This window comes from Amphiprion ocellaris, chromosome 10 (genome assembly GCF_022539595.1).
Source record: "Amphiprion ocellaris isolate individual 3 ecotype Okinawa chromosome 10, ASM2253959v1, whole genome shotgun sequence".
Taxonomy (NCBI): domain Eukaryota; kingdom Metazoa; phylum Chordata; class Actinopteri; family Pomacentridae; genus Amphiprion; species Amphiprion ocellaris.
Genome location: NC_072775.1, coordinates 9,933,203 through 10,055,409, shown reverse-complemented (window position 1 = coordinate 10,055,409; position 122,207 = coordinate 9,933,203). Strand labels below are relative to the sequence as shown.

Below are 122,207 nucleotides of genomic sequence, written 5' to 3'. Positions count from 1 at the left end.
ACTCGACAGTTTTTGTCAGGAGGTTGGACTTTAGGCTTTGTGCTAGAGGGTTGAACCCTGATTTCCAAGATGTTCTAAGTGTACAGACCTCTTGAGTCCTGAGGAGATGAGCTTTCACACAGTCTGAGGGCTGAAATTTTCGAAGTTTCACAGTAGTTGTCTGTAAACTAGAACCTTCAGATAGTCCAAGGACTCGTGTCTTCTATGTCCATGTGTAGTTGTCTGTTAGTTTGAAATGTCAGATAGTCTGAGGACTGAAATGTGCAAAGTGTCTTAGTACTTCTCTGTTAGTTAGAAATTTCTGTTTAATCGAAGCCTTAAAAGTTGTGAACATGAGTCTTGATTTCACATTTAGAGTATCCATTTGAGTTTTGGTGAGACGTTCACCTGTGTGCTATTTAGAAATGGTCCAGAAACTTTGATTGTATTCAATGAAAAGTATAGTTAGTGGTGATCAGAAGGTAACATTAGTTTGATCAATGATTTCAACTATTAGTAGACTTTATGAGGGAAGCAGTTTAGAGAAAAGAGTTATTAGTAAATCAATTCATAGTGCAACCCAGAACATTGAAAGAGGAACTGTTTGAAGAAACAACCAGATGTTTTTGTTTCAGAATAGAAAACATTTTAAGATATGTAAATTTATTTGTTTTTTTGGATTTTGTTATTGTGTCTTCTGTGTAATTAGATATTCAAAAGTGTCACTGGTGTTTTTCAAATTTTTTGTCTGTATTTAGATTCATCTTAAAAGTTTAGCCTTGGTCTTTTGTCATTCTTTATGATTTTATAATATTAGATTAGATGTCCAAATGTTTTGTCTTTTTAATGTGTAATTGTTGAGTGAAAAGTATTATTGGATGTGATGAGTAAAAATATTATTTTCAATATTAAATGTTTAAACTCTTGTAGTTTGTAATTTTAAGAACTTGTAGTAGATTTTAATGTGTAATTGTATATGTAAAGTTTTCATAGTAAATTGTGTTTAATTCCTAGTAAAAGTGTTATTGTCTTTAAGGTGTTTATTTGTAAATAAACATTTAACTATTTAAATAAGTGTAGTAGTGTCTTTCACTTTTTGTTTGGATAGGCGTAGTGAGAGACAGCCAGACAATGGGGTTAGAAATAAGAGGTAGGCCAGCTCATACAGCATGGGGTGTACAAGCGGGAGTCAAACCCGGGCCACAGCGGTGGGGACCTAGTACATACGTCAGAGGCGTAACCCGTAGAGCTACATGAGCACATATGTTTTTGCCTTGTAAACGTGTATAAATCCAATAGAAAGTCTAGGGATAGAGTTAGGGTTACAGAGCAAGGTCCTTACAGCATTAAAGAAAAATAAGGTAAATTTAATATGACACACAAATATTTTTAATATTAATACTAAGCAACAGAATAATCCGAGAAATTAATCTGCGGTTTTCCCTTCAGCATTGTGGGTCTAAATACTCCCTAACGGAGACGTCCCTAACGGAGACGTCCCTAACGGAGACGTCCCTAACGGAGACGTCCCTAACGGAGACGTGCAACCACAATGCTGAAGGGAAAACTCCAACTTTATTTTATAAATTTTTTGGGTTGAGTGGCATAATATTAAATTATGAAAAAATTTTAATTTTTATATCAACTTTTTATGATACATTACAACTGTCAGGAACTACCTCTCCAACCCTAACCTTTCCCCTAGACTTCTATTGGGTTGGTACACCTTTGCTGACATGCAACATGTGTGATCGTATAGCTCTGCGGGTTAAGCCACTGACGCATGTAGTTGTTCCTCAACGCTGAGGCCCTGGTTCGATTCCTGCTCGCAACCCCGTGCTGTATAAATTGTTCTCATTCTTATTTCTACCCCATTGTCTGGCTGTCTCTCACTACGCCTATCCATCAATTAACTGCAAAAGACTACAACACTTATTTACTAATTTCCTGTTTATTTATTAAATACAATTCTTTAATTTCTTACATCTTTTTTTCCCCCCATACTTTATAAAAGTTTAATTGTCTTAACTTTTCCCCATTTATTTAATTGCTTCTTTTTTATGTACTTTCTTTCTTTAATCGTCTTCTTCTTTCTAGAATTTAACACCAACCTTAAATTTTGGGTGATTTTTAGACATTTTGAAAAGCTATCAACTCAAACAGGGTATCACCGACAGAGATGAAATTCAGCCAGGATGTACTACACACATGGGTGATCAAAAGTTATCAAAATGCTCCGTAAAAGTCTGAGGGCGTGGCCATGGCAGGCTCCTGAACTTTGATGCTTCGCCATGACACATCAACTGCTGTGTAACTGCCCTAAACATGCTCCAATCTGCCTCAAACTTTACATGTATGATCAGAGTCCTGCCCTGATGACATTCACATGCTGAAATACAGCCACAGTCATAGCGCCACCTGGTGGATGGAAGAAAAAGCTCTATAAGTAGGCTGAACCTGCTCCAATCTGCCTGATAATTTACATGTGTGATCAGAGTCTGACCCTGATCACATCCATAGGCCGACATGCACTCTCGGTCGCAGCGCCACCTGGTGAACGTGTGTGGATTCGCCGACCAGCAAGGATGCGATGACCCGTCCAACGCTGCTTGCAGCTTTAATTTAATTTGTTTTTTATTTGTAAGTGTGTGTGTGTGTGTGTGTGTGTGTGTGTGTGTGTGTGTGTGTGTGTGTGTAAAAGTATTTGAGGTCCAAAATAATAAATAAATAAGATAAATAAATAAAATTAATAACATTTCAGATCTGCCCTCGGTCGGTCACATGATCTACGTAGACGTCCCTCGCTGCCCTGACGTGTTCAGACGTCCTGTAGCTTAGCGCTAGCTAGCGCCGCTAGTCTAGAAACCGGAAACTCGAGGGAGGACTTCAACAACTGATGGTCCTGATGGTGAGGACGTTTTGCAGCGGTAGTCTCCTGTACACGGTGTATTTTTGATGACTGACTAAGTGAAGTGAGCATCCTGTGTGTGACTCTGCACACACACCTGTCATCAGTTCTAGCCGCTAGTTAACTACACAGCTGCTGAGAGGATAAAGTCTGCCAGGCTTCTTTTTGTTTCTGTATGTTTCTGTTGTCATGGGCGAAGTGCCTCAGAGAGATGTATTATTTTACTGTCAGTGAGTTGCAGTGTGTTTCCTGTGTTTCTAGAGGTAATGAGACATAGGTTATGTTATTTCACTAAAACTATGTAGCCTACATGCATATTCACATAATTTTGGACTATTGCTGTATAAATACAATGACAATAATTAGAAGAATTTGAATTGTGATTTTCTCAACCTCTCATTTAAAGATATCAGTACTTGTTTATAACATTTGTATATATATAGGCAAATTAAATATAATATGCGTAAATATAAAATAGATAACTTTTATACCTTTGCTGTCTTGCACAAAGTGGATAGTCAAACTGAATAAAATCACAAATAAAAATACATGATTTCTGTATCATTTAGTTTTTTAGTTTTTTTTTTGTGTTTACTTTATTATTAGTACTACAAATAATAAAGGGTAGATTATGAATCAGCACCATGGAGCAAATCTGTGGCTATACAGTTTATGTCTTGAAAAGGTATGAAATTTAAAAACAATGGTGGCCACATCAGGGTTTGAATCATTGACCTTCTGATTAGCAGTTCAGAGACTAAACCATTGCGGCACTGTTTCCATGTTACATTGTCAATGAATATGGGTTGCTACAATTCAGCCAGTTATATTGTAAGCTATGTTTCTGTGTGGTGTTTCAAATTCGTGCTCCATGTGCCCCCTTTTAACTTTGAGCACCTGCCCATCCAAAGGTCTCTGCACGGCCCTGGTAAAGATATTAAACTTCCACTCTGGATGAAATGTAATAACTGGTGAGCCCTGCATTTTAAATTTCCTCTCCAGTCATTGATTTAACAGCTAAAAGCTCATTAATATGTATCAAAGTTACATATTTAGAAGTTTTGTTATGCTGAAAATAATCACAGCCTGCCTTACAATGGTTTTATGACTGCGTCCTCTAAAATGTGCACATCTATGACCTCTCTCCACCCACAAGCTTGAGCACACCAACTCACCTGACAGCTTATTTCACTGATAGCATGTTTACTAGCAAATCAAAAACATTAAATAGACATAATAACAAGGTAAAAAAAAAACCTTGATTTTCACGGTTGACTTTTGTGTTTAGCCAGCTAACATGCTAAACTAAGACCTTGAACCACAGACTGTGTAATAAAGATTATACAGTTATGCCTTATTATACAGTCTATACCTTGAACAGGGCAAACTTTCAATGCTAAAAAGTTGCTTGTTAGCATGTTCGCCTTTATGTTGAACCACCATATTATGCATAATTTGCTAGAGCCTCACAAAACTTATAGCATCACTGCAGACACTTAGTCGTATTATTTCATTTTCACTTGAAATAAATACACTGAACACAAATATAAGCTTGGTGCGCAAATGATCTTCTTCTCTGGCTTAAAGAAACTCATCCTCATCAGGTGTGGTATTAAAAAAACACCATCAGATAGCGTAATCAGACACTTCTTCATAGCGACTAATAAAGGTCACCTTAAAATTCAGTTTTATTCAAATAGAGATACAGAGGAATAGAGATGTCATGTGGTGAAACAACAATCCCATATTTCTCAATGTTCAAAGGAGTGGACTGAATTTAATAGTACATGCTGCTTTTATGTTTTTATTCAGTATATATGGTTGCACTTTCTTCACATTTCCTGAATGTCTTTATAGGGTCAAGGGTTTAAACCTGTATAGATGGTAATTTTTCTGTCCTTGTAGATACTACGTGCGATAGTGGCTTGTGCAGTAGCAGCATAAAAGGGGAAAGTCCTGGTTTTGTGAGACACAACACACAGACTGACGGAGGAGCAAGAATAGTGCTCAGTGCTGAGGCCAGAGTATGAAAACCAGCGTGGGATGTGTTAAGATATGCAAAGTCTGCTGTCGAGTATTCGCATATTAGTGCTGATTGACAATCTCTCACTCTCCCTCAGATATGCCCTGACTCCTGCTTAATCCTCGGTGTGCTAAAAGCATTTTCATTTAGCCATGACTCACTCCTCACAGCAAATTGACTGTAAACTCGATTTAGTTGCTGCTCTCTCTGATCGGGTGAGAATCAGATTTGCAACTAAACCACCAGTACGTTTTTTGCCCCACATCGATGTCTATTGCTTTAATTTTTGCTTGAACCAGGCAGATTGGAATGAATGATAAGACGCTCGACTTTCTGTGTTGTAATTACCTATAAAAGTGCAAACCTGCAGTGTCCTGGCTGTTTCTCTCAGCAGCTGGTTCGTGCATAATGAGTCCATATTGCATGACAGGGATCACGCATCCTAAGAAGATTGGAATTAAAAGCTTTATCTTTTGAAGAAATGTGGGATTTTCCTTCAAAATTGCAGTGCTGTTTGTTGAAATGTTTTCCTGTTTGACTGGACACCGTGGTCACAGTTCAGGTCAGGAATGAGTTCACACTGCGAACACACTTATTTTCAAACTCTCCTCATAACACATCTGAGCACCTGTTCAACAAGTGCTGTGCTATTTCCTTTCGTTCTGCTCTCACTGCCTCGTTCTTGCTGGATGGTTGCTGTGCAACCATGACAACAGGTCCTGAAAAGCAGGATTTTCTCCTCAGTGCAATGACTTCTGTTGACTGTGAATGCAAGTGTTGCCTGTTCAAATACAGCATGTGTGTGCCAGGGCCTCTTGGTGTATTTACCATATATTGAGGGTAGGGGGGATTAAGTTATCCTTCAGCTTATCTCCATTTAAAATGACTGATTATGCTGTCAGCAATGGTCGTGGCCTACATTTGAAAGACAGCCTTGTTGGTTCTGGCTGGGAGCCACTAGACCTTGTAAATACTGTCCTGCTGACGCACTTTTATCTGCAGACGAGTATTACCTCATTGTGTTTAGAAGGAGTAATAACGCTGCAGTCTGGTTAATGAAAGAGGTACAGCGGTCCTTTTCCTGTTGCTGCTGCCTTTGAGAAACTATATAGCCTGCAGTTCACCTCATTGTTCGCATAATTTGCATATAGATGAGACTCATATCGCATTATTGCTTAGGGGGAGTATTAAAAATGGGGTTGGTGAACAGGATACAGTACTGTACAGGAGACTCCTGCAGATGTTAAACAGGTGGGCCCAGAGCAGTGTTTTCTGTCTCACTGGATCCACACTGTCACACATCTTACACCTCCCTGTGTTTTCCATTAGCTTGTTTGTTTCTTTCTATTGTCTACATCTGAAGGATTTAACAATGTGTTACATTTGTGGATCCAGGGCTGCATCCCAGAGAAAGTCCGTGAGCTGGTTATATTTTAAAGAATTTCCAAACTACCCCCAGTAACAGTTCCAGAAACACTACAGTGGTACGAAATTGCTTGACCTCCTGATCCCCTCCTATCTGCTCCTGCTGGTCCCCAACACATTACCTGTCTGTCATGCTCTAAAATTGATTTCACTGGCTCAGCGGGTGTGACATGAACAACTCCTGTATTGCTCTCACTCTCTGTTTGACTCACTCACACACTTCCTTGATCAGTAGTAGTAGAACACTCAAAAAAGCATCTGTGCTGTCTAGATAAACACATTGCACAGATGACACATATATATATATTTAAAAAAAAAATAAATAAAAAATAAATATATATATATATATATATATATATATAAATAAAAAAAAAAAAATATATATATATATATATATATATATATATATATAAACACGCTGCATCAGTATTTTTAAATCATTTCACTGAAAACTGACATTTCAACGTGTCTGTCATTTTTCCCTGCTTTCAGCTGCATCTTTAGCCGGCAGCTTCATCCGAAGTTGGCCACAATAATTTGATGGACTTCTTGATAAAAGGGGCTAAAGATGAAACAGAATTTCACCTTTGTAGCGGTATCTTACTATAAGTAATTTAAATAAGTCTTTACCAAATAATGACTATTATTTACTCTTGTCACGGCACGAGGGGTGAACCCGAGCTGAGAGCACACAAGCGAGGAAGCGGGGCTGAAGTCAAAGGTGGATTTATTGTACTGAAGGAGTGAGGTAGAGAACTAATAAGTGCAGAGTGAGCTAACGTAACTAACACAACAGGGAGTGACGGTACTGGGAGCCAGCGGTCCTGGACGACGTCCGGAGCGGTGTGGGCAGGCGGCGGAGAGCAGACAGGAGAACCCAGTTCCAGGAGGGGGGAGGACGGTCAGAGCAGGCAGGGGATCCGGAAGATGCAGGTGGTGCAGCAGGACTGGGAAAACCGGGCAGCCGGGTTGGCGATCTGGATAGGAGAAACAGGATTAGTTCACGAAGTATTACTAGTAACAAGACGTGCAAAAAAGGCAAGAGCGATTGAACTGCGTCAGCAGAGTTTATGATCTGGCAGGGAGTGGACTGTGCTGTTATTGTGGGGATGATAATCAGGTGTACCTCACTGCAGCTGCCCGGAGTTCTGTGGATGACAATGATTATGAATGAACGGCAGCTGTGAAGGGCAGCTCCGCCCTGCGAGAGAGAGGGAGAGAGAGAAGGAGGAGAGAGAGAGAGAGAAGGAGGAGAGGGAAGGAGGAGAGGGAGAGAGGGAAGGAGGAGAGGGAAGGAGGAGAGGGAGAGAGGGAAGGAGGAGAGAGAAGGAGGAGAGGGAGAGAGAGAAGGAGGAGAGGGAGAGAGAGAAGGAGGAGAGGGAAGGAGGAGAGGGAGAGAGGGAAGGAGGAGAGAGAAGGAGGAGAGGGAGAGAGAGAAGGAGGAGAGGGAGAGAGGGAAGGAGGAGAGAGAAGGAGGAGAGGGAAGGAGGAGAGAGAAGGAGGAGAGGGAAGGAGGAGAGGGAAGGAGGAGAGGGAGAGAGAGAAGGAGGAGAGAGAAGGAGGAGAGGGAGAGAGAGAAGGAGGAGAGGGAGAGAGAGAAGGAGGAGAGGGAAGGAGGAGAGGGAGAGAGGGAAGGAGGAGAGAGAAGGAGGAGAGGGAGAGAGAAGGAGGAGAGGGAGAGAGAGAAGGAGGAGAGGGAGAGAGAGAAGGAGGAGAGGGAGAGAGAGAAGGAGGAGAGGGAAGGAGGAGAGGGAAGGAGGAGAGGGAGAGAGGGAAGGAGGAGAGAGAAGGAGGAGAGGGAAGGAGGAGAGGGAGAGAGAGAAGGAGGAGAGGGAGAGAGGGAAAGGAGGTCAGGTGGGGCCGGAGGAGGGGACCCTGACAACTCTGAACAGGCAACTGCAAATCATCTGTTGTCATGCTAACTATAGTGGACTGTACTGAAGAAACAAGTGTCTGTCAGGAAGCCGGCAAATTGATTTCAACTGCACTAATTCTGTCAGGATGAGTGGTCAAAGATACAACCAGAAGTTTGCTAGGAACTTGTTGATGGCTCCCAAAAGCACCTAGCTGAAGAGAAAAAGCCAAAGTACATTTAACCAGAAATGAAATTTATTATGATGTGTATCCATATTTTTGAACCAGTAGATTTTGTCATATCTCCAGAAGACTGATGATTCATCTATGAAAGAACCAAAAAGCATGACTGCATTTCTTTCATACCAGAATGCAAAACCTATGCTTGTTAGAGCTGATCTCATTCTACCAGGAAAACAGACTGTGTGAGATAGCTCCTGTGCATTTGTTGAATGAAGCGATAGGAGAAGGTATTTAGGTCTCATTAAACATGTTTATTTAACAGCTGATTGAATGTAGTACAGAGCTCTGGATCCAAACTTCTGTCCCTGACAACAACAGAGTTCTATTCAGTTCACAAAGTCTGACACATCATTCTTCCCCTGACCCAGCCTTATATCTAGTTTCACAGGTGCATAAGCATTCAGGGTGTGTCTTTCTTCTGGCTGGTTGTCTTCTCCACATCTGAACCCCTCCTTTGCGTATGAGCAGCAATGTTGTTGTCCTGGTCAGGATGCTCCGAACCTCACAGCCTCTTTGTGGAGTAGGATGAAACCTCAGCAGTCGTTCTTATCTGTGGAACAGAGTCTTCCAGCACAACCTTGAAACAGAGCCTCCATCATAACTTTTCACCTAGTAATTTTCCACTGTTGCATACCTCTCTTATTAAGTATTTTTCCACCTTCATAGTCAGTGTAAAACATTAGAAATATGATTCTATAAAAGCAAGCAATTAGTATAAAACAGTATAGAAACTCCATTTGGAAATAGAGACATCCTACATGCTCTACAAAGTAATTCTGAGGACCAGTTTCCACCACTTAACTGATGGTTAAATGGTTTTTAACAAAGTAAAAAAAAAAAACTAATTTGTTCAGTAACAAAAACCTTTGAAGTCGCAAATGTCGTTTTGACACATTGGGCTGACAGAATAATGTTGGTAATCACACCTAATTCACATTGTGAGCAACTTAAACTAACATTTTTTGCATTCATTGAATTTAAAGTAAATTCAGGCAGTAGTAATTTAATTGACCAAATCATCATGTCATTTTTCTCCACTTGGAGCTTCCTCAAAAGCATAGAGACTTGTGTTTATGCTACCAATTGTTTAATTAATTTTAAATCTAATTGATTGCAGAGAAAATGATAGATAGATAGATAGATAGATAGATAGATAGATAGATAGATAGATAGATAGATAGATAGATAGATAGATAGATAGATAGATAGATAGATAGATAGATAGATAGATACTTTACAAATAAGATAGTTCACTGGAAATAATTCTGCTGGAAGTTGGTATGAGGCTGTTGTGGTATTCTATTCTATTCTATTCTATTCTATTCTATTCTATTCTATTCTATTCTATTCTATTCTATTCTATTCTATTCTATTCTATTCTATTCTATCCTATCCTATTCTATCCCAGTCCCCGCCCCCGCTCTGTCGTCAGGCCGCGGGCAGCCAGTGGTTCTCGGGGAGGAGGATCCACGGCAGAGAGGCAGCAGCGGCGTCGCAGCGTTACAACAAGAGCGGCTCTCGGGCTTTGTTTTGTGGCTGTGAATGAGCTCCATCACCTCCTCCAGCAATGTGGACGGATATAAGGACACTGCTACTTTTACATTTGTTCGTCCTCAGGCTTCACGTCTCGGAAGGTTAGTAGTATGTTTTTTTTTTTTACGGATAGTAAAATAGAATTGAAACGTGTCCTATTCGGCGCGTGTGCGCGTAAAATGCCAAGAGATCAGAGAAAAAAGACTGCTTTTATTTATTAGTGGTACCCAAGAGTGGGATTTATTTCATTGTGCATGTGTGGGGGTTTGTTTTCTTGGAAGGGATTGGGGGGGGGGAAACCTGTGCGCGTCTGTCATGTGTTCCCCGGCTGTGAGCGTCCATACTGCATCAGAGGTAGTAGCCGTAGTAGATCCACCGACTCAATCTTTGTCTTTTTCCACAGAGCACCAGTCCCACACACACTCACACACAGAGGGCCTTCATCTGCCTCCAACTGTTAAATATCCCCGCAAAGTAGATCAGTGACTGAAAGGAAAACACAAAACCATGACGCGCCCTGCATGCGCCTCAGCCAATTGACCTGAATGAAGGCTGAATATCAATTAGGCATTCATTTGCAAATGACAGTTGAACTACTAGCGCGTACTACTACTGAAATCCGTGTTGTTGCTCATCCATCTGGACTCTGATCTCCCCCTTCTTCTTCTTCCTCCTCCTCGCAGCCACCGATGAGTGCGAGGATGGACAGTTTCAGTGCAACAACAAAAGGTGTATTCCCACCATCTGGAGGTGCGACGACGATGACGACTGCTCAGACAACAGTGATGAAGAGAACTGTCGTAAGTGTTGAAATCAGAGGAGAAAAAACTGCGGATTAATGCCACATGTTAGAACAATAGAACCAAATCCTTCATCATAAAGTCAAAATAAATCCAACCAGAGCAGTTTACAGTGATGAAATGTGCACTGAAGTACAAAAATATCCCAGTACATTTGTGTGATTGTCAATAGCCCAGCTGCTCCAAAAGTTATTTTTTTTAATTTATTTTTTTTTAATCATTGATCTCATCCTGTAACTGCTTCCATCCCCTTTTCATTAGAGGTTAATGCTCTGCTCAGGACTGGGATGTGTATTGAACCTTCTCTATCTTAATGAGCTGTATTTTCTCATCCTGTTAAGACTTATGGAGCAGAAAATGCATCCACGTCTCCTCTTTGTCCCCCTCATAATTTTCTATAGTTTTTTTTCCCAATGTTCCATTAGCTTTTTATCTTTTTTTTTCCTCGCTCATTGCTCATAGCTGACTCTGGTTTGTAGAGAGACATAAAACCTCACAGAGTAAAATCACGCTGTTAGTGAGGATGTATGTGTGTGTGCCTCAGGCACAGTGAGAGAGAGAGAGAGAGAGAGTGTGTGTTGCAGGTGATTTCATCCTTTCTGCTTCTAAATATAGAAAGCTCAACAAGCATGTTTTTTTTTCTTCTCCCCCCTAAAATGAGGGTTGATTGAGTGGAACCATTTTCCAATCATCACCAAATAAAAAGCTGTCCAGGTGAGAGACAGGCTGCCCGGTGCGTCGGTCCAGTGCACACCGGCTCCCTGACAGTTATCTTGGATGTGTTGTTCTGTGCGGAAATAATACAATTCCAGTTCTTCCCTTTTTGACAGCGAGCCAGTGGCCTATATTTTTCAAAGAATGCTCGCGCTGAAACCAGTGAAGTTGTGCCAACGCTGAAGCTCTGCACGGTTTGCTGTGCAGCTATGTTCTTTTGTGTCTGGGTTAATTGTGGCTCGGGAGGAATTCCTGCACCTCCCCACGCATGCAAACACACTCTATTTCTCCTCGTACCTGCCTCTGTTTTCCAAACTCCCACGCAGACCTGTTGTGTACGACCTCTTCGTGGTTCGTGTGTTGCTGGTTCGGAGGTGTTGCCATTTGTTTTCCTGTCTGTGAGGCCAGCAGGATGTGTCCGCGGGCATGTGAACCAAAAGCAGGTCATTTGGAGCATCTTTTCTCCTAAAACATTCATGTGTCACTGCTTCACATACACGCATTTGTATCCACAAAACCCTGATGTTTGGAGGGAATCATCACTCTGTCAGGCTTTATTTCTTCTGTATTTCTTTCATGAATGAAACAGGAAACTGTTAGCGAGGTTTTATTACCCCCTGCGTGTTTTCCATCATGCTGAGCTTCTGACACATTTAGGGTTTGAGTGAAAACTCTCCTCCTGAAAGCCTTTTAAGCCGAGGCTACTGTCAAGCCACCATCTGATGATTATGACAGTCAAGAATCACTTGCCATTATATTAGAGAGTGGCCTTGGTTCTGTGTCCATTTCCTTTCCCTTTGCGTGGCTTTGCTCTGTCTGTGTGGGCAGGCGTTTACAGAGGTCGGTCTGTGCGAGCAGAGAGCGATCAGTTTCTGCACTAAGGATATCAGTTGTGGAACTTTCGCTCCAGCTTGTGCTATTTTTAATTAACATGTTGCTATTGAAGGCAGTTTGCTCTTGTAAGCTCTTTTTCTATCTGGAGAGGTCTAAAAGACAGAATACAGCCAGTGTAGTGCAGCAAAGTGTTAACCTGTACGACAAATACTGCAGAGAGTGGTGAGGATTTAGCTTGTACATACAGCAAATCCCGTGCAGAAATTACACAGTTAGGTTCGTGTTGACTATGAAGTGGTCATGGTTGCATTTTTTAAATTAACTTTCTGAATGGCTGAGTGGAATTTCTTGTGCTCGCAATGTATTATTTTACCACACAATGCCGAGCCACAGAATCTTGTGACAGAATGTGTGCAACAGACCATGGTTATGAAATCTGCTGACAGGAATAAAACCTTTGCTGCAGCTCCTTATTTGTCATGCCGGCGTCACCTGATTTCTGACTGCTGCTGGTGCTTGAACCTCACAGAGGAGGTGTTAAGCTCCTAAAACGCAGATATTTCTCGGACCAGCATCCCTGATCTTTCCCCACCCTGTTTGCATTAACCTCCATCCCCCGCTGGTCCCCCCCCCCCCCCCCCCCCCCCCCCCCCCCCCCCCAGACTGCTGCCCCCATCCCTGCATCCACCCCACCATCCCCCATCCTCCAAACTCAATTCCCTGCTGGCCGGTCCCTCGCTGCATGCACCCATACATTCATACATGCATAATTGCACTCATAAGTATGCGTAGACACAAGCATGGGCCAGACTCGTGGCAGCATAAACCCATACATACATAAACAGAATGTATATCTATGAACTCTCCGTTTTTGTGACAGAGAAGCAGAAGCGACAGGAACCTTAGAGAAACTATATATTTTTGTTTACTGGTTGCATAATTTTTCTGCTGAGGAAGAGCTACAAATCCACCTTGGCTCTCGAGTTGACAGCAGAGGGATACAACAACAAAGGATATTCTGCCTTGGAATATCTCAAAGTCAGATTTGTGCCAACTCTGACATGGAGCCGTCGTTTAATCCTCTCCCTGATTATAGCGCCGTATCACCCAGTTTCCATCAAACTGTGTTGCCTTCAAAGTCCAGAGTGTCCGCTTGACTTTCTTCTCATCCTTGCATGTGATAATGATCTGTTTCATCTGTGTTCATGAATTTAACATTGCTACCTGCAGGGAGGCATTTCACATCACCACGTTGAGCTCAAATTCTTCTTTTGTTTTGCTCTGTGATGCCGAGTCAGCAACAAACCGAGCGCCTCTCTTTGTGTTCCTTTACCTAACAAATTCCCACAACTCCTTCATACGCGAACTCACTTTTGAGGCCGCTCCTCCGCATCTCCTGCAGTCATTTCTTTTATTTCTGTATTCCAAAAGCCTGTCACTGGATGCGGCCTCCCCCCTGCTGCAGGGTTGACACCGAAGGTCTGCCAACACACAAAGATTTAGAAGTAGCAAAAAAGTTTCCCAGCGGACTTGATTGATGCTTATTTTAAAGTTCCTGTCTGGACGTTGATTAAACCCCTAAAAACTCATCTCTGTATATCAGAGTTACTTTTCTGGAAGTTTCCCCATGAAAATAATCCCTTTCTGCCTTGGAATGACTTAGATGTAACTATACACTGTTGTTTCCTCTAAAATTGAGGGCAGATCTGTGAAGTTCCTTCTAGCTCACTGCAACTGAAGCACACCAGCTCACCCACGACTTTGTGCAAACACTGTAAATCTATGCAACAAATTCACAAGTTGTTCAGTCACATGTTTGAACTGGAAACCAATTCTGTAGAAGAATAATGACACAGAACACCAATCCTGCAAGCTAACATGATTGCTTCCTTTATGTTTATTAATATGAAGCCCTGAAAGTCTGAATTTGCCTCTTTTAGACTCTCATAAGTACGCTGCAGTTTCCAGGTGTTAATGTTCACCCATGGGGTTGACCGCTTATTTCATGCATGATATGTCGTCTAGCATATAAAAACACTATATGGACATGTTAACAAGGCTACCTGGATGAGATCTTTAATGCTTTATTCAACCGTGCTGAGACCTTTAATGGTTTTTGCTGAGCTCACATTTTAAAACACTGTGTATTTATAGTGTGAATCCACTGTGCAATAGGTTGTTGTCTCTAAAACAAGGTCAGGAATTTTAAGCGTTCTCCACCTCCTTGCACAGGTTCTTCATTATTTGTGCAATCTGCTATTAGCTATGACAGTATGAATCGGTATTGTTGCCTTGCTATAGGGCTGCTTGCTGATATCTTAAGAGGAAGAACGGCTCGTCTGCTGAAAGGCACCAGTGCCTCTTTCATCAATTCACAAGTGTCACAATGGCTCACGGGATTTAACTGCGAAATCCTGCCATTTTTTTCCACTTTCAAATGCTTCAAGTACTTCTTTGGATTTAAAGAACGTAGCTATTCATTGTAATTCATCTGTTGCCTGTCCTCTGAGTTAATTTTATTTTTTTACAACCCTCTCCTGATTCAAGCAGAAAAACGGTTTGTTGTCACAAATCTCCTCCAGATCTCTTAATGCTCACTTACAGTCATGTCTTGTGTGACCTGCAGAGTTTGGAGCAGATTTATACCCTGCAATATCTCCAGTTCTCTTTTCTGCTCTTCCACAGCAGATTCCCACAAGAAATAAGCAGAATCCTGAGTCCAGACTCGCTCAGCCTTGTGACTGTGTTTCTGTTGGCACAGATGGGCGGCTGGAGCAGACACACTTCCACTCAGCTCCACATTTTGAGTACTGCTGGCTCTGTTTTCAGCACTCTGCCAAGTTATTTTTCTCCTAGCTGTGTGGACACCACCCACCTAGGCCAGCTGACAACAATATTTCAGAAAGTCATGCCTGCTGATTTAAACAGGAGGATGCAATTTATTTTCTCCACCTGCTGAGATCTGCTTATAAATGCAGAAAAATAATACTATAATGCAGCGTGCTGTGTGTCAGAGGTTTTGGGGGGAAAAGGAAGAAATGTGTCTTTGAATTTTCCTGTCTGTGTTGTTTGACAGCAGAGATGCTGTTGTCGGGGTTGTTGATGATCTGGAACAACGAAGATAAGTTTGGATAAAAAGGAGTGAAGTCAAAGTGATAGAAAGTGTGGAAGGAAATAATTTTGACCTGCAGGGTGAGTCACAGAGGTTGTTTGTGTTCCTATCAAATTCTCTGCATAATCTCCACGGTTGTTGACATCTGTACACAGCGTGGAAAGGATTACGCCTTTATCTCTCCACGCAATGAGGTGTGTTTTCCAGTGAGTCTGTGGTCAATTTATGTTCTGTTAACTCACTTGCAGCTCACAGTCGCAATAGAGTATTAATTAACGTAGCAAATTGTAGTAGCTTTGATTAGGCAAATTTCATATTGCACACATTGAGGAATTTTTAAACTTTCTTTAATAATTGGGTAAACACAACTGACTTCTACCGTATTATCTGTTCCTTTCATCTTTTCTCATTTAAGCAAGAAACTGTGAATCAGTTTGTAATGAGAACATCAAGGAGTCGTAAAAGTCAAACAATAATTTGAATTCTCTCTGCATGGTGGAAGGAAACAACAACTGCACCGATGCTGTTGTGCACATTTTTAAAGAGGATAGCAGGTGTAAAAACAGCTTTTAACTCTGCGTGAGTTCTTTCTTTTCTCTGGTGTCTGTGAAGATGCACCAGCAACATTCATGATGCCACTGACTGGAGCTTTTAACAGTCCTTTACGCTTTAAACTTTGATACAAGACGCTGATTCCGGACATAGGTTGGCTTGTTCTTCAACATAATATTTCAATATTCTTATATTTGTGTTCCACTGGGAAAGCGGAGCTTGATACGGTTCAGTTACAAGGCACTTTGCACACCAAGGTGACAAAAATCCCATTAGAGAAGCCTAACAAACCAAAAGATTCCCTTTGACAGCTCTTTGGTTACAGTGGGAAGAAATAATTTGCTTTTAACAGAAAGAAATCTCTGATAGAATCAGGCTTAGGGAGGTGGACATCTGCCTCAGCTGTATGGGGTGAGAGTGAAGGAGAGAAATGGCAGCAGACAGAAATCAGACAAACACGTAACAGACTAAACATTAGAAACAGAAACTTGAAGCTCTACAGCCAGAGATACTTCCAGGGAGGACAAAACACAGACTACAGGAAGGAGAAGACACAGCATTCGTGACATGCAATAGTGACATAAAAATGTATGGAGAGAGAAAGAAAGAGAGAGGGAGGAGGAGCTCAGTGCATCATGGGAGTCCTCCAGCAGTCTAAACCATTTGCAGCATAACTAAGGAATGGTTCAGGGTCACCTGCACCAGAAGTAACTGTCACATTTGTCAAAAAAGAAGATTTTAAGCCCAATCTTCAAAGAATGCTAACTAGATATAACTCAAAAACTAAAATGGGTTAACTTAGCTTGCTAACTGTAGCACTTACTCCAACTAGATGTTCATTTTTGATCTTTTATTGCTTGCTACTACAGTGTGGAGAGGACAGGTGCAACTAATGTCAGGAATCTGTATTTGGGTCTTTTAGTGATTTGGGTCCAGATGTGATGATTGCAAAATGACAAGTCTGTTAAAACTGACCTCTGATAATATTGGCATGTTATTAGCATCACAAATAATGACTTTAAAATTCAATATTGGTATCCACTTTGAAAATATCATAAAAATAAGGACTGCTTGTTTTACCTAGAAGTTGAGTCAGTTTTCTAATTTTGCCCAGTGAATGTGTACATTAGAAAAGCATTGATTTCAAAGTCTTCATCTGCGAGCAGACATGGGCACTGGAGAAGAACCAATGTGGGGAATGAAACCAAGTAATCACATACAGGGATATCCAGCATTCTGATTTCTTGGCAGAAATGCTGAACATTTAAATCAGCCTGCGCTCTGACAGCAAGACACTGACTAGACATTTCCTCCCAGGGTGCTCTAACCGATCTGTCCGTTTCCTGCCACGAGGTGCAGATAACTTTGCTGATTTAGCCTCATCCACATGTGTGCGAGTGTGTGTGTGTGTGTGTGTGTGTGTGCGACTCTGTTTGTTTGCTCGCTGGTCCTACTGGCCCAGTGCCCTGTGTCTGCATGTCTCAAAGCCTGCTAGCCCTAAGTGATCATTAAGAAGTCTGCAGCTCCAATTGAGCTATTATCTCAGATTAGCGCGTGCTGCTACACAAAGTTGCAGCGAGAGAGAGAGGATGAGACAGAGAGAGAGAGAGAGAGAGAGAGAGAGAGAGAAAGGGGATTAATGTGGGGGCATAAAACATCACTCAGCCTCTTGCCCTCGACTGACATGTGTTTATCCCCCACTCCACTTGACTTTTTAAAGCTCAGCACCTAAAAGCAAAAAATAAAAAACAAAAAAACAAAACCAAAAACAGTTTGCATCATTTTTTAAAGATTACACCTTCCAGAAATCTCTGCTCATTTTAGGGGATAAAAAGCAGCTATTTCTCTGGGGACGCTCTTAGCAGTGTGTCTTGCCTCATGAATACTGTTTCAGTTTAGCTGAACCATTGAAATACTGCAAAAGTATTGAAACAACAAAGGAAGCTATAGTCAGTGCAGCAATGACTTTTAAAGGGAATAATCTGAATTTTGTGGTTTCAACACTTTTCTGGATTCATACTTTGATTGTTCTGGAGTCTGTGAAGACAATGTTTTCATCCCTCTCTCCAGTCATTGATTAAACCCCTAAAACTCATTTCTGGGTGTCAAAAACATATTTAGAAGGTTTTTTTTTCATGAATATGACCAGTTATTGCCATAAAAAGGCTTTGATGTAACTCTGCACTGTTGCTTTCTTTAGAATGTGCATATCTATGAAGTCGCTTCCCCTCTCTCCATCCACCTCTCCATCACTCTGCAGCTCGAGCACACCAGTTCACCTATGACCAACTTGGGCACTGCGCAATGACAGCTTGTAATATTGGACTAATGGAGCCATACATGTTGATTCTGTAGACTGATTCTGAAGAATAGTGATCCAGAAAGCCCCACTGCAAGCTGACAGGATTGTTTTTTTTAAGGTTTGTTATGTATAAAACCCCAGAAGCCTGAATCTGTGTTGCTGAGACAGAAATTTCGCTAATGATGTGTCTTCTAGCATACAAAAAATTCACAACGTGGACACATTAACAGGGTAGAACAAGTTGATTTTCACTGGATTTTCTCTTTTAAACGCAAGGTTTTGTGCCACGTGTCTCATGCTTAAATGGATCAGTCGTATTTTCTTCATGTGTCCTTACCTTGCATATTTAGAGCTTTCTAGATTAATTGATGCTGCAAACACGGTGCTTAAAGCGCTGTAGTAAATGTCAAGTGAGAAATAGAGGTTAAGGACGTCAAGGTGGGGGTGGGCAGTTGGGACAGACTGCATCTGGTGAAATGTTTTTGCTTCTTTACTCATTTGCGAGCTGAGCTAGCTTTAGAGACCACCATTCAGTTAACCTGAAAATGAACTGATGCTGCTGCATATCGCCGTAGTTTCTGTCGACGTGATTCAGCAGTGGTGGAGAGATGAACCCGTGCTGGCCTGAAAATCGATCAGACGCATGCTGGATGTTTGAGAGCATCTGCCTTCAGTGTGAACCCAGGCCTCGGGGCCACGGGCATCCAGGCAGACAGCGGCTTTCATCCAGAGTCACTGTCAGAGTGAAAAAAACAAAAACAAAACAGACCCACAAGGGAGGATGTTGGCACACATTGCAAGAACTGTGGCCCTGCGCAACTTGTGACTCATTTTGGTGAAAAATGCCACTTCATGTGACTCTACAGGCGTGCCTATGAATCTTTGCCGACAGCTCCTGGGGATGCTGGGCTCGGCTGAATGTGGCTGTGAGTCTCACTTTATTTTGATTTATCTGTTTGTGGATGAGCACACGCACTCATGACACAACTACAGAGGACGCTATGCGTCTCTGAAGTCAAGCCAGAGTAACAGAGAGCATCGGCGCCATGCGTGGTAGTGAATTGGAACGATGATGCAAATGGGTGTGACGCAGCGACCGAAGCCCTCGGTCTCATTGGCTTTATCGATGATTCAGTGTGGCTGGATGAATTATGGCCGTCACCTCTGCTCACACTGGCAACTTTCACCTCCTCCTGCCCAGCTACGCAGTGACTCATTGCATGGCCACCATCACGGTGTTAAAGCTTTGTGCGCAGGTTGTCACAGCCTTGAAATCATTCCACCTGCCCACATGTCTCCACCTTCAGTTCACCGGTCAGATGATTGTTTCTGGCTAGAAATCAACTGGGGCCAATAAATTAGTTTCACAGAGGTGTAAAGACAAACAGTGGTTCAGCTCATAACAGGTGAGTGTCCCATCAGTGGGTCGGTCATTACAAAATTTGATGCTGCTTTTTCACACCTCGGTCAAAATCAGGTAGAGAGATGATTTGAACACTTTCAAAGCAGTTTTAGGGGAAATTAAAGGGCAAAAGTGTGTGTTAAAGGTCCCATATGGCGAAATTCCTTTTTTTATTGTGTTTAGTGGTTGTTATAAACTTGGAGTTGTTATCCAAGATCTTTAGACATTTTCTTCTGCCATTAAGCCGATAAGAATTCGACTCAGGTGCCACGTAGCATCTAACTAACCAATAGTTGTCCAGCTTGAACTTTGATCGACAGCAGCAGCTCATTGGTTTTCAGAGCAAAACAGCCCATTTAGAACAACCCTAAAACCAGTAGTTATACAGTCGAGGTGAAATGAACCATCTCTGCAGTGTTTTGGGCTGAATAACTGAAAGAGACACTGTGCGGACATTTGAGACTTTGATTAATTTGCTCTAAAGAGGCACAATATTAAGGGTTTAACTCAGTGATGTTCAGTAATTTCACATTATCATTCATTATTCTTCATTTAGTGATGCAAGTACTCCTTACTTTTCTTGGCTGATGATTTTCTTGAGTAAATAATCAATCATTTGGTTTGTAAAATGTCTCAGAGCTCTCATTTTGACAAAATAACAGCCTAAAACCCAACAATATTTGATTTCCAACAGCCTGAAGAAGTAGAATTTGCTTCCCTTCCCTCGCAACGAATAATTTGTGATTACATTTGAGCACATATGCAGAATTTATGAGCTAAATCTAAGTCATATTGGGATTTAATGGTGTCAAATATTGCATTATACCTGAACAATGATGGCAAATACGAATCGGCTTAAACTAATTTGCTCATCAGTAGAGTTTTAAGCATGAGATGCCTTGAACACAGCCAGTCTGACAATATCACATGGTTTCCCTACAAAACCAGCCTTCCAATTAGCAGAAGGATGCCTTTACATGAGCCAATCGACCATCTAGACTACAGAATCATGATGACCCGGCGTAGATCTGTACAAAGGAAATGTGGCACTTTTTTAGTGGAAGAATGTAATGTAACAACCTCTGACACACTTCAGCAGCCGTGTGCAGAGAACAGAGCTTTTCTGCCGACTCCTCTGATGGCCTTTATTTGACATCAGAGTGCTTTTTTTTCTCACTAAGGCACTTTCGCTCATGTACAATCTGGATTTTAAAACAGCCACCCCAATTAGATTTTTTAATTTTCTTTGAAATGTGCTGTCATACGTTAATGTTAGCATATAAAATGGGTTGAGTATGAACCACATGGAGTAAAAACGCTATTATCTGTCTTCTGTAAAGATTTCTAAGCCTGCTTAGTTCTGTTCTGATTTAAATACATAAATGTGCAGAAACACCTATCAACAAATGTAGTAAAATTGAAATGACATCACTTTGTCTTCATGTGCAATCACAGTGTCATGTGGAGCTTTTAATGAATAAAAACAGTAGAGCTCATATCAGAAAAGGTCAGCCGTGCCACTTTTAATTTAGAAAGCTTCTATTTAAATCATAGACTATAAGAATTTAATGCTTATGCAAGATTCACACTGCCTGTGTGCGTTAACACCAAAGTTGTGCCTGAGTACTTCAGCCGAAGTTTTCTTGGAAGTGGCAGGAAATATAAGTAATGTGGAAACGTGAGCTGGCAGACGGTTTGTCAGAGTTGTGCCCGACCTCATGTGCTTTGGGGAGGCATATTGTGATCAAAGCTGAGCAGCTAAGCTCTGCCTGGAGATAGATATGTTTTAAATGCATAGCCACCGGCCACCGACATGCACACACAAACATGCAGACGCACACACTAAAAGACACTCACTTCATAAACTCTACTCTGTTTTATTGGTTTGTGCGTATCTTATTGTGCACGGAAAATGATGTAATCCCTTGTGACACGGATCACCACAGATAGAGGAGCATGAGTGATGGAGAGAGGAGAAAAATAAAAGGAGAAAGAGAGGAAGGAGTGTAGCGGCGAGCGGAGGAGGATGTTGTTGCTGAACTGGGTGGGAGGTGGGGGCAGGGATGAAGAGTGCTGCAGTGTCATTGATTTTAGAGCGGTTGTTTCGCTGTTATTGTTGTGATGCAGATCAGATAAAGTGGAACTGATAAGACAGACAGCCAATTAGGAATCACCTGAAGTCTCTCCTTCGCAAAGGTCAAAGTTGAGGTTGTGGCAATCATTTCGTAGTGTTTGCCTTACAGTGTCACCGTGAGAGAAGCGAAGAAAGATACAGGGTAAAGAGCCACAAACAGAGCAACAAATTCACAAAAGTAAGCAAGATAAACAACAAGAGCGCTCATTTTTGGGCCAAGGTACAGAACTGAAAGCGGCGGCATCCCGTTTGGTTTGAACGACAACAAGCAGAGCGTCTTTATAGAGGCTTCATCTCACAGCAGAACATCTGCTCATCCTACCAGGCAGACAGGCTGCTGAGAACACCTGGCACACACTCAGCTCTCCTGCTCTACTAACAATGCTGTTTGAAGCACACTTTCTGGGTTTAGCTGACAGTCAATGAGTGGCAAAGCAGGCTTCCATTTAAAAAAACAAAATTTGTATTGAGCCAAGAAAAATGTTTTAAAGGAAAGAAAATAAATTGTCAAAACAACCAGTTGAACAACTTAATAGCATACAGCTGCATGCACACAAAAACTATAATTTGGAGCTTCAAAGGGTATTTGTTAGAGAATTCTTCCAATATATTGCAGTTTATACATTTATTGCTTTAATTCACCTCCAACATTAAGGGGAGACTACAGGTAAATAGGGTCAATTTTTTACGTTATCCACATAAATCTTCTTCAGCTAATTATTAGCAATAAGACAAGGTTTTTTTGTACTACAAGTTTTCTGAAATATTTTGTTTAAATATGTAAATGATGTATTATATATTGCAACATGCACTAATTTGCTTTCATTTCGATAGCAGAGGTCTGAGAATAGGATAAAGTCAACATCATTTTTTAAAAATATTTTTTAGACATATTAGAGGCAAACTTTCAAAGAAGGGATTTTGGATATCTCTTTGGTTCACTTCATAAGTCAGAAAATACTGTCAGCAGCCTGAAAAAAGTCAGTTTCTGCCGTTTTTTAGGAACGATTCTTGTATAAAGCAGTTTATGAATGATATATGAACAAACTCCTTTGTAAAAATCTTCAGAATATAGAGGGGAAAATGAAAAATTTAGTGTTTTTGAATGTGTCAGTGCATTTTTTTCTGTTCAGAGTAAGAGAAGAAACTTTTTGAGAAAACTGCCTTTTAGAGATAAATATATGTGTTGTAAAATTTCAACACACATTTATTGGAAACCATTATTTATGGGCAAAAATTTAAACAAATAAATATGAGAACAAGAATTGGTAGTTTAAAAGTGAAGAAAATATAAAACCTCATCCTCAAATAAGGCCAGTGTATGTGATTTTCCCACGAGGCAGAATTTCCATATCATGTGTTTTGTGCCATGTGACTGGTTAATGAATTTTAAATGCAACACCTGTTCTCATTGCATCCTACAAACTGATGAAGACTCTCTGATTCCACTCATGCTGTTTTAATAAAGGGTTTGTATGTTTTAAATCAGCGAACCAATACTAAGGACTTCCATTAATAAGAAGTGGGACAGTCATTATTTTTTGTGTGTATTATAAGTGTATTCTCTCTTTTAGTCCTAGTCTTTCACATTTTGTTAAATTTCAACATTGCATTTAATGAATTGTATTTCATTTTCTATTTTTTAAAAATTACACCATCATTGATGCTTTGGCAATATTGTTAACCTAATTTTCTCCCAAATAAAGCACATTTAATTGTGAACTTTTGAATTGTCTGAACATGGAAGACATGGAAGCAAATGTTTTTTTGCCTGTTGTGTCTCGATTTTAAAGTCCTAAACGTTCTCTAAAATTACCTTTTTACTGATAGTGATCTACAAAGTTAACTGACAAGAAGTCTTGCTTCTTTGTTTCCACATAGGGGAAATCTCCTTTTTACATGCGATACAGTACCGTGGCCTACTTTTAATCTCAACATCACATATATTATTACAGGGCAGAAATAGGAGCAAAAAAAAAAAAAAAATGCCCCAGAAAAACTTTCATTAAATTGTCTCATGCAACATGAAGCTGCTGTTGCAATTTAAAGCTGAAACTTATTTTACATTGGCGTGCATTGGAGAGAATGTCGTGTTCTTGATCCTAATTTGCAAGCGTGTTTTATGCTAGGGGCTTGTAAAAGTGGCTTTGTGGACTCAGAGGCTGTGCTAACCATTTCAAGTGGCGTTAAAGACTCTTAAATACAGAAACCACTGCCGGTGTTACACTGTCAAATGCATGTCACATGAATTTTAGAGTTAATGCCAGCGTGGTTGCTTGATTAGTCAACCGAGTACGGCGTGAAATCAGTTTTGTGTTGTGACATTTTGGTCTTCAGGATTGTAGCCGCTGTAATATTTCTCAGCCCATTAAAGCTGAAGTAAGATTTTTATGAAAACAGCTAATGAATCACTTCACTTGTCTCCTATTACTTTAAATGAGGCCGACCGAAATGCTACATCTCCAGCGTGTAACAAATGTACCGTGCTTTTAATGGAGCCATCTGAGCTCCACATGCATGAAAGAAACCATAGTGAAGAGCATCGCTGCTGTGTCACCTTCAGCTTCCACAAAAACACTCACTTGGGCATGCTGTGCATTTGTTCATACTGATACTGTATGCAGAGTGGTGGATATAGTGTCCTCCACTGCAAAATAGAAAAAGATCAGTGGTAAGAGACAGAGCTGCGTGTTTTGACAGTGATGTGAGATAGTTGGATTCGAATATTAATTATTTACTCGGATTATTTTCGACTCCAAGTCATTTTCTGCGCTTCATAGGAAACATCTAGACATCACACACGCTCGTGATCCTCAGGGCTTCATTCCTTTTGATAGAACGTATTTAATTTAAAGCATCGCACAGCTTATACAATGTGCCCACCCCTGTACAGAAGCTGCATTGTGCTACTTTAATGTTGTGCTACTAACATTCAGCAGCTCTGGTGGTTGCGAGGGAAGCCTTTAGTCACAGTCGGCGTAATCTGTTTCAGTGGTGGGTGGCTGCTGGGTTCTTTGATTGGACGGCGGGCATTTGGTGAGCCCACACTTAAGAATATCGGCCCGCACAGAGTCCATCAATAGCCGTCTGCGACTTTGTTCCTCCTGTTTGACTCCTGTGTGCTGTTTGTGTGTGAGAAGATGAAAAACAAGTTAGAAAGTTTGAAGCTACAAATGGGAAGAAACCAAAGACCTACTCACAGAAGTGGGTGAACGTGCATGTGAGCGTGTACTGTGTTTGCATGTTACCGTCACGTTCTATTTAAACGGCAGCTTGGGCTGAAATCTGAATGTGTCTTAATTATGTTGTCTTGTTGCTAGGGAGAGATTTTCTAGAACAAGAAATTTGACCTCGGGCAGTATTACAGTTATGTTAATTTTTGTCTGCAGTGGGAAATGTAAAATCTGCTCTCAGTGCCGTGTCACAGCGATTTGAATGCCGTAGTCTTCAGGCCAGTGAGGGGCTCTCTCTGAAAATTTGGTCGGCAGCTGGTATTGTACTCCCTGCTATTGGAATCAAGTCTTTGCAAGAAAAAGAGAGAAGAAAGGACTGAATGAGGAAAAAAAGGAGTGCTATGTGGCTCATTCTCTGTGCAGGGTAAAAGGCTAATCTTCCAATTCCCATTGCAGCCCCTCAGTTAGTAGACAGACACTGTAATCCAGTGTGGCACACATTTCCATATACAGGAGTGACTGCACTGTAGGCTCTCCTAATGCATTTGGCTGCCGTGATTGAGAGTGGAAAGGCACTTTTTAACATTTATTCTTAAATCCAAACCTATTGTACACTCAGGATGCGTAATAGTAAGCTACTTGGAAGTAATGAGAGCAGACACCTGCCTTTCTGAAGGCTTTTAAAGCTTAGAAACAGGAATGTAATGACATACATTGGACACAAGCACATTGATGAATTAATTTATAAAGAGAGTCTTTCAGAAACTCAGACGGCCATAACAAATAGCTTTTGACCCCATTTACATTGGTGTCTTGTATGTAAAATCCAGACGTGATTTCCTGTCTGACCACAGGTCCACTCAGTCCAGCAGATTGTGGAGATGGACACAGACAGAGCGGAATGAACAAACTCGAGTGCAGGGTCACGACAGATGAAGCAAAGTTAACGATACTCGAGTTGACTACAACCCGTTATAGTCATTCAATGTATTTTATATTGTAGGCGAATGGTTGTGGCTGGATTCTTTATTGGTTTTCTTTCCCCCTTTGTGGTTGTAAATAAAAGTGAGGGTGTTTTATGACTTTCTGTTTTTTTCTTCAATTTTTAAGGAATGGTTTTATCATGTCTTATTGTTTTTGCACAGCCTCATGAAACGGCCACTTTGCCTTGGCCTGCACATTAGCATGAGACATAAACGTGACATGTGACAACGATTCTTCAACCTTGAGGTGTGACCAGCATGCTGGAGATATTGGTGGTCTCATGGCATTTTCTAGTTCTGAGACCTTTAAAGCAGAAACGGACTTGGCATGAGATCTGACTACTTAACAGCTTAAGGACTAAAAGCACCAGCAAAAGCATACATTAGCAGTTCATTAACATAAAGAGCTAAGCCAGCTAGCTAACCACTATCTCAAAAGGAACACAAACACATTTGACTTGCATTAGCAGACTGTTGGTGAGGCTAGTTTTGCTCAGATCATTCTGTGATTGCACTAATGAGGGATTTGATTTACACTGTATTTTAAAATACTTGTCTGGCCTTTCATTAAACCCCCCAAAACTCAATCTACGTATTTTGAAGTTTTTTCATGAAAACAATCCCTTCCCTTCTAAAGTGGTTTAGATGTAACTCTATAAGTTGGCTTCCGTTAGAATGTGCAGACCTTCGAAGTCCTCGCCTCCCTCTCCATTCACCTCCCCGCCAGTCACTGCAGCTCAAACACACCAGCTCACCTAAAACTTTGGTGAAACACTGAAAAACTTCTCTACTCTCTCTACCCAATGGCAGGTTGTAACATTGGAACAATTCAGCAACATATGTTGGAAGTGGAAAACATTTCCGAAGAACAATATTGATAAAGAAAATCCCACCCTGCAAGTTGACAGGATTGGTTCTTTCAATTTGTTGCGTACGAAACCCTGGAAGTTCTTTGAGACCGTTATCAGTACACTGTAGTTTCACTGTGGTAATGCTTTGTCTGACTGCTCATTTCACTTATAATGTGTCCTCTAGCATATAAAAACACCAAATGGACATGTTATTAATGTTAAAAAAAACCCTGATGATCACCGGAGGGGGTCTTTAACGGCACATTACACCTTCTTTATGAAGACGTTGAAGTAACTGGAGCTGCTCTTATCACAGCGGGGTCTCTGTTGGTAGCTATTTCCACAGTTCACTGACTGACGTATTTACACCTGGAAGATTATATATGAATGTTGGAGACTTGGAAGGATTTTGCACCTTCTCAACGTCTGGCTAGAAGTGTCTCATTTTCGCCATGGTAGCGGTCTGTCTGTAGGGATGGCGCTGCTGTCAGGTCCGTCTTCTGGTTGGATGCATCACCACAAACATTCATGTTCCAGGAGGATGAATCCTAATGACTTTTTTCTTGCACTGACACGAACTTGACATTTGATATTGTTTTACTGAAATCTTTCAACAACTCACGGATGGATTGCCAAGAAATGTACTAATGATCAACGTTAGTATTGTCACTGGGAGCGTGTTATCATGCTGATCTTAGCATTTACTGTAAAGTACCAGTGTACCTAACTACAGCCTCACAGAGCTGGTTGTAAAATGCTCCAATCACAGAATCCATTTCAGAATGATCAACCCACCAGCTTGTTCATTGTGGCGGACTTTATGGATTGTGTCAGTCAGGTTTTAATGGTGAGTGATGGCGCTTGGACCTGCAGTTGTAATTACTTTTGACAGATTTAATGATTATTAAGAGCAGTGTCTCCCGTGTTTCAGCTGCATTGAAACTGAGACGAAATTATTCAAGTGAAGGGGGGAATCGCTTTGGGATTCTGTTCATTAATTTCCGTTTATCCCTTTGCTCAGCAGTTCAGACCTTCATTTCTTATTTCTCACGTTGCTGTAAAAGAGTGTTAAAATAGTTTTAAGGCTGGATAACGGTGAAATGTATAGAAAAATGTGTGTTCACGTGCTAAAATGCTGTAAACTCACAGTACTAATACTTGCTGCCAAGGTCTCCTGTGTGCTTCTGAAAAGTTCTCTTCATTTGTAAGCTAACCTTGTTGTCCAGGCGTCTATTTAAGATTTACTTTGCAACCTCACAACCGAGTGTTTGTGATTTTAAAGATGCTGACTTCCAAGATTGAAGATTTGAGCTCGACTTAGGAGAAAATTGAAATGCTATCCTTTTCTTCTCAGCGATATCTTTGAATATCTTTCACGTGAACCCCCTGCTGTGCCATTAGCAGCTGACAGCGAAAGACTTTTTGCTGAACACCTGCAAGGTTAAGGTGGTGCGAATGTGAAGCAAAGCATCAGCGAGGAAGATTTTTGTGTGCGCAGTTGAGCTTTCCCGAATCGGTAAAGGTTAAAAACAGAAAATCTGATCAATACAATGTGCTAGGAAAAGGTCTGGAGAGACTGCTATGATTGCGGTGAGAAATATCAGACCTCATGACTCAATAACACGGCAAACAGAGCTTCAGAAAATTACAAGGATCTTGGTTAGAACTCCAGAGTGCAGACTGTGTTGTTTCAGGCGATGAGGAAGGAGCATCTGGCTGCTGTGTTGATTTGGAGTCATTTCCAGCGAAGCATGCAGGAGAGGCTCTGGAGGGAAGAGCAATGGTGAAGGTGTCAGCTGTTTGGCTGAGGGACCCGTCCTCAAAGAGTGCGTCTCCGTGTTTTCTAGACCACGGAGGCCTTATTACCAAAAACTCTGGGGCAGGTGACAGACTGCACCAGCTTGTCTGCGATCATTTGGAAGCTCTCCAACTCTAGATGTGTGCTTCATTATATTTCTTTGACAATGTATCATTATCTGTGAAGTTTGCTTTCATAATGCTTTTAATTCATCTTGCAAAGGTCAGTGATTTTGTGTGGCAATTGTCAGAGAATCAGCTCTTTATCAAAATTAAGCCCTCTACCTTTCATCTCACCACAAGAGGCCCATCCATCTGCTTCACAGGATTATGTTTATTTTGAAGTTTCCTGCTTTTCTGCTCTTTTTCTGATAAAAGTAGGATTTGGGGGGCTGCATTCAGGAGCTCCAGCTGTGCAGAAGTGCATATGAACTGACCCTTGCCATGGATTTCGAAGCAGCAGTAGGGGCTAGTTCCTGCAAACACCTGCTGTTTAAACCTTGAATGCTTCCGCTGCTGTCTGCCGTAATTAGATTTTTTTGCCAGATAGTTTTGACTCCAAGCACAGGTGTCTCAATGAGATGTAATTGCATGGGTCATTGTCATAGCTTTCTTGCAGGAAAATACAGTAATGCTGTTCTAGATCAGGCAGGACATAGAAGTCTTTGGTGCCACATTAGCCATTACTCAGAAAAATCACATTCAACACATGGAATAATGCAGTTTGTCTGAGCTTTACCCTGCAGTTCCTACCTGATGCTCTGCTGCAGACTGTTGCTTTTCATTCCCTCCATCACATCCTGTGTGGTGTCTGTCATATGTGTCTGGCGGCGTTTCTCCTGCAGCGATGTCTTCTACATTTCACTGCTATGGCTGCTGGGCTCTGCTCTGACACTCCTGGGGTTTGATGGTGCTCCCCGCTGAATCATTAGCTGCCTGCTAGAATTCCTGCAGAGAATGTCCCAGAGAGCCGAGCCTGCACCGCCGTGGAGCTGCGGAACCATTTGTACAACAATTGTTTTAACTCCACAATTAGATGCAAAATTCCTGGCTGAATCTAGGTTAAGCTTTCCAGTAGAAGTGGTAGTTGCACAGTACTGGGTGACATTACAGCTGGGTTGCATCACTGCCGCCGCTGCTTTAGAAATACCAAACGTGAGCTGTAGAGGAGGTACAGTACATTCTGAAAAGGACTGTGTGTTGTCTGAAACTCCTGCTGCTGTCTGTCTTCACCTCCTTTATGATCAGATCTTGTATATTCATAAATATTGCATAAGTGGGTCATATCGGTTGTCTGTTTACAAGCATGTTCTTTGTCGATGGACCTGATGTCGCTCACTGTTACGTATGTCTTTCTACATGCTGGCAGTTCACATTAACAAAAAATATCAAAGTTAAATCAGTTGAGTGCAAATCACATGGAATTTCTCTGTGCTAGCTCAATAAATTGGAGTCAGTGATTCTAATCCAGTGCACTTTTTCGTTGTATTCAGTGTTCATACACAGTCCAGACTCTGAAGTTGGGAAATAAAATGAGTGGCTTTGATGATCCACTTCAGTATTCCAGTATGGCTCATTCAAGCTGCTCTGTTTTGTTTCAGTAATTGATCTTCATCCTTTCCAGTTCAGGCACTGCAACAGTGTCTCTGCTGCATGCAGTAAAAGCCCTCATATTCAGTTGTCACTCTCAGTGGTGGAATATAACTCAGTTTATTTACTCAAGTACAGAAAAAAAGAAACCACTTGCACTTAACTTGAAATTTCATTTTATTTTGTAACTTTATACTTTCACTTCACAGCACTTTAAAAAAAAACTGAGAAAGGGGAGAATAACTAGCTCCTGAAAATACATTACTTTCTTATAATTAAAATAATATTTCTTACTTAGCCTTACATTTCTAGCTTTACCTTTGCATGAGATGTTTTTTTTTTCTTTTTTGGCTTTTTATTGTTGAAAGAAGGATATTTACCTGTGCAATACAAATGAAAATGTATATATTAGTTTCCTTTAATAATAAATCAAAAGTATATGGTCATTTACAGTTATAGGTTTTTAATGTTATTTTACATTAGACTATGTAAATTACCAGCTGTATAATAAGGGGGTTATGTTGTACTTTTTACTCCACTACTTGTGTCTGGCAGCTTTAGGTACTAGCTGCTCTTGAGATTACAGTTCTTCATACCCTTCCTGGATGATTTTGGGGATAGGACAATTCATCTACTCCTTAGGCTACATAACAACCCTCTTGGATAAAATGGAAATTGTCCCGAAGCTGAAAATGAGATTGCTTTTCTGAGCTCATAAAAAGTTGACGTAGAGTGGTTTTCAGAGGACAGCAGCACGACAAACACAAGATTTAATGGAATGTGATGCATTGCTGGAGATCAAACTACCAACAGTGCATAAAGTAGTTAAAGTTAGCTCAGCCTTAAACAACCAAAGCAGTTAAATGCATCATGCACATTATTGCAACAGGAATATTTAGCCAAAAATAATGGCAAGACATTGACAGGGAATATTTTACTGCACGGTGAGTACTGAAGTCAATTGTACTTATATACTTTTACTTCAGTACTTTTATAGTAGTACAGGATTTGAATCCACCTTCCAGTACTGCACACTATCACTGCATGTATTCCATGCTGTGCCTGCACCATGTTTTCAGTAGAATTCCCTGTGTGCAGAAACTTGATAGCACATTCAAAACCTGCGATCTGGAAATGATGGTATTGAGAAATCTGCTCCGACTGTAGTGAAATTTTACCAGCCGCTCATCTCCCCTCTTCGCCCTTGACCAAACTTAATTTAAAGAGCGTTCGGCATGCCCGATCCCACAATATGCTGAGCCCTCTGTAGATTTGGCCTCCACTGTAGTTTGTGTAACGATACAGCATGCTGCCGTGAAGTTGCCATGTTGTAGGATAAAAATGTTGACATATGGCTGTAGATCAACCATATTTTGCTGCTCTAAAGCAGGAAACACAGGAAGAAGTGAGCAGAGCAGAAGGTCAGCCACATGGAGAAGGCATCATGTGGAGAAAACGAAGGCCGTGTGTGTATATAAAGCTGTGTACTTGCTGATATTTAGAGCAGTGGCAAGCTTTTCACATATATACGTATGTGATATGTCAGCAGCTTTTGATTTCAATGCTCTGCAGTAGGTTGTACTGCATTCTGAACATGAGTATCTCTGTGCCCGTCCTCATGCATGGTCCATATGAACCTGCAGAGCAACAGCAAGTCAACTGACATGAGAACTTGCATAAAAATAGCTTGAATACAATAAATCAAGGTTTGTCCTGGATATGTTGCTCTCTAGCAGATGCTGGTACACAACCACCTGTAACTCCCTCTCTCTGATATTGCTCTGTCATGCTTCAAGGCAAATCTATTGGGGTTTAGCCAAGCTAAACTTAAATGTTTTCAGTATAAATCACTTGTGGGCTTCCTCTAAGGAAGCAAGGAACTTTGTAAGCTGACGATGTCTGGCCTCTTGCTTGGTCAGGAGGTGTTTGTGCCAATGTGACCTGACAGGGAACGAGAAAATATGTCTTGTAGGAGGCTCGGGGCTATAATTAGCACAGTATGTGTCTTTGACGAGTACACAAGGTCAGCGGAAATGCTGGGCAGTGAGCAGCATCCAGTAGCCTCCCCTCCTGCATGTCTTGTGATGCAGATATGATCAGGGGCTTTATGAGTTCAGAAATTACATCAGTAATGGTTGTCTTCATCATGATTGTTTCTGGCAGTCAGGTATTCTTTTTCAATTTTGATTTTACAAAGAATTTTCACCTGCTATCGCAATTCTCAAAGATTATTTCAGTGTTGTTGATAAATTCTGACGTCGCTTTTCAGTTCATTTTCAGAATATGTTCTTTAATGAAAACGCTTTTCTGTAACTGTCTGTGTAAGTAATTGTCAGTGTTACTAAGCCAACAGTTGGAACAAGCTGTTGCCTAGTAACAGCCAAAGAGGCCGTCATGTGTCTGTATGTATATCTCCTTGTAATTTGTTCAGGGTCTCTTCTGTCAATTACATCCTGAACTCTTAGTTTCTTTAGATGATCATCCACCTCCATGGTTCATTTTTCTTCTGTTTTCCATTTCTTCACACATGTAAAGGAAACCCATCAGATTTATAGCTGCTGTTTTAACAGTTTCTGTGGGAAAAGGGTGCATCAGATGCATCAGATTATATATCAAAAAACAATGCAAATCTTTCAGCCAATCAAACCCTATGAAAGTCACTTTTATATTTACTCTGATCTGCCACACCATTAAAATCAAAACTGATTGTCTTGTTATAGCAACACCTGTTAAGGGGTGTGATGTATTAGGCTGCAAGTGAACAATGAGTTTTGGAAGCAGGAAAACTAGTTAAGGATGAGGATCAGAGTGACTTTGAGAAGCAAGAAAATTGCGACAGCTTATTGTCTGAGTCAGTGTATTTTGGAAGTAGCAGGATTTGTGGGGTGTTCGGTCAGGGTGCCCTCGTTGTTGTGTTGTTGGGTTACTTTGACACATCCCACCTACCTGAACATTGTTAAGATAAGATAAGATCAACTTTATTAATTCCGGAGGAGCCATTTACACCGTTCATTGCAACAGGGGTCTCTTTCTGCAGGGTAATACTCCCTTCAAAATGACAAAAAAGCATAGAACTTGGTTGAGGACCATGACAAAGAGTTCAGTGTGTTGACTTTGGTCTCCAAAGTCACCAGATCTAACTTCTGCAGCCCACACATGCACCTCAGGGGAGGGTAAGCAATCCAATTTCAGAACTTTAACGTTTCATTTGCTCAATTTGTAGAATAGGGCACAATATACAGCAAAGAGAGCTTTAATCTGTAGATCCCACCACTCTGTGGCTCTGTGTGTCTAGATCAATACTCTATCAACAGCAGCTGAGTTAGAGCTCAGTCCAGTGTGGTTTTCTGTCTTCCTGTTGGTTCCACTTTGTCACTGCTAACCACACCGGGCTGACTGACAGCAGACGATGCATACGGCGACTTACTCTGTTGATAGATAAGGACAGATAGAGGAATCAGCAGGAGAAATCATTTGCTGCTCTCAGGGCTCTTTTTAATTCAACTGCATGAAGTTTGCTCTGCATGGAGATATACAATGTCATGGTTATATTAAATATCTAAATGAAATGTAAAAATTCCTCCCACAGTCCAAAAATATGCTGAGGTTAATTGATTATTCTAAATTGCCCGTAGGTGTGAATGTGAGAGTGATTGTTTGTCTATATATGTAGCCCTGCGACAGACTGGCGACCTGTCTAGGGTGTCCCCTGCCTTCGCCCGAGTCAGCTGGGATAGGCTCCAGCCCCCCCCCGCGACCCTAGTGAGGAATAAGCGGTGTATAGATAATGGATGGATGGATGGATGAAATGTAAAAAGTTTCTGCATGTGCATCTTCCTCTCTGGGGGAAGCCTCGACACTTAAATTAGCCAAATAAATTCTATAATCACTTGCAAAAACAAATTCAAGAACAGCTTGTCCCAAGCATTGTTGATGCCACGCTGCATTTTGTATGCTAACATGATATCCCATTAATTTAGAAAAGGTTTAGTCATTTGCATGCTGGTTTAAGCCAACAGGATACATGATGTTTCCTGCTTCAACAACACTCCCCTACTTCACTCTGAGCTAATGAGGCCATTTGTCTTCTGATACTCAGGAGAATGTGCTTATCACTGCATTACCTATTAAGCTACTCATGGCCTCCAAATTGAAAGAGCTGTCATTAATATCCTTCATGGTTTAAAAAAAACTTCTTCAAGGGGCTGGCGTGTGTGTTTTTATGTGTGTGAATGTCAGCTGACCGGAGGCCGTGAGCTGCTCTGCTCTTCAGCATCACTGAATGATTGAGTGAGCTCAGTGCTTGACGGGGTGCATTAATGTGTTCATCCAGTAACCCCACACTCGCATATATACACATTCACACGAAAGTTACTTTTTGAAGCTTCAGAGTTGATATTTTGGACCAATATGCCAAACATTTTGAGTATTTGTGTTGACACTGCAAATAGTCTATATTCATCCTTATGGCTCATTATGAAAAACAGCTCATCTGCTATCATTACAGGAAATAATGCCAGTGTCAAAATATTTTATATTAACATTAATACTGTCATCTACTTTTATTGTGTTAAATCTTTTATCTAGCTTCATCATCATTAGCAAATATTCATTCATTTTCAGAATTTTAGCCCTTTAAATGCCACTTTGTTACATAATGCCTCCACATTGTAAATTATTTAAAAAGTTCCCTTGTTGCCTAAAAATGTGAGTTAACTGCACTTCTTGGTTGATTACTTCAGTTACATCTTATGAATTATGTACAACTAGATGAGTTTAATTCATTTGAACTTAAGAAACAAATTTAGTCACCTTTTAATATATTAAATTGAATCAAATGTTTAATCACATGGTTAGTAGTTACACACAGACTTTATGTCCTTTAATATTCTTGCAATTTAAATAGCGTGTCTTCTGTTAACTTAGTGAATTTGCAGCAAGAGACATTTTGAAGCACAGCAAGTACGAAACTGCGCCAAATGACAGTGAAAGAAACAATAGCTCTACACGGATTGGGACTGAATTCAGCACCAGCCTTTGTCAGTTTTATAATTCTGTCCATTATTGACAAGAAACAACCATGTCTTGTATTTAAATGTCATCATGTCTGCTCTTTTCAAACTACAAAAAAGAGGAAGTCTTTAGGGAGTTTTAACTCAAACTGCTCAACCTGGGAAGTCTAATAATAAACAAGTTTCATTTTCTCATTATCTTCATTTAATGAGTTGAGTGAACTCTCAGCTCTTCATGCATTTAGCTCATCATTTGAAGGGGGATTTTAATGATTTATCAATAATTGATTAACTGCTGTGAAAAATTTAACAGATTAAAAATGTATTAACCAATAAGGCAGATGATGAAGGACCTGCATGTCAGAAAAGGTATTGTGTGTTTGCTGCAGTACCCTGTTTCACCACCAGGTGGAAACACTGTTAAAAGAGATGGAGGACTTGAGTTTTTTTTTTTTTTTTTGCTGTGTTTACTGTAGTGGTTTAAGAAAGCAGATGTTCCCACTACAGATGTTCTGTGTTGGCAAACAGAGAGCATTGTAGTGGTTTACTAGCAAGGGGCAACCATGACAAAGACTTCTGTGGCGGTTAATGGTTTCCGGCAAAAGCTCACAAACTCTATATGTAGCTTTTTAAAATTTTTTTAACTGGGTGACCAATGACACTGTTATGGCAAATACCATGTGTCTGTTGATTAATAATAGCTCTATCAACATATAGAACTGTGTTCACTGTACTTCATTTGCTCTAACAGTTAATTGATTATCAATCTGTAATTCTGCCGACTGTCGGTTGCATCACTTCTTTCAAGTCAGAGTGACTTAAGTTATACAATTCATGTCTGTATGTTTGAAAGTCATCTTGAAATAAAAACAGGACATTTTTAGTTACATCAAGTACAAATGAACCAAACATGTATTTATATTAAGTAAATTATAAAAGATGAGTTGAGTTGTCTACATTTCTCTATGATGTTTTAATTAAAAGAATTACCTAAGAGAAGGTTTTCTTATGATTGTGTCTGGGAAGTGTCAGTGATGAGCAACATCATTGATTTTGATGCATGTTCAGTTTTCCTTAGAGTACCAAACTGTCCCCAGTGAGGCACAATGGATTATCAGTTTAGAATATGAGATACTGAAAATCAACTGAACCAGCATTTACAGAAGATTAAGTGTTTTTAGTCATGCAAGCAGCTGTGTGATGCTGTACTGAGGCACAATGGTGCTTTTGGCTGAATACTGATGTTAAAATGACAATGCAAACACGCCGATGTTTAGCCGGTACAATGTTCACCACCTCAGTGTGGCTTTTTGGCTTGCTAACATTTGCCTCAGCTGCACTTTGTGTTTAGTACAAAGTGCACTGGGGCTGGTGGGAATGCTGTTAGTTTTGCAGGTAAGAGCTGTGAAGTGAGAAGAGATTTTTCTGGGCTCCTCTGGTTTTTGAGATCATTTCATGTCGGGGAATAACAGTTCCAGTACAAAGTTGTGGACCGACTGGCAGATCAACCATGTCATTGCTATCTCTTGGGCCACGCTGCTATATTGGCTAAAAATGTTTAAAGCTGGTTAGACGCTGCTCAAGGCAGGATACGGCAGATTTCACTGCAATTTTTACACTCTCTTGCTGCTTAGGAAAATCATTTATCAGTCACATCAGCCAAAACCAACTTCCCTGTATCTGATTTTCATATAAACCAAATGCAACAGCAAACCTAGACTTCATGTATGTCTGCCGGGCACATCCAAATGAATGGTGCTTAAGAAAGATGAAAGGGAATAGAAGCAGTGAGATGTTGACAACATAGACCCCAGAGGAGAAGGCTCCAGGTGGGGTTGTTGAAGCGTGGAGCTCCTTCCCACTGTACCTCCTCATGGAGCCATAACATGGCTGGATGATCTCCCCTCTACAGACGCTCAGTCTTTCTGTGTCACGTCCCATTTATAATGCTTATGATAGGTGACTAACACAACGCTGAATTGCTATTGTTTTTGATTTTTTCTGTCTCTCTGTAAAAGTCTGTTGTTGAGCAGTCGGGGCACAGTGTGTATGACTGTATGTGTATTTTTTTTACAGTGTGTAAATGATACACTGTAAAAAGTTAACATTTGTTAACAGGTTTTTTTTGTGTTTTTTCACATATTTCCCTTGTCATGTTAAATTGCAGTTAGTAACCAGTTAAATCACAGAAAAAGAATCAATTTACACATTGACTGTTAAAAAAAAAAAAAAAAAAGCCAAAATTGTCCACATCAAAAATCAATATTTTTCTAATGGTAGTTCATTCATTTACAGTATCTCACTATAAAATCACACTTTCTACTGTATTTAAGTTGGCAAAAAGAAAAAGATGTTTGCTGTTAGTTGACAGAATATGTATATTAAGGACTGAAAAATGGTAAATCATTTTTATTTTACAGATTTTATTTGTTTTGTTAAATTACACATAATATGTAGTAAAATCACAAAGTATTCATTCATATGTTAACTGTAAAACAACAACAAAAACGTCAATAACGTCCACATTAATAATCTATTAAAAAGTATAACTTTACCTGTTAACTGTAAAAAACACAAGTGGACAACTGTCCACATAAAAAAATATTTTTTTTTTATGAATATTAATATGTTCTTTTGCAACATTTGACTGTATCATTAGACTCTCTACTATATTCAAACCAGCAAAAAATATAATTTTGTCGCTGTATGTATATTTATGGCTGTAAATTGGTAAATAATTTGCAACTATCATTTTTACAGATTTTCTGTTTTGTTAAATAACATAGTTAAACCACAGAAAAAAGGGAATAATTTACATGTTTAAAAACAAACCAAAATTGTACATGATGTTAATATCAAAATTCTGCATTTTTTTATATAATTAGTTTGTTTAGTGTGAAGATAAAAATAAAATTTTACAGTCTTTCAATCCACTGAAAATATAAATGTTTTACTCATATTTGCCATTATTATTCATTAAAATTTTGTAACATTACATTATTCCACCATTTTCTATGTATTTTCTCTGGTGCTCGCTGCCAGATTTGACTGTTTTTTAACTAATTTTTTTTCTTACAGTGCATGTCTCAGTGATTTACACTCAGTAAGTGCTTCCTTAGCTATCTACTGTACAGTAATATTGCTGTTTTTTTTTTTTATTAAGTATCACACTTTCCATTAAGATTCCATAAAGCATTATTACTGTGGATGTCACTCCCCATCTTTCTCAGTATTACTCACGTCTGTTCATTCTTGCCTTTCCGTCTATGGGCACGCCTTCTTCTGATTCTCTTCTCTCTTTCCCCTTCAGCCCACCCTCACGCTCGCCCCACCACCCCCGCGCCCATGAGCCTAACATTTTAAAACGTCTCCTAATTAAAACAGAAAGTCATTCCAAGCAGATGGCATGAGCTGGCCTGGGTAATTATTGCCAAGTGAACCATGGCCCCTGTAGACCTTGACTGAAATGAGTAGCGAGCTCGGCTGGGTCGGCTGAGAACCGAAGCGCCGTTTCTCAGAGAGAAAACTGCATGACGTGGGCACATTTGACCTGCAGGGCCTGCGCACCGGATCAGCATGAGATTTTCAAAGACTTTGTCATACGATCAAATAAAGTCTTAAGCACAGCCTTAACCGGCGTACTGCAACGCCTTCGGTTTCTCAGTTCTGCCCTCATCTCGCTTTTTGTTCACCTCATGGGAGTCGGATTAATTAACACATTATTAATACCCAAGCACGGATTTGGACGTATATGAGTGAAAGGTTTGTTTGGGAAGTTAAAATGTTCTTCTCGGTCCTGAATATGAATTTTAATGTGCCATACCTTCTTGAAGGATTTGGAGGGAAGATCTTATGAATCTAATTATTCTGTTGCAGGAGGTGTGATGCCTTTAAAGCTCATATTATGCCTCTGGGTCTCTCTCTGTGCTGCTCTCGCTGTCTTACGCTGCCAAAATATGCAAGTGATATGCATGTGTGTTGCAGGAAGCACAGAGTGTGCGTTTTTTTTTTAAACAATCTGAGCACACAATAATGAGTTTACGCACTTGAGGGAGGTGTTGGTTAAAAGGATGTCACAATCCCCCATTTGCTACGTAATCGTCTGTCTTCACCTTTAACAAAGGCCCACATTCCTGCTCTCTAATGAGGACACAAATGGCTGTTAAGCTCCACTCCGGTAAACCCATACGCTCGATTGAAGAAAAATAACCACTAAGTGTGTTTGCTATTATTTTTTTGAGGTGGTAAAGCTAAACGGAGGCGAGGGGCTTAGACAAATAGAGCAAAAAAATAGAGAGCGACCTACGATTGCAAAACAAAGGGAGGAGAAGGGGAATCGTGGTGAACAGGGACTGTTTGTCTCAGCAGTGTAATGAGGTCAGTTCATAACGTCTTGCAGGAAATGAGAGAAAGAATGTTAATTTACAATGTTTTTCGAAGCAAAACAAAGGTTGGCAATGAACACAATTAGTGCTGATATGTGTTTTCTATCTGAGTGACCTCATTACACACTTTATAATTTCTTTGGATAATGAAAACAAGCCAACATGAACTGTTATTGGTTTGACATTGGGAATGATATTTGAGAATGAGTGCAGCTAAATACGATTTAGAATGAGAGACAAGCAGTTTGAATGCTTCTCGGTGCCAGAATGTCCTGTTTTGTAGCAGCTAGACTGCAGTAATACAGCTTTAATTTGCATCGTGGTTAAGTCATACTGTAAATGTGAGAATTGTACTGTAAAATCTCCCCAAGCAGTTTAACAATAACCGTCCAGCTGTAATAACCGACATGAGACAAGCTGTGTGCTGATAAAAATACATAACGCTCATTTAGATGATGCAGACTAGACGGCAGAATCGAATTAGGTAGCAAGAGGCAGTTCATGTAACACAAGAATTCATTTTTTCAAAAGAATTAAAATTCTTTATTAACTCCTTGAGATTTGCCGTCTCAGTTTCAAGGACAATACAATATAAACACAATTAGACAGTATATTGTAAGACCCCTCTGGTGAAAATCTGTTTTTCATCTTGTAAGCACGAACATATGGTGTTTTTTTTACGTGTTGGAAAACATGAGTAAAATAACCCGTCAAGACCAGAGCTGAGCGTTTCTGCCTTTAAACTGCAGCTCACTGACAACAGTTTGAAAATAATCAATTCTGTCTTCTTTCAGCGTCAATAATCTTCTTCAGAATTGGTTGGTGTTTCAAACATGTACGGCTGAGTTACTCCAATATTAAGAGATTTTGCCTTCTGATTGTGACCTTACGAAGGTAAACTTTTGCATGTCTTGAGTATAGTTTAGTTTTGTACAAGGGTGTTGCAAAAAACAAGAACCTGGCTGAATCTGAAGGGACAGGGTGGGAGGCAGTGGTTGATCTTCCATGGAAGACCCAATATATTACACATCTTACCTTACAAGTAATCCATAATTAATAACCATTTATCAGTTGCTTCTCTCTGTACTTGCACTCTGGCTGTATCACACATGAATATAGTCATAAATAATGAATGCATCAAAGAAGTTTCTGGAAAGCGTCCATCCTGGCGACAGCATTTGGCCGAAGCGAACACTCTAATATTTGCAAGCTTCTGCTGCAAGCAGCCCAGTGGTGCCAGTGGAAATTCACATCTCAAATCAATCAAAAGAACACCCATTTGCCTTTATTTATTTCAAGTAACGGTAACTGTTCAACACAATAGCAAGTGTGGATATCGGTGCCAACTCAAAGGAACGCAGTCTGTCACATGAAAGAGTCTCCAATGGGAGTTTTGCACCGTTAGTACCGAAGATCATGCTGACCAGTTAGTAAGAAATTACAGACATATGTTCAGGAGAAAAGTTCAGTCTTAACTCTACATTATAACTAGTTTGTACTTATGGTGATAGTAGAAGTGTTTTTTTTCCTTATTTTGGTTAAAGAGCAGCTGAGGCCTGTTTCATAAAGCAGGTTGGACGAACTCTGAATTTAAACCAGAGTTAACCCAGAGTAAAGCATGTGCACAAGGGGATAAAAAGCCTGCATCGGTGCAACACAGACTATATGATTCACCAGGGCAACAGGAGAAACAAGGGCTCGAGGCATCAGATTTTGTCCCAGTGGAGTTAAAAATAGTTATGAATGCGTATGTAAAATATCAGTCCATATCCTGCTTTATGCAAACAGCATAACAGGATCAGCAGCGAAAGAATGTGAACGCTCTAGAAAAATTGCTAATTAAGTCAATGCGTGAGTATTTATTTAAAAAACATAAAAGATTTGCCTCCTTCGCCATATTTGAGAAAAACTGCGAGTCATGCACAGACCCAGGCCACTTGGCTTCCACATGTCTGATGATGTGCATCTAAGATGACGGTGTGACAGAACAGTGCAGAGCAGTAATTAGCTGCAGTAGCTGTAATGTGAAGCATCTTTCATTTGGAAGGCAAAAGCTACTATTTACCTGCATATTAATGGTGTGGAAATAAAACAGATAATCACCCTCATTTACTGAAGGAGCTGTGATTGGAACATAAGTGCCATCGATGCAGCCAGTCACACCTGGAAACCTTATATCTCATTAACACATTAGTGCTTCGAGTCTCAAAGCTTCATTATTGATCAATTAATTATATGTTCGACATGTAATTAAGTGAAGTTCTTCTGTGATGAGTCTTGGGGGTCTTTGACTTTGGAGTAAATGTTTCATTACAAGAGTAATATTTCTGACAACACAACAGATGATTGGCTTATAAATATGTTCAGTGTCTCCAGTATTGTATAGAAGAGTCTTTTCAGTGAAAAAGTGAAGTTTAGCACCAAGAAGTTGTCCTGAGGAGAGAGAATGTCCACGATGTGATGCGCTGAGAATATTGTTCGGATAGATTATCGACTGTGCGAGAAAACAGTAATGCTCAAACAGATTAACACCAGAGAATTACATAACATCCAAGTAGTGTCTGGTAACTCCCTGTTGATGGAGGATTCTGCGTCCTGAGTATTTGTGCTTTGGTGTCTACTGGCTGTTCAAAAAAAGGACGTCTGACATTTCCTCCAGTCTGCAGGAGGAGAAACTGCAGGAGAAACCTGTCAGCAGGCTACGATTTCTTCAGCTTTGCATCAACTTGTTTTGAGTTTTTATTAAACTTGCTCGTGATTTCATTTCTTCCTTTTTAAAAATCATCCTGACATCTGTAGGAGTGAAATGCAGACATCAGGAAGAACTCTTTTAGCCAAATGAAGACATCCCTGATCTTTAATGCCTTCCAAAAAGGGGCCAAGAAAAAAGTTGTATGAGCACAGCGAAGAAAAACTCTTGAAAAATCACTGATGCTGTCTTCCCTTACAGCCCCACAGCTAAGCTTAAGCTCCCTGCACACCTCTAAACGCTATATCTAATTTGAAGCATCAGAGCCAAGATGGGGGCCAGCTTAGGAACAGTTGTGGCTGCGTAACAACACCAGAGAGCTCGGCTGAGGGCTTTAAGCCGGTGATTTATTCGACTGTACAGCAGGTCCTGCCGGAGTAACGGGTTGAGGAAATGAATGGCTCTGAGTTCTGCTTGTGTCTGGCTCTCGGAGCTGCCTGGCTGCTACAGGTGGATTTTTTTTATTTTTTTGTGTGTATGTCTGACTTTAAATGCAGAAGGCTGTTGAGATTTTTTGGGGAAAGGCAGCTGCGATGAGCTCTGGGCTGTTGGTGAAAGTTTTCTTCTAATTGCTTGAGCAGGCATTTTTTTCTTGACATGTTTTTGACTTTCCAATTCTCAGCACGCTTAACATGTTTATCAGCCCGTGGCCTCGCAGGCTTGTAACTTTCTGCAGTAAACACGCTTGGGAGGTAAAAGGTTTAACCTCGCTGAGCTTGCGGCGTTCTGCAATCAGCACCCATTTCACCGTTCTGTGATGGAAAACCTGAAGCAGAGATTAGACTGTTTTTTTGTTTTGGAGATCAGCAGATGTAAGAAGAGGGAGGCAGATTGGGGGGAGAAAGGGGGAGAACAGCACAATGAATTAGAGTCAAGAAAACAGGGAACGTGGGATAATTAATGTAGGGTTTCATGAAGGAGAGTGAGCACTTGAGAGGGCTGCAGAGGGATAAATGGAGAACTGATCTCCTCTGATGATTGCAGGGATTCAGATAATGTGAGCAGTTTATGGCAGAGATGAATCTCTTCTGCAGAATGACCAGTTTTTAACTTCCTGTCTTCACTCTGTTCCTCTCTGTCTGTGCTTCTGTCCCCGAGCAGCCAGGAAAACATGCGCTCCTGCAGAGTTTGCCTGTTTAAATGGACAGTGTGTCCCGGGACGCTGGCGATGCGACGGAGAACCAGAGTGTCCGGACGGTTCTGACGAGGCAGAGGAGACCTGCAGTAAGTGGAGCTACTTAAAGAGACACTTTATGTCAGATCGAGTCTTATTTTTTATAGTGGCAGCCATTATTACCCCAAAATAATCTCCACAATACTTCTGTTGCTGTCATGGTAAGGAACACTTTGCATTTTGCATCCAGAGGTAATTGCGAAGGCCAGTAACTGATTCGACCAGAAAGGCTGCATAGGTCAGTGCTGCACTTGTTTTGCATGTCATCATATATGCAGCAGACCTGTTTTTTTTTTTTTTTTGTTTTTTTTTTGCTGTTGTTTTTATTTTGTCTATAAAACTGAACAACGCATTGACGTATTGCGACATTTTCAAGTCCTGAGATTCATTTTTCCTTAGCCCTTACCAGCATTTTCGGTTTTGAGTAACTCGACAGACAAATGTTATCTACACAGTTTTAACCCTCGTGTCGTCCTGCGGGTCAAAACTGACCCGGTTTAAAGTTTGAAAATGTGGGGGGAAAAAAATATTTTCACAGTGAAACTTCTGATGTCCACATTTTCAACATTTTTGGAAGTCTTTGAACATTTTTTGGTGGAAAAAAAGAAATGTTAAAAATAAGAACATTCACAAAAAAATCAACCAAAATCCAGCAAATTTTGCTGGATTTTGGTATTTGGTTTGGCAAATATCCAGAAATTTGGGGAATTTTTTTGCTGAATTTTGGGATTTTTTTCAGACAAGGAAACAATATTTTTTGGTGCCCGTAAATGAAGACAACAGGAGGGTTAAAGGAAAATGAACATGACAGCTTTTAAGTCACATTTACAACACAGCTACCATACACGGAGTACTGATGTACAGCCTTCTTCTTCTTATCCTTGAAAACAAAGGCTGTATAAATCTTGAAGTCAAACTGATCAGCCAAAGATTCCCTTTTCTTCCGAAGTTGAGCACGACGTCGATTTCTTGTTTGATTTCTTGGTGAAGTTGGGTCTCCCATGGTTAGATTTTGATGGTAGTGTCTTCTCCTCTTGTGCGGTATATTTTGGCTACACTTTCTACTTCTGTATTTATGCGCTGTATAACGGATGGAGCTAGCTGCCCTTTGCAGAGACAATGCATCAAAACTCTCAGCTAGATCTTCGATGTACTAACTATGAACTGAAAAGGTCGCCAAAAAAACTAATCAACACTAGTCATTCTTTTTGGAAAAGGGCAGTGTTGAGGAGGGGAATGGTCAACAAGCTAAGACTACATCTCCTTGATATTTGATCAGAAATCCATGTTTTCAGACGTGACTTTCAAGCCAAATTAGCTTCTTTTTTTCAACCTGATCGTGGTCAGATAATTTGTTTTCCAACCTGGTCATGAGATTGGCCTACAGTAAGAGGCTAATGAGATGATTACTTGGATATAAAATGTTTTTAAAAAATTCTGCTGCATACAGTTTTACTTGACAGTATACTTTTCAGAGTTTTCTTGAGTCTTTGTTTTTTGTTTTATCAAAAAAAAAAAAAGTATTCAGAGGAAGCAGTCTAATACGGTAAACCCACTCTTGTATTTGACTAACTTTGAAAGTTACATTACAATACAACTATACTGCATTCTCGGATCCATTGTGAGGGAATCTTATGTTGTCATGGATTATCTTCATTTGTGAAGGGTCACAAATACCTTTTAAACCAACATGTTCCATTTATGGTATTGCTTTCCAGTTGTTTCTCCTTTTTGGACAACCAATCATATATTAGATGAGACAGGATTTGTAACCCAGGAAATGTAGAAGAAGCTTTAAATATGTTGAAAAAATGTCATGTTTCAACCCAAACCTTGATGTTTTCCTAAACCTAACTACATAGTTTTGGGCCTAAGCCTAAAAACGATGAATAAAAATAAAACTTTACAAAAAAAAAGTGGAGACGATTCCTATTATGTCACACTATTACAAGACTGGAAGAAAATACATTTCCTGGAAAATGAAATTGAAAAGGCAGTTTAGTTGTTTAGGGATAGCATTTTTTTTTTTACAAGTAGGCTTATGTAAGTGGATGCATTAAATTGTCAGAGGCTAAAACAATGATCTAAAGCACATTATTCAGAGGTAGCAACCAAAACTGAACATGCACAGTGCCAGTTATATTTCCTCTTTGCATTTTAAATATATTAAACGATAGATAAGTATAAGTGATGAGAAATGAAGAAGTCATTGCACAAATTCACACTTAAATATTATTAATGTTTTATATTTTTCCACGTAATTTTAGCTTTAACATGCATGACTGACTGTTTTGGACTTTTTTAAAGTTGTGTCAACTGCAAAAATCATGGGCGAAACCACGAAAATAAGAACCAGATCATGTGGAAATGGTATTTCTCTTTAGAGGTTTGCCTGAAAAAATGTTGTTTTTTTTTAATCTGAAGTATCTGAAATGCCTTTGCTGACAGAAGACAAAAACAAAGAATCTCTGGCTGGGTAATTAGCATTTTTTGAGTTGCATTCGGACACACCGTCACACCCTCATCTCAGTTGTTTTCGACACGATTTAATTTGACTCTCCTAGAACCTGTATTCAGGTTGCTAATTCCCCTTGTTATCTCGGCTCCTGTGGCAGTTCAGCCGTCTCGCTTGCCTCCACTTGCCCACGCACTTCAATACTCACTGCTGTCTGATAGCGAGAGCAAGAAAGGCCTCGATTATCTCTCTGCCAAGCTGCTGGAGACGGATATCGCTGGCTGGCTCACTTTTTCCCGGTGCCAGTCTCACCCTCCCACACATGGGCCTGGAGGGGGTGAGGTGAGTCCCCTGCAGAACCGAGCAGTGACCTCAAGTGTGGGAGGCTTCAACCAGTTATTAATTGTTTTCTTTTTTTAATGCTAATTTTCTTTAATTCCCCTGGCTGCCTGAGTCTCTCTTGGGGTTGCACATATCAGACGGAGCTCAAAGCACCGCACTGGTAAATAACAATGTCTTAAGGAAAAGCAGAAGTATCCACCCACCTGAATGTAGCTCAGTATGCCACAATACTGGATGCCATGAAACACACGGCGCCTGTAAGTTTTTAAGTGTGGCACAGAGCAGTGGGGTGCGACTGGCTCCTGAAACCAGCAACCATTATCACTCATATTTTCATCTTCAAATGAGCATAATTTTAGATTTTTTAAAATCTGAGCAGTTACTTTATCATCAGAAAAAATCTTGACTAAATTGAACTGATTTTGGTGGCCCATGAATACCCGACATTTTTAAAGTTTTTGATAACATGTCAGTCAGCTCGTTACTGTTGGAGAAGGTGTTTAAGAACAGTTTTGGTTGTTTCCCATCAGATTGCTGTTTTTCTGCCTACAAGCCGGTGACAGCCATGACTGTAGGTGTGATGTTTTGTCCGTCCCTATGTCTGTCTGTCCATCACATGCTTGTGAACGTGATATCTCAGCAATGTCATGAGGTATTTTCTTCAATTTGACACCAGCATTCACTTAGACTCAAGGATGAATTCATTATATCTTGGTGCACAAAGGTCATAACTCTAGAATTATCACGCTAATTATGACAAAAATTTATATTGTAAAGTGCTGAAGTGATGTCATTTTATATCCGGAGGGTCAGGGGTCAACTTCACTGTGACAGAATATTCTGCAAAAACACATTTCTGTCTAATATTCAATACTAAACTCAGGAACAGAAGGGAAGACTGTGACCATATATCACATTTGGTGAGTACTGGACGTCCACCTTGAAACTGTGCTGATTGTAGCTCTTCTGAAAGTTGTGCATGAAGCATCCACAGGTTAGAATCTGCAGCAACATTTATGGTTTCTGTGTAAAGACAGCAAGTTTCTCACTGGAGATTATTCACTGGAATCACACATTAGTCTCCTGATAACTTGCATTTCATCTTAAATCTCTTGACTAAAGACAGTGTATTATATGGGTTTGGACAGACATGCATGGAAACTTCAATTTGTCTGGTTGGTGGAGGCATAATTCTGGTTTTGTCTGTCGGTTAGTTTAAAGATGGTGGAGCTTAGTCGGAAATAATGTTTCGTAACTGCTGAATCAGAATCTGATGATGATGGTTTATTTATTAACTGTCAAAAAAAACGGCTGTAACCGCAGTCGTACAAACATGCTCAAGAAGGTTAATCTCTTAATTAATAATATATAAAGACAAAATCCATTAATATTTAATGTTATGGCAAGAGATTTGAGGGCAAGTTTCCAAAAGTTTTTTACAGTTTGCGCTGTTCCCCCATTCATAAAAGTTTGATTGTTTGAGGTCAACTCCCACAGCTGATTAATGGGTTTTGGATTGCCAAAAGCAGGATTACAACAACAACTCCTGATGATATCTCACAAATTCATTATTTTACAAAATAAAAATATTAAAAAGTCTCGTCCATGATGAACCACATTCATTATATTCATTATTCTTTTATGAATAATGAGGCATTTCTGCTTCATTATTTACGAGGGGTTTGAGGAATGGCTTTGATATAAATGCTTTGTCACTGTGTTGGGATGTAACAGAGCAGGTTGGTGTTGTTTGATGATGATGCTGATAATGATATTGTGATTGCAAGCGTTACTTTGATTCCACCCACCGCCGCCACGCTTTGCATCTTTAAACCCTCCTTTAAAGTTATTGTGGGAGGGCATTAAGATGCATCCAGCCGAACGGGAAATGAATCAAGAAAAAGCCGAATGAATCTTTCAGAGGACATTCATTCTAGTTTTGTTACATTTTATTGGCGGTGGATGTGTGGGTCGCTTCGATGAATAATGCAGCAGCCGAGCAAAGCTTCTAATGCCACTCGCAGAAAAGTTGAGTGAGAGGAGGGGAACATAAAGGGACCTCTGAAGGATAACAAGTTTTTATTGGAAATCCAATTAAAGATAAATGAAGGAAGGATTCGTCTCTTGGCTGCAGAATAAAGAGATAGAGATCTGGGTTGAGAAGAAAGCCATTTATATGGAAATCCCTTATGCATTCACATGATGTTGCAATGTAAAAAAAAAAAAAAAAAATCTAAACACTCGCAGTGAAAAATGTTGTTTCCTTCTGCAAACTTTCTCTCCTAGAAGTAAAGAGCTACTCCAGGAGGCTACAGGTAGTCGTTACCCAGCAGCCCATGCGGCCCCTGATTATGCTTTTAGATGAGGATTGTCAGATTGAGGCTGTGTCCCGAACAGAAGGATTGCTAATGAGATCCTCTTCATCACAGCTGTCTTTCTGTTTGAGTGAATCCAGCTGCGCCATAATGAATCTGAAGAGAAAAGAGAGAGAAGAAAGACTCGAGGATGGACAATGTACAAATAACCTCTGCCGCATCTTAAACTACTGTAAAGCGACCCGCTCTGGAGTGGATCTCTAATCATCTATCTCATAAACATCATCTGTTCCAGCCACTTGCTATAATAAGAACTATGTATTTGTCAGCAAAACCCTTTTGGTGTACTTTATGTTTTTTTTTTTTTAATTCGAGTGAAGATGCAAAAAACAACAAACTGTGACATTACAGTTTAGCATTTCCATTCTCAAATGCCAGCATGTTGCTAAACACCCCCAATCCTGTGCAGCGTTTTACTCTGAAACCAAAAGCTTCACATTTATCAGTTACTAAAATGCAGCTTGTTGTGCTGTCTTAACAATGCACAGAAGATTTTCACAGGCTGCATCTGATGTTTAGCACGACAGAGATATAAAATTTGCAATTATGTAAAGAGCAGAGACCAGTGACAGCATCACTGTTTTACACAAGCTAATTACATATAGCACAGCACACACTTTAATGCATCACGCTCTGGTTGTTCTCCAGCCTGATAAGCAGCGACGTTCCTTCACATGCAGAAAACCTTGGTCTTGTTCCTCGTTCAGATCCCCCTCCCAGCTCTCCTGTACTTTCAGTCTATTTGGGTTTCACATGTGCACAATCATACAGCGCACACACACTGCTGAGACGTTTCCGAGTCCGTGCAGCAGACATCTGTGCCACAATCGTTCTGGCTCACTGAGTGGATTCCCAATTACACGCTGGAGTAGCGTTACACTGCTGCATTAAGAATTCAAATTCGGGCCACACGGAGTGAGTTACTCGCGAGCGCTGAAAAATGAATGACTCTTTGGAGAAACATGTGAAGTGCCAGCGCTCATAGTTTTTGGACTAGATTAATGTGTAATCAAGGAGGAACTGGGCCACTGCAGCCAGCTGTGCAGCAGCTCCTCTGGGACACTTCCACATGCTCCTACTTGCCCCAGTCACTTTTAAGGAGTTGACAAGAGGAGAGGAGTGTTGGCTACTTGACGCTTTTCTGGCAAAATTGCTGAGTTCAGCTCCGTTCTGCGTGTCAGTTTGTCTGCTTTGCTTTTTAAATTCATTTCTAGGAGTTGACAGGCGCGAGGAGACTTCACAATGACTCCTCTTCCTTGAAAAATCTTTCATTATGTGAGGACACAACCTCACACTGGCGAAATACGGTCCATTCAAACAGATGGAACTTTTTTTTCAACTCACAGCGCTGTGTCCTTAATTTGGTCTTCGACATGTGATGTAACTTCTAGTGGATTGTAAACATTTCGCTTAAGGAGTTTTTGATGAAAACTTCCTTCTATAAACCTCTTTGTAGATATCGAGCCTCAATCCCTGCTGAGCCTTTCTGCAGGAGTCAATACTAAAGCCTTCCTTTTACATTGACTTTATAATGGAGAAGATTTTCTTTGTAGGAAGTTTACATGGCGCATATTGGATGACACAGTTTACTGCTCTCTGTGTTAAATCCTTTGGATTTCCCTTTATGTGGAGATGTGGATTTTTATTTATAATAAAAGAATTATTTGCAGGTGAGTTTACTGCAGGGTGTTTGTGAAATCTGCGCTAGGCAGTGAGTTTTTGGTGTCACTGGGAAAAAAACTCCATATAACCTTATGACATATAATTCCAGTGGTATAAGATGTAACTAGACTTTTGCACATTTTCTTGGCTCTGTTGTCTGTCTTTAGAAAATCTAGATTATTACAGGACATTTTGGTCAGTCATTTTTCATTCCTATTGGTTGTTTAATGCAGATTTGTGTGCACAACCCTTCAGATGGAGGAAAACCTGAGTCAATGGCAGAAAACCCAGCAGGAAAAATAGCTTTTCTACTGCACTATACTGCAAAGCAACCAAAAAAGAGAACCTAAAAGGCAGCCTGATAATAAATGCATTAAAACATGGGTCAGTATCAGCAAAGTGGAGTTACATTCTGGAAGTACTTCATTCTGTGTTCCGTTTCCCACCTGGATATGTGAGCTGCTAAATGTGTCGTAGTGGTTGGTGAGGTTGTGTAGGTAGATTTACGATGCAAGCTGCTGATTGATGTTGCTAATAGCTTCGCCTTCTTTAACAATTTCTCATTTGTGTACATGTTTACAATTAGGTTTTGTTGCTTGCATGTATGAAGTGTGTGCATTTGCCTGTACTTAGGACAGAGAGGAGAGAGGACAGCTGAAGGAGAAGGGCTGTGGTTTTAAACTCTGGTGCATATTTTTCCCCAGGTTTCTGTCTACCCCAGCTTTAGCATGATCTTAGTACTACTAACAAGAGACAAACACATACTAAATGAGCTACATTGGACTCCCATTCATAGTATATTGTTGAGCCTTCTGTCTAATTTTTAATACTGTGACTAAAAGGCAGGTTTACATTCTTTTGCGAGTTGCTGTGTCCCACAATGCTGCAATTTTGAGGCTCGTATTATTATCTGTATTGCACAGACATTAGAGCCCATAAGAGGGAACAGGTGCACCTCACCTGTGCAAAGTTTTAGTGCTGTCTCATGAAAACAAGTGGTGTTTGTTTCCACAAAACAAATTCAGGGTTCTGACACATTACAGCATGAAACCTGGCAGTTGTTTTGCTGTTCCATTAGTTGAACACAAGATCCAGAAAGATGATTAAGGCATTTTTTCTCCCTTTTTGTCCTTGGAGACCAGCACTATTGCAGGCAAAGATTTGACACTGATTTTTTGGGCCAACAAATTTGTTAGAATTAGCCGTGATAAAGATAGGAGGAATATTTTGAATTTTAAACAGCATTACTGCATCTCGCAAATACTGTCATCATTTTTATACTCTTTCCTCAATTTATTATTGATTCTAAAATGATGGACAAATGTCCATTTCAGTTTTTTAAAACCCACAGTGCCTCTGTTTTATTAGTAGTCCAAAGATATTTAGATCTGGATCTAGTCTTCACATTTTGCAGTGAGGCAAAGTTTGGCATTCCATGAAAAATTACTTCAACAGTCAAAATAGGTGCAGATCTATTTCGATTAATGTCGATTGCAGCCTCAGATGACAGTAAAGTCTACAGTGACATCATTAAAAAGAACTCAGAAGTCATAACTTTGCAATAACTTCGTAACAACTATAAAGAAAGTGGGCATGGTAGGTAACAGAAAGGAAGTCCTAAATTTAAATCCAGTAATTTTGCTATTCCAGACCATCCCTTGGTGCTTTGGTTTGAATTATTGTCTCTAGGTGGTAGCCCTGTGATGGACTGAAAACTTGTTCTGCTGGGATTTGATACCAGAATACCTGAAAAGCATTTGAAACGAGCAAAATATTAATGTCAGCTGATGAAGTAACACTCAGTTAGCTCCTCCACGGCGCTTGCATTATACAGAAGTACATGTCACAGTACATTTTTGGCTAATGCACTTTGCTGAAAACAACAATTTCCCATCTTGTAGTCTGCAAGCAGTAATCGTGTTCTCGGCTGTAGCAGATCTATAATTCAAAGCGGGGGGACGTGACCACGCTAACCCAGCTTAATGAAGCAGGGAATCTGAGAGTGACTCAAGTTATCAGAGCATTTTGTGCCTTTTTAGGCCGAACTGAGGGACACCGAGTGATTTCCTTCACCACTAGAATCCTAACATTGACATACGCAGGTGCACAGACCCAAATAGGTGCACAAACATAGCATTTCAGCTCTGACAGTTTTGAGAGGAAGGCCAGGGTTACTCAGAAATGGAATTTTAAAAAAGCAGAATATGTACCCTTCAGGTTTTGAATGAGGTGTTTAATTGGAACATGTCACCAAGAGGGGACCAGCTCTATGGAGAAATGCCACAAAAAGCTCAGCAGTCAAGTGTGAATCTGCCAGCAGCTGTCACCAACTGGTTGTAGGATGAATCATCGCTGTAGCATATCTATTATCAATTTATAGAAGCAAAATAGACATTAGTCATATGAATAGCCTGCAAGTTATTTCTTCCATGGCCTGCTGTGGGGTCATTTTACATTTGTTATAAAGCTGCAATTTATTATGTCAAATCATTTGAACACATTTTTCAGCTCCATGGTGCTGATTGGGCTTCACTTTATCACCGTATCATACCACATACCCACTGACAACTGACAAATTGAGGAGTTTACACACTTTGTCATTGAAAGCCAAGTTTAAGGTGAAAGGCTGTCAGCAAGAACAAGGTCAGTTGCGATGATCAAATGAAAAGTAAAAGCTATTACGCCGCTGCACTGTTGAGGTGAGCACTGCCTCGGCTCTTGTAAAAAGTGATGAATTCTAAACAGATCTCACGCCAAAGTGCCACAGTCCTGATGAATCCTCATTTTTCACTCTAATGATAAACAACAGCCTGGGAGTTGGTTTGTCTGCGAGCGATTGGCTTTCATTAAGATTCCTCCTATTCAAGCAAAAAAACCATTAGCTATGTCTTTATAAAATCTAAAGTGTCACTAATCGGTCGCTGTCACGGTGAGCACTGAGGTCCCACTACTTTGACGTCGGCTTTCTTTTGTTTGGATTTGGGCGTAACACGAGCTGGCTTCATTAAAGAGTCATCAGTTAAACGGACAGGACAGCTCACCTGATGCTCGCTGGATTCATATTCTGCTCCTGACCGAGCTCTGCCTGTCTTTCCTCCTTCATCTCGTTCCACTTGGCGTGGATGGCTTTGATTTAGCTTTAGGATAAGAATCTGAAAGGTCGTGCAGCAGTTTGTCTCTCCATCCCTTCCCCCCTTGATACAGTGTCTCGCTCTGTGTGTCTCCCTTCTTCTTTTTTTTTTTTTTTTTTTTTTTTTTTTTTTTTTTGTCTGCATTTGTTCTCATTGTTTAACTCCACAAAAGGGGAGTCAACATTATATGAGATTGATGCATATTTTAGTCTTGCAACCAAATATTTTAATATTTAGTGCATGTGTGTGACCATCACCAGCCCTCCCTGAAAGCTAAGCAGACCTTCTTTATTAGAATTCCCTATGATGAGCCAGGGAGGGCAGTGCTACACCTCAGTGATGTGTGGGGGAAACAAAGACTGGACAGGACGAACAGGACGAACAGGATGAACAGGGATAGAAAATAACAGGCGTTGCTATTGCAATTAAAGATTGTAAGGTGGTGTGTTATGCCCAACTACTAACTGTCCATCAATAGAAAAAAAAAATAAAAATTTGAAAAAAGAAAAGAAAACCAAACCAACACAAAAGAAAAAGAGATTCAATAATAAATGAACAAACGGTACTGAGCATCATAATTGTGTGTGTCTTGATAGTATAGAATAGAATAGAATAGGCCAGAAGAGGATGCTAGTGCGAGAGAGAATGAGTTTAGGGTAGAGACTGGAGAGATTCTCAGCACATTCTGGCGGGACCCATCATTTGCTGAAATGGGACTCGGCAGTAGCTGGCGAGACCTGATCAAACATGCAAGTGTGAAGAACCCCGAAGCCCAGAACAGCAATCACGGCAAGGCAGGGCCAAGCCAACAGGGCACCCCTCCCCCCAGGCAGTAGGAGCCACAGGGCGGCACCCCCAGAGAGCCACCGGGGCCACCGTGAACGACGCGAACCCGGAGAACAAGAGGGAGCAGCTACCGACACCCCCTGCGCGCCCAGACCGACCCAGGCGGCCCGGGGCACGAGGACCCACCCGCCACCCAAACCCCAACCCCACCCACCCCAGCCCCCACCGAACCCCCCACCCCACCACCCGACCCGCCCACCCCCATCCCCTCTCCCTCCCCCGAGGGGGCCAACGGCCCCACACAGCCAGGAAGCCAGACACAGGGGCCGAGCGGCCCACCGAAGGGGCGGCAACCAGCCCATCACAAGGCAGGCCGCCACCGGGAGCCGGCCAGAGGAAATCGGAGCCGGGACCCGATGCGAGTCCAGAGAGTAAAAATGGACAGTGTGGTGGGGCCCGGCGATGCCGACAGGGAGGCACCCCGCATACCCCCCGCACCAGGCCCCAGGCGAGCGCAGTACACCCAGGGCCCCCACCCCCCGCAATGCGCCCTGACAACCCACCGGGACAGAGCCACCACATGCCGCCAGCCCGCAGTACAGCCACAGCGCCCACCAAGACGGCCAATCCAGCCCCCGCAGCCCACCAAGAGCCATCGCACCTGCCCGGACCCGTCGGGCAGGCAGGAGAACCCCCCCCGACCACAGCCCCCAGGTCCCGGGGACCCCCCAGCCACAGCAACACGGATGATGGTCCACCCCCGCCACCCCATAGCCATAAGGGGGCCGGGTCCCACCAGCGAGGCCATATTAGTGAAATCCCCCCATTACTCCCTATTAATATGTCTCCCGATCCCAGACTGGAGACATTATCCCTGCACCGTGATAGTGTAACCCTGAGTGTCATGTGGTGCATTAAAAGTGGGGAGGCTGGGCGAGGCGTCCAGGGGGCGGGCCAGAGGACCACAGAGGATGGCTACTCTGCAGCCTACCCTGGCCCAAGTTCCCTGAGCCGTCCCAGACCTACCCCCAAGGTGTGAGTGTGTGTGGTGCATTAAAAAGAAATTAGAGAGCAGGGGAGGCAAGCCAGAGGGTGATGGGGAAGAGACAAGGCCGTAGAGCCCTGCCATCCGCCCCACCACAGAGCCCATCGTTCCTGCCCCCACCTGCTCTCGGGGCCCTAGCTGTTGTGTCCCTATATGTGCCTAAGAGTAACTATATACAGTGATGTGTGAAGTATGTGAAGTGCACAGTAAGAGGCAGTCTGGTGTGGATCCGGCCCATGAGGAGAGAGCAGCGGGGGAGACAGGTAGTAAGGCCACTGGTACTGATGCAGAGGGCCCCCAGAGCCCAGAGGCAAGAGGCCGAGGTGGGCCCACACGAACCCGACCGGCCCGGCCAGCACCGAAACCCCCAGAAGTCGCAGCGCTGGAGCAGCGCCCCGGCAGACGCTGCAGCCCCACCACGGGCCAGCCGCATGCAGCACCCTGCCCCGGAGGGAGGACCAGGCCGCACCACTAGGAAGCAAGGGCCATGAGCCCCCACGCCCGCCCCGGAGCCGGCACGTCCAGGATGCAGGGCACCCACCCCGCAGCACCACCGAGACCCCACCCACCCCACCACACCCAAGGACAGCACCGGGCCCGGACAGAAGCCCCCAGCCAGCAGAAACTTATCTCCAGTGGCGGCACACAGGCAAGTACCAAGGCCTGTGCCCGGATGAGCCAGAGCCACCCCCCCAGAGAGACCACCCGGCCCCCATGCCAGACCCCCAGGCAGCGGAGGGCCCCCAGCCCCCCCAGGGGAGGGAGAGGGACGAGGACGAGCGGCCAGGCAGGAGAGGAGGGAGGAGGAGGGAAGCAGAGCAGGAAGGGACAGGGGAGCGACCGGAGGGCCGACCCACCCCAAACCCCAGGGCCAGCCAGGGCGCCCCAGAAGAGACCAGCCGCCGCCATCCCCAAGACCCCGGGAGAGCGCACAGACCCAGCAGACCCAGGGCTCAAAGGGAGAGACACCGGGGACACCCACCCCCTGGCAGAGGGGCCCGAGCCACGCTGGCCCCGCAGAGCCAGAGAGCGACCCCAAGAGCAATAGGGAAGGGACACCACCAGTGCATGCACACAGCCTTGAAGTCCATGGTGCCATCCTACTTAAAAAGGTAGAGGGTTAATAAACTGAAATAAAGCAGACAGAAGTCAGACCATACACACAGACAGAATAATAATTACAATTTTATGAGGGAAGTGGCATACGCCCACAAACAAGCGGAGGCTATAGATTAATATTTATTGACTTAATAAATGGAGACCATTTTTCTTTGAAGGAATCCAATTGGTTTTTTCTGATAGCAGATATTCTCTCAAGTGAAATGTGTTCTGTGAGGAGGTTCAGCCAATGGATGATGTTGAGGGCTTTCTTATCTTTCCAGTTAACTAAAATAGTTTTTTTGGCAATGGCGATAGCTGCAAGTGTGGGTTGGATATGAATGTCTGGAAGGGCTGTTTGCGTTAGATCACCAATTAGGCAAACGTTCGGGGAATGTGGAATCCCGCAGTCCAAAATATTGGAGAGTTTCTGCGTGATTGTTACCCAGAATTGATAGACGGGTGTACAAAGCCACAGAGCGTGAAAGTAAGTGTCCGTCATGTTTTGGGTGCATTGCGTACATGTGTCTGAGCGTGAGAAGCCCATTTTATACAGTTTATATTGTGTTATATGTGTTCTGTGAAGCACCTTAAATTGGATCAATTGTAAGTTGGTGTTTTTAGTCATTTTAAATGTGTTTTCACAGATTTGGGTCCAAAAATCAGAGTCAAAAGATTTGGATACGTCTTTTTCCCATTTTTGAGTTGGTAGGTGTATAGAGTGTGTCTTTGAGAGTAAACTATAAATTTTTGAGAGATTCTTCTTATTTCTTGGAGAGAGTTTCACAATGTAGTCGACAAATTCAGGTGGCTGTAAATCCGTTGGCTGTAAAGTAGTCTGAAGCGATGGAATTCTACTTGTAATAGTCTTCTTTACCTGTAGGTACTGAAGAAAATTTCCATTTCTTATTTCAAATGTTTGGAATAAGTTTATATATGTCCTAAATGTGTTATCATCCAGAAGGTGATGGAGGTGAGTGACTCCTCTCTCTGCCCATGTGCTGAAATAAAGAGCTATTTTGTTGTTTGCAAAATCAGGGTTGTGCCAGATTGGGGAGAGTATACTGGGTTTTAATTGAGAGCCTGTGATTTCCAGTGCTTTCCACCAAGCAGACAAGGTGGAAGCGATCATAGGGTTCTTGAAGCAGGAGTGATGTTTAAGAGCAGAAGAGATAAAGGGAAGGTCAGAGATTTTGATCTGGTTACAATCTAACTGTTCTAGTTCTAGCCAGGAGTTATATTCTTCATGTGGATGTATCCATTTGGTGAGATATTGTATTTGGTTGGATAAATAATAATACATGAAGTTGGGAGCCTCCAGTCCCCCTTCGGATTTATTCTTCTGGAGGGTAGTCAAACTGATTTTAGCCTTTTTATTCTTTGAGTAGAATTTACCAGTAGCGGAGTCTAACGATTGGAACCACTTTGATGTGGGTTTAAATGGAATCATGGAGAAAAGATAGTTGATTTTAGGTAATATTTTCATTTTGACTGTAGCTATTCGTCCCAAAAGGGAGATGGGGAGGTTGTTCCAACGCCTCAGATCATCACAGACTTTGTCCAAAAGTGGAGTGAAGTTCAGGTGAACTAATTCTGAGAGTTTGGAGGAAATATTTATGCCCAGATATCTGATGTTGCCAGTAGGAAAAGAATAATGCGAGTTTTGGGCTGCGGGCTTCCACGAGTTTTCTGTTAAAGGTAATATAATTGATTTTGACCAGTTGACGGAGTAGTCTGAAAGACGCGAGAAGGTTGTGATGAGGTTAAATACTTCCTTTACTGAAGTTTTGGGTTCTTGTAGATAAAGTAAAATGTCATCTGCGTATAGGTTAATTTTATGTTCAGACTCCAGAGCGCAGATACCTTTGATATCGGTGTTCTGACGTACAGCTGTTGCTAATGGTTCGATAAAGATCGCAAACAATAAGGGAGAGAGTGGGCATCCCTGTCTTGTTCCCCTTTGCAGACTGAAGCTTTGTGAAGTGATCCCATTAGTGGTGACTGTAGCCTTGGGTGAGTTGTACAGAGCTGATACCCACTGGATAAATGATTCTCCGAAGCCAAATTTGTGGAGCACAGCAAAGAGAAAGGACCAATTAACTTTGTCAAAGGCTTTTTCTGCGTCCAGTGACATAACAATAGCTTCTTTGTTGTGGCGTTGCGTCAAAGAGATTAGATTTAGACGTCTTCTGATATTGTTGGTGGAGTGTCGGCCATTTATAAATCCTGTTTGATCGCTGTGAATTATTGATGGGATGATTTTCTCCAGCCTAGAGGCGAGAGCTTTTGAGATAATTTTGATGTCGGTGTTGATTAGTGACAGAGGTCGATAGCTAGAGGGAAGCGTAGGATCTTTGTCTGGTTTCAATAATAATTTAATTGCAGCTGTATTCATGTGCGGACTGATATAACCATTATTTTTAATCTCTGTCACTGTCCTGAAGAAAAGGGGTGCTAACATTGACCAAAAATGTTTAAGAAATTCAGCAGGGAAACCATCAGGACCAGGTGCCTTGCCTGCTGGCATACTGTCTAATGCACATTGTAATTCTTTCATAGTCAATGGAGCATCTAATATGTCTCTGTAATTTGACGTTAGTTTGGGCATGTTTAAATTGTTGAGAAAATTATCTATATCTTCTATGTTTGGGTTAACTGCTGCTGAGTATAAACTCTGGTAATAATTATAGAAGGTCTGGTTGATTTCCTGAGGTGACTGAGTATATTTTCCTGAGGAATCCTGAATTGCTGTTATGAAGGATTTTTCTTTATTGCGCTGGAGTTGGTTCGCCAGAAATTTTCCTGATTTATTATTGTGTTCGAAATCATTATATCTTAGCTGTTGTAATAAAAACTCTGTTTTCTTGGATAGGATATTATCGAGGTTTAGTTTTGCATTTTGTAGTTCGGACCATAATTGATCACTTGGGTTTATTGCATAATTCTCTGTAAGTTGTTTAATTTTTTCTTCAATTTCTTTCTCTGTTTGTAGATCTTTTTTTTTCTTGTATGAGGAGTATGATATTATTTTACCTCTGATTACGGCCTTTCCAGTTTCCCAAAGCAAAGATGGGGGTAAGTCAACAGAGTCATTGTTTTTTAGAAAGTCTGCCCACTCACTCCTTATTACTCGATCAAATTCTGGGTCTTTGAGTAGAGAGATGTTGAGGCGCCAAGTCTGAGGAGGTTTAGGGATGGAATCTGTTTGCAGGCTGAGTGATATTGGTGCGTGGTCGCTGATAATGATTGGGTGGATTTTAGTAGTGACTTTATGTGCGATAGAGTTATTTAAGAGGAAAAAGTCAATTCTTGAAAATGTTTTGTGTACCGCAGAGAAAAACGTATAGTCCCTCTTTGTTGGGTTTTTGAGTCTCCAGACGTCGTCTAGTCCGAAATCTTTCATATAGTCATGTATGACTTTAACTGATTGTGACTGTTTTACGTGTATTGGACTATTAGATCGATCTACTGAAGGGTTTAAAACTATGTTGAAGTCACCACCGATAATAGTTACTGAGTTAGCAGATAAGTCTGCTAAGTGAGAGAAAACAGTGTGAAAGAAGGCTGGATCATCATTATTCGGAGCATAGAGGTTTACAATAGAATATAATTTATTAAAGATTGTTGCCTGGATAATAATATATCTGCCCTCTGAGTCCGTTACTGTACTGTTTAAAGTGAATGGAATTCTCTTATGGACTAGAATGGAGACCCCTCTTTGTCTGCTGTTATAACAAGATGAAAAGATGATACTATAATTCGAGTCTGATAAACATTTTTCTTCCGACTGTAGTAAATGTGTTTCTTGAAGGAGCAAAATATCTGCTTTTAATTTAGAGACATAGTCCATGATTTTAACTCTTTTTGTTTGTGAGCGTATGCCATGAACATTCCAGGCTACGATATTAAACTTGAACATAGAGAGAGAAGATGTTCTGTCACTGAGTATGTAGTAATGTAATATAACATCTGTGTGTGTCCTTGTGAGCTTTCTGTTGCTGTCTGTGAGCTGTGAGTGTTGGAGAGAGATGTATACAGCAGGTCAGGATCTATATATACATTATATAATAGCACATCATTGCCTGGAAAACTATCAACAAACACATTATAAAACATACAAGCACAATAAACATGGGCGGTACATAGAGTGTGAGTGAGAGTGTGGGGGGTGAGTGTGTGAGAGGGTGAGAGGGCTAAAGGGAGACATATAGAGAGGGAGAGAGAGAAAAGTAGAAGGAGGAGGGGGTTCTCCAGTGGGGAGTGTAGGTTAGGAGAGTGAGACATTTACATGTGAGTTTTTTTTTTTTTTTTAAATAACATTTTCTAACATAAATGACTAAATGATATATTAAACTTTTAAGCCATTTTTTTTTTTTTTTTTTTTTTAGAAGAGCCAGGTGGTAATGGAGGGTTCCCGAAATAACTGCCCATCTATGTATAGTTTGTCCACAACCAGTGCAGTCCGTTTACCTTTCTGTCTGTGTTCTTTCATGATGGGGTATAATACTTTGCGCCTCTCGTTGATTTCCCTGGGAAACTGGTCGTTCATCCCGAACGACGTGCCTTTCAGCTCCCGTCCTTTGCTCCTTACGAGCACTTTCTGCTGGAAGTGCTCGAACTTTGCAATGATAGGACGGTGACGGTTTCCTCCTCGGGGTCCGAGCCGGTGGACGTGGTGGAAAGTGATGTTTTTAACAGTTTCCGCAGGGATTTTAAGCGCCGACACCATGAAGTTTTTAACAAGGGTCTCTGGGTTATCCGGTGTGGACTCAGGGATACCAGAAAAGATTAGGTTGTCCCGCATGCTCCTCGACTGGATGTCCAGGACGGTCTCCCTCAGGGTTTTGTTTTCTTTTTTAAGTGTATTCACCTCTGAAGTGACCGCTGTCAGCGTGGACCGGAGTTCGGTGTTGTCCCTCTGCAGATCCTCGATCTGCTGGTGGGTGAACTCCAGGCTTGCTTTCAGGTCTTTTATCTCCTGGTGAAGCAAACTAAGAATATCGAGCTTCTTATTAATAGACTCGAGAACACTTACCTGGATATCCGTGACCTCCAAGTCTTGTGTGTCCGTCGAGGAGTCTGCTTTCTTCCTCTTGCTCGGGTTGGCGTCTTCCATGGTGCACCGGACGAAGTAGTCGTCAATAAAGTTCTCAAGGTCCTCCACTGTGAGCACTACCGTTTCCGATCTTGAGCAGGCTATTTAATTAGGTTGTTGTTTTATTTATTTATTTATTTTTAATACAAATACGTCGAGATAACGGCGATTTGTTTACTTCACATCTAGCAGCTGGGAGCCGCCATGTTGAATTTCGTCACTCTCACTGAATCTCGCGATCTCACAGCATCTCGCGATCCCTGTCTCCCTTCTTCTTATGGATTCCTTTTTTGCTGTTCCTCTGCCACCCCTTTTCCTTTCATTGTCTCTGCCTGTGTCTTGTTTTCTGTCAGGTTCTGCATAGACCTTGAATTCATTCCGATAGCGTGTTATTTCCTCTTCCAAAGATTCCACCTCCTCACTGCTTTCATCTTTTTCATGTTTTTTGTGTTTCCCGTCTGACCAGACAGTCTGTCGTTTGGGTTTTTTAGACATTACTCGGCTGTAATCGCTCATCTTAGTTGATCATTTCTTCAGATTTAAGCGTTTTCACCAGTTAGTCCCTGACAGAAGGACACAGCGAAGACATAATTGTCTCTGTTGCCTTTATGAAAAATTCAGCACTAACTCGGGCAACATCAAAGACTGTCATGCATCTTGGTTTGCTAGTTTTTCTTGCTTTGGTAAAACACTCTCTAAACATGTGTGTGCACCAGAACTGGCAGGTATTAGAGGCCAACTGCACGATTATTGCAACCATCCTGCTGTTTTATTCTCTTCATCAGCGTAACCACAGCACATTTTAGTTTGATACACCTGTCAAGACTGTTGAGTGACAAAGGAAGCTTTTGTTCATTCACTTCACACTGTAGTTTGTTCAGAACTACGCTACAGTTGCAGGTAAATGTCACTACCCAGCCAGTGTAATACAAGGTTCTCTGAGCCTGTTCGCCGCTGTAGAAGCAGTTTTTTTTTTTCCTGTGGGGTCAGGGCCTGGCTGCATCAGCCTTTCCTCACTGCTTATCCTCCCCAGGCACCAGCTGCCTCTCCAGCCTCCTCTCCTCTTCTGTCACCCCTCTACTGCTGCAGGGACTGTCACTTAACAGGGTAGCAATGAAAGGCTGAAATTATACCTTCATTCAAAGCTAGAATCTAATGAAGGCTACTTGTGGGTGGTTAGCATGTCTATGTGCCAGGCTGATATGTCCCTTAGTATTAATTTGTCATGCATGTCAGCTTTAGTCGATAAGTAACAAGGAAACACGGTACAGAAATTACAAAATAAGGGCATCACTCCACTCTTCCTCTCCACTCCCTACACTGGCTCCTTACACAGCTCACTCTTAATTCAATCTATGGCTGTACAGGGCCTCTCAGCTATGACTAATGACCAGCCTGACATTCAAAGAATGTTGCAGTTGTGCATCTTGATCAGTTCATTGTATTTTAGCCCCACAGTGGTGGAATGAAAGCCACCACTGACTGCTCTGTTCCACCCTGATGTCAGGATGACGACAGTCACCGCCCACCTTTTTTGCTGCAGGCTGGACAATCCACCTTTTTAGTCTGCAGCTCAGCACCTCGTAATAACACTTCCACTTGAATTGTTTGGCAAAAGCTGTTCCACTTTTGATGATATGTTGCTGTTGTTTCTTTCAAATGTGACTGTACTGCTGGAAGCTGCAGCAACATGAGCTGCAAGTGTAACGTAATGCATCCTTTATTGTGTGTTTTCCGCTGTGTCTCCTGCTTCAACTGTGGCAAAATGTCACAGAAGAACAACTTAGAAAAAGAAACGCCAACATATGTGAGATGACTTAGCAATAGTGCCATTATTGCATTGTTTGTTCACCAATTTCAACTTTAAAGTGTCCTCTGTCTCAAATGAATGAGTTTAAGGGATCCTTAAAGAGTTTTCTCTCTGCTGTGAAAATGCGTTTCTCATTCGTTTTTATCAATATTTTGAGCTGCCACAATGATACAAGAAATTATATCAGATTTTTAGAATATTGGTATTGGTATTTGCAGCAAACACCTGTTTCAATGCAAATTAGCATTGTTATTCTGACTTGAAAGAAAGTATTTGTTTTATCATATCATAAACAGCTGTGTTGCACTGTATGCATGTTACATAAATGATAATGGTAGTGATACCATAAAACATTAATTTGTGCTGCAGTTAATTAAAACGAGACTATAAAAATTTGCATAAACGCCATTTAGACCAAGGAGAGGAGCATCACAAATGAAATCCTCTGTGATTTAAAGATACTCTGTAATTGTTATGGAAAATATACGACACCTCATTTAATAATTGAAATCATCTGCGCAGCGGATTTGCATGAGATGAAAAAAGAATTAAATTTAAACAGAAATACAGTGTTTTAGCTAATGCGTTTCCCGTATGATGAACAGATGTACTTTGTTTGGAAAGATGGCTTGGCAGACTCCCTTCCTGTCGGGTCCAGTTACCCACAGTGCAATTTACACCTAACATTGATAGTGACAGCATCAGAGATTCTGCTATAACCTCATAAATGATTTTCATTATGCAGCTTGTTCTCACTCATCACACAACAAATGGTCCCGTTACGGTATTGTTTTTCATCTGTAACAATGCTGTCGTGGTGAGCAGAAAACGCTGCTGAATATTAACCAAGATGTGTAGCTGCAAAGGAAATAAATATTTCTGCAGTATGATAATGTTTTAATGCTGCTAAAATGTGCTAAGATTATAGTCTGTCTTATTTTTAAAAAATAGAAATAACAATTCGATGAAAAATGTATCCACACAGAGACTTAGATGTACAATCAGGATACGATTTAATACGTGAAAGGTGGTTACCAGGTGAAAAAGGGAAAGCTAAAGCCAATAGTTAACTGTAATTATCTGAAAATAATGAATAAACAGTTGACATAACCAGCTAATTTGCATAAATCATGTAATTATGTTGGAAACTGTGGGCTGTTTTAGGACATCCTGGAGTTTTCTACATTTTCAGACTGCAAAAAACACCCATGTTAAAAAAAAGTACATACTCCAGGGTGAATACATCTGAGTGGCTCTGTTTGCTGTGTGCTGATTGGTTAAACTCAGAGATGACAACAAGCGCCATTTTTCTGCCCTCTCAATGCCACACTACAATAGCAGTCTTCTCCTCTCACGCACTGCCATCAGTATTGTAAAATTCACACTATAGGCTAACATAACAACCCTCCATTGTTTTATTTCTTCCATGGCCATCGGGCTGAAGTTACATTCAGTTACTGCTATTTGTCATGATAGAAGCTGTTAGATTCTACACCACACTGGAAACAGAAAGTCTGAAAGGGCCGATTACGGGGCCATTCCTGTAAACCTTGCACCTATACTTAGCTTAGCTGAACTCCTAGCAGTTTGTGGCCGTTTTATTGCTCCTGTTACACTTTTACTCACTGTGGGATTGTTTTTCACTGTAATATAAAATCCTTCACCTCTATGGAATCAGTACAACTATATCTAGAGACAAAGAGAACTCAAAAAAATCATTTGTGCAATGGAACAAAGCTATAATGTCGTACATCATGCACATGCTATGTAGATGTAGAAAGATATTTCACCGTGCTGAATGTATCTTCCAGCAACATGCTCCTCTCTATGCTCTTTTTGTTTCGTTTGTTTCATTGATCTGCTCTGTGTAAACACAACTTGTAGTTCATCTGAATAGTCACTGAATTTTTGTCAGTGATAGCTGAGTCAAGCACATTTTTTTTGTGGATCTTGTGCACACATTTTAAATGAAACATGTAGAATAAAGTGATACAGATGAAATATCACAATTTTCAGCTTAGATTTAGTTGATTTCCCAACAGAACTTCAGGGAATACATGATGAGTTCAAGGACTGTTGAAAAGGAAAATTGAAAATGCAGGGTTTTTTTTTTATGGTTTTACAGTTTTTGTGTAATTTAGTTTTTTAAAGACAGCAGAATTTGTTAAACCGCTGGTGGGTTTTTGGGTTGAAATAATGAATAAACAGCTTCTGTCACAAGTGATAGCAGTACAATCACAAACTTGACCAAAATAGCAAAAATTGCACGAAACATTATTATAATAATATCCTTGTTAAAGCAATTTATACTGTTAATTTGGATCATTTTAAATTCCTCATCAACATATTTCTAACATGATAACTCTATGCTAAGTAGATGAATTTGTACTTGACTTCATCTGACCTACTTGTGAAAAAGGTTGAAAACTATTGATCCCAAAGACAATGAAATGGAGAAAAACGATGCAGGTTGACCTCTTGAATTCATTCTGGAAGCCTTTAGGCTGCGCTGTAAGCAAAGATGTATAATTAACAACACGGTTCATATTAAACGCACTGTAATCTGGATCAAACCGTCCCTGTGCCAATTGGAGCAGATTGGCAGGAAAAGGAAGCAGAGGCCCGGGTTGTTCTTTTGCTTTACAGCCAACTGCGCATTTGCCGTATTTCATGATCTTTCTGCACGTCTCTTTAGAGGCGGCCCAGGCACTAAAATCAATTGGCCAGAGTGGTGGAGCTTTGGACGAGTTTTAACGGCATCGTGGGGACGATAGAAATCAAGTCCAGCGGTGTCTTGTAGTTGTTTTTGTCTCTGCCTTTATTGGACCATAAAGCCGCTGTGGTAATCTCCCTATCGCTTTTATCTCTGCCCACAGGCAAACAGACGTGCCCTCCAGAGAAATTCGACTGTGGGGGATCCACCAACAAGTGTGTCTCGTTGTCATGGAGATGCGACGGGGAGAAAGATTGCGAGAACGGGGCGGATGAGGAGGACTGCGCCTCCGGTGAGTTTGTCAGCTGTCAGTTCTCGCACCGTAACGAAATAAATACGACAACCGGACGTTTTTCCTTTTTAGTGCTGATTGCATTTCAAGAGGGCTTTTTAATGTAAATTGCGCCACTGATGGATGTGCAGAAGTGAATGACTTGACAATGCTCACAATCAGCAGAATACAGAGCACTCAGATCACTCCTCTTTTTTTGTATTTTATAAGATTTTATCCTTTCTGATCTCACTTACCATCCACAGGCTTAAGACATTAAAGCACAGTAGGGAACACTCTATATAATTAGAAGGATTTGAAGTGACTTTTAATTTTGAGCCGGCTGCACTCAACAACAAAGTCCCCTTTGATGTGGAATGATTTTTTGGTGTGAAACATCAGATATTTGGAGCTTTGTGATGAGGTTTTGGACGTTTCTGTCATTAGATTTGCAGCCGTTAGTGTTTCCACTGCAAACCCCCTCAGAACCATCAAAAATGACATCACCTCACACTCAGCCAATCAGAGGAACTTGGATTTGTGGCTGCCCCCACCCCTGCAGGGACTATCCTTGCCCTACTTCTGAGGAGCCATGAAGAATCGGCTTCTTCTTCTTCTCTCTCTCTCTCCCTTGCCTCTTCACGTCAAGAAAAATTGATTGAGGCAACAGAGCTGCAGGGGGTGTTGAGTTCAGACTTTGAAGATTGTGCAAAATGGCACGTGGCAGTAAATACGCAGAGGGAGAGGGAAAAAAAGAAAAAGCCATCTTCTTATTATCCTATATTAATGATGTTACTTTTTTTTCCCAGCTTCTGCTCCACCTCAGTTGTTTGTGTGGGTGTTGAGGTTGTGTCTAACTAGCATCTAAGCCATTCATGTTTATTTGTAAATAAATCTGAGTATTTGTTAAGCAAGGAGGCAAAATCAATTTGGCATAAAATTAAAACATAAATCATAGAAATTATATTCTTGAATGTATGTACCTTTACCGGATTTAAGTGCTTTTAATTTGTCCAGCAGTGGTCCACCACCAAATGGCCTGTAAATGACTCCCAGCCTTAAAGTGGCCCCACACACTTACGCCAGAGCAAGCAGTAGTGATTCCATCGACTTTAGATCTAATGCCTTCTTAGCTTCGATGGCTTTTCACTGCACTGTCCATTGAGACCCAGTCTAGCCTGGGCTAATCCTTCTTTCATTCTAATGTCTGTATTGATGCGGCAGTCTTAAGCCTCTCAGCAGCGACACGAGGGCAGGCAGCAGGCCGCCCACCCAGACGTCGGCCGAAATCCCTCTGGAGGTAAACGCCGCTTAGCACGACCAGTTGAGAGCGGTGGACTCCAACACCAGCGGAGCTCCGAGCTAGATAGCATCACAAATTAGTCCCATTAAGTGCTGCTCTGGCCAGTTTATCCAGAGATTGATTGGGCCCAATGCCAATCTGAGAGATGATGTCTAAATCAAGGGCAAGAGGCTTTTAAATGTTACCTCACCGCAGATCAGATCTGAGGATACCAAGCATCGATTCTTCAGTGTTAAGTCCGTGGCTCAGCTCCACTTTAGGCAGTTTTGCAATATGTGATTAATAGCAACACTAATTCAGAAAGTAGTCTGATGTTCATTCAGCTCAGGGGCATAAAGTGAGCCGAATCCATTCATCTTTGAAAGCAGAGGTTTGAATTACATCTAGTTTTCTGACTTTGACAGTAAATAATGTGTAATCTTCCCTTCAATTCTATTTAAATGTCTCCATTGAGACTTTATTTATTCTTTCACCAGTGCTCCAAGGTCAGGCTTCCTCTCCGAGTTTCCTCTACAAATTTCAGAATCACAATCATTTTGTTTTTTCATCAGCACCATTGTATCCTGTTAACAGGGTGCAACTACATACCACCACCCACTCGTGCTACAAATTAAAAACAAACACAAAGTTTATTCTGAAGTTGGAATACAGACTGTAAACAGCACAGGAGCTGCTTAATGGGGCAATGAGTGAATCAGATACATAGCCATCAATAGTAAGGTTTCAAATGAAAGATCACAAATTAAGTGCTTCATTATAAAGAGTCAATATAGAGCTATTTTACATTACATTACATTTAAACATTTCAATTTATTAGCCCCAGGTATTGTCATTATTTAGGTACCTCCACAGTTTATAACCTGCACTTCTGTGACATTTGAGTCTTCATCTATCCTGCAGCTTCTGTTATTAAAACCATGCAAGTTTGAGGACTACTTTGATGTAGTGCAGGCTTTTGAAAAATGAGACCTATTTTCATAGAATAAATGAAGGGATGATGACAGACGAGACATATGAGGAGGAGAAAGAAAATGAGGAATAAAAATGTGCAAACAATTTAAGATTTTTTCACAAAGATGGAGGAATAGAGACTTACATTCACGACCAACCAACCAAGGCGTCAGCTGATAGAGAAACATGAGCGCTACAAAGAAATGAGTGCAGCCAACTCTAGTGGTCTAACTGATCAAGTTTTACACATATTACATCCAAACCAAAAGCAGGAATCTGTTATACAATGAGTGGCAGTCCTTTGAAGAACTTGATCTATACAATACAACACCTATATGATTGTTATGCTGTTTAAGGGATGTTAATGTTTATATTAGTAAGGGTTGTAAATAGAGCAGTGAAATGTATTTTTCAAGCTATTCACTTATTTGTGAAGTTTAAGCTAATTCATTTGATTTTTAATGAGGAAACTTCTTTCAGTTTGGCCTGGGGTAAAGCAAGGTTTATGACTACAGTTGTAATTTTACTGTAGTGGTAATTAGGCTTTCACATGCCCAGACTGTGCCAAAATTAGAACTATGCGTTTATGAAATGTGTGTGCTGACTCTTAAAGAACCAATTTCAAGCATATTTACAGGCTTTTAGTTTTGCTTTTGGGGGGGTCTGCTGAAGTATGTTTGCACGCTTGTAAGATTAAAAAACATTTTTCTCATTCTGTGCATTTCTGCAGCGTTGCTTATCGTTATGTATCTCTTTTAGGACCCTCTCTTACAAAGACCTGTCTGCTCTGACTGGTCTGCTGCTCTGATTAAACTTGGTTACATACCATAACTCAGTATCTATGAGGACAGGTAGAGAGACCTTTTGAAGAAGCAGCTTTAGTTAGGAAATAGTGGCCAAACTAGCAATACGGCAGGTGTTGTGCAAATGTGTCACGTATTGACATAAATAAGTAACAGAACAAGAGCCTGAACATTGAATGATGCATTTCAGGTAGGTAAGGAGCAGCAGTTTCTCTCCTTCTAAGTTTCAAGAGCTTTTACATGCACAAAAAGCACACTAATGAAAAGATAACATGGGATGTTTAAGTGCTGCAGACTGAAGGCTTTAGAGCTTTAGCGTAAAGTTAAGCTGGGGAGACGTTGTGGAAGTTACCAACTGGTCTGAGCATGACTCAGTGTCTCTGCTCAGTGCAGGTTCGCTGTTGGCAAGGAGGCAACCGGAGAATCGACTTCAAAGCAGCATTAAGTCTGCTGTATGTACAGGTTTAGATGAGTGAATGAAGACGTGTGAAACGAAGCAGCGGCACTTATACAAGATAGAGAATAAAGCTTTTAATTAACGCATATGTTTTCAGTTGCATTTTAATCCTGCCAGCGAAATTAACCTGCAAATGTAGTTCCAAATCACCTTTGGGTACAGTTGTAGTATTCCAAAATATGACAGGATCCAAAGTTGAAGTGCCTCATCAAGTGCTAACAGGAAACTAAAATTCTTCTACAGTGTTCAGTAAAACTTTTGCAGCAGAATCAGTTTATTTCATACAAAGTGACTCAGTGACTCCATCACTTTTTCTGGTATAACAGCTCCAGACATGCTGTTTAGACAGTCTAATGACTAAAAAAACTTTTTCTGAACGTCTGGGATCTGCATTGTCTCTTTTGTATTACTTTATGTAACTGATGTTCACCAATTTCTACAACTTTCTAAAACACACGATCTGATATTCGCACCTGCTTAAAGAAAGAAGCCAAGATCGATCTAGGATAGAACTTGTTTTTTCGATTCTTGATGCAGATTTTCTGACACTTTTCCTGTGAGCAACTGAGTGCAAAGCCATAATGTCTTTTTAAAAAAAAAATGTAGTTTTCCAGTATTCAAAAGACTGAATTTCGATTTCTGTGACCTTTTCACCCCACTTCTCAGTGTAGCTATTCCAAGCATCTATTACCATGTTTGTCTTCTGGTGTCGATGAACAGTTCACATACCCGGGCCTTTAACCTCTCACAGTTGCACAGTAAAGTAAACTAACACATGCACCTAACTCCATTTCTACTTACACTTGGTTGTTATTGAATTATTGAGTTGACATGGACTGACAGGTGAATCATTTATTGGACACTGTTGGTGACCCTCCATCCTGCAGCCCTGTCAGCATCCACCAAGGGAAAATCAAAGCAAACTTTATTCCAGTGACTGACGTGAAGTTATGTTCCACTTCAATGAGCCTGTGGCTTTATTTACGCTCCCCGGTTGTCAGAAATGTCCACCTAGTAATAGGTGGTTGTTGGCACTATATATCATAAAGAGCTGCATCTCATAATAAATAATGATGGATGGCTTAAAAAAGTAGGAACTGTCTGAGGTGTCTTGTACTACAGCGTGATGAGAGAAATAGCTGCTGTCAAACAGAGTGTCAGGTTTTACTCGGTTTAAGATTTAAACTCTTTTCTGGGTATCACCGATCAGCCACCACATTAAAACCAGCTGCTCGATGTTGTGTCAGTCTGATTTGAAAGACAAAAGCATGTCTGTGCTGTTGGAGCATGGAAACAGGACACCAGGAGGGGTGTTCTATGATGTCTGGTGTGAGAACATTGAGTCTTGGATCAGTAACATGGTGGATGGTGGGGCCTCTGTGGATCAAGATGCTTAAACAGACTGGAAATTGTTAAATTGAGAGGCTGGGTCTGTGGCTCTTCGTCATGTTCCTTGAGTTGCTCCTGAAAAGTTTTTTTTGCAGTTTGAAGGGGTGCATTGTCATTATTTTGTCGGGAAGTGTCGTCACCAGGACAGGATTTTCTTGGTCTGCAGCAATGTAAAGGTGATACTTGTCAGTGTAGCATCCACAGACGATGGCATTGCAATAAAATGTGTTAATGCTGTGGCTGACCAGTGATTCTGTGATGAAGAACTGCCTACATTTGTTAGGTTTAACTTACGAACTTAAGAGTCACATATTCCTAAACCACAGTCATGGAGTTAGTGCTCTTCACCACAGACGCACCTTAGTTTAAATGATCAATCAATCAAAGTTTGTTTCTATAGCCCTTTACAACAGCCGAAAGGGTGACCAAAGTGCTTCACAGTGAAAAACACTATTAAAAGTAATTCTGGGGACTTTTTAACACCGCTTAATTAAATGCATGATTGCATGATAAAAAAAACATCTAATTTGTTGATTTTGATCAACTGTTTTAAAATGATGACCAGCAGGGACAACATTTGGTTGGATGTTCACTGAACCAGCAGATTGTGTGATGCACTTTAAAAATGAGCATCCTTTTTCTTGTCTTTCATTCTTACACAGCAAATTTGGAAGTGTTAATTCAACTCCTACAGAGTTAATCTCAACACTTCTAAAGTGTTTATATTGGTCCACTCTAGATCGAGTTAAAACAACACTTTTGAAAGTGTTCAACAGTTTACACTGTGACAGAGTTGGAACAACACTCTCAGTAGTTGAAATTTAACACACATCAGTGTTGAATTTACACTATACTAGTGTGTAGTGTTAAAAGTCAACACTATTAGTGTAGTTTTTAACACTGAATAAGGTTTAAACTATATTAACTCTATGGAAAGTGTTATAAAATTCTAATCTAAATAAAAATCTTTTATTATTTAGTTTAAAAGTACTACTGGGAATCAAATAATAACCCCCAATTTTACTCCCAAAACAATGCATGTCACTTGACTTTACAAAGAAAACAACACAAGTTGCAGTTTGAATCAGCCTGTATTTCAAACAAGCACACCACATAAAAACAGCACTGCTTTGCAATACAACACAGGTCACAAAATATGACAGTGTGGCACAATGTATATTTTTTCACACATCTCATTAGAAAACTGTTTGTCATAGGGTCTGTGATAAATCAGTTCCTTAACTGGGAAAACAGAAAATGAATCTGCTCTCTCATCAACACAGTATGCATTGAAATGATCATCAAAATAAAGAGTGTCCACTCTGCAAGTCAAAAGGAAAGCTTGCCCATCATGCACAATGATGTTGGTGATCTTTCTGAAAATAGGTATTTCCATTTTTGTTCCAGTACAAATAAACATACCAATCTGATATTCTGTTCCATAGTTCTTCACCCAATTCGTGGTTGACACTTCACAATATAAATTAACATCAAAAACAGAACTTAAAACCTCACCTCCCTCGAGGCGATCAATGGTTTCGTTTTTCACTGGACCAAACTCAAACCTCTGAAAATTAAAATTCTCCCAGTGGTAAGCTAACTGTCTCTGGTGTTGTTTCACCAATGATTTTGTGATATTTTTGAAATTTTTCACTGATCTTTTGAAAAAGTTGTGTTTGGCCTCAAACCTCATGCACCATACATGAAGGAGTGGACCTATTTTTCGAATACAACGTGGATAATGTAGCATGAAATGATGCTTTGGAATCAATCTTTTTTGTGAAAACAAACATTTAAATAGCTTATGGTGGTCCTTAATCAAGTGCTTCAAATAGTATGTCATACCGTTAGTTACAATGGGTGAAAAAACTATATTCACAATCTGAATCAAGAGGAGGAGCAGATTCCAGTAACAGTTATTTCTTTCCAATACATCACCAAAAATAAGAGGAGTATTTCTTACAAGACACCATGACTGAATTGCATTTAATCCAAGATCCTTGCTAGCCTCATCCATTTTCAACCCACTTGGTCTATTTTTTCTCTCAATATAACCATAGTTGAAAGTTTGGATCCTCTGTGACAATGATTCCAAAGACAGATACTTCTGGTTTACAAGGTACTGAAAGACAAGTTTGAGTTCGTACTGTACTACACCTTCAAGTAAATCGTGCATTATGTCAACTGCATAGTTGTCAGAGGTGTGGAAAAAATGCAATGTATTGAGCAAGCATGTCTTTTTGACACCAAATGTGGAACTCAACATAGGATTTTCATGTAGAGCTGCACAGTGTTTTGCATGGATTTCCTTTGTACGAAAAATCATGCCAGGGTCATCTTCAGTAAAGACAGACTGTGACTCATCCTTACTTGTCAAACAAAATCTACAGAAATATGTAGCACTGAAGGACTCAACAAAACCGAACAGTCCATGTAAACCTAGGTTGTCACCCGTTACTTGTATAACAGAACCAAGTAATGGTGAGTCTGAGAAAGGCACCTCAATTCCTTGTGTTTCAAGTATTTTAAGATCGTCAACAAGAGGCTTTAGGATCTCATCAAACCCATAAGTCTTCAGATCTTGTGAGTGAAAGAGTGCCACAACATGTATATTCATCAACACAGAATTATATTTTGGGGGCAGGTTCCTCAATATAAAGTAAATACAACCGAGTTTGTGAATACCTTTCTTTGAACCTAAGGGATTTGCTGTCTCAAACTCGTCAAAATAAAGTTGAATCTGTAGAGCATGCTTTTTCTGAGAAAACAAAATGTTACTCTTGAAGTATGAACCATCACATATGTCTTTATAAATGCCTTCTTCGTGATGTTTGGCTTGGAAGAAACTTTCACATAATTCAGTGTTCTTGAACATTGACTTAAGAGTTCCCAGGATGGGTGTGTACACAAATTTATCTGTTACAGGGACCTGACAGTAAACGCCAGTTGTTTGATCTCTGCGAACATCAAATCGCACCCCAAGAACATATTCGACAGGCTCAACAATTTCCCATTTGTCCTCAAAGAACTTCTGACGTTTTACTCTTGTGTTCAAGGATGAGAAAGGATTTCCTAGTTGATCAAAGCACTTTTCCACCTTCTTTTCCAAATCCGTACCTTGAATTTCTGAAGAACAGCTGAGAACTGCCTCTCTTGCTTGTCTATTAATGTCATTTACAAGGTCCTCCATGGATCCCACCATTGCTTGGACTGTGCTCTCAGCAACACCAGATGCTTGCAACTGTGCTACAACAGAAGCACACATGTTTAACACATGATCATTGTCAACAGAGAGCTGGGTAGTTGTTGGAGAGGCTTTGGTGACTGTCTGTGAAGTTGAGGGCTCATCAACTTCATTCTGAGTGTCCACATTGTCAGCAGTATTAGTCACAGCAACATCTCTGTGGAAATGAACAAGATGCTTCTTGAAACCTGAATAAGTGCAAAACAAAGAAGAACATCCTGGCTGTCCACATTTTAAGCGTAATGTCTTTCCAGGATATAGACCATGGTGAAGTCTTAAATGCTGACAAAGCAGTGCAGAACTTTTGTGGCATGCCTTACAGACATAACAAAGAAAAATATTTGCATCCATGGATATTTATCCCCTCAAGCATCATGAAAAAATCTTGCTCTTAGTTCCTTGACTCTGGGAGTTTCCTTAGCCTTTCCGATGTCAATGTTAAAAACTGTGGTTTGGATGAACGTATAGAAGTTGTAGAGGGATTCATGGTAACTGACGCTGAAGATGAAGTGTGCTTTGAAGAGCTCATCGAAAGCTGCAAGGGATGTCTGTGCCTTGCAAGGGATGGCCTTGTGATCAATGATGACATAGTATCTTTGGATGCTGCTCTTCTTTTCACCAACACCAAGGAGGAAGGGCTGGCCCGGCTCCACACCAGCAAGGAAGGTTTCAACACTGGCTCCCATCTTGAACAAAACATAAAGAATTATGAGAAAATATGCCGTTGTTAAGTTCAAATGTCTACCTAAGCAAATATAAAAAGTGCTTCAACCCAAGAAGTAGGATCATCAGAATAATTGCAACACTACTATTTGCATACCTGCAAATATCTCACAACATGGTCAACAGCCTGGCATGGGCTGATTTTAGCACTCTTCTTGTGGCCTTTGGGGGTGGGAGGAAGCAGGTGAACCAACAGAAGAATGCTGGACAGATCACTGTCCCAGCCTAGGGGAAAAATAGGAGAAATATTAGACTCATTCACATCATAAATAATTGAGACATTTCAAAGAGAAGAATGAGCCAAGCTAACCAGACCCACCTGAGTCATGCTGCAATGACATGAGTTCTTCAATGTGCTCATTAGAAGTCAGTTTTTTGCAGTCTGCCAGGATTCTAGGCTTGAAAAAGGTAGGCCATTTTGCCAAAAATCTGCCCGACACTTCCTCTCCAAACATCATGGTGAAGTCTTGTTCAATCTACAGGAAAACACACACTGTATACTCATGCACCTTAAGCATATACTTTGAGTAACAATTCACTTACAAAAGAAGTTGTCTTTCTTACCAAGCCAGTGATGTCGAGGAATCGTGGGAAGATGTCAAAGACTGTCGAAGAGCACTGCTGATCTTGAACCAGTGTTTGACGGTACTGAAATGTGGCCCTCATTCGCTCTTTGATGGCTGATTCATCAGTTGAATGTTTCAAAAAGGATATTGCTTCATGACAGTGCTCACCAAGCAGCTGCTTATCAGTGCAGAGAACATCCCTCTTTCTCTTTGGACTATCTTGATAGGTTGTGCTTGTGGAGCATCTCTGGGGCTGAGCTGCAGTGTTGCGCTGAACAGTCTTTATCCTCCAGGCCAAGTAGCCAGATCCACTCTCTGGGTCATAGAAGTGTTCCTGTAACATTAAAACAATAGATTGTTACATAAATTCCAAACATATTACTGGTCCATAAATTGACATACAAGTTTTTAATTTATAAACTTACATATCCCTTGTCCGAATATGGATCTCTGAGGCTGGGAAATAGAGAGATGATGCCTAGAGCACATGTACTTCGAACAGAGATGGGTGGGCTCCTCCTGAAAGATAAACATGGCATTGCTACAACAATTCAGTGTTTAAAAGATACAAATTTTGCTTTTTCTTGCTTCAGTTAGTAGCAGTCCCTCAAATTTAGTTTTTGTATAATGTTTTAGCCTTAAAACATTGCTTTACTGATATGCAATCCCTTACAATGAGTATGCTTGTTTTAAAAATAATTTCTATATTAAGTAAAGAACATTATGAATATGAAACTTACCCATGAATTTCAACCATGTTGGCCACAAGAAGGTTTACCAACTTTCTCCTTGTGCTATCCATCAATGTTTTCATTTTGTCATATTCATCCAAAATAAACTGTCCACCTGGTTTAGCCTTCAGAGCATTTCTCACCATCTAAAAGATAAAGAATAATAGTTAGAATTATCCATCACCATCAGTTTAACTATACAACATCTTTGTGTCTGATATCTGATAACTAATAGAATTTGTTACAAAAGCAACACACCTCTTTTGCTGATTCCCGTTCAGCATGGGTTCTCCTCCCTCCGTTTGTATGAACAATCACTGTTGCATCTGATGAATCAGAGGATGCTAGCGAGGACACTCCTGACACTGACCCAGATGAGCTGTCTGACATGGGTGACTCCAGCGAAGTATATGAAAGATCATGCTGAAGTACAACTGTAAACAATTTTTTACCAAATGTAAACACAAAATAAAAAAAAAATCATGTGTTCTCCACAATATTCATTATACTCCTTCCCTAACAAGGTTGAGTCTCACCTGTTGACTTTTCCAATGCCACCCTAACAGTGAGGTTCCCTGCCTGCAAGAGCTCCTCAAACACATCTGCATCAACTTCTGTCCCTGATTCATCTGTCAAGTGCAGCTCAGTCTCAAGTGGAAGATCTAACTTTTGAATAACTGATAAAAATATTAGATTTAGAGCAATAGAAAAAATACAATAAGAACATTACCTGGCATTTTCCATGCTTGTTTTTGGCAGGACATGGCTAACATAAACAAAATATTCGAATACCACATAAATTCAATAGGTGTTATAACATGTAGCCAGAAACGTTGTGGGCTGTATGAAAAGTGATGCCAACCTTTTTGAAGAAATGTGTTGAAATCATCATAGCCATCTTCAGTCTCAGCCACTCTGACATACTTCTGTGTTTCACCAAATCGCACCTTAACCAACATGATGCACTATGAAGAAAAAAGGACAAAAGACATCCACACTGTGCCATCATTTACACTATGATCACCATGGATGTGTAGAGGCAGGAACATTTTGCCTAGCTTTACTAGACTCTGAGTATTCGTTTTAAGTTTTAGCATTACTTGCTACCTGGACGATGGGAGCCACCAGCACAGTGACGTGCTACTGAAGCTTGGCCTGCTTGCTAGAATGACGGCTCGCTAGTTATTCTGCTATAAACACCCACACTTACCCGTAAACAGCGGTACACTATCAACTATGCTCCGTTAGCTTAGCAAAATAACGTCGCCCTGAGACATAAACGTGGCAGCGACGTTAAGATGCACAGCTACGTAAGTGGTATTCACCAGCATGTGTGGCTGCGGTAACGTTAGCTTGAAAAGTTAGCGTTTTTTAAACTTAAAATGTTTTAAACGAAGCAATGCTTGGCGTGGCTGGTGTGGTGGCCCGGTGTGTGGAGGTGTTCCTCCGGTGGAAGAATACAGCAGGAAGTCTGCAGCAGCTGTCTCGGGCAAGCAGCAGCAGCTCAACCGAACCCCCACCCCCGCTCCATGTAATGCCAACAACCATTCGACAAGACTAGATCAAAGCTAATTGCACTCCTCACCAACTTGACATGGATTTGATTGTCGAAATGACAAGTGGCCTTCAGATTTTTTTCTGGGAAATATTTGGTTAACCTGCCATGCACGTGTTACATCACTTTAGCAAACTCTGACCCCTTACAAAATGTGCAGCTGTGCAAATGTAGCATGTTAAACAAATGTGTATTCATGTAGGTTACACATATGTTTGTATATTTATCGACACTTGTGTGCAAAAGCGACAAATAGCATACAACAATCATGCTAACTTACCTTGCCGCGATGTTAGCTGCAGACAGGTTTCAGCGACACCTATTGTTGTCACAAATAAAATACTATTGCATAGAAGTGTTATTAATTAAACGTGCCGACATTCATTTAAGCGCACAAAGATCCTCATTTGTACAAGGGAAAAGACAGTTGTGCTCCGCTGCAGCCGCTCTATCCGTCCCGCTCTTTAGGCAAACACGTCACAGATACGTTGGAATGCTGGGAGTTACTCTATTAAGTGTTGATTTTAAAATCAACACTTTACAGAGTTGTTTAAATGTAACTCTGTGTATTATCACCAACTCTTTTGAGGGACTAACTCTCAGGTAGTTGAATTAAACTAAACAAGTGTTGAACTGACACTGTATTTTTAACTAGCAACACTAACACTGGAATTTTAACACTTTTGAATTTGCTGTGTATGCTTTCGTGAGCAGGCTCATGCTTAATCCTGCTCACAGTGAGCAACACACTTTGCACTTTCTCTTCTATTTACTCAACTGGGTGTGCAGAATTTGCACACCCAAAACTGACAGAGCTGGAACCTTCTCAGTTAGCTCCAGCGCTCTCTGCTATTAGTGGGAATTTATAGCCGGCTTCAGACTGCAAAAAGTAAATCTTGCAGAGGCATCCTGCTAATTGAGTCATCCACATGCTGAATTATGTATTAAGTAGAATCTAGCCCTCACCAGAGAAAGCTTTCCCTGATCAACATTACATTAAGCAGCGGCTCCAGAGAGGCTTTACAAGAAAGTTGAACTGTGTCCTCAACCCTCAGCGATGTGGAGATTAATGTGCACTTACTCACAGAGCATTTTCTTTTGAGCACATATGTCTACTGGGATCTCCCATGAGGCACAGTCTGGATTTGAGCATTTGCGTGTGTTTGCTGTTGCACTTAATGTCAAGTTAAGTTGACTGTCTGCTGTGTGCATATGATATTTCAGCGAGGGTGTATTTTTGCTTCTATGCTTTATTCATATTTAACTCTGTTGGGTAGTTACCAGGCAAACAATTACGTCCTGCATTCCTCACACCTGTCTCGGTGTCCCTGTGATGAAACTGAACTGGCACATACCAGAGATAAATGTTTAGAAAAGTCCATTTTACAGGTCTAAAGTGCTTTCACTGACAAAAATTTCTCCCTAATTTCATTCTGCTAATCGAACTCCAGACAGGCTTTCAATTCAGCTAAATGGAGGGCTGTTTTGTCTCATCTCAGCTCTCATTCTGTGCCTCCTTTGTCTTCACCTCTTGGCCCTCGGTTAGCTTACCTTTTCAGGCAGTAATGATATCAGGGACTCCTGGTTGTTAGTGTAGATGAGAGAGTTGTCACATCTGTGTTACGACTGTGTTTGCTCTGTAAATTGTGTGGCATCAGTGAAAGGGCAGCCACTTAGCCGTTTCCCCCGGTGAGGTGCTGTGGCCTGTCTGAACCGACCGGCAGTGTGAGTCTGTTTTACCTTCGTAGAGTTGTCTGTGTTGGATGTTGTGTTAGTGTGTGCGTTAGCGTGTGTTTGGATGACCTTGCTGCAGCGGACCTCAGTTGGCTGAGCAGAGCAGACAGGTCTGGACTGTCCCTTAGGTTTAAATTTATGAATAGCTATGAGACTCGCTGAGACGATGTTAAGCTGCACCGACAGCGTCTGACATGCTCAGAGGCATTTGTGCACGGACAAATAAAAAATGTATGTTTTTGTATGCTTATAAACAACCTGGATGTCTTTTTTCCCCCTTTCCCCTCTTTCCCTCTTCCCACACTAAAATAATTTCTCTACCTTTCACACTTGATTGTGTCCTCCTTCATGCATTCAGGCTCTTCACAGAAACACATCCACACAGCCCACACTCATCAGCTGTAATGCTAATGTGAGCAGAGCGACCAGTCATCTCTTGCCTCTGCATCCTAGCCACTGGTTGCCGCGGGCAACAATCTCCCATCATCAAAGCTGCCGCAAAAAGTGGGTTACGCTGCCAGCCTCTGACTACCGCAGCAGGAGGCATAGCCAAGGTTCTGCACTAAAGGAGTTTCAAAAGAAAGGTGTAGCATGGGACAAGTTTTTATTGTTCACACTGTTGTATACTTTCTATGTATTTATGTTAAATGCATTAAAGGTGGAAAACCAAAAATTTTACCTTGATAAGAAAAATGCACATCATTGTAAATAATAAAAGTAAAATTTGAAATAAAATGAAGGAACTGAAAATGCTATTCTGTCAGCAATTTAAGCCCAAATTGCTAATTATAGCAGAGTAAACAACACAGTCAGAAATTTAAACTGTTGACTTGTCTTTACTACATTGTTTGAATGTAATAATGCTGTCAAAAACTTTAAAATGTAGATATTATTAAAAATTATAGCTAGCTATAGGTTCCTCTAACAAAACAACAAATGTCTCTAAAACGGCAATCACTTGGGCTTATTCAGTTATCATCAAAATGACATTTTTTAATATTTCAATTTTAAAAACACAAATCATAATGTCTAAAAACAAATGTTTTGTTTGGATATAATGAAAATTTTTAGAAATGGAATTGAAACTTTTCTTCTGTAATTTGATAAAAGAGGAAAAATCTGTAAAATAATATTAACTATTTGAAAATTTACGGTCAAACATGTTAAATAATGTTCAGTTTTTACAGTGTGTGATTTGCTGTAGCCCCTCTGCGTTCCCAAGACAGCTTAAAATCTACAGATATTTATGGTTTGCAGAGGATAAATATTACTGATTTGAACATCCTCTCACTTGTCATCAAGTTTCTGTGTGAGCCAGATTTTCTTAAACACATTTTTCTTTAGTTTGCAGTGAAATGGCACAACTATGGAATTGGTTGTCAAGACATTTGGTACCTGCAATCATGTCTCTTAGAGCCTAAACTCCAATAAAATTGGAAAAAAATTCCAGTTCAGTTCATCTTTGTCTTAAGACCAAATACGCCGAGCACTGAAGACATTCCACTCAGCTGTACTGTGTGTTTAGTGCTTATTGGCAAATACTACCCTGCAATCAAACCACTTAAAGATGGTGAATGCAGTAAATATTAACATCATCCTGCTGACTGCTGATGTAAGCGTTTACTTTAGAGGACATTTTACCTGCTGCAGCTGCTCTGTGTGGCTTCATTTTAATGATGAAGGCTTAATTTAAAAAGCTTGTTCATTTCTTACACCAAATACCCTCCTACATGCAAAAATAATTTCCCCGCCTTTGTTCGAGCAGCTGTTCCAAGTTGTGTAAATAAATAGATAATAAATATGACTAAACAACCCACAGGGTGAAATTCTGGGTCCCTCCGTGACTTATTTATCACTTCAAACCCACTGAATCGTAAAACATTATCGGCAGCTGGTCTGTGTGCTCAGAGTTGCTCAAAAGTCTTGAAATTCATTTACTCAGTTCTCCCGCTGGAGAACAAAGTCTCTCTGTAATCAGGCCACTCATGTACGTTACTAATGGGCTTCCCCATGTGTAATAATGCATATGTTTATTGATTCTCTTTAATTATTTAGTGCCAAATTAGTATAGAATGTGGGTAGCAGGGACAGTAGTTCAGTACTTCGGAGTCAGATGCAGCTTGTCTAATATTAATGAGTGTAAACCCTTTCGCTGAACTCAATCCACAACACTTGTTTTCATTTCAGCTGCTTTCCCCTTGCCTTTCTGGCAATCACGATGGTACCAGTGAATTAATTAAACACTGATGTTTACACAGGAAAAGTAACGACTGTAACATATGGTGTAATTACACGGGATAGTAAATAGAACATTATCTTGCATCCAGTGTTTACGAGCTAAAGATATGTTCACCCCGTTATCCTTGACACATGGTGCTCATCTTGTTCAACATTTCTCACACTACACTGTAAAAAATAAACCTTTTTCAACATTTTTTTTTAAACACTTTACTGTATTTTTTCCTGTTTTGTTAAATTAGAGATAACTAGTAAAATCACAGAAGAAATGTTGACCGTAAAACAAATAAACCAAAAACAAAACAGGCCAAAAGAGTAAAAATGTTACATAAAAAAATCTGTATTTAATGAATAGAAATTCAATCATTTACGATGTGCAATCAGAATTAACCCAGTTTAGTTGTATCTAAATTAGCAAAAAAAATTTTGTTATTTGTTGTTATTGTGTTTTAACAGAGTTTATTACTGTTTTTACAGTTTTTGAACTTTGGAACATCCCACTTTTTAACTATTTATTACTTTTTTGCCGATTTTTTTTTAACGGCGTACTATATTATATTTGTCTTTTTTTCTGCTATAACCTTGTAAGACCCACATATAGAAAAAAAGACCAAAAAATTATTTAAATAAACCAAAAAAATTAGATAGAAAATAAGGAGAAAAATAGCAAAAAATAAACCAAAAAAATATAAATATAAATAATAATAATATATATAAATGAAAAGAAAATGAGCCAAAAAACCCTACAAAATAAATAATAATAACAATGATAATAATATATAAGGCCAAATAGAACAAACTGAGCAAAAATTATACATAAATTAGAAAGTATTATTTAGAAAAATAAAGCTGATGTATTTCTGCAATAGTGGATTTTACAGGGTTAAACTAAGTTTGATTCTATTTGCCTGTAGTGTTAAGCAGCCCACTGACTATTAATAGGTTAAATAGTAGTTAAATGCTGATTCTTTTGATATCTATTCCATTACATTCCAACCGGTTCGTTCTGTAGCTATTTAAATTCTGACCCCTGCTCTGATCTAAGTATCGTTAGTAGTTAGAAGTGATGTCTAAGGGTGATACTGGGTTGCTGCTGTGGGTCAGTGGCGATATGCTGCAGCTTCATGATTTGCTGATTATGTGTAAAATGTTGCAAAACAGCAATCTTCTCCTGTAACCGTCCATTGTAACGGCCAAAGGCAGCGGTGTTGAAGCCCAACTCCCTGTGGTTCGTGTAAATATCAAATTCTTCTTCTCCCCATGCCGGCCTCTGTGCAGCTCCGGGCTCACAGCGGGAAGCCCAGCTCTCCTCACAGGCTTTCAGCTAGACATGACTAGGTAGAGAAAAAGCTGGAACAGGAAGGGGCAGAGAGAAAAGGGCTCTATAAAAGCCTTGATGTTAGCTTTGTAAAAAAGAGAGGCACAGAACAAACTATTATTTCCTGCACAGAAACAGTTTTATTTGTGGAACAATAAAAAAGTAATTTCGAGGTATAAGGTAAAAATTTGGTCGAGACCAGGCTGACTTTTTGAGTAACTTACAACAAAGCATGATGCCATAGCAACGGGCAATTTAAATCTGCAGTTACTGCACTTTGTTTATTGTGGTATTTGATAAAACAGTCACAACTAGACTTAACGAAAATTTGTTTGCCTGTTAATTCTAACACTATTCCAGTAATTTAAACTGTGAAGCTCCAGCACCTTAGAAAATTTGTCATATCATTTATGCATGAATATAATAGTTGCTTATATTTTACCAGCACCAGTTTAACCAGCCCTGCTAACACCTAACTAGTCCAGTAGAGCAGAGGAGCAAAACTCCAGTCTAAGCCTCTCTTAAATCACATATTTAAGGATGTATTTAATGTGACACTGATGGTCTTTTTATGCCTTAAAATGCATTTAACTTAGCATTTTGCAGATCAAAACAAGACAGGTGACAAATTAACGACAACAAAAATAAATGAACCCTATAATGAGTGGATCTGGTGGTTCTGTTATGCTCTGGGTGGCCTTTTGCTGACATGGTTAGGATGCAGCTGTCCATTTAGAGAATAGAGTCCCTGAAAATCAATACAAAGTTGTCCTGTTTGATGAATGCAAAAAGGCCAAAAAAATAAGAAAAAAAATAAAAGAGTGTTGGTTTTCCCTCCAGTAGAGTTCCAGAGATTTGGAGAATCAATGAAGATAGGAGCTGTTTCTGGTTTTTCCTTTAATTTGTCATAGGTCCGTTTCTGTTATACAACTAGCATCTTTACACTTCAGAACATTACTTTAGATTCACTCTTCTGCACTATATACAGATCAGCTACATCATTCAGACCTAACATTGTGTAGGTCCCTTTTGTGTCACCAGGACAGCTCTGGCACCAGAACATTAGCAGTGTATCCTTTGGTCTTTTGGGTCCTGTGGGTTGTACGGTGGGACCTCTGTGGATCAGGTGTATTCCAGATCCAAGCAGAATGTATTTGCTCTTTTTCATGTTCCCCGAGCTGTTTGTGAGCAGTTTTTATAGTGTGGTTGGGCACGTTGTCCTGTCTGTGGAGTGCCGTTGCCATGTCGACGTGTGCTTGTTCTGCATCCATGTTGAGATGGGTGTTACATGTCAAAGTAATACACTGTTATATCCACATCATTGCCAGGACCTATGGCTTCCCAGCAGAACAATGTAACTCTCTCCCCTTCTCTGTGGTTTTTCTGTTGTGGCTGATCAGCATTTATAGTTAATATGCACAGTTACAGCTTCCAGACTTTGTTAAGTAGAATAACATATTGTAGAAATGTGACCTTTTGACTTTACGGCAATGAGGGAAATCTCTGGCTCTGTTATTTTGACTTTAACTGACCGTTTTTATAACATCAAACACACATCCTCAAGGCTTTGGAGAAGGTTAGATGAAATGAAGGACTTTCTTCTACAGCAGTCTGACAATGATCAACTACTAAGCATTTCTAATTGGATCACATGGTAGTCTAGTCATGTTTGTTATATTAATCACTATGACTGGTCAGAATGTGTTGGTATTCGTGTTTTATGAATGTATAACAATAAGACATCCTGTGAATACATAATTTCTTCAAAATCTGGTGTAGTGTTTCTTTTTAAAAGACAGATCTGTTGCATTCTCTTTGTTGCTGACAGGCAACAGAAGGAAGAGGCACCGAGCAGACAAGAAAAAGCACACACACCAGGAAGAGAAAGATGTTTTGAAACAGTACCATGATAGAGATCCATCACACAGAGCTGAGGGATGGCAAAGGGAACTCTATTATCTTTGGCTCTGTAGGAGAGGAGGCCTCTCATCATCTTCTCTTGAGATAACCAAGTCTCCAGCTCTCCTTTTGTCTCAGTTACCACTATTGACTTCTAGCCTATCTGAGAAACTCTATTTCTGTCTCTGAGCTCGTCTGTTTGAAATGAATTTGAGCAAATAAGCCTCTGTTTTTTCTTCCCTTCATCTACCTACTGCTGTAGTCAGTCCTGAAACTTTTATTCTGTTCACTGTGAGCAAAAACGGAACCTCTGATGTACAATTTTCTGTTTTTTAAATTGTTAAATTCAGTTTGGGTTTATTTTGAGGGGTAACAATACAGCTGCTCACTTTAAAGCAAAGTCTAATGTAAACATAAATGTTTGTTAGATGTCATTTTTCAGCAGTTTTTTAAAACTTAATAATATATGTACATACATTTGTGAACAAACATTTACATACACTTACAAAGACCATGTATATCATGTCAGTAATGTGTTTCCAATGATTCCCGTGTGTCTCAAGTTTCTATGATGGAAGTGTTGAAGCACGTGTGTCTTTGTCACAAAAAATAATCTTGCATTTCGGTTCGGCCAATGGTGATGTACAACATGCTAGACTGAGTTTCCTGCTTTATTGTGGCGAAGGCAGATCAAGCAGTCCCCGCTTTGCCCTTGAAACTTATGTCTGACTTTCGTTCTCTCTGCTTGTCCTCTAGATGCCAAAGCCTGCCCCAGTGGAGAGTTCATGTGTGCCAACCGCAAGTGCTTAGCCACCGTCTACGTGTGTGACGGCGATGATGACTGTGGAGACGGCAGTGATGAGCTCAAATGTTCGTCCCCTCTCACCTGTGGACCGAACCACCTCCGCTGCAACACCTCCGAGTGTGTGCCGCTCATGTGGAGCTGCGACGGAGACCCCGACTGCTCCGACAGTTCGGATGAGGGGCCTGAACGCTGTGGCGGCGATGGGGTCCCGTACCTGCTTAACCGCCGAGCCAACTGCACCGCGGGGGAGTTTCGCTGTGCCAACGGGGAGTGTGTGCGGCTGACGTGGAAGTGCGATGGAGATCCGGACTGCAAGGACAAGTCTGATGAGTCTGATTGCCGTGAGTTTCTTTTTCTGCCTCTATTCATTGCATCTCTTTGTCTGTCTTCCCATTATATACTGTACTCCTCCGTGCAGTTTTTTTCTCATTATAATGCTGGAAGAGCTTATATATGTTCTCTGTTTTTTATAACTATTTCTATTCAGAAGACTGTCCTCTCAGCTTATATGATTATAACAGAATGATGCCCTGTCTGAAAGACCTTCTGCACAGATGGATTGTGTAACAAAGAGTTTTCATACAATAGAATATTCTAAATAATATGTAACCATGGTCGATGAGTTTATAGTGTTCCAGTTTCATGCAACATGTTGAAGGGTTGGATGAAGTATTTATCCATGGTCAGTGTTTTACCTGCAGTGATTGGTGGTGGAGATGCAGGCTTGAGCACCTGCACAGACTCTACAGAATGTGCAGCTGTAGATGGGGGCATTAGATGAACATATTTTAGTTACCTAAAACAGGCCCAGCTAAAACTATTACTATGGCTACTATTCACTGTGTCTGGTGCACATTCACGCTTGTGCACGGGAGACAGTACACCAGCAGGACAGTAAATCTGAAAAGCTAAATATCAACAGCCTTTCCCCAGAATCACAGACTCCTCCTCATGGAACTGTGGTTACATTTAAATTTCTCTTTCCTTGCAGCTGCCTGTTTAAGTTTCATGCTTTTTCACTCCCAGAGGTCATGTTATGTTTGCACTGGGGTTGAATTTATATTCTTTGAGTCTGCAGCACCATGAATATTTCAATCAGCGGGGTGTAATTTTCCACTTTCTAGTACACCTGTTGTGTAGCTTCAGACAAATCAACATATTCATAAGTAATTACACTCGAGGCCAGATTAAGTTTGCATTATTGTAGCACAGATAGTATGTTAAGGTATCTGTTTTGGAACTGAAAATCTCAACAAATATTTCCTTCTGAGGTGTTACTTTGTCATTTAGCACATTTCCTCTCTAGTGGGAGTTGGAGTAGTGTGTTTTTTTCTTTCTTCTAAATATGTCGGGTAAAAAATGTGTTTCTCCAGATAAACACCGCGTGGAGATGGGGCCTTGTGATAAAACAGGTTTTCCCATCAGCTGGTCATGGATGGGGGAGCCCTGAAGCTCCTGCCTCACTAAAACAGAGTGTGAAGCCCAGATAGTCCCACTATTCATTATCGAGATGTACGCTGCACACATCAAACACACCTCTCGCAGTGTGTGGTGTCATATAAGCAGCACTTACAAGAGATTGATGTTTTGTTAGTCAGCTGGATCCCTGCGTTAAGGTGGAGGGCTACAGGCAGTTAAGGGCACAACCTCATCTTTGTCCACAAGTTACCGTGCTTCTTATTTCTCCTCTACCTCCAATACCTTTGTTAAATGTCTATATGAGGATTGCTTTGCCATAAAAATTGAATTTTCTGCCGAGTCTTCAGCTGAAGATGAATGCTGCTGCTGTTTTTCTTTAATAGGTTTTAGTCTGCTTTTTGCTGTCTCTTCTTGTGAATATACAACCTGTGCATGTGTTTGTATGCAGCTTATTGGCCAATCAGATCTCTAGATTGATCTCCAAGATATACAGAAACACCATATAGAGAATAGATGTATGTGAATGCATGTGTCCAGGCTACAGTCTCCATTACATTCCCTCTGTCACGCTCATCTTGTGATAACACTAAATCATGTCCCCCTCAGTCATATATATTGCTTTTTAGTGTGGTTTAGAGGGGAGTTATATGAGCATTCTGGGCGCTGTTGATGAAAAGCTTGTCTGTGCCTGGGATATTAATGAAATTTGCTGTGACTTCGCACAGCCTCCATCTTTGTGTTACTATATTGAAAGTCATTCATCACACACCCTCAGGTTGACTGTCTCTGTCCTCAGCAGCACCTAACACAGACCGGGAATTAATACAAGTGCAGCATGGGTTATTGCTCGGCATTTCTTTTGGATTTCATGCATGTTTCTACAAACAGTTCTTCAAAGGAATTTTCGTGGGCATTTCCTGCCGTTATCGGAGAGTGAAAAATGGATGGGTTAAAATGTAACGAAAGGTCCTGGCTTGTATTTTGACCCTAGGTTGTTGTGTTTCTCTTGAAGCGATTAAAAGGGATTTACAAGTCAAATTTTGTTGCGTATGTGTTGCTCCTACAGCTCTGTTGACTTGCCGTCCTGATGAGTTCCAGTGCGGGGACGGTTCCTGCATCCACGGCACCAAGCAGTGCAACAAGATCCGCGACTGTCCGGACCACAGCGATGAATCCGGCTGCGTCAACGGTGCGTCTGCATGTCTGGCTGCCACAATCTGTCCTCTTGTCCGTCTCTTCACCAGTTCTTCTTTTGCAATGCGTCTGCCAAGGAGTTTGCAGTATCCAGTGAGGACATTTTAACTGCAGGAGCTGTGATATTTGTCTAGTATTGTTGTATTTATTGTACAAATGCATCCAATTTAAGCTAAAAGTAGTATTGTTGGTATTACGGTACAAGCTACAACACACTCCATGTTTGCTTCTACTACCATAAATGCTTTTCGGCTTGGAGTTGGAGTTTAAATGAACAATAACACCAGATTGGAAGTGAAAACCGATGGATAGCAAGCATTACACCTTAGAGCTGCATTCCCCAAGCAGTTTGTGGACGTCGCTTTTTGCTCCTGTCACATTTCCTCACTATGGGCTCATTTTTCACTACAATAAAAGGTCCTGCACCCCCTGTGGTACCACCACAATCATGACTAGACATAGAGAGAACTCAGAAATGTCTTATTTTGTGCAGTACCATACATCTTAAAAAAAACAACTATATTTATTCATAAAAAATAAATACTAGAAACTTTAAGTTGTTTTCTTTCTGAGTGGTCTAGAGGGTATAAGTCATTTTAATTTGGGTATGTCACATTAGGCTTTTTTTTTCTCCAAAATAAATGGGGAGTGGATTAAGTTAATGTCATTATTTCATTGGTTTTGCCCTTTTAAATGTTTAAGATGCCACACAATGCGCCTGTATGTGCATGTCTTACAGTTTTAGAAGTTTTAAGGAAACCTCAGAGTAACTTTCCTCCTCCAGAAGATGGATGTAAGAGCAGCCTTGTAATATAAATGCCGCCCATACATCACTCTGACTGGAATATAAAGACCAACACAGAGAAGGGAAATATGAGGAGCACATATTATTGAGTGGGGAGGGGGCTTACAGATTTCATTCCTGTGCTACTCGCCGACACCTGTGGGTGCTGATGATATCGAAAAATGCTGTTTATTCTAATACAGCAGCAAACAGTCCTTAAGCCGGAGTGCAACTGGTATATCATTGACAGCACAGAGGAAGTGACTTGTGCCTTTTAAATAAGAAGTCAAGTCGAAAATATAATCGCACCGCAATCTGACTTCACATGGTGCACAGTGAGAATGTTTTCCGCATGGCAGCATGGCCACCTTGCTGAGGAGGTGAAAGTGTGCAGCCTGTCGCCTGCAGCTCTTTGTCTAACAGCTCACTGCTCCATTACCCCCTTCAATATTTAAAGCTCAGCCTTTGTCAAGAAATGCAGAAAATGGCTGTTGTCTTGTTTTGATGAATGATCGTGGCTCGTGACAAAGAATTTAATATTAATACAGCAGTGATACGGCATAAACAGAGCCCTGAGGCTGATATCAATTACCTAAAATAATGCTGGATTACAGGCTGCATAGTTTCCTTTGAATTGCTTAAAACGGCAATTTGAATCCACTCAGTGAAAATTACCATGCAGAGGTAATTCCAGAAACTAGAAACATTGACTTTCTCGTGCTGGATTTGCTCTCCATTAAAAAACAAAAAAACAAAACAAAAAAACCCCAGAAAGATTATTCTTTAAAGAAACTTATGTGGGATTTCTATAGACATAAACTGTTGTAGAATGATTGTTATGTATGAAATGTTATGTTGTGTAGATCCAGTCCAGTGCTTTTTGTGTAATGCAGTTTCATTACTTCTTCCTCATCTGGCTGTGATGCATAATTTACCAGCAGAGTGAAAAATTATTTTCCAGGAAATTGAGTCCTGGCACTGTGAAACTGGACTGAAATTAAAGTTCGGATTTCATTACATTAGGCTTTTAATGTGGGGCGATATGAATATCTGAGCGGGGAGTCGCCTGTTTCATGCGAGCCTTCAGTCAGTTTGGTAAACCACTGGAGATATTCAATTTGACTGCACACACTTGTTGATGCATGAGGTTGGGAATCAGTTTGCAGTAGCTTATGCAAACAGATGAAAGTGATAGTGTCTGTGCTGATCCGTCTTCTGCTTCCCTGCTGCAGCCACCAAATGTGAAGGACCCCTGAAGTTTCTGTGCAAGAACGGAGAGTGTATTGACAGCTCCAAGGTGTGCGACTCTGTCAAAGACTGCAAGGACCGATCAGATGAGCCCAAGAAAGAGTGCGGTAAGATGACTCATTCTGCACAGCATCTTCTGTCACCTGTTAGGAAAAAGCTCTTTCACCCACGGCGGAGAAAAGCTTATGTATTGCACTTCGGTCTGCTTATAGGTAAAAGCTTTTTTCTTCATTTTGCAGTTGTTTGAAATGTGGCAAAGCTCAGTTGTGAAATCCCACATCTGTCATCTGTCCCCGTGCAGCAAGAGGACCTTTACATATCTATTGTTAATGGATTCAAGCAGTTTAATGCAGCAGCGTAATCATGTTTGCCATAACAAAATGCGACTACCTCCCTCCCATTACATTGCATTTCAAAGGATTGCGGAGGCACGGTTAAATTAGCAGCAGCCTCCGTTGATCAGAACAAGCCTGCGTGTACTAATTATCATCAAACAGGAGGAAAAAGTCTTCTTACTGCTCTCTGGTAATCTCACCGCTCTCTATCTCTCTTGCTGTCTCCACTCGTGCATTAAATGGGTGTGTGAGATTAAAAAGACAAAAGCCAGTGTTTCTTTATTGGGTTGAAGTTGGAGAGAAAATGAGAAGCACTCTCTAGGAGCAACATTTCCTGAGCAAACTTGAAATTCAGAGGGGAAAGTGACAGCTGGCAGAGTAGACTGACCTCAGAAATTATGCCAAACAGGTATTCCAGAGTGATTCTCCCTCCGTTTTCCCCTCCCTCTCTCCTTCAACTCAGGTCTTGTTCTCAGCTCATTAATAGCGTGTCCACACATACCTCACTCATCGCTCTGCTCCCTCAACCGTTCACTCCCAAGATGTTTCCCCCGAACAAAAAAAAAAAAAACACACACACACAGCAACACTCCCTCCTGCTCTGAAACACACTTATACGGCGTGATTGCATTTGCCGCATCAGCCTTACATCAGGGAGAACGAAGACGACGCTTTTCCTCTCCGCGCTCAAGCAAATGTTTTTCCTTTCTCATTAGAAATAATGACTTATTACGACAGTGCTGACCCGTTACTCACCTCAACGTTCATTTCTTAGCGTCGCACTCATTCAGACAAATGGCTGAAAATATGTTACCATGGTGAGAGAGACGGAGGCTGGAGGAGTGCAGCGGAGACGTCACGTTTGTTTTCCGGTGGTAAAAAGAGGAAGTGACCTCTAAATGGCCGCTGTCCTTGGAAGCTGTTTGGAAAAGCTGTTCACACGGAGAGGCCTCTCCTGGGGCGTCTTTGTTACTCGGCCTGGTCCCCCTCTCAAAGAAACGGGGAATGAGCGAGACCTGAAATACAGCTGCATCTCGGGTCTTTTTCCTCCCTCTGCAAGTTCATTCTGAAGTGGCAGAAAGAGAGTAATTGGAGTGACTGTGAGCGGCAGATTGCTGTCACCCATCCAGCTGAATTAGACATGGGAATTTAATGCTGGCTGTTGCAGAGCCCAAAGTCTGCTGGCACTCGCACAAAGCAGAGATGAAAAACTTCCCCGCAAAATTTACTTCCAGTCTTTGGAGATTTAACTTCATCCCTTTCTGTTTTTGTTGCAATAAAGAATATTGACCTGGAGCTGTGCTAAAATCCGTCTCAGTGCTGCACAGATGTGTGAAGCTGGATCCCTGCAGTCCGTGTGTTGCTAACTCTGCATTGTGTCAGATAGTCGACTAGAACTACGCTTCCCAATACTTTCTTTAAGCAGTATTATTGTAAATCAGGGAGAGTTGGTGTGCCGGCTCCTCGCTTTGATTTTCTGGCCAGCGAGTTCTGCATTTTGTGTCACTCTTACTGCTGTTTTCACGTCATTTTTAACAGTTTCAGCAGCTGTTTTCATCAAAAACAGTAATGAAAGAGTAGAGCAGGGGTGTCTAACATGCGGAGCGCGGGCCAAAAACGACTTTGTAAAGTGTAAAAATTACAGAGACGACATTAACTGCAAATTGTAAATTTGTAAAACTATAAATTTAAGACCTGCGACAGACTGGTGACCTGTCCAGGGTGTCCCCTGCCTTCGCCTGAGTCAGCTGGGATAGGCTCGTTTTGTGTATCATTTTTGTCGTTTTGTGGGTTTTTTTGCCTCGCTTGCATTTGTCTATTTTTTTTAATTTAGTTTCTCACTTGTCAGTTCTTGTCTTGTTTGTCATTTATGTAATTCTTTCTCATTTTTGTCGTTTGTTCATTTTTTTTGTCACTAACTTTTTTGTCAAATTTTTTCCCTTTTTTGTCTAGTGTAGTTTATGTAATTTTTTGTCATTTTGTTTCTCATTTTTGTAATTTTTTTTCTTGTTTTTGTAGGTTTTTCTTGGCTTTTTTGTCTGACTTTTGTCATTTTGATCATAAAGTAAAATATTATATCATTCAGTTCCAGATACCTGTGACTAAGTGTTTTGTGCCTTTATAGATACACTGTGATCTATAAGTTGTAACGTGTAAATGATAAACTGAACATAATATTGTTGAAACTGAATGTATTTTGCTTAAGAAACTTCAGGTTGTTCATAAGGTTTTGTAAAAAGATAATTCCTTAAATGTAGACTTTTTCAGAACATAGTTTTTGCCCTAAAATAAAGGAAAACTTTGGAGTTGTCATTATTTTAAGGTTATTATGCTCTGATTTATTTTGTTTTTTAGATCAAATTGGGCTGAATGTGGAACCTGAACTAAAATGACACCCCTGGAGTAGAGAATCAGAAATCAGGACTCGCTGATGGATATATGTGAAGCTAAAGAGAGCAGATCAAAAGCAGAGCAAGAAGAAGAGTTTAGCTGGTCAGAAACATGATTCTAAATAACCAATGTCAAAGTTCTAAGTACACAGATGTTTGCTTTCTGTGGTTGATGATATAAACTTCACTGATTATTAAAAAATGTGTAACACTACACTGGGTAGCTTACTGTTGACATAGTTAAACTGTCTCATATTGAAGAGTGCAGTTTCTCATGCAGTTTAATATTTTTTCCCTTATCACCTATTCCCAGTTGTCCGTTGTGCAGCCTTCCTTCATTGTTTGTGTAAAAAGCAAAGCCTGCATGCAGCTGAATTAAAGATTTTTCTCCACTGATCTTAGCTTTCACTCGGTTATCTTGCCCTTTATGATTCATTGAGACAACAAGCTCCTTTTTTCAAACTAAATGTGGACAGAAAAGTGTGTTAAAACCTTGACAAATAATTCATGCATGTTCCTAACAAATGCCATTGTTGCAACAGCGAAACGGCGCAAAAGCTGCCGCTGTGTGCACCAGATCACGATGCTAGTTTACCCCCAGCTATGCTGAAAAAGGAGGAAATTGAAAAACTGAGCCGGCAATTTCAGCAACTATCTTTTTTTACTATCAAGTAACACATTCTGTAAAGGCAAATTATGCTGCACAATCAAATCCAACTACCTCTTCCTTCTTGATTGTGTGTCATCCTTGTGCCAGCTGCTTTGACCTAGTTTTCAAAGAGAGTGTGTTGTGGTTTTCTTTTTCAAGCTTCTGTCATTTTTAGGTTCACTCTGCCTCGATTCAAGCCTGTTTAATTTCCATGTTCTCCCTCCCTCCTTATGGAGCATCTCAGAATCCCAGTTCACAGCATCAATCCCTCCACACACATATTTCATATCCCCACAGATGGACCTGATTCTCAGGTTATGAGCTTTACAGTGTGTCTCTTTGATTCCATTCTCTACTTTGGAGAACATCTGATAAGGATTCAGAAAAGGATGGGAAAAAGCAGAGAATAAAATTCAGATTAAGAAGATGATTTTCTCCACCTTTGTGCCGCACGTGTTTATACTGCAAAATATCACAAGCCATTTGGTTAGAGGGTAAAAGCAGAGCCGAGCAGAAAAGGTCCTTCTCTAAGTCAGATGTTGACCCACTGGGTGACCATAACATCCCCGTCGCTTCTATGAGTGGCTGCCTTTGACCGCTGGGTTCTTGTGTTTGTTTTCCAGGGCTGAATGAGTGTATGATCAATAATGGCGGCTGCTCCCACGTCTGCATGGACCGACCGATCGGCTTCGAGTGCCAGTGCCCCACCGGTTACCAGCTGCTGGACAAAAAGACTTGTGGAGGTAAATAAAGAAACATTTCACATAGAAAGATGCTTGGAGAAGCAGACTGGCTGATGGGTCTAAATCTGATGTGTTGCTTTGGGAAGCTCTCTAGCTCTGTCTAGCTTTGTGCCACTCCCAGAGGGAAGCTAGTGCCATCATGCTGCTCTCACACATGCACATGCCTACAGTGTGTCCTTCACACCCTTCCCCATCATTTTTACACCAACACTTCCTCATCACACCCGAGGAAAAAGCAGGTCAGGAAAAGTCGACAGGGACGCACCCCGTCTCCCTGTGGACTTGATGTTTCTCCATCTCTTGCAGTCAAAAACGTGCTTTTCCACTCTCCCATTCCGGCTGTCATTTCTCTGAAAAGTGTTGCTACATTTGCATTTTAGGAATTTAGTCTCCAGTCTTATCTGTCACAGCTCATGAGGGGTGAATTAGTCACTCGCCGTCGCCGTCTGGCTGTCTCTCTTTGTCTCTCGGCTGATTGATAACCGCTCTTCACTCTCCTCCCTGCAGACATTGACGAGTGTGAGAACCCCGACGCTTGTAGCCAGATCTGCATAAACTACAAGGGGGACTTTAAGTGTGAATGCTACGAAGGATATGAGATGGACCCTGTCACTAAGACCTGCAAGGCAGAAGGTGAGTTACAATGATTGCTGATGAACAATGTATATTTAGGGTGGCTGAGAAAACGAGAGTTAAATCAAATGCTTTTATTTTGAAACATTAATTAGTGAAAATCTGGTGGGAGATTCTGAAGTATTTTTTTTGATTATGCTTCATGTTCCTGCAACATATGTTATTCACACAGGTTATAACCTATTTGGTTGCTGGTAAACAAGTTTTGCACCATAAAAGCTGTTGCACCGTTGATAACAAAACTCTTTCTCGGATATTGCACCACCTAGCTTTTGCACTAATGTCTCCTCATAATCGCAACCATCTTTCTACCGTTCTGCCCTAATCGTTACTCTGCAGATGTTTGTGCAGTTAACATAACTGCTAAAACACACAAAACATGCAAACATCGCCGAGGCCACCGCTTTGTTTCTCCTCTGAGTCCCATCAGACGGTTTTGTGAGTGACAGCTGGATGTGTTTAGCCAGGCTGAACACTTGTAATTAGGTGTAGCAAGTCTTCAGGGGCACCTGGCTAAGTCATGGTGGAGGCTAATTACATCGGTTTAATTCGGCCTCCCGTTAGGCTCGTTGATGACAGTTGTCAGACTAGTGGAGAACAGAGTGAACTGCTAAAAGGCCAGTTAATTTTCTTTGACCTCCAACTATAGCCGGAAGCTATTAGCAAGAGGATTACACACAGAGGCCGTTGTATATGTTTACACCCCATTTCCCCCAAATTTTCATTATCTAATTGGCAGGAAACTGAGTCAAATGAAATGAGTTGATTTGGTCCCCGTGGCTGTCGAATGCTGCGATTTAATTTTCCTCAATTAAACTGAGCTCATATCAAAGCTCAGCATTTGCATGTGTGTGTTTGCATTTGTGTCCGCCTCCCCCTTCGCCTCTAGTCTACACTTGTGTGCTTCCTCGTGCATGGCTGCGCAGCATGTTTGCTATCAGTTGATCATGGCCAACAGAGAACTGTGTGTCTGGCTGCGTGTCAAAAGCAGAATCGCAGTGACTGCCGCAGTTCAGCATCGTGGCTTTCGAGGCAATGAAAACTACTGCTGCCGCGAAAGGCCATAAAAACCAGCAGGGGAGCATTTTCCCCTTTAGAGGGGCTGGAAATGTTGTCATTGTAAGGGCCACTCTTTGAGAGCAGCGCTGTCATCATTCAGAGTTGGAAGCTGGAAGCGAAAGGGTAGAAAGAGGCAGCGTGCAGGAGGACGATACTACAATGGGGCTACGACACTGACTGTCAAAAGGGAAACTGTGGCAAGCGAGCCGTTAATGAGAGAATCTCATATCTGCCTCCAGAGATAACTGGCTGCTGCTGCGGTCCTATTAACATACAGTGTCACAAAGTGATAGGCTCAGTATAGATGTTACAGGACAAAGGTGGGCTGTAGTTGCCATCCAGACAGATAAAAACCTCCCTGCAGGGACACAATGTTACTGTACCCCACTTGACTTTTCCTGCCACAATTAAAAAGGAAATAGACATAAAGATATAATATAAATGCTTCTTAGAGCCTTGTTGGATATAATTCAGATTAACATGCATCCTGGGTGACCTTAGCAAAAGCAGACGACTCTAAAAATAGGTGTGAACGCGCCCAAAAGAAAACAAGGACACAGTGTTAATTGCAGTGTGTGATAATAGCCTGACAAAAAAACACCAAACAGTCTGTGGCTGAGATCGAGGCAGGAAACTGTCAATGACTTTGTAATGTTTGAGCTGCCTTTGCACCACCAGCAAGTGAACATAGATGATTTTGTGAAATGCATCAACAACTATTGGATGAACTACCATAAAATCACTCATTTTCATTGACACTTTTTTGTATAACGATTTGGTTTGCGCCTGCACAAAGGCAGCGAAAGACATCTTCATGCTTTTATTTTGTAGCAGACTTGATTCTTAAAATGCTCTATTTTCTGGCCAAAGATTTTAAAGAAATCTTTAAACAACCTTCAGATGGTCCAGAATGCAGTAACAAGCCTTCTTACCAAAACTTAACGAGAGCGCATTATTCTGGTTATAAAGACTCTTCATTAGCCCCCTGTTCATTTTAGGATTCATTTTAAGATTTTGTTATTGGACAAGCTCCTGAATATTTATCTGATATGTTGGTTAGGTAAGTTAGGGATTGACAAACCCTAAGTTATGAAGTTAGAGCATCTTATATAGAAGACAGCTTCCAAAGAAACCATAAAACTTCTCTTTTCAGGCTTGTGTTCATGTAGTTTTTATGTAGTTTCATGTAATTTACTCATATTAGGCCTATGTGTTCCTTTTGCTATCAGTTTTTGTATTTTATTGTGTTAAGTTTAATCACTGTAACATTTAGATTTTTGATTTAATTTTATTCTTTTACATTTATATATTGATGTAAAGAACTGTAAGTTGCTCCTGCTGATTGAAATGCATTTTACAAATTAAGTTCTGTTAATGTTATAGACTTTATGTTTAGGATGCCAAGATGATAAACAAAGACGATGAATATGTTAAAACATTATCTGTTTAGCTTTAGCATGTTAGCATGTTGAAATCCAGCTCCACAGAGCTCCTAACATGACTGTAGATGTAGTGGCTTCCACAGTGACGTTGCTACTAGCATAAACCAAACATTTTTCCACACCTGTATGCACTGTTGACTCCCAGAATTCCTTGCTTGAACCGGAGCATCATGGGTAATGGAGTCCCAAAGTTCAAATGACTCACTATTTATGTGAATGCTCAAATAAAAGTTCATTCTTATTTAATTTGTTCATTTCTCACATTAACTGTGTTGTATGAATTATCAACTCAATAAATAAACATAACTTTATCAAATAAAGTCATAATAGTTGACATCTTGTTGTGGCGCGTTGTCACACTTGTTACAGTTTCTCTGCTGATAAAATCACATGGGAGTGGGAATGAAAAATCTAATCATTAATGATCACATTGGATGCATTCTGCTAGATGAGACCTTCATTTCTCAGCTGTTCATATTTTTCACAGTGCAGATGTATTTGGTCATAACCAGGGTTGCCAACTTTCAGTAAGAGAAAGAAGTTATATGTAATATTGTTTATTTTAATGAATTTCTAATAGTAATCTAATTTAATTGTAATGTGGGTGAGCTGACCCTAGTAGAAGATGTTACGGTGTATTTGAAAGGGAAAGGGTCACCCATGAGGTCCTGTAAAACACTATAATCAGCCCATATCTTCTGTGTAGCTGACGCCAGCTTTTGTTTGCTTTATTTAATGTTTCCTAAAAGTTGATGATAAATTACGTATCTACAGTACAGCAGTTATTATTTCATAAAATGAGATTCTATTGTTACTAGGCAACCTGCTGCCCGGTTTTGGTGGTTGCTTTAATGATTGGAGAGGTTGTGTGTAGGTAGGAGAAGCATTCACATGCACAATAATGCACTGCTGCAAATATCCTGCTGTGACTTTGTGAAAGGGACAAATCACCGTAATTAAACACTCAACGTGACAGAAAGACATATTTTTTCAAGTGTAAATAGATCAGACCTTTGCTAACAGTGAAATAGAAACATGCCTGCAGCTGTGATGGAGCTCAGGTCTCCACCTGACGACGTCCGCTGTGTTATGGATGATCAGACTGTGACTGTGTGACCATTCACCTGTCTGAGGTGAACAAAAGTACACGCTGCCATTTGCCATTAGATTCTGATCAACGGTCTCCACGTCAGGGATAATTTATTGGCTAATTATAACTAATTAATGAGGTTACTGCTGTTGTGCCACATGCGCAAATGAGCACAACTCTGTCGATTAACATTTTGTCAAAACCTGGATTACATTTATTTATAATGAGCCTCATCAATCTGGCCTGTTCCAGAGTCTGTCTGCATTGCGGTAAAGTCGTATTTTTATGGACATTTTAGTGTGTAATAGGCAAAGTAAATGAGACAAGACTCCAAATGAATTTTTGAAGTTTTGTGTGCTCACCTCCAACAACAAAAGGCATGTTGATTATGGAGCAATTTTTCTGCTTAAATCTGAAACTTTCCATGCTGAGAAAGCCTGTTTAAGGTATATTCTTTCATGAAGAAGAAGCTTTGAGATGTTTAGAATGAGAAGATAAGACTGAAAAGGGTGTCACACCTAAAGAACAAGAGGGTTAAACTTTGTTGCAGCTGCAGAGGGAACTCACTAAGTCATTATTATTGTCCTCTATTAGCTTCCTAAGACAGGCCAAGGAACCTGTGGGTTGTTTATCTTCCCATTGTGGAAATGACTAGTCTTTTAAGTGTGAGTGGGAATGCTCACTTGTGTCTGTTTTGTCTGATTGCCTGTGTAAAAGTTGACAGCTTGCTGTTTAAAGAGTTGCAGCTGGTGTAGAGGTACCTTTGATCTATACATGCAAAGAGAAGATAATCAGGAATGTACAACTTAATGATGCATACAGACTTTCTGATCAATACACCAACTATTCAGCTGTTTTTAATGAAGGATTACTGTCCCCACACTCTTATTAGAGGAGGATATTGAGCCGCATCACGCAAGCTTTGTTGCGTTATTTATCTGTGTAAAAAGGGTGATATTTAGGTGTTGACTTCTTTGCTACAAATGTGCACATTAAGCTCCGCTGCTTTCTGACAGTGTGGTGAAGCCTCAGCATTCCTACAGTAGAGGAATGTCTAAATCAATCCCTGACATTCAACATTTCCCATCAGAGTCAACACATCTAACACACCAACATCTCAATGTTGTGCTGAAAAACTAACCTCTCAGGCTCACTGGCATCTTCTTTTTTATGTGATTCCCTTATTTTGTCAATTTTTAATTTCATATTTCACATAAGAGTAGATAGAGTGGTTATTTGTTTGGGTCCTGACCAAGTGTTTTTCATAATATTCTGAGAAATTGATCCCACAGAGTAAAGGTTAAATTACTTTAATGCACCGCACTTGCTGCTTAATTTGAAGCGTATTTAATGCCACTGTGTATAGATGATGTGGGAGACTGTGTGAGTAGTTTTCTGATAAGACACACCGGCTTGAACCCTGCTTCTCGCCCACGATCAAACTGTCAAAGCTGATTCCTCTGTGCATTAATGAAGCAAATCCCAACTCCAGTGTGTTCCTCCCACTAACAATGTTTTCATCCTTCTTAAGCCCCATTTATAAATTTCCGTGCACCACAAAGATTTTGCTTTGTACTCTGCTCATTCATATTTTGACCCTGACTTCACAATTTTGCCCATTCCACAAAAGCAGTGTCTTTAATATTCTTTTCCTTGCACGCAGGGAAAAGCCCCTATTTACTGTTCACCAACCGGCACGAGATCCGTCGCATCGACCTGGTGAAGAGGGATTACAGCCAGGTGGTGTCTACGCAGAAGAACGCTGTGGCTCTGGACCTGGACGTGGCCAACAACCGCGTTTTCTGGTGTGATCGGTTTCACCGCAAAATCTACAGGTGAATAAAAAACAGAAACACGAGCTCACCGTCGATGACTTACCTGATTTCATTTCAGAAACTTTGCAATAGAAAAAAAACTTGATCTTGTCTTGATTTTCTCTTTGTGATGTGTTTTTATGCATTCATTGTTCTTCACAAAAGGTCAGAAGTTATTTACAACGGTAACTCGCCATATCGCGGTTCACTTTTCGCAGTCTCACTGTATTGTGGAATTTTAAATTGCATTTGGTATTGTGGATTTTCTGCTATATCACAGGATTTTAAGGTATATGTACATATATTTATTAATGTGGCGAGCTACATTGATAACGATGTTGGAAAAAGGAGAGCTGCCTATTATGCACTCTGCAACTGGCAAGTACTTTTACTTTGACACACAGAAAGCAGCATCATTGAAAATGTGACAGGAAGTCATATATATTTGCAACATACATTCTTCAGTGTTATTCATTCATCACGCTTACTTTGTGCATCACTATGCATATACATTTGACATGTGTTTCTATGTGTATATCTAAAGATGCACAAACAAAACAAACATGTTTCCAAAGCTGAGCCACTGGAACGTGCAAGATCTATTTACCAGTCACCTGTGTTTTTCAAACTTCTGATTTTGTGCACATCACTGCCTAAACAAGCTTTTCCAGTCATTTCTTTTGACAAATCTCACATTGTTTCTCTCTTTTGATGTTTTTAACATTTAATCAACTCAGCCGATGGTTCAGGCTTGCTATTATTTTAGATTAATTCCACCCTTCCTATTGTTATCCCGACTACGTTTTCCTCCCCAGAGTGCATTCTAATTGGAGCACTGTGTTCTCTTTATAAAATGAATGTTAAGAGGAGAAAAAAAAAATCTCAGGGGAACCTGAAATTGAAATTCCTGTTCGGGAGCACCGCTGCCTTGCCCTCGCCTCACACCTCTGCTGGGGCCAAGTCATTAGTGAGCAGGGCGAAGCCTGACTGAGGCCTTGTCTATTCTGATAAGTGGTCCACGGAAGAAGGACACTAACCCCCGGATGAACCTGCCCAAGGCTATCCCTATCACACCAAACCCCATTCTGTGCTCTGCAGTGGCTTCACAGCACAGCGGAGAATTCCACTCATCAGAATTCATCAGACGTAAAGTGGAGGAGATCAGCTTGTCTTCCTGATGCTCCTACATGTGCTCATTTATTCACCTATTTCCATTCACATGATTTATCTAATTAAAGTGCTTTCTTTAGACAAACATACAAGCTTGTTAATTGTATTATCATTTATTCATTTATTGTTCTTGCTAGTTTTCCACGGGCTGATGTGATAGCAGTTACTTTTCTATACCTGACGTCCAGTCTGTGCTAATCTACTTTTTCAAAGGAGTCTGTAAAATACTTTGGCTCCCAATGCAATCGCTGAAAATGAATTTTTTTAAAATGATAAATCTCTTGATATGGTGCCATGTAATGTGAAGGATGCTGCATACAGACTCATTATCGCAAAGTAGGGTCCACCAGTCAGTCAGCATCCCTCCACTTCCCATCAATTTTACAACACTGTCTGGTTTGCTGGAGATTATGCTTTATATATTCTCATCCCCTCAAAATACTGCCTCCCGTATCTTCCCCCTGCAGCGCCTTCATCCATGAGGCCGGTGATCCCTCCCAGCAGGTGCCGCTGGTGGATTCATCCCTGCAGACCCCCGTGGGGCTCGCTCTGGACTGGCTCCAACACAACCTGTACTGGACCGACTCCGGAGACAAATCCATCTCCGTGGCCTCGGTGGACGGCACCAAGAGACGCGTCCTCATCAACACCGACCTGAGCGAACCCCGAGCCATAGCGCTGGACCCCCACCATGGGTAAGAAGATGTGTGTGTTTCTTGTTGCCGGCACAGAATCTAATCAATTACCTCCTGTTATGTAATCCCCAACATTAAAGATCTGAACGGTAGAATTGATAATAATCATCAGTAATTGGTTATCTCTTCTGAGAGAGAAACCACTGACTTGCACTTTTAATTTTACAGAGCATTTTAATTTTGGAGCCACATGCTGTGAATTCACATAATTCATAGTATGTCAGCATAAAACGGTGTCAAACTCACTTTATATCCTCCTACACTGATCTTTTTTTCCTTGAAGATGATCTCAGATAAAGATTTGTTAAGCGATTTCAGGCTGGAATCCAGAAATTGAATATAAATAATCCTCTTTTGGGACCATATCATATAAATGAGCATACAGTAAGAGAAGTCGTTTTTTTGTCTGTTGGAATCCAGTGTAACAAGCCCGTGACCCATTTAGCACCCTGACTCAATAGAGTTTTTGGAAATTCTGTCCTAGATGATCGTTCCTAATCTGAGAAGCTGTGTGAAATCGTGCCAGCGTGTGATTGTGTAGCTTTTGTATTCTGGTGATCCAAACCCGGATGAGAACAAACACGCCCCAGAAATAAACTAAAATGAACTGACACGTAGCCTAAACTGACTCATATGCACACAGATTTTCTGCACATTACAGACCCAATCATAGCAGCACCGCAGGAATATAAAGCACACACAGAATGCTTACTGTGACACCAAATAGCAGCTCTGTCTTTGCAGGAAAAGTCGCTTGATGTCAGTAATAAACATTTACATAGAAATGACTAAATTGTTGTGTGTTTTGCTGCTTTGACTGCTGACTGTTATTGCCCAATAACCATCCAAACTATGCTGAACTCATACCCATAACAGCTTTTTGAATTTGGTGGTTTAAGCCTGCCACGCACACGGATCACCGCTGCAGGATCCAACCTGGGATGTTTTTCATTTTGCAAAGTATTTACTGATGATGTAAATGATCACAGAGAGACAGTTAAATCTAATGTACAACTACTAATCGTGATGTAATGATCTGTTTTTCTTTGAACACAAGGGGAAAGGAACTAATCACATCACATAATGCAGTAAATATGTCAAAGAGGTCAGTGATTCAGTGAAAAAGCTCAATCTGGACAGTCTTTGAAACACACTGTATGTAATGTGATCTAAGGTGGATAAGTGAGCCACCATGTCAGAAACTGTAGCTGCTCCGGTCTCGTAACAACGCACCGATCCCAGAAAACATAACAATCCATGCGGAAGGTGACTGGGACATAACCACGAGGTGTTGGGAACATTTGTATGACAGATGAGGCTATTACTGCTGCTCCTGTGACTTGTGTTGTGGTTTTGTGGTGCTGAACGGACAGCTCCCGTGTGCACTTGACACAGATCTCTTGCTGTAATTTCCTGCAGTATTCGTTCTTTCAGGAATTTCACCTTTTCTCTTTGCCCTTCAAAACAGCAGTCCCACAAATTTTATAGCAAGTTTTTTATTCCACACATCAAATCACAGACAGTATTGCTTCAGCTATAGTGTGAAGTTTACTGGAAGAAAAAGTTTCTGCCATCTCCTTGTTCTACTCTTGCACTCTTAAGTATGATTGTACTACAGTAGGATTGTTGATTGTACATTGTCTAGCAGTATTTTTTTTTTCTTCTCTTTTTATGTACATTTTGCTACAGCAAAAATTCTGGTGGTGGCCTTATGAGAGATACTGAAGAATGCTGATTTGTGGCAATATGTTAGTAAAGCATCCCACATATGTCTAATGAAGATACTCGACTCGGTGATTGTAGTGCAACATAACACAAATTAGTTAGCTCCACAATGTTACCAGACTAATGCCAGCACACACTAAAACAAGATAATTTTTTAACCATCTTAAAGGAATTGCTTTAATTATTAACACACAACTGAAATAGGTACATTCAAATTAAGTTAACAAATGATATTATTGCCACAGGTTTAAGTTAAATGTACTTGAGTAATTTGATTTCTCTCAAATGAAGAGTTTGTATTGAGTTGCAGCAGATAAATTTAGGGTAGACGTCACAGACACAGTGCTAAGGAGGTATTAAACCTCATTTTTGCACTTAAAAGGGTCAAAATGCTATTTCAAGTTGATAGAATCCACAGAATAAACTGCCATTACTTAAGAAGAAAGAGATGAGATTTATTTAAAACAGCATTTTCATCATCTTAATTTAAAGCTCAAATACACTTTTTACAGTGCAGTACAGTGTGTCTAGTGTTTTTTTTCTTCCCCCTCACCCCAACCAGTTGAGACAGATGACCACCCTCCCTGTTCTACTTGGTTCTGCTTGAGGTTTCTTCCATTAAAATTACGTTTTTTTTCTCCCTACTCTTGTCAAATGCTTGATCAAAAGGAAATGTTGGGCTTCTCCCGATAAAGGGCTATAGTTAAATCTTGACATTACCATGTAAGTGCCTGAAATGCACGCAGTATAAATAAAATTTAAATAAACTGAGTACAACACTTGTATGCCGATGATGGTATTGTTTTTATGTTTCTTGTTAAAGCTCCAACTCTGTAATAACACAACACCTTGTTTGTTCCAGCTTCATGTACTGGTCAGACTGGGGCACACGAGCCAAGATAGAAAAGGCCGGTATGAATGGAGTGGACCGACAGGTGCTGGTGGCTGATAACATTGAATGGCCCAACGGCATCACTCTAGGTGAGGAAAGCAGCTGCTCTTATTTGGTTCTTGCCATGAAATTATATATGCACTCGCCAGCAACTTCATTAGGTTTATCTGAGATTTCTAATTCTGTTTTCACAAAGCCGTTTATTATTGAGGTCATGATGTGTGGTGATGTATTGGGCTTTGTTACGTTTGAAAGTCTTTCTGATATTTTGCCCATTTCAGGAATACTTTAAAATGTAAAGCAGTACAGTAAAACATCAATTAAAACTGAAAATGTAGAAGTTTTATAAAAGTGGCAGCATCAGATTTCACAGATGTACCTGTGGCTGGTGAATTTATATGGACATTATATATTACACAGTGCTTTATAGTCGACTTTTACATGGCATTTGTTGGGCATAAATGTGTCTAAATCACAGTGTTGAAAAGGAGATAACGCACTCAATCCGCACTTTGTAGGTAAAGGTCAAAAGTAATAGAAATACTGCAGGAAATGTTTAATGGTAGTGACAAGAAAGAGATTAACAAAATTATCACGGTTGCTTTGAAACGATATTTGAAGTGTTTCAGAAGTTAAAGATCGACACAGTAAAACTTGCAGCGGTGTAATGGTGAGAATCTGACATTGTAAAAAGTAATCAATATCACCTAAAGGGATTTGCTGGTCAGAGTGCACGAGTGCTTACCGCGAAGACAATCAATTTCGGCTCGGCTTGGGTAAGTCCTGTCTATATGTGTGTGTGCTCCTCAGACGTAGCCAACAGGCGCCTGTACTGGGTGGACTCGAAGCTGCACCACATCGCCAGCGTGGATTTGAATGGAGCTCACCGCCGAACGCACATATCGTCTGCAGAGAGGCTGGGACACCCCTACGCTCTGGCTGTTTTTGAGGTCTGTGTTTTGTGGCTCCATAGATTTATCTCATTCCCACATATTGTAACATTCAGCAATCGATTTCAGGGATTTGGAGCAGCTGTCTATGGTTTCATCCAGCCTCCCAAATCTCATCATATCTACATCTCTCTCATTAGCCTCGCAGGGCCCTGCAGAGTGACTGGGAGTTTGAATGTAATGACTGTTGAATTCAATTTATTGCACGCTCAGTTGGTGGATGTCCTTATGTATGCTCTGTTTGTTTTCCCTTGGGGGATCGACTGGCTGAGCATACTAAACAGAAACAGCTTTAAGGGCTGGAGAACAGTCTAAAGAAACACATACACTCCTGCTTTTGGTCATCAGCCAGCTTCCAAGTGTTTGTATATTATGTCAGGCCCTTCAGAGAGCCTAAATTTGGTTTGGTGCCAAGCTGTCCAGCAAATCTGCTGCCGTGTGGCTTCAGAAATGATTATGCTTGTCCCTGTGTGAGAGCCAGTTGTTGTCACTGCAGCTTAGGAGCCAGCCAGTTCAAAATCACCCCAGTGGCCTATTCCTCAGTGGGACATCTCTCTAGGGAAAATGTTCTCAGTGGGACCACAGATAGAGAGTTCAGGCCAGCTTTACAGGCAGGGATTTTTGAAAATACCCATTCAAATTTGAAATGTATATTGTTCCAAGTTGTTGTTTGAGCCAGAATACCAACAGTGAATTCAAACAGATTCAAAAAGAGCAAAAATGTTGTAACTCTGCATCTGTCATTTAATCGAATAATCGAAAGAGCAGATCTGGATCCTTTACTCAAGTAAAAATAGCAATACTACTGTGTAAAAATAATTAACCTGACAACACATTTTACTCAAAGCCATTATTTGATAAATGTACTCAGTCGTCATACAGGTCTGCAATAAATTAGAAGCTTCTGGAACACAGGTGTGAGTGTCCACAGTCAAACATGTTTTACATCACTATGAGCTGAGAGGCTGCCATGCTAGAAGGAAGTCCGTACTCTAGAAATTGCACCTTAAACCTTTGATGCACAGCATGGGTTGAAAAATACCCATATTCCATTGAATATGGGTCACTTTTGACCCATGTTGTGCATCAAAGGGTTAAAGCTCGACTGAAGTTTACTGCTGATGTTTGGAGGAGAGAAGATGACACCTTTTACCCCAAGAACACCAAACCTACAGTCAAGCATGGTGGTGGAAGTATTATGCTATATTCCAGACATTCCAGAATATCATACAGGTTGCGTCTGGCAGCTTCAATCACCTTAAATCAAGTTGTAGATCCTATAGGTCACCTCAAATTATTCTATAGGTTATCACCTTTGACCCTTGTTCCTCTTTGCTTTTCCCTAACTGAGGCTGTAAGCATGTTTAGTTTCTCTCTGTGCTTAATATGGCCCTGAGAAAGGCAGATGCTGCGAAGACAAATGCTGTACCAAAAACATGACGTGGTTATGATTAGATATTAGCTGGTTGATGTTCTTGAGCAGACAAGTTGTCTCCATATTGGGCCGTAATCTGAATATGGCCTTCCTCTCAACTCCTTTTATACCGAAGGTTGAAGAGAATCCTCAGAATTGATCACATCGCTGTGTTGCTCGTTGTTTTCTTAAACTAAGCCATCTGAATGTCCAGAGTGTTTCTGAATCTGCCTCCTCGTTCAAGATAGAACCAGAAGCTTATGAATGGTTATGAAAAGCGAATAATTGAGGTGAAAATGGCCAAGGAACATTTGCTGCTTATTTTTTTTTGACCCAGCAGATTTAGTCATATTTCCAGTGTATAATACCAATATGTATGATTGTTCCAATCCCAATGATTCCATGATAGAAAATTGAGAGTTATAGGAGTCATTGGCAGCCAAAGACTGCCATGATATAAATGATCTTTACGAGTGTATGCAACTTTTGTTCACAACTGTAACTACACATTTTCACAATATTTCACAATCCCTCATCAATGTTTGAACCTCTAAAAATGAAAATTCCAATAGTTGCCCAAAGCATAGCCTTGAAGATTTTCTTTTGTTCTCTGTGCTGTTAGTCCACTGTGAGCCAGCGCTGTAGTGCAAGTCAGTGAAATGAGGATAAATGCCCTCTGGTGTAATACATAATCGATCCGGGACTCCTTTTGATCTCTGTCCTGTTGTGACTACAAGGTGACCTTGTTGTTCAGCATGTTGGACATACACCAGCACCAGCCTAATTGAGTGGGGCTTGTTGTCTCGTACATCACATTACCATCTCTTTCTGACTCGGTGACTGAGTCAACACAAACACACACACATGCACACGTGTGACGCAAGGCTTATTGTCCTGGCGCTCGCTGGAGATTAGACTGTAGTTTCTAAGGCAACCGCAAAAAAAAAGTCTCTTCCTGTCTAAAATTGCCTTTTTTTAAACTGTTGACAGTAATGAAACAAAAAATCAATTAATGCCTAACATTACTATTTCCTCTGAGCTGCTTTATTTTGACTAAATTAAGTTCTGTTTTAATCATATTAGGCCTAACTCTGCAATGAACTGAGATGATGCCTGACACTTGAAACCTTTAGAAATAAGAAAATTAAATAATAGTTTGTTTTCTGTAAATAAGCATCATTATTTGTTATGTTCCTGCTGTTTACTGTTGCACTGCTGCTGCTCCAGTTGAACAAAAGCCTTATTCACAATTAAGCCCCTATGCATTTACTTGATGCATTCATCCTCTCATAATATCTGGATTAAAAGCCAAATTAACTCCCTCTCTCATCAGCAAAAGACAATGACTTCGACTGTGTGTGTCAAATATTTCTAAGTTCATGTTTCTCTTCTTGCCCCAGTTTTCTTTTTACCTCATTCCCTGCAATAAATTAGATTTGAGTCCCATCAGCCAAGTATGGACAACATTCAACACTCCCTCAGCTCAGCTCGTCTTTCTCTGCTCTCGCTGTCTTTCTGTCTCTTTGTTTCCTTTCAGTCACATAAACACATGTTGTAATTTTATGGCTCATCTGTTTCATTCAGCCATTTTCTGTCACCCACAACTGAACACATTTTCAGCACTGTCTCTTTTGAAAACTAAAAAAAACAAAACAAATTTCAGTCCATTGTTTACACGCACAATGGTGCTTTGAGCTGATGAAGAGGAGACATATTGTGAACTATGCTCACCATGCTGAAGAGCTTTAAACCTGCAGTTTGTCTAGCATCAATTCCAGCACAGCTGTGGCGTTCAGAGCCTCAGTTGGAATCCCCGACCACTGCTGCATCCCAGCTCCCCTTTCTGGTCCATGTAGTCATTTTTGAGCTTTTTAAACTTAGTGAGGAGGTAGTCGAGGCTCTGCTTTACCTGGCTGCAGCCATCTCCCACTGGATCTTTTCGAACACCGGCTTGGTCTGAGAGGCTCTCTCTAACTTTGACTGAATTTTAGTTGAAGACCGCGGTGCCAAGAAGCCCCAGGTCTCCTCCTCAGACCACTGCTGCTTGGATCTGGTGTCCATCTTTACCGGTTTTCTAAACACTACAACTACTAATTGCTAGGTTGTTTAAAAATGTCGATTCTGTTGTCGATCGTCGGTCACTGTAACCCCACCCCCAGCCCGTGACGTACTCAGTTCTTATCTCTGGCCCAGCAAAGAGGTGGTGCCTGAAAAGCACCAGTTTTTGGAGCCTGGAGTCGGTGCTTAGTTGGTGGAAACACAAAGAACTGGTGCTAAGTCAGTAATCATGAATGTCAGTGAATGAAAGCTTCATGCCAGTCTGTCAACTTTATGTCAAGATATCTCAGTGAAAGAGTGAAAACCCCATGCTAGAGAGAAGGAAGGTCAAGAGTTAGCAGTATCTTTATGCACAAACCAGACAAACAATATAAAATCTTTATTTAATGGCACCAGAATGTCTGTACCTAATTTAACATTGAGATATTTCAGCTAGAGCCAAAATGAACCAAGTGAACTCATTCTAGCTGTATTATCATTATTGAAGTCAAATAAAATGAAGATTTTATAAAAGTTGCATTCAAATTTTGACTAGCATCGTAACTTTGCAATTTCAAATTGTGTCCATGCTGTAAATATTAGACTGTCAATATTAGATTGTATAAGATTGTGTCCTTCAGACCACTAGAGCTGCAGGAATCACCAATATGTGTTGTTGGGTTCAAGCCCTATCTGACCCTGATGAACCTGCTCTACTTTTGATTTACATTCTAATGTTTCCCTTCTTGGTGTCAGGATCGTATCTACTGGACAGACAGAGACAGGGCGGCAGTCTTCATGGCCAACAGGCTGACCGGTCAGGACATCCACGCTCTGGCTGAGAACCTCAACGACCCCCATGACATCGTGGTCTTCCACCAGCTCCGACAGCCGCAAGGTGTGTTTACAGAATTAGTTAAAATCCGCGTGTGTATATCAGTGAGTCATAACACCAGTTTCCTCCCATCGCTGAGACTGTGTGAACTGAGCTGCACCTCTGTGACCAAGCTTCTCCAGTGTGTCCGTGTCAACATGAATAAATGATGCTGAGACTTGTGACTGTGCGGGAGTGATCAAAGCTCTGGGAGCAGCAGTACATTCACACATCTGTCAAAGACCTGCCTCCTACCCAGTTCTCTGTGACGGGACAATCCAGTTAATCATAAATGCGTGTTTCCTTTCTTGTTCGTCAGATTCTATATCTGTCTCTGTCTGTTTCTATTCCTGCCATCCAATGCATATTCCATGCTTATTCATATTTTATCTTTCCTTGTATTTCCTCACTGTCTTTCCAATTTGAACTTCATCCATTCTCGTCTCTCTCCTGCTTTGTTGGGAAACAAGACTTTGGGATGAACTCGGCAGAGTTGTACCTGGCAGAGCAGCACAGAAACTGCTTAATATTTACAGCAAGTTTCTGCATGTTGCCAGATTTTATTCTTAGTGTTCTCGTAGAGTTTGCTTACACAAAGTAATGAGCTTTGTTTAAAGGGAATTCAACAGCGCTCACAGTGGGGAACCATAAAGAACGGCAACTACTTCTGTGTCTCTGTGTCTGTGTGTGATCTGCTTACATTGAATTAATAATAATCTTGTTTATATAACCATAACTGTTTAATTCTCAGAGGCTATTTATTTCTCTCCAGGCCCTGACAGCTGTAATCTGGGCAGTGTGGCCAATGGAGGTTGTGAGTACTTGTGTCTTAAGGCTCCGCAGATCACCGAACACTCGCCCAAATACACCTGCGCCTGCCCCGACGGACAGGACCTGGGGCCCGATATGAGGGGCTGCGTGCCAGGTGAGGCCGATAATGAGCTGTAATTGAGAGTATTTAATGATCAATAACTCCTCGAGGGATTTGTTGGGCTCAGTGCTTACTGTGTAGATAATCAGATTCTGCCTCACATAAGCAGGGCTGCTGCCTGCAGGACAGTTGACAGTAAAAACAACAGTGGGAAAAAAGACAGAGAATGCAAAACTCATTATAAAATCAAGCAAAGAATATTAAAAGTGTGTTAATGAAATAAACTAGATTCAGGGTTATTTTGGAAAATCAAGCTTAAAAATGTATGAGTTGGTAATGTTTATTTGTCTTCTAAAGTGTTATTACCAGCTCAGTAAAAACCAGCATATTATTCAAGTTTAAGGAAGCGCAGATTAAAGTAATACATGTGAAACATTTGTTGTTGTTGGTATTTTGCATTTTATTTAAATACACTTGGGTGCAAACTGTGCAGCCTGAAACTCCTTTTGTTCTGAAGTTAGTGTGTTTTGCTGCAGAGGTGAAAGAATGTATGCAATAAATGAACAAATAAATATTTTATTTGTAGTGGGTACTAATCAATAATGAATTATTAAATACACTCTTTCCTAGAAACGTGGTAAATGAAACTTCCTGTAACTAAAAAAGATCGTTGCTAAGCAACACATGCAGAGAGTGGATACAGTAACATGCACCATTGCATTGCAATGGAACCCAACATCTGTGATACAGATGTGGAGCTTGTGATGTATTATACTGCTTAATTACACTATATATTGTCTTTTCTGCATAATTAAACACGAGGGTTTTGAATAGAAGAAGCTTCATAAACTCTTTCCTGCTGACATTAAAGGGGAATAAAAAATCTTGCACTCAGTTTATAGCAAGGTCATATGAGTAGGGAATGTAGATTTTTGTTAACTCATTGATACATAGTATTTGAAACCACAGGCTTTAACACATCTACTATGATCCAGTTCCTTTAGCTAAATGTCTAATTTGGTCTAACTTTCCTCATAGCAGCACCAAGAAACGACATGGCAGCAACATCCTCACCTCCCGCTGGATTCACACCAGGCTCCAGAGCGACTGTTGCCGAGGACTTTCCTCTCCCCTCAGTGGGAGTATCACAGGCGGATGCCATCCCCCACTTGACCACAGCTCCCTCTGGATCCCCCGAGTCCCTCACACCCCTCAGCACACTCAAACCTGTATCCTCTCAGGAGTCAAAAGCTCTGGGCTCCCACTCCACCGCTACAGCCATGGTCATCTCCACCACACCTGCAGGGGACAGCAGCGTCTCACAGCACTGTAAGTGGACTATGAATTGAGAAAATACTATAAGTAAATGTCACTTAGAGCTTTGAGGAACAGATAAGTGTGTTTCAAGATTTATCACTTCAATAGCTTCAGCCCTGTGTGATTTACACGTCATTGGTCCACTGTATGATTTTGAAAGTGCAGAGTGGCACAACTGGGTTTTACTTTGAGATCCACAGTACTCTGATGAAGCACCGCTTTCACCTGAGAGGCCTCATCTCCTGCCAAGTACCACATCCTATGGTTCTACTGGCACTCATAATGTAGCTAACAACCTCACCCTCACCATAATGATGACATTAAAGTGAGGTATCTACAAGCCCCAACAACCACAGTCAAGCGACTTTAATAGGAGTGATAGATTGTACCTCGTCACCTTGAAAATGTCGTCATTCCCTCCATAAATTGTTCTATGTGTAGGCAGGAGTGTGTTGGATGTGTGTGATATAAGCGTACACAAATAAGTGTGTTGGTGAGTATGTTGTATGCAAATGAGCTATGAAGTGACACTGGAGCCTAATGGAGCCTGAATAGATGGAGTCCAGAAGGTCAGGGGTGCTGTGAAGGTCACACTGTGGCAAATACCAAGCAACGCACCATTTTTCCCTCCCACTTTCAATTTCACCTTCTTCCGTTCCGCCTCTCTTTGCAAAACGCTCACGGCCATGCACGCATGATCACGCCGTCTCTCTGTTTTATCTCCCCTCTCCTCCACCGACTCACCCTTCCTGACTGCCCTGCTTATCTCTCATTCTGTTTCTCACGTTTTTTTCCCCTATGCACACTTTCTCGCTCCTCTTTTCTCACTCGTTTCTTGTCTCTGTGCAGCTGGAGGCGAGCATTTCCTTCTGGGCGAGAACCTGACGGTGGCCGTTTTGGGAGTGGTCATCCCCATCGGTAAGCTTCCTGCAGCTTCCTTGTCTGTGTTTGTCTGTCCACAATAGAGGCCTGCAGGGTGGCGTATCACCGCTGTCTATCTGCTGCCTATAGCCTCCGTTTGTTGTCCATTCCCACTGACCCTGCTGTGACAGGATGAGAGAAGCCTTCCCCTCAGGTCCACCTCGCTGAGGTTTCTCAGGAATCATTTCCCGTGCATCTGACATTGCTGCCACGCTGCATTATTCACTTCACATCATGTTGTTGTGTTGGGTTCTGCTACAGCAAGAACTCCTTGTCAGCAGACCTTTTTGCGCAGAGTTAGCCTACTGGAGTGCAGCAGGATTGATTGGTTAATGTAAATTAGAAAAAAAAACGGCCGATCTTTTTATGCGCTGCACTTAGAGTAGTCACTATGGTGGCAGATTCCCAACTCCAGAGTCTGTATAATTTCAGAAAAAAAGGTCCTTGATTTCAGACAAAAGTAAACAAAATCAGCGTCTCATTTTTAGTCAGTGTATCAGTTTTGGACATTGACTCCATGAATTTGGCTGAAACACAATAATCATTCAGTGTGCTCATGTATTTTAGATATGCAAGATGTTGTCCCAATAGACTGAGGCTAAATTTGAATGCCAGAGACAGAAAGTGAACACTGGAAAAAAATGTAAGAAAATGCAATATTTTGGTACCTGAGGTGCCAAATTATAATATACAGTAAAAAAAAAGAATCTACCCATCTCCTAAAAATACAGTAAAATTTATAATTAAAATACATTTTCTAGCCTTAGTTTTACAAGAGTTCATTGTGTACTTTTCGGGCTTCTTAATGTTTAACAATGAATATTATTTGTGTAAAAACAATAAAATATGTGGATATTTATATCTATATTGCCCTTTACAGTCAGATAGATAGCCATAGTGATAAATAATATTTATAGCAATAAAAACCATATTTTGACATTATGCTTACAGATATTGTACACAGATGAAAAACATTTATACAACTTTTTTGTTGTGAAAATCTTAATTAACAATTTGTGTAAAAATACAGAACCAATAATTGTTTTTATTAATTATCAACAGTTACATTTAATTTTAGAGAAATATTTCCATTGTTAGACTTAAATTTAATAGCCTCATCTATTAAATGAAAAGGAAATAGCTGTGAAATCAGGATACATTACCAAATCTATTTTTTAGAATTTTTAATTTTATGCTTATTCAGCATTTCAGTGACATTTTACATTAGACATGTAAATTCTGTTTTTTGTTATTTTTTTGTGCATAATAAAAAAATTGACAAAAAAATCTGCAGCGTAAAATATAACATTTCTGTGAAATCACAGATTTTTTTACAGTGCAGTTGATGAAGTAGTAAAAGCAGCATTGTTCTTTTTTTCCTTTCTTCTACTATTATAAGAATGATAATGAAAAATGAATGATCGGACCTTAGTTTGACTGCACGGCTTAGTATGTTTGTTTGCATTTTTACTGTAACACAAGCAAAAGCTTTTAAGATGAAGACTTGCGTGTTTAGCCAACGCAACATTGTGTCAGTTGCAGGGGTTGCCAGAGCGTAAAATTCCCCAAATTCAACAACCAGAAGAACAGAGCTGCTCTTTTTCAGTCCAAACTCCAAAAGCACGCCTGCTTCATCCGCTGGGAAATACTAATAGACGTCAGCATCAAGCAGATCTTTTTTTAAATCTAACCCTGAATGTAATTTGGTAATGACGCACTGTTTGGTATTCCAAGTACTGCTCAGATGCTCCTGGGTGTAGTTTGCTAGTAAGTCGAACATTCTGCAGAGCACTTATTAGAGCAGTTAAACCCATAGTTTAATCCATGCGGTACACTATTGAGTACTTTAGAAAGGCTAGAATAGAAAAACAAATCTCCTTTGTGAAGAGTGGCTGGGTAAAGAATATTTTCTCTTAAGTAAACCAGCTGCTGTCCTGGTTTGACACCACTGGCTCTGAAAAATATAAAGGCTGCAGAAAAATAAACACCAAAAGATAATATTGCAGCAAATGATCCCTGCCACAGTGAGTCATCCAATTAGTTCAGATGGCCTGTTTTCATTATATTCTTAATCAGGTGAACATGCAGTACAAGAGGAAAAGATGCCAGTAGAGGCTTTTTGATGTAATTCGATGAAACAGTATTAAATTACAATGATTATTCAAGGACAGATTCACTGAGATGAATTGCCAAGAGACTGTGCAGTGATGTGGTAGTTCAGATACACTAAGCACAGTTTAAAACTAACCTGGCCACTAATGGTGCTTCACACAGCTGATTTACTTTCTGGGTTGGTTGGCGTATGACCCGACTTTGACCTGAGCCAGCGAGCCGCCCAGACACAACCTGCCCTCTCTGTTCCCCTGCATGCCTGTTGTGCTCCTCTCTGTGCCTGTCATCTCATGCCATGGACTCGTTCTGCCTCGTTAACGCTCCCCCCCCTTCCCCGTGTCCCCGCCGCTGTGTGTTAAACGCATGCAGTTCCTATTGTTGCCACAGTGGTGTTCGGCCTGGTCTGCGCCGGCGTGTACCTGGTGTGGCGCAACTGGAGGCGCAACTCCACCAAGAGCATGAACTTCGACAACCCCGTCTACCGCAAGACCACCGGCGAGGGCGAGGAGGACGAGATCCACATCGGCCGGACCGACGCCATGAGCCACCACGCGCACCACCACCCCTACCCCCAGGGCGTCGGCATGGGAGTCGTAGGGGCAGGAGGGGGCACCTGCCCGCAGTTCATCGCCCTGCCTCTGGGGGGCAGCATGCCGGACCCGGGGACTCACTGGTACACGGAGCAGCCGATGCTCTCGACCGCAAAGTGACCCAGCAAAGGCGACTTCCTCCGGAGAAGATGGCCGCTCAGGCACACGCACACGCAGCGAGGTCAGAGGCGACATTGGACCGAGTTTTCTGAAGGGACGAACAACATATCATCAAGTGTTACATGCAGCCATTCACAGCCATGTCCTTATGCCAGTTTCCATCTTAAAAACAGCGGTATAATTAAGACAAATTCTTAAAAACAAAAAAAAAAACAGTTTCATACATTTTACTGTGCTGGAGGTGGAGCTATTTTTCATCTCCGGCAAATGCTGAGAATTACTTCCAGAATTATTAACGTGTGCTAATGTGCTCCTGACCTTCACCTAAGCTGGAAGATGGAGTTAGACCGGTTCCTCTTTTGAGTCTTTTGCATTGATAATGGAGTGAGGTGCGTGCTGTGTGTCTTATATTTTGTGATGGGGCTAGTGAGAGACTGTGTTTTGTCCTTGATGTGTTAATTTCGGGTTTTGTGTTATTCCTGGTGGGCCAGTGGAGCTCTGGGGGATGCTGTTAAGGAAGGAGGAGCTCTGTAAGTGGGACAGCTCCGTGCGTTGATGGGACAATCTGTACAGATTCATGTTAGAATCAATCACAAATGTCATTACTGGAGTTGTCTTGTGCAGTCAACATAATTGTGGATGGATATCTTTATTTTTTATTACGTATTGAGCGTTCTCTCTGATTCAGAGGTGAGGCTGTCAGGGTTGAGTTGATGTGAGAGATTGTGTTTTTGTTCGACAGTCAACACCCTGGAGTTTAATAAAAGTGCAGCAGAGAGGAAGGAAAAAAATGTAGTCATGAAGTGTTTCGTTAGAGAGGATGTGAGGTTAAAGAGATGCGGGTTCATTACTGTGGCTTGTTTGGAAGTTAAATGAAAAGCAATAGACTGCAGCTTTTATCCAGCTGCAGTGCCACCGTTTGAGGTTGACAAAACTCTAGAGTGTTAATAATTTCATTTGATCACCTGCTTTTGACTGTGACAAATGCACACATAAATACACAAGGGGGGTGCGGCGGTGGCAAAATCCCCGCTGCTCTCCAGAGGATGGAGACAACATGCACTACTTGCCCTCCGAAAACACAAACAGCATGCATAATTGCTCACCGAGTGACAATGCAGCCATTTATTGTCGCAGGCATGAGACACACGAGTAAACACACGTCGCACGCACACACTGCATTCCCGCCGTCCTCCTCCTGAGATGCCCGATATGCGAGCAGACAGTTTGGGTTGGTGCCACGTGGGAGGGAACAGTCGGTGGCTGCGTGATGAGAAAGATCCGTCATGTGATCCGAGGAGGTTGAGGCCAACTTGTCCTGTCAGTTAACACGTTTCATGCTGGTTCAGCCCCATCGTTTCCTCTATTACCCCATTATTACAAGTCTAGGTGTGTGTGAGTGTGTGTTCATTAATATGCATGTGTGCTAATGTTCATCCCACAGCCATATTTGAACTGTTTTGTATGCTCTTTGTTGCACAACCCTCTTAGAATGCCTTCTGTATTGTGTATTGCATGGAAGAAAACAGTGTATGAAGTTGAGTGGAAACACGAGTATGTAAGTGTGTGTGTTTGTGTGTGAGAGTGTCTGACACTGGAAAAGCTTTGAGGGTGCTTTTTGATTCATTGGTTTGTACATATGTTTTCATAAAGTTTTGATAATGTATTATATAATTATGTAAAAGACAAGCTGTACATAAGATTTTAGACAAAGTGTTGACAGGTATATTAATTTATTTGTATAAAGGAGAGCACTGCATTCCCTGATTGTAACAAATCGGAATTATCCGCCAAAGTGGTTTGTGTTGTTTCTTGCTGTGCATCGTTTAGCATCCTTTTTGTGCGCCAACCCTCTTTCTTTGGTAAGCCACATAATACATGGAGACCCTTCCCCTCAAAAAAACTCCCACATCTTTGTTTCCCGACCTTGATGTTTAATAAGATGATTGATTTTTGTTTATTTGTGCCTTTTTGTTTACTTTTTCTCACTTTGCTCTAGTGTTTTTTTCATGAAACAGACAGGGATCAGCCAACTACTGTACATGCAATGATGGACTGTATTAAGACCAAACTGGTTCCACTTTTTGATTTTCTGTAATGGATTACTTTTGAATATCTCTATATATTGATATATAAAATCTGACTGAAAACTTCCTCAGTCTGTGCTGTTTGATTTTCTTTGGCAGAATATGTAGGGTATTTCATAAAGTTTTTGGCGTCACCAGAAAACGATGCAAGAGAACGATTGTTCTTGCATTATTTGTCAACATCTCGTTTAACTTCCATGCAGTTGGTGAACCGATGTTCAAGTTTTACTATCCCTATCACTGTCACTATCGTGGAAAAAGGTCACAGATCCTCCTCGACAGCATGCATGACCTTTTCATTGCTCTGAAAATTGCATCCACGCAATTCGGGCCACAAACAGACTTTAGACGGTGCAGGTCGGGTCAGTAAGGTGCGTGAGGCAACAGTTCAAAGCCACTTTTGGCTGCTTCTGTCATAACGACCAACTTGAAGGTTTCCTCTCCTTTTTTCTCTGATTGCTTCAAACATTGAGTTTATGTGGACAGGGATATACGGCTTGATAGCATACAGTAAAATATGCAGCAAAATAGGAGTTACGCCACTTGTTTCCAGGTGAAGCAGAGACTTTTTTGAAGTGCCCTCGTATGTGTGTGATCACAAACCTAGTGCAAGTTTGTCATTTTATTTGTGGGTTCTATAAAAATGTGTTTACATGCTTTAATGTTATTTTTTCCCCATGCTATGCATTACTGTACCGTCTTTTCTCACTCTTTCACACTGTTTTAGCTCCTGCCTGGTGGGGCTGGTTGAGCACCATAACCCAGCTTCTCTGAGTATATGCAGAGAAAAATAGCAACAGCAGAACCAGCTCTAGTAAGCAAATAATGGTGAACCGTAAGAAAGCTGCTCATTGTTTGTTTGATTATGTGCCAGACTAGCTGCTTGGCATGCATTATGCAAGTATAACAGTGTTCAGGCAGGTAAGGAGCAGTGTTTTCTGTGAGGGATAATACTTTGGTCTAGACTTTGGGCTTTCCAAGTTTGCAAACCTTTTACGTGCACAAAAAAGCTACAAAGCGCACTAAAGAAAAGGGAAAAAGCCAAAAGCATAATATGCTATTAGGCTTTTTAAAGCTAGACAGTTTATCTGAACTGTTGCTATTTGTCTTGAACGGGTCACTTGAAAGCTGCACTAGCAGATATTATTATATAAACAACGGGTCAAGTGATTGTGTGTAATGTGAAAGGTTTTGCTCATAATGACAAAACAGAATGATTCACTGACCTTCTAAGTCCCCTCAGCTCTATGAAACCTTACAGCCTTCTTTGGCTCATTTCGCCCTTCTGGCTCAAATTCATTATTTGATTCAGTCTCACTTGGCCTTTTCCAGATGCTGCAGGCAGATGTTATCAGAGAAGACACTTTGATAATCTGAATGCATGCATCCCACTGAGAAGCAAATGGCAGGCGAAGTAGGGAACTAGCCAGTGCATATTTAGAAGTGTTTAGCAGCTAAAGACCCTGATACTCCCCTTGGGTTGTGGACAGAGACAAAAAATAAAAATAAAAAAACAACGTCCTCTTCACTTCTTTTTCTTGGTGATGGCAAACGTCAGATGAAGGAATGATGTGACAGAGAAGAAATGCGGACGCAGGAAAAGACATTGCTTAAAGAATTCGACTGCACTTACATAAGGAAAATCATCAACCGACAGTGAATATTGTTGACGTTGTTCTGCCGTTGATGGTGTGTCTCTCTGAAGGTTGCCTAAAGGAACTGTGGGATATCACTGTCTCAAGGCTCAAGGAGATAAGAAAGGAAGCGCTGAAGCACCTTTTGCTTGCCATTTATAGATTCTGACCAACGTTTATCATGGCTGCCACTTACATACTTCTAGGTCATTTCACTCAGAAAAAGACTATTCAACCGTAACAGTGGAGTTAGTCAAGATCAGAAGCAGAGCTAAAAGTGTGTGTGAATGATCTGAAAGCGATGAATACGAACTGCAATGCTGCCTGTATGCTGCTAGTTATATCAACCAACCACATATAGTAAGTCAAATTATTGACTTTTCGTTTGCTTCAGGAAGTATTCAAAGTTCTTGATTTTAAAAGAATAAAACTGGCATTTTTTTCCCCAATCGATTTATACTCATTCGCTCACAGTGGCCAAGTTAGAATATGTCGTTAGAAGCATTTGCCACAAATCTCTTATTTACAAAAGTGTTCTGATCCTTAATACAGTACTTTGTTGGCAGCAGCTGGAGCTTTGATTCTTCTTGGGCCTCTATTTTGGCAGGTTATCCCAGTCTTCTTGGCATGTCTTGTCAAGCTAAATGTATCACAGTAAAGTGTGAAGAAAAGTAGAGGAGTAAGAATACTTTCTGAAGGGACTGCAACTACTGAATTCAGCACTGAAAACATCATCATCTTTAGACAATCTGACTGAGAACCTGCACATGGGCCAAGAAGCAAGAAAAATCAAAGATGTATGGTGTTTTCTTACTGTTTTTCCTTCTCAGCGACATATCTGTTTTCCATTAACACAAGCTTGTATTACCTGCCACAGATTACTGGTTGTACCCGCCCAAGTAAAATACTGCAAAACGTCTGCGTGTATCCCCCACACTGATGTGTTCTGCATTCACCCACAGGCAAAGTGATTCATCAGCAGACAGAAAAACAGTAGTAGATAAATCCAGTCCATTATCATTATTAAACCGGAGCAGGGCAAAAGCCTTCAAACTCTGTCTCCTTGTCGTACCACAGCCCATTAGGATATTATGTAATAAGTATTTTTTATTAGTCTGCTGGTGCCTGCAGCAGACAAAAGAGGTGACACAGATGTTCACTGCTGCACAAAGGCTGACATGAACACCTCTGTTCATTGTGGCATGAAGGCGTGTTTGGATGGGGGATGGTTCATTTACACCTACACATCTGTGGAACATGCACATGCTGCTTCCATATGTGGTTACATTTTGTTTCACATGTGGGTCATCTGTTCAAAACATCGTGCTTAATTTTCTGTACTCGCTTTATTATTGCGTTTCTGTGCTTTATCCGAGTCACTTTTCTAATAGAAACGGTGCCTATATGTGTGTGATCCCTATATCCATCTTTCTGAGGATGTATATTTGCTCAGGGTCATTACAGCAGGACAGTCAGTCAGTCAGTCAGTCGCTCAGCTCGGCATGAAGGAATCCTCGGGGGGAAATGTGGTAGCTTTGCTTTGTCAGACAGAAATTCAGCATCTTTCCTTCATGTCTGCGCTCAATCCTTTTTGTCTTATCTCACAAACGTAATCTTAAATCCTTGCAGCAAAGCTAAAGCTCGGCCCCATACTGCTCTCTGAGGGGGGTTTGGGGAACAAAGGCCACTCAAATAAATCTGCTTTCACGACTGACTGGACCATCGTGGGCACCGTGCAGCTGGAGTGCAGGTGAATCTCATTTGTGTCCTCTCTCACAGTGGAATTAGCACAAATCGGTGGGTGTCATGTCTATAATTGTCTGTCACACTTGAAAGGGATTAGATGTAATCCCTCGGATATGCCCATTTTAGAATTCTAAGTGTATGTATATTGTTGCTTTCTGTATGAGTGTCATTATGTGTTGATTTAGGTGCTGAAATGGAAGAGCTGTGCCACCTGCTGGTCAGGT

The 122,207-nt window shown here is 40.8% G+C and overlaps 2 protein-coding genes across 9 annotated transcripts; one reads left to right on the top strand and one right to left on the bottom strand.

The window, feature by feature from the left end:
• Positions 1 to 9,905: 9,905 nt before the first annotated feature.
• On the top strand, positions 9,906 to 118,670 carry LOC111587111 (low-density lipoprotein receptor-related protein 8-like). Of its 3 annotated transcripts, none has more exons than XM_023296940.3 (18): positions 9,906 to 10,066; positions 10,649 to 10,765; positions 43,457 to 43,579; positions 66,205 to 66,333; positions 85,980 to 86,369; positions 88,514 to 88,636; positions 90,658 to 90,780; positions 94,671 to 94,790; positions 95,298 to 95,423; positions 100,678 to 100,849; positions 102,466 to 102,693; positions 105,281 to 105,399; positions 106,121 to 106,260; positions 110,468 to 110,609; positions 111,358 to 111,510; positions 112,498 to 112,785; positions 113,623 to 113,691; positions 116,176 to 118,670. In XM_023296940.3, the coding sequence occupies exons 1-18, from the start codon at positions 10,000 to 10,002 to the stop codon at positions 116,514 to 116,516; spliced, it is 2,970 nt and encodes a 989-aa protein (XP_023152708.1). In that variant the 5' UTR covers positions 9,906 to 9,999; the 3' UTR covers positions 116,517 to 118,670. The 3 variants fall into 3 exon arrangements, with proteins under 3 accessions (XP_023152708.1, XP_023152712.1, XP_023152699.1); XM_023296944.3 differs by having other exon boundaries at positions 112,495 to 112,785; positions 116,194 to 118,670; XM_023296931.3 differs by having other exon boundaries at positions 112,495 to 112,785.
• On the bottom strand, positions 72,288 to 78,726 carry LOC129347291 (uncharacterized). 6 transcript variants are annotated; one of them, XM_055014045.1, is made up of 10 exons: positions 77,690 to 78,726; positions 77,342 to 77,444; positions 77,016 to 77,156; positions 76,738 to 76,913; positions 76,489 to 76,625; positions 76,174 to 76,267; positions 75,747 to 76,082; positions 75,502 to 75,658; positions 75,280 to 75,407; positions 72,288 to 75,145 (listed from the first exon to the last, which is right to left on the bottom strand). In XM_055014045.1, the coding sequence occupies exons 2-10, from the start codon at positions 77,436 to 77,438 to the stop codon at positions 74,825 to 74,827; spliced, it is 1,587 nt and encodes a 528-aa protein (XP_054870020.1). In that variant the 5' UTR covers positions 77,439 to 77,444; positions 77,690 to 78,726; the 3' UTR covers positions 72,288 to 74,824. The 6 variants fall into 6 exon arrangements, with proteins under 6 accessions (XP_054870020.1, XP_054870021.1, XP_054870019.1 ...); XM_055014046.1 differs by having other exon boundaries at positions 78,315 to 78,726; XM_055014044.1 differs by having other exon boundaries at positions 77,342 to 78,726.
• Positions 118,671 to 122,207: the final 3,537 nt, after the last annotated feature.

What these genes read in the sequence shown, in the direction of transcription:
- LOC111587111 (XM_023296931.3), top strand. Translation starts at nt 10,000, where the DNA reads ATGTGGACGGATATAAGGACACTGCTACTTTTACATTTGTTCGTCCTC. An exon ending in TAAGACCTGCAAGGCAGAAG is followed by an intron (nt 95,424 to 100,677) that starts GTGAGTTACAAT and finishes CCTTGCACGCAG; the next exon opens with GGAAAAGCCCCTATTTACTG. An exon ending in ACGCTCTGGCTGTTTTTGAG is followed by an intron (nt 106,261 to 110,467) that starts GTCTGTGTTTTG and finishes TCTTGGTGTCAG; the next exon opens with GATCGTATCTACTGGACAGA.
- LOC129347291 (XM_055014044.1), bottom strand. Translation starts at nt 77,438, where the DNA reads ATGTTGGTTAAGGTGCGATTTGGTGAAACACAGAAGTATGTCAGAGTG. An exon ending in AACGGGAATCAGCAAAAGAG is followed by an intron (nt 76,626 to 76,737) that starts GTGTGTTGCTTT and finishes TTTATCTTTTAG; the next exon opens with ATGGTGAGAAATGCTCTGAA. An exon ending in TCCTCGACATCACTGGCTTG is followed by an intron (nt 75,659 to 75,746) that starts GTAAGAAAGACA and finishes GTTTTCCTGTAG; the next exon opens with ATTGAACAAGACTTCACCAT.